Consider the following 144179-nt stretch of genomic DNA (forward strand, 5'->3'; position numbering starts at 1 on the left):
TGAATTAATTGGATATGGGCAGTAGGATCCTCATCTAGGGTCATTGTTTTAGCCAAGATAGTGTTTATATTGGTCACATTGGGGTACACCATTCTCAATGCCCTCCAAACGTGTGCCCTACAATTATTAAAGGCTGCTCCATCATGGGTGTTCGTGTTCAATTGAACCCCTGGATATCCCGCTTATTTCCAGAGGTCATCGGTCTGTTCCACCATCAAGGCTGTGAAAAGGGTTTTCATGTCCCCAATCGCTAACATGATACCAGTGGTTTGTTTTTCCAAAGCATAAATCCACTTCCCCGCACCTGCAGTCAGCGAAGGGAGCATCTTCATTAGATTATTCCGGTCCATGTGTGACCACAGGACATAATACGCCTTCCCCTGACCCTTCTGGAGTAGTGGTAATTGAGCTGCCCCAACCCTTGCTGGGGCTTTCCCTATCTGTCCTTGGCCTTGCCCCATGGTGTGTTTTCCATGATTACTGCTGAAGCAGGAGGCACAACTGCTGCCTCTTTTCCTCCTAAGTCGGTTCTAGGTGTTGTCTGTGCCGTCAAGGGATTCTGTCAGCCTTTTCTTTGTATTTCTTGTTTGATTCTTTCAGTTGTTTCCATCTGGTTCCGAGGTGTTGAAGAACCAGGTTTTTAATAGTTTTCTGAATTTTAGGTCATCTTTGTTATTTCTTATTCCTTTTGGGAGGTTGTTCCAGGTTTTTGCCGCCAGGTGGGAGAAAGAGGAGCTCCCTAGTTTTTTCTTGGCATATGGTTTTGGTTCAAGGCGGATTTCATTGCTCGATCCGAGTCTCGTTGGCTTGTAGATTGTTATTTTCTTTTGTAGGAATTCTGCTTCTTGTCGGTTGATTGCCCTATGTGTTGTGCACATTGTTTTGAATGTGATACATTGTTTGATTGGAAGCCAATGTAACATTTTTAGCGCTTGCGTGATGTGATCTCTTCTAGATAGTTTCAGGAGGAGTCTAGTTGCTGCATTTTGGATGCGTTGTAGTTTCTTCAGCTGGTGTTCTGGGATCCTGAGGTAGAGGCTGTTTGCATAATCGATTCTTGACATGATGAGGGTGACGACTGTCAGTGTTTTGTGGGTGAAGGACAGGAAAGGTAGGATTCCTTTTGATGAGTGACGGAGGAAGACGCATTTCTTAATTATCATGTTTACTTGTTGTTCTAAGGTTAGTGCGTTGTCCATTAGGACTCCCAGGTTTTTGACTACCTTTGATGGTGTGGCCGTGGTTCATGTCAGGAAAAAGGGCTGGTGCAAGAAGGGAGTGTGCAAAAGGCGGTAGAGGTCTGTGGAATTCACTAATGCAACTCTAACTACAGTTCCCAGCATTCTCTAAGGAAAATTGTAGTTGAGGCCGTGCAGCCGTTGACACAGCTGGTAAGGAGTAACAAACGTTTATAAGGAGTAACGGAGCCACGGCAGGTGTGGCTTATTTTGTGTATTGAAGAAGGAGCAGGCTAAGCTATGACGCTGGCGGCAGCATGTGAAAACTCTCTACGGGAACACGGACTTCAGGCGGCTGCAGAATCCACTTTAGAAGCTGAAAACTGCTACATCCGGGAAGGCACAGAATCACGCTCTTAAGGGTGTTATTTGCTGTGTGTGGAAACAGCGCGCTTATCGCTCGGATATATGTAGTTTGTCCTTGTTTCTAGTACCCTGCCGCCTTGAAATCCAGTGCTATAAGTTTGCTCGCTCGCAAGTTTCATTTATCAATGCGAGTGGAAGAGCCATTACTGCATTGCATGACAGCACATCACGTTCTAAAATCAAAAGGGGCATATGTTATTTGTTATTTATGTTTCTGCAAATACGTTCCATGTTTCATGTTACGTGTTCATATTCATTGTTTTCTGTAAGCCCACAGGCCATGTGTTTGTTGATTCATTGTGGGAATTTCTCCCAAGTATGACATGTGTAGGGTATAATCTATGTTTCTGTGTTTATGAGGTCGTAGGGGCAGGTCTAAGACTGGGTAGAGGCACGTGTTAAGGTGTTTCAAATCTCAGGTCTTAATTCTGTGTATGGTACGCTGGATATAGGTGTTAAGTGTTGAGAGGAAAATAGGTAGGGTTTTTTCCCGTTGCTCCCCTTGTCCTATCCAACATAGGTTTTCCTAACCCTCTTACTGGTGTTCCTAATTTCCCCCACCCTATCCACAACCTCTTCCTAACTCCTCTTCCCCCCATTGGCTGCCACGTGGTGTCCTGTTTATTCTATCAGGTGCCTGTGCCAACCACGGGTGGAGGGTCGACTTCATTCGGCTTCTGTGGTTCGGGAGAGAGTGTCGAATTCTCTTCCCTTGTACTTGACAGTTCCCAATTCTATTGACCAGGGTATGTAGGTGTTGTCCTCTTGGTTTTTGGATATAATCATGATTTCGGTCTTTCCTGTGTTGATTTTTAAGTTTATGGCGTTCATCCAGTCATAGATCTCTTTTAGACATTCTCCTAGTGTTGAGAGATCTGCTTGTGTGTCTTCGGTTGTGTAGATGATTTGAGTGTCGTCTGCATAGTTGTAGCATGTAAGGTTGTATTTTTTGAAGATCTTGATTAGCGGAGTCTGGTAGATGTTGAAGTAAAGTGGTGATAGTGAGGATCCTTGTGGTACCCCACAGTCGATAACTTGTGGAGTAGATATGAAGGGTTTTATCCATACAGTTTCTGTCTTGTTTGCTAGAGATGATTTCATCCAGAGTAATGCCATGTCTGTTATACCTATGTCTTCTAATCTTTTGATCAGAGTGTCATGGCTTACTGTGTCGAAAGCTGCAGAGAGGTCGAGCAGAATCAGGGCCGAGGTTGAGTTGGAGTCATCGTTTGTTTTTAGGAATCCGAGAGGGATAGGAGTGCCGATTCTGTTCCTCTTGCGCGTCTGAAGCCGACTTGTGCTTGGTATAGCAACTGGTGTTTTTCGACATGTTCTTGGGTTAGTTTATATACATCCGTTTCTAGGAGTTTTGCCAGGTAGGAAATGTTTGAAATCAGCCTGTAGTATGAGAGGTCTTTCACGTCGCCACGTGTGTTCTTAAGGAGTGGTTTAATATATGCTGATTTGAAGGATCGTGGTACGGACCCTGTCGCAAGTAATAGATTCAGGAGACTTCTGTAGTATTCAAATGACGTTCCTTGTGCGAGGTTTGATTTGTAGATGTCTGGGGGGCAGGGATCCATTGGCGATTCTGCTTTTTTGCTAGGTTTTACCAGCTTGATGAATGTCTCCACTGATATTTGCGGGAAGTTTTGAAGTTTGTGCGCTGGCTCCTCGTTGCATCCGGTTGGTTGTGTGTTAGGATTGGACGGTTTGTTTTTTATGATTTGTCGAATGTCGTTGATTTTGTTTTTGAAATGGTCTGCTAGGTTGTTGCATAGTTTCTGTGAAGGTATTGGAGTGTTGTCGCAACCTGGTGGATTTCTCATTTCGTTTATGATGTTGAACATTTCTTTTTGTGTGTTCGTGGCTTTGGTGATTCTGTCGTCATAATGCCTTTTTTTTACTTTTAAATTTCCTGCTTGTACGATCGGATTTGTCTCTGGAACTGGGTTTTCTTATCTTGGTCATATTGTTTCCTCCATTCTATTTCCAGCTTCTTTTTGTTCTTTTTCATGGTGTTTAGTAATGAGGTGATCAATTTTTCGTGAGGGGGTAAACGGTTTTTCCGGGGAGATGTTTTTGATTGTATCTGCAATCCATTTGTGTAGTAGGTCCATTTTCCCGGCTAGGTCTGCCTTCTCCAGTTCTGTCGTGGAGGGTTTGGTCACCTCCAGTTGTTCTATTAGGTTCCTTGCTTTGACAGTTTTCCAGTTTCTTTTTATGGTGGTTGGCAGTTGAGGAGCCGGTTGGTAACTTTGGTCAGTAGCGTAATCACAAATGGAATGATAAGATGGTCGCTCCAAAGTATTTGTATCGGCGGTGCAATGGTGATATGTTTTTTTTTAACGAAGATTGCTTCAAGTGTGTGCCCTGCCAAGTGTGTTGCTCCTTTGACCAGCTGTTGTAGTTTCATGTTAGTTAGTTGCCCGATGAGTGAGTTTTGTGAGTTGACGTGTTTTTCTTCAAACCATATGTTGAAGTCCCACTGGATTATCAGATACTCATGTTGAATGGCTATGTTGGTGATGGCTTCTACGAAGTTGTCAATGAAGGTTGCATCGTACGTCGGTGGTCTGTAAAACAGTAAGAATTTAATGTTTGTTTTTGGATTTGCTGATAGGTGTATGACCATGGATTTGCAGTTCCTGATGTTTAGAGGGTTCGTCTGTTTTTATTTGCAGGTGTTCTTTGAATGCAATTGCGAAGCCTCCTCCTCTTTTGTTTTTCCTGTTTAACTGAATTCCTTTGAAGTTGGTGGAGAGGCAGCTTTGGAGTGCGATTTTGTAGTTGTCGTCCAGCCATGTTTCTGTGATGAATAGGATGTCGATACCGTTGTCGCAGAGCAGGTCGTAGATCTCTGTTGAGTGTTTTGACATTTATCTTGCGTTGATTAGGTGGCTGTGGATTTTAATGGTAAAATTTGGTTTGTGTTTTATTATCAGCATTGTCTTCTGACTGGTGTTTTGGTTTCCTTCCAAGTCGATCTCTGGTTGAGGTGTTGATACAGTGGTGTTTGTGTCATCGTCAAATAGTTCTCCTAGGTTAAGTCTTGGGGTTTTGTTTTCATCAGGTTCCTCTTCTATATTTTGTGGCTGTTGAGGGGAGGGTCCTCTTGTTTTGGTGATGTATGGGGTTAGGGCGTCGATCGTGTTCTTGTTACCTCTAGCTTTGTCTGTTCTTCTACTGCGTGGTTGTGTTTGGTTGTCGGTCTTTCTTGATTCGTTTGTTGGGTTGTGTTAGGCAAGATTGTGTGTAGTACCCTTTGGCAGACTACAGCAACCTTGACCTCCTGGAACCCAACCTTTGGTATAAGTCTGTACTACACAGGTTGGTAGTATGGCTTATCTCAAGAGGGGTTAATGTGAGCTGTAAGGTTGTAACACAGAGTTTCACAGTGACAGTTATTCAAATAAACACTTATTCTCAAGATTTCTTGATTGAACTATTAATTTATTTAACAGTCAGTTATATAAGCTTCTTCAGAAGGGAGCAAAACATGTAACACTTAAAGTATACTTCAAAAGATACTCTGTTCTCTAAATCAGATGATACCCATTGGGGATGGCACACAGACACTAGCTAGGACACTGTGGACATTAATTTATCAATGGTACATTTAGAGCAATGCTGAGTTTGGTGTAAATGATTAGATTGGGGAATAAAACAAAAGGTTAACAATTCATAAACTGGTAACTAATTTTTAAACCCTCCAATGCAAAGTAAATTAACCCTTTCCTTGCGGAAAGGCAAAAGCACAAAGTCAGAGGTAGAAGAGTTTCTCGGGGAGCCAGGACAGTTAATGTTAGTTGCACAAAGTCTAGGGGAGCTGAAGGTCTTCTTGCAGGTAAGTAAAAGTCTTGCACAATGTTTTTAGAATAGGTTGTAGAAATAAGATTCACTTAAAGGGCAACAAGCTGAGATGCTTTTGAGGGGCAAAGCTGCAAGCAGCTCTACAAGGGCAACCAAGACACGTCTCAACTGAGAACAAGTAAAACTACATAACAAGAGGTAAGTCCTCTTAGGCTTACAGTACCTTTGGTTAGAAAAAATGGTTCCAGCTGGCTTCTGTTCCTATGTGGCACTGCAGATCCTGTTGTTCCTCAGCCTCAGTCGTAGGGACAAGAGAGAGGACATCTGAGGACTCCTATAACACAATGGGAAGGTCGGCGGCAGCAAAGGTCAAACTTCAATTTAGCGGCACTTTGCGGTTTCAGCTCCTTGCGTCTCAGCAAATAGCACCACTGCAGACTATCGGATGCCACTCTAGACTTTCCTCGCATCTGGGTCCAGCACTCTGTTGAGCTGGCTCAGGCTTGGTCAGTCCTTCTTCCTGGGAGTCCTAAGGATCTTCCTGGAGCTCGGGTCTGACTTAAAAGCGATGCACGCGATCTGGTGTTCCTCTCCCTGGCACTTCGGTTCCAGCAGCAGCAGTAGTGAAAGTACAGCCAGCTCTGAGAGGATGTCCAGACAAGTTCACTTTGGGGTTGATTGGTCCCACCAACCTAAGGGGAGAAGTCGTCCTTGCAGGGGTACTCTAGTCGAGATGAATTCTGAGGTTCAGCACAGCAGTAGGGCTTCACCGGGTAAACCAAAGGTCCAGGAGTTGCAGCAGGCATCTCTTCCAAGTTCTTCTTCGGATTCCTTTGTCGAGTGGTCAACTGCCTTCCAAGCCAAAAAGCTTTCCCTTTTATGCAGGTTTCTCCCATTCATTCCAGCCTAGCTGTCAATCACACAGCAGGGTGGCTGTCCTCCAAGGGCAGCCCTCCAGCCAATCACCCTTGGGTGCATTCCTGTAACCAAGGAGACTAAGCACAGGGAGTTTCGGGCACCTCCCTCACTTTCTGCCCCTGCCGGACACGCTGGACCCAGAGGCGGGCTTCACTCGTGAATCCCGCCAAAGACAAAATTAACAAAGGGACCAAACCTCAAGAAGGACCTTTCCGACAAGAAATGGCGAAAAAACAAGGACAGGGCCATTTTGTCAAAATGGGCACCCAAGGGTGCCTTACTGCAGCTGCGATTGCAGCCCGCATTAAAAACACACAATGGTAATTAAAAGTTAACCACTGCCACCAGCCAATAATTGTAGAAAGGGTAACATAAAAGTGCTACATGAGAAACTAGACAAATAGGGGATACTAAGTAATTCCTCCAGCACCCTATTGTAAGATAGTGTGTGCTGGGTCTAGAAAGTTACAAAACGTAAGTAAAGTCAATTTCACTTCACTGCTCTTGGAAACAATAGTTTCACCAAGAGAAGGTATTTAAATCTTTGTTATCTTTGTTCCCTAAACACTGGAATAAAGTCATTGAAATCAGCATATCTGAAACCTCACCTAAAAGATGAGCTGGGAAATGCAGTGGACCCTACTAACTACAGACCCATATCAAACCTACCGTTCCCAGTGAAAATCTTGGAGAACCACGTGTACAAAGAACTACTCAAACATGTAGAAAGCAGTGGAATACTTGACCAATACCAGGTCGGATTCAAACCCACGAGAGGAACAGAATCAGCACTCCTGTCCATATGGGACGACCTAAAAATTAACAAGGGCAACACCCAATCGGTCTTCGTACTACTGGACATTTGAACTGAATTTTTTTACGATCAGGCACATAATCCTAATCAAGATACTGGAGGAATCCAGTATTCAATTGCTGAAATCTTTCCTCATCGACCGAACAGAAAGAAACCACATTCCAACATTCACATCGAACACAAAAAATATTACCTGCAGTGTACCTTAAGGATCAAGCCTCCCCATTCCTCTTCAACATCTGTATGACCCCCTAATGAATTTCATTCAAACCCGTGGACTGACGGCCTACAAGTACACAGATGACACCTAACTCATCTTCAAGATATCAAACCACAACCCAGACAATGCCCTCAATAAATGCCTCACCGACAAACACCTGGATTGCAAACAACCTCCTCAAACTAAAGCCAACCAAAACAGAAATATAAATATTAATCGCCGGACAAGAAGACAGTCCAACACAGACATCCTTCACATGACCTCCGACCATCGGAATCCAACCGGATAAGTCCACAGTGATAACAATTCTGGGAATTCTCATGGATAACGGCCTCACCTTGGAACCACAAGTCAACGCAATAACTAAAAAAGTTTTTAAAAAAGTGTCTACCTCCTGTGATTAATAAGAGGTATCCTCCCTTACCCCAACTTCGCACACAGAACCCTCGCAATCATCTTTTTGGTATCATCAAGAATAGACAACTTGGATTAGAGTAAGGCTGCCCTTGCTCTTTTAATTGTGCACACAATTGTTGAATTTCTTTATTTGCCAGACTTAAAAAAAAAATTAATTTGAAAATACCATTTGATTTTAGCTGCTATTTTTGGTGTAATTGTTTGGGGGGTTATTAGAAGTCTGCGTTTGTCACTTTAGGACTTCCGATTCTTCTCGGCCGTAAAGTCTTTCTTTAAGCTTCATTGCTGCGTCCCACTCCCACTCTTCAGACTGCATTTAAGAGCAGCCTGGAGCGGATGCACCCAGCAGGCGTTCGCAATGCATGCGAAAGGAAAGTGTGTCTGGGCACGTCTGGGCACAGGATGGGCCTAGGGCCCATGAGCTATGCCAAAAAATTATCAATAGTATTTTAGATTAAAATTCGTGAGAGAGGGGCTTTAAACAATATTTACGTACCAAACTCCTTGATCTGGCCACACCTGGCTCTGGGCTGCCTGTTGGACTTCAGAGGAGGAGCCAGGCCTGTCTGTCAGAATTGATGAATCCCTCTCTTAAGGACAAAGCAGGGACCTTGACATCAGAGGAAAGTAGAATGGGGAGTGAAGGGAAAACTGCCCCCACAAGGGCTTTGAAGGGACTGCTAATTAATGCTAGATCAGCTGGGGTGCATCGTTATGACATCTACAATGTACTGGAGGAAATGTCCCCAGACTTTTTGTGTGTGACTGAGACTTGGTTTTCAACCAGCTCTGGCCCTGACGTTTGCCAAATGCTGCCAAAGTCATATGCTATGCTACGCTTGGATAGGCCCCACCCCCAACCCCAGTGAGGGTGGTGGCCTAGCAGTGATTCACCATGCCTCCCTTAAATGTCTGCACATTCCTGTAGAACATTCACTCTTGTGAACTCTTTATGGTAAGAATGCAGGTGACCCCTGTTAGGAAAGATTTCCATTACCTGCAATTTTCCCTCCATTTATGGACACCCCCAAGCTTTTTGCTTTTGTTTGGCTAACCTAACCTGACTTTTTTCAGGTGGCACCACCGTCAGCTGCGCTCCTCTGGCCTTTTGATAATCTCTTACAGGGAAACTGACACGTCTTTCAGGCTGTCAGTACTGGGAAACTATTTTTCCCTTAGTCTTGGACTATGTTGGCATTTCTTGGTAACTTTTTATCTATGTACCAAGTACCTTACCATACCGCGCATAGGGGTCTTTTGTTTTATGGCCCTAGAAACCCTCTAAGGATTTGTTGGTGATTGTACAAGTGTGCCTAGGACAAACTGGTGGCAGCAGTTTACTTCTATAGTATTTTTACTTCTGTTTTATGAACCATATCGCGTTTACCCCTTTTGGCTCAAGACTGTGGCCAGTGCCAAAAGTGGCTGTGCCACGAAGTCTTTTGTTCTGTCCTTTGGCCACTTTGTCCAAGCTGACCCGGGAATTCCTTATTTGGGCATGCAGCCTCCCACGAAAACTGCAACTTTCGTGGGCTCCTGCATGTCACTTGTGCAAGTGCCCTAAAGAGGATTGGGACTGTCTGGTCCCAATCCACACTACTAGTGCCAGTATGTCTGGTATGCCTGAATGACTGGGATCGTGGGCCGTGATTGGACTACGTCACGTCTGGTGTGCATGCAAGAGAGCAGATCTTTGATTGTGTATCCCAGATTTGAGCGCAAAACAAATCTTGGATAAGAGAAGGGGCTCTGCATCCATTCCAGGTGGATTACCTGAAGTTCACACCGAACTGCAGAAGGAGTCAAGTCTCCTGAAACGCTAAAGCAGACCTGTGGAACAGTCAGAGACATGTCAGAAGGTTTGGCACACTGAGCTTCCTGTTTTTGCATCGATCATTGAAGGCCTGCAAGGGCATTTCAAACCTTGGGAGCTTCATCAGAAGTGTTCCTGGCCTATCCAGCGAACTGACCAGCTCAAACCCGCGGTATCGCTTAGGAGCGCCGCCATCCATAGTTCACACTCGAGACTTAAGGAATGGCCAGCCTGTGGTCCTGGGCCCTCTGCTGCCAAATGTTGTAGTCCTAGCTCCTCTGGGTCGCTATTTAAGAGAGTGCCCCATGCTGCAAGCATTTGCGGTCCCTGTCTCACCCTGCTGTGGTGATGGTCACTGTAGGAGCCTTGCCTGCCTGCTCCCCTGTGCGCTGAGACGTGCTGCACTGGAAATGTCCTCTTTTCTTCATGAGTGCTGACAAAAGGCTACTGCCTCGCCATAGACGATTGTCCTTTTCTGCAGCCGCTGAGAGCCGGAGCGACGTACAACTGCAGGGGCTAAACCTACAGCCAACCGTTTCTAGACTGTGAAAGTTTGACCCAGATTGTGTTGAGCGTCGGTGAGTACTTGCATCACTTACGGGTGGCCCCCTAGCACAGCCATTGTTCTTTATGCACGAGAATCCCTAAAAAAGATCCTCACCTTAGCTGGGCTAGCCTGCGCTCCCTAGCTAGTCCCAAAACCCAAACGTCACTCTATCTGCAAGGGTAGACCCTTTTTGAATAGAAGGACACTGTTATTCATCACCTCTAGCACCTTCCTGAACTAGTACAGATCCCTGAAGAGGACCCACTTTCTCTCATTATGCACGACACTGCGTTTTCAATGCACTACTGTACTTTTGAGCATAAGGCTCCCCACTCCGTAGGGCTGGACTGCTTAAGTTAGGGATCGATTCTGAATAACTGCCCAATGCTATATTTGTGCTTACCTACTCTTCTGTTGCAGGTTGTGGCTGTGTTTTCTCATTTACTGCATTAGGCGAAACGTAACTGTATATATGTTAAATAGTGAAAGGTGTGTGTGATAATTGTTTTATATTACGGTGGTTTGTGTTTAATTATTAAGGCCTATAATAAATGTGTATGTATTTTTTATATACACTTGTCTAAGTGTATTCTGTGGTGTTTTACTGTGTGTGCGCATTGTGGGCTTCTGATCACTCTCACCGCTCCTGAGACTTAGTCATGACCGCCTGCGAAGCTGCCGTGATTGGTCTGGCTTGTCTAGAAGGTTCCCCTGTTCCAGTAAACTATGGTGGCCTCCTAAACTTCTGCCCACCAGGTCAGAGTTTAGAAGTCCATCTTAACAACCCCTAATATGTCGACTCACTTCCTACTGATGTATAGAGCACCTTCACTCAGACTTGCACATTTTGGTATTGACTTTTCACAACCACATTTCTGACTTATAAACAAGTTTGCCCCCGCCTGTAGAGGAAATGGTGGATAAACTAAAGCCAGGAAGCACGTGCTAAATATAAACAAGCAGTATCACTTCATCATAAAATGATTGCTACAGAAAAATTGAAATTCTATGCTAACAGGGTTACAGAGGCTGCCTGGTCTTCTCGGGAGCTGTTTACATTTGTGAGAGAGCTTTCTTCTTGTCCTTTAAAGTTGACTGTTAATACGCCTGACGCTCAAGCACAGTGTGATGCGATTAGTGTTTTCTTTTCTGATCAGTGGTATTCAGCAGGCCATCATGGACACAAATCTGGTCTCTGAGGACGCTGCCTTGATGGTTAGTCATTCTAGGGAGTCTGTAACACTTACTCCAGCTGGTGTTTTCCTGCTGGAACCTATGGATGATGCCACGGTTGTTAGGACTTTGAATATGCTTAAGTCAGCCTCCCCTCTTGATCCGATATGCCTTTATATTTTAAAAGCACTCCCGCCCTAGACCATTTCTATGTTTACAGCAGCTTTGCAACACTCCTTTTCTTCTCGGGAGATTCCTGCCCCTTTGAAGCATGCCTTGGGTACTCCTCTCCTAAAGAAATCTCACCTTGAAATTACCGGCCTACATCTTGGTTGCAGGTCCTGATGAAGCTAATGGAGGCTGTGATTACTCCGCTTTTTTCTCCGTTCTTGGAAGCTAATAACAGTCTGTATACGTTTCAATCAGGTTTTAGGCCCCTAATGTGCAGAGAATCAGTCATGATCTCACTTTTGGATCATCATGCGCTTCTTCATGACCGTGTAGGGATCAGAGTGTTGATTCTGCTTGACCTCTCTGCAGCCTTTGATACAGTGGATCATGGCATTCTGTTGGCCGTTTGGAGCAAATGGTATTGCAGGGGCTCGACTGGCATGGTTCAATTAATTACTTGCAGAGCATACACAAACTGTCTCTTTTCAGGCTTGCCGTTCCCATCCCTCAGCTCTTCCTTGTGATGTGCCCCAGGTGTCTGCCCTTTCCACTCTTTTGTTTAACCTGTACCTACGTTAATTGTCAGACCTTATCACAGAGTCTCGAGTCCTATTTTACACCTATGCCGATGACACACAATTGGTATTTTGGTTGGAGTCTCCACGACTGGGCCTCCTGCCAAATTGAGAAACTGCCTTGCTACTATAGGCAGGTGGATGTCTGCCAATTGGTTAAAACTTAACGGGGAAAAGATTGAAGTGATGGCATTTGGTCCCCAGGCAGCTACCAGTTCTGAGAGTTCTCAGTTTTGACCTGACTCTCTCGGCCCTTGCCCGACGCCCAGTACATCTGTGAAAAGTCTAGGGTCGAGGCTCCTGTCCAGCGGTTCTCGTGAAGCCCAGATTGTGGCTGTCTGTAATGAAAGGCTGGCTTCGACAAACTTAAAGTCTTGAGAAAGATTTTGCTGTTGTTTCCGCCCAACAGCTGGACCAAGATAGTCACCTCAGCGATAATGAGATTGCTGGGCTATTGCAATGGGATCTATCTAGGGCAGTCAAAAAATCAGATACAGTGGCTGCAAGTTCTTCAAAATTCAGCAGTCAAATTGGCCCTGAATGCCCCTAGATTGACCCCATCTGCCGGTTTGCTGCGCCAGCTTCACTGGCTACCGATGAAGGCCTGAGTTGAGTTTATAGCCATTTGTGTTACTCATGGGGCTCTGCATGACGTGGGTGCTAGCTACTTGAAGAGTAAGGTAGAGCGCTACCATCCAACTAGGTGTCTTCGATAACCTTCACTTGCGCTCCTTAGAATACTGAGGTATCAGCGACCCTGGTTAGGTGGTCACTCCTTCTCGGTGCTTGCTCCTTCTCTATGTAATGGGCTCCCTTTGTCGTTGAGTCATCGAGGAGTATTTTCTATTCCGTAGGGCACTTAAAACCTATCTCTTCTAATTGCTCTTCTCATACATTGCTAGAGGCACCCTCCTTAATGGCCGCCTTGTGTTTAGTGCCTAGACGCCTAGGGGCCTTGGTCACATTTTATACATTTCGTTACCATACAATACAAATAGTCGAGACCTGGGAATGCTCGAAGCCTCACCAAAAAACTACAACGCATATAAAATACTGCAGCAAGACTACTCCCGAGACTAAATAGAAGAAACCACACCACACCGGCCCACTGGCTACCAGTAAAGAAATGCATCATCTTCAAGCCCTCTGCAATGCCCATAAATCACTACTGTGATGAGTTACCAAATTCATTCAAACAAAAATCACCAGATAGCAGCCAAGAAGAGACTTAAGATCTAGCAGCAACCTCCAAATAGACACCAGATACTATGAAAAAAGAAAATTCAGAGGAACTGCCTTTTCCTATATGATAGCCAAACTATGGAGCTCGATCTCTAAAGTAAATATGAACGATGGAAGACAACCTACTTTGCGGAAACATCTAAAAATCTGGCTGTCCAACTCACTGAGATAAACCCATTTAACAACCACCCCATGAAAAGGACCGCCCAACCCATACAATCCCTGGTTCTACAAACCATAAACCTGTAATGCTCACCTTGTATCCACAGGGACGCCACCGACTGGTCTGGGATGCTTCTGGGACCGCTGCACCTTCCCCGGGGACTCATGCTGCCGAGGGCTTGTTCTGGAAGACAGGAGTTCGGTTTTAGCTACAACACCCTCTCTCGGAGCCCACCTTCCCTGTGCTCCCCTTGCAACCCCCGCTGGAGCCTTTCTCACCTTCTGTTTCGATAAGGTGCGCTCTCCGTCCTGCCGTGCTGAGCAGGGGCGCATCGTAGCTGGGCACCGTTCCGCCGAGTTACTTCACTGGCGTGGCCCGGGAGTCCAGACAGGCTGCGACTCCACTCTTGGGGTAAGCCTCTAGTCTGATTAAGAATGAATGTCCGTAATTGCAGTTGCCCCAGTTGACCTTCACCTTCTTTCTTGTTAATGCAGAAGGGGTGATGGAGACGTCGAGTTGATATATAGGGCTGAGCTCGAGAAGTAAGAGAAAGCGCTGAGCTCGGCGCTATGAGCGTCCTTTGAATAAGGCTAACCGGTGCTGTCTTTCCTTGCATTTCGCCGAAAGATTCCTGGAAGAATGTGGCTGGATGGAAAACAGGGCATCGGATTGAAGAGGCCGTATGGCGGTATACTTCCAGGAGAACTTGGTAAGTAAGCGGAGCCTTGAGGCGATGGAGCAGATGGATTATCGCTTACTAATTGTCCTCTTCTCGTCTCTCCTCTCTAGGATGTTGCTGGAGGAAGATAGCGAATTCCAGGGAAGATTCCGGATTGACAGAGGAGCAGGATGCAGGGCAGGTAAGGATGAATAACGTGGTTCTTCTTCTTCTCTCGCCCTTGCAGGCCCAAGATGCTGAGCAGGACCCAGTGAACGTCACGCTGGAAGAGCAGAATAACGCAAAGCGCGTGCCTCAACTCAGGAGTGGTTTAAATAGCCAACAGGTATCCCAGGTGCCTTCGGTGCAGGCCACGCCCTGATGCTAGTCTGCATGTTGTAGTTCCACGTTGATCCTTGTAGGGGCAGCCATGTTGGTCCATTGCCCAATGGAAACCTCACCTGCCACATGAGACTGGCGCCAATGGCGCCAGGACTGGCTCCAGGGTACCCGAGAGGGGCACGATTGGGCCCTTGGGGCCTTGTAGAAATACTGTGGCGAGGGCCAGAGGCCCCGAGTTCCCTGGCCAGGGTTTAAGGTTGTAACAAAACCGGAAACAAGGAAAACAAGGGATGGATTCAGAATGAAAAGCAATAAAAGAACTACAAATACCGAGAGATCACCCAACCCCCACTAACCACTTTTTCTCTCCAACAAAACCCACACTCCTCACCTACAAGCCAGAGGGCTAGTGAATGAGCCCACCAAAACACTCAAACCGCACATATCTCTAACCAAGCTACAAACCCAATCATCTCAGACAAACACTGAAACACTGTACGCTGCCCTTCCTGACACAACAAGCTCAGTGCACAAAACAAAGAACATCCAGCAAGCTCACATGCACAGATGCCAGTTTATCCTAGTTTGTCACGCATCAACAGATGAGCACATCATCTGTCCTATCCCTCACTAACCAACCCTACCCACCTTTCCTTACAGAGCCATGTGAGCACTTGAAAACCATGAAAATATCAGCAGTGCGTGGTATAAATCAATTTCACATAACATTAATTAAATAAAAAAGTAATATGGCTATTATTGTTAAGCTTGAAATAAATGTCCATGTTTAGATAGAACATTGTTATGGATGAACTGTTTAAAACATCCACTCAGGGATATTAAGGAAGACAGTTGAACGGCCATTTTTAAGTTGTTCCTTAAACGTGCTTAATAAAACAGAAGCTTTGGGGGGGAGGGATGATTTTGACTACTTTTTCTTTTATGCAATTTTTCATTGATTGTTGTAAATATACAGCAATAAATGATGTTAAAATGTGTTCTTGAAAAACGCAAAGTAACCCACATCTAAGACTAAAAGTTTTTGGAAGTATTTTTAAACTGTTCTTAACCAGCTTCTTTAAGAAAATATATTTGCTGAAACCAGTTTGCCCTGTTGACCCTTATTTGATCTGCTACCATCCGGCCTCCTTGTTCTATTTCGCCCTTGTTTTCCACCACTTATATTGATTTGTAGAGAGAGGCCAGTGCTGGAGCGGCAAAAGTACAGTGATGAGGAATAATGAGGGTTACAGGCAAACAATCTTAAGCATGAATGCTGTGAAGTTTCAGCTCCCTTCCCCCATTCCGCAGCAGAGTTTGTCACTGTTCTCAGGATTAGTAAACACTAGCTTCTGGGAGGCGGGAATTTTGCAAATGGCTACTTTGCAAAGTTGCAACATTCAAAGATACGGAGTGCCTGCCTCGCATCTTAATTTGGACAGCTGGGCCTTGCGAAGTCAGTAGGCCCTTACATAGCAAAGAGATTTGATTTCTTGACTGTAGAATAATGTTATCATGCTGCATAGGCACTGGGTGTAGAAATATGCGTTGCAGCGGATGGAACTTGCCGTGCCGGTGTGACGTTACACTACACCGGTCACGTCTCCAAGCACCTACCGGAATTGCAAGGATGAAGAGGCTGGAAAGTGCTGGGGCCTCACTGCGTTTGCCCCTGCTCCATAGCACAAGCAGCTTTGTCGTGATGCTAGAGAGAAGGGGTAGGAGCCGAATGTAACATGTGCCACAGCGTGCCACCAATCTCTGGAACGGCTGATGTAAAATGTACGGATTAAGGGGGTAATTCATAGAATTTAGCGCACAAGTGGCGCACGCGGCTGGCGCACAGTGTGCTTGCGTGAATCTGTGCGCCAGGCGCGTGCGCTAAAATCCATTTCCGCGCACAGCGTATTCATGGATTTTAGCTACCAAAACCAGCCGTGGCGCACAGTGGCGCATCGACCCTGCAGCAGCGCCAGTTACGCCCCCAAGAACGCCCCTCGCGCAGGGAAAAGCCATCAAAATCCCCAATCCAGCGCAAAGGCCTGCGCTAACTCTGTACCAGTATACATGGCCGCCACACAGCACATGGCAAGTGGGGAACGTGTATTACTGGGGTGCAGGAAGTTTCACACGCGATTGGCCCTGTGCGAGTGGGGTACGTGTATTACTGGGGTTTGCGGGAAGTTTCACATGCAATAGCCCTGTGCGAGTGGGGTACGTGTATTACTGGGGTTTGCGGGAAGTTTCACACGCGATTGGCCCTGTGCGAGTGGGGTACGTGTATTACTGGGGTTCGCGGGAATTTTCACACGCAATAGGCCCTGTGCGAGTGGGGTACGTGTATTACTGGGGTTCGCGGGAAGTTTCACACGCGATTGTCCCTGTGCGAGTGGGGTACATGTATTACTGGGGTTTGCGGGAAGTTTCACACGCGATTGGCCCTGTGCGAGTGGGGTACGTGTATTACTGAGGTTCGCGGGAAGTTTCACACGCGAAAGGGCCTGTGCGAGTGGAGTACGTGTATTACTGGGGTTCGCGGGAAGTTTCGCACGCGATTGGCCCTGTGCAAGTGGGGTACGTGTATTACTGGGGTTCGCAGGCAGTTTCACACGCGATTGGCCCTGTGCGAGCGGGGTACGTGTATTACTGGGGTTCGTGGCAAGTTTCACACGCGATAGGGCCTGTGCGAGTGGGGTATGTGTATTACTGGGGTTCGCGGGAAGTTTCACACGTGAAAGGGCCTGTGCGAGTGGGTACGTGTATTACTGGGGTTCGCGGGAAGTTTGACACGCGATTGGCCCTGTGCGAGCGGGGTATGTGCATTACTGGGGTTCGCGGGAAGTTTCACACGCGATAGGGCCTGTGCGAGTGGGGTACGTGTATTACTGGGGTTCGCGGGAAGTTTCACACGCGATTGGCCCTGTGCGAGTGGGGTACGTGTATTACTGGGGTTTGCGGGAAGTTTCACACGCGATTGGCCCTGTGCAAGTGGGGTACGTGTATTACTGGGGTTCGTGGGAAGTTTCACACGCGATTGGCCCTGTGGGAGCGGGGTACGTGTATTACTGGGGTTCGCGGGAAGTTTCACACGCGATAGGGCCTGTGCGAGGGGGGTACGTGTATTACTGGGGTTCGCAGGAAGTTTCACACATGAAAGGGCCTGTGCGAGTGGGGTACGTGCATTACTGGGGTTCGCGGGAAGTTTCACATGCGATTGGCCCTGTGCGAGTGGGGTACGTGTATTACTGGGGTTCAGGGGAAGTTTCACACGCGATAGGGCCTGTGCGAGTGGGGTACGTGTATTGCTGGGGTTTGCGGGAAGTTTCACACGCTATTGGCCCTGTGCAAGTGGGGTACGTGTATTACTGGGGTTCGCGGGAAGTTTCACACGCGATTGGCCCTGTGCGGATGGGGTATGTATATTACTGGGGTTCGCGGGAAGTTTCACACGCGATTTTGCTGTCAGAGCGGGGTACGTGTATCCAGTGTGGTGCGCGGGGAGTCCTACATGTGAATTGGCATTGTGGGTCCTCCCAGGTGTCCCCTCTACCCCCTCCACGGCCCCTGCAGGCAGCACACACCACAGGGGACTACCCTGCACCCCTGGTCATGTCCCGCAGGCAGCCCATCCACCATGGGCATGCCCCCCAGCCAAGCCACATGTCACCTTGTAATATGATCACCAACTCATGTCCCCCAGCACCCCCACCACCTAGCAGTGAGGGACACCTGCCAGCAGGCCCCCACTCATGTCCCACTGCATCCCCACCCCCCAGCAGTGAGGGGCACCTGCCAGCAGGCCCCCACTCATGTCCCCCTGTACCCCAACCCCCCCAGCAGTGAGGGGCACCTGCCAGCAGGCCCCCACTCATGTCCCCCTGCACCACCCCCAACAGTGAGGGGCACCTGCCAGCAGGCCCCCACTCATGTCCCCCTGCACCGCCACCCCCAGCAGTGAGGGGCACCTGCCAGCAGGCCCCCACTCATGTCCCCCTGCACCCCCACGCCCCAGCAGTGAGGGGCACCTGCCAGCAGGCCCCCACTCATGTCCCCCTGCACCCCCACCCCCCAGCAGTGAGGGGCACCTGCCAGCAGGCCCCACTCATGTTCCTCTGCACCCCCAGCAGTGAGGGGGCACCTGCCAGCAGGCCCCCACTCATGTCCCCCTGCATCCCCACGCCCCAGCAGTGAGGGGCACCTGCCAATAGGCCCCCGCTCATGTCCCCCTGCACCCCCACCCCCCAGCAGTGAGGGGCACCTGCCAGCAGGCCCCCACTCATCTCCCACACATGTCCCCCCACCCACTCACCCACCCAGCAGTGACATGCCCATCTCATGACACAAAGCAAAAGTCAACTATGTACATCAACACATGTCCGTCACACACAGACACACACACACACACACACACACAGGTTGCCATTGATTGAATGATTGAGTAAACCCACATGTCAACATGCATGAACCCAATGAGTGAATCCCACACATTGAAGTAAAAGATCAAAATGTATTAACATGAAAACCAATTGAAAGTACTTAAAGCATAAAATAATGGCAAATATGTAATGAAATGCATGTCCAAATAAAAAAAAAATCCTCAAAAAAACCCAAGTAATCCAAAAGAAAAATGGCCAAAACACTCTGTCCACCAAACCAAATCCAAATGAAACGCAAAAAGGTAAATCCATTGATCCATGGTGAAATGAAATTAAAATGTCCAAATAAATCCAACGTCCAACTATGTACAATACAATTTTCAAGGGTCCATGAGCCCAACGAAACAAATGAAACCTATCTAATAACCTACCTAACAAAAAAACTATTTACAAAAGTGTGGGGCATAGTCCAAAAGCCCCAAAATAAAAAAAAGGAAACCTATCACTATAAACTATTTACAATGACGACGGGCAAGTCCTGCGGCTCACTCATTGATGTTTTTGGCCAGGGCATCATCGAACTCCATGTCTATTTGCTGGAGGCGGGCCTCTGTCCTGGCCCCGAGGTCTCGCAGGGAGGCACTCATGGCCTGTTCCAACTCCCTGTGAGTCGCCTCGAGGCACTCTGCCCACCTCAACGCCCGACGCATGGAGAACTCCGCCCTGACCATGGTGAGCCGCGCCTCTTCCGCCCGCCGCAGCTCCGCACCTATATGCTGGCCCAAACGCAGGCACACGGAAGACACATCCATTCCAGGGTCCTCCTGCCCTCTGGCCGATGCCTGGTCCCCTGATGTCGATGGCCCCGAGCCATCATTGCTCCCACCTAGAGCCTGCTCCTGCTGCTGCTGCTGTCCATGTGCCCTGTCCAATGATGCCTGCACATCCTCCATCAGCTGGTCTCCAGTTGTGGTGTCCACCCCTGCTGGACCGCCGACTCCCGACTGTGGCAGGGATGGGATCTCCACCAAGCTGGCTGTGTTGGTCAGGCCAGGTCCACAGGAGGCCCCGGTGGAATCTGGGCCGGAAGACGGCAGGGAGAACGACTGGTGCATAGTCTCCACAGAGGAGGAGAGGTCCGCCAGAGTGCGCGTCACATGTAGGGACCCACCAACCAGCTCCCCTCCCAACAGTGCCACGTTGCGACGCTGCTGTTTGTGATGGTGTGCGTTCTCTGCCCAGGAAGAATGCACGTCATCACGAATGTCATGCGTGCGCAACGCAACACCAATCAGGACGGGGCCCATACGTTCATGGGACCCCTCGTCCGCAGGTAGTGGAGAGGCAGATGACATGGCACTCTCCCCTACCTGCGGACGGGCCTGGGACGGGGCATCCCTGCTGGTGCATGGAGGTGCAGTCACAGGGTCAAGGACACGGGCATGCACAGGCCCCTCCGCGGTGACCTGTGCTGCCTCCTGTCCTTGGCCCTGGACTGCACCACTTGCACCAGTGGTACTACTCCCACCAGGCCCCATGTGCGGCTCAGTAGCGGGCTCCTCCTCCTCTGTGGAGACCACCAACCTGGATGTCTCCGTACCGTCTTCCGCCATTGCAAGCCCCTGTGGGGGCTCACCCGGCCCTTCCACCACAGTGGTAGTGGCAGACACGGCACCAGCCCCCTCGCTCACGGATGATGGCAAGTCCTGGGAGGGTGGCTGGGCCTTGCGTCGCCACCCAGTGGAGGCATCCCCGCAGCATGGCTCCACAGCGGCGTCTCCGCCCTCTTCTTCACTTGACGATGCGTAGAGAGAGACATAGAACACAAGCATCAGGGTACAGTACAATATTCCCCTAGACAGGAAGCAATAACTCATGAGTGGCAGTGTCTAACGTCACTTCCATCCTTTCTCTCCACAACACATGGGTGAATGCACGCAACACACATGCATTAACAGGCATGGAGCCTGCAATCAACATCAGCATCAATGTACAAGGGCCTCTATTAATCAAAATGTTGCCTTCAAACACACATGCATCATGGCTCACCCTGATCCCATGTACACACATCACCGGTGGGTCATGCATCATGCTGTGTACACCACAGACACAGTGGATTGACACAGTGCATACAACGGTGACTGCACTGCATGAGTGAATCTACACATCACCACGGACATGTGTCATGACTCCATGGCGTATCGAAGTCACAGACACACTTCTCAGACACACACACATGTGCACCATACATGTACATGACAGCAGTACCCATCCCTCACACCCCCACCATGTGCAAGAACAGACACTGGCATGCTTTCATGTGTGCATTTGCCATACAGCTCCCCATGTAGCATTGGAACTCATGCACCAACCATGTGGTTCGCACATTACTGGTCTCACATGCATGACCATGATGTCCCTGCACACCCACATCCATACATGGCCCATGTCACACATACAGGCAAGTATCAGACTACCAGCACACTGCAACATGCCCTGTCTCACACACCAATGCTTGGCCACTTACCGCTCAACTCCAGATGGGTCTTCCTCCGAAGGATCTGGGAGTGGAGTGCTGGGCATACGTGTTCCAGGACCCTCATCTGGATGTCACTCATGCTGACCCGCCCCCTGGCGCTGAGCCTTGTGGAGGGTCCTGGACCTGAAGTCCTCCCAGCGCTTCTTGACGTGCTTGATGTCGCGGGTTGCCACCCCCTCCGCGTTGATGGCAACCACTACGTCGTCCCAAATCCTCTCCCGTCCTTCCTTGTTGGCGCGTGATGTTCCGAAGAGGGCATCATAATGCCCCAGGACATGCTCCACCAGGACACCAACTTCCTTCACACTGAAGCTGGTGGCCCTCTGCCTCTCTGGCTGGGGGTCGCCTGTGGTCTCAGATGGTGTTTGCTCCGACATGGCGACCCCCGAGGCAGGCGTGGGTGGGCAACTGGGTCCTGGGGCTGGGCTGTGGAGCGATGGTATCCCAGTCGGGAGTCTTCTGTTCCAGCAGGGGTGGACACAGCAACTGGAACCCTGGCTGACGTGCAGGCACCAAATAGCAGGGCACCTGGGCAGCAGGCAGTCAGGCAGCAGCAGATTGCAGGTGGGAGCGTGCTTGGGGCTCTGAGGGGCAGTAATTCGGCCTTCCGTGTGTTTTCGCGTGGCCAGCTTGATACAGAGTGATTTGGCACGTGAAAAAATTGCACGTCAACGTGTAATTGGAGGAAAGGCCCTTAGCGCGTATGCGCATCAGCATACGTACGTGTTTTCATTGGACCAAAGGCCTTTAGCACGTAAGCGCTTCTCTGACGTTACGCGCGCCGGCATTTCCCTCGTCCGCGTGTGAATGCGTGTAATCCAAGGAAAGGGCCTACGCGTGTAAGTGACGTGATGCGTGCGGGCGTTTCCCGCAGCACGGGTTAAAGGTGAGCGGGGCCAGCAGTTCGCTGTGTGTGCCTTTCGTGGAGACCGACGTGTGTAGCTGCTTCGTGTTGTTTCGCGCGCCATCACATCTTCACAGAGATCGAGGACGTATCTCTTCTTTTGGCGGGGGTATTGGCTACGCATGTTTTTCATTATCACGCTAGTCAGACGGTGAGTCGCGCACGCTATTGTTCCCACTGCGGGTGCCCCTGTTTATCGCACCCGTTTTCGAGGTCATAGTAGCCTGCGTGTCCCACACGTACGCGTTTTTCGTGTTACTGGGTGCCACGCGTACTGCGGGAGGTTGATTCCACGCACATAGGCTGCAGGGTTGCGTGCACGGTTTTACTGCAGTTTTGGGGTGCCTGAGCGTAGCGTGACCCATCACTACATCACCAGGGTCACATACAGCCTTGCAGGTGCAGGGGGGCTGTTAACATCTTGCATCCCACCCTCTTCACCCCAATTGCCCAGGTCAATTGTGGTGTACACCTCCCATTGGCACTACTCCATCTGTGCCGGCACTACTCCATCTGTATCATGGTTGGGAGGCCACCAAAGGTGAGGGGTGCCTCAGCTGGGCGTACTCCTCGTGGTGGGCGTGTTCAGGGACATGGCCGGGGTGACCAGGGAGTCGGGGGACTCCAGGGTGTCCAGGGTGGCCACAGAGGGGGAAGAGGCAGGGGTGCGCCACTTGGGCACGATGTTGTGCCATGTGTCGGTGCAGTCATGCCACCACACCTGTGGTTCCGGGAGATGCAGCTTCTGCATTTGGCACTGGCGCCCGTTTGACCCGGCAGTCTGTTTCATCGACTGCCACGGGCCCAAGGGTAGTGGTAGCTGCAGGTGCAGCTGTGGACACCACTACCCAGGCTCAGGGTCTGCCAGCGCAGGCTGCGTTGGTGATTGAAGAGCCCTTGGAAGATTTCCAACAGGACCGGAGGGAAACCCTAGGGGCACACAGGGCTGCCCTGACCAAGACACGTGTCCCTGGGGCAGTAATGTCATCTGCTGCACCGAACAGCCAGGTGTTGGCAAGTGCAGGGGCAGATGCAGCCAACAACACCCCGGTTGTGAGTCTGCCAACCAGGACAGTTGCGGTCAATGACCCTGCCACAGCAGATGTTGATGCACAGGGTCCATTAGAGGGCACCCAGCTGCCACTGACACAAGTCAGCCCTTTGGTCGTCCCTCCACCTGCCACTCCCTTGGCTCAATCCATCAGTCCCACTGGCCATACTGATCAGGGCGGCATCAGCCAGCCAGGGTCTGTGCCACAATCCAAGAGGAGGAAGGTTGCACCTGCAGCACAGGCTGGGACCCCACACACAGCCACGACCTCCTGCACGTCGAGGAAGAAGCCTTTCTGCAACCGGGAAGCCTTTCTGCAACCTTCCTCGTGGGCTACGTGCGGAAACACAGCCGTGACATGCTAGTGGTTGCTAATTGTCAGACTACGGCTGCCCACCATGATACCCACTGGAAGCAAGTTGCGGAACATGTGAGTGAATTCGGCCATGAGGTGCGCACGGCGCAAGAGTGCAAAAAGCGTTGGAATGACCTCAAACGCAGCGCTAAGGCTAAGCGTGCCTCAAATTACAACTTGACTCTGGTGACTAGCGGTGGGCCTGCACCGGAGGAGGAAGACCTCACGCCGCATGAGTCACTCGTTGCGGAGTTCATACCATCTGAATTGGTCGAAGGAGTGGGAGAGATGCCGGACTTTGATGCCCAGTCCGGTGAGTTTTGATGCGTGTTTGTCGAGGACGTGTGTGTTTTACTTGTGTGATGTGTTGTGCATGACTGCCACTACATGTCACGTGTACATGGTTATGATGTGTGAGTAATGCAATGCTTCCCTGATGCATGTCTACTCTGCTGAATGGTGGACATGTGGAGCAGACGGGGACTGTCCACATCACCACTTTTGCACCGTAGTCACATGCTGGTTACCAGTATGCCCCTCCGGTCCATGTTCCAGCTCACTGGCACTTCTGCATGTAGCGTGGGGTGAGCTTCCTCTCAGCCCAGGAACTATGCATAGCATGACTGACGTGCATGTGTCCTCTGCCTGCAAGGGGGTAGCCAATGTAGGCATGCTCCATTGCCCCTCAACCCCCTGCTCTGCACCCCAATTCCATTTTAGCACTGGTCTGCTACAATATTGCCGTTGGTTACTTCCCTGGTCATGCCTCCTGCGTACATTCTAACATCCAGCGGCCAATCTGCCAGACATATCCATGGTGGTATATCCTTAGTACTTGATGCGGGGTGTCTCACTTGGACTGTGCAGAGGTCATTTGCCCCGCAGGGACATGAGTGCCCATTCATGCTCCATGTGCATTCCACGCATGCCCATGTGTCCATGACTGGATGATCACTGTTACACAAGTCCATGATGACCCAAATTGCATGGCATTTCATCTGCCTTCCTGTGTCAACTGTGGCTCAGTACTGCGTTGCACACATGTTTAGGGTCTGACAATCTGTGAGGGTCACAGGCCTCAGCCTGTTTAATGGCCAATGACTCTTTCCAACTGGTGTAGTGTCTTCTTCACACGTGGGTGGACTCCAGAGGTTTCATCATATGTCCTGCTTACTGTCCCATCATCATTTGCAGTGTTGTCACTTGACTCATATGAAGCTGTTGATGCTAGTCAACACTGTCTGTCAATACACAGGTCTATGGCCAGCCTTTTGATACCATGCCAGGCATCCCTGCTCTTGCACTTGCGTGGAGGGGTGCTTTGCTTGTAGATATGCTACCCATTGAATGCACATTGCACGTGATGCCTGAAGTTGACCTTGCACTGCCTTCACATTTTCTGACACACACCATGGAGTCCTTGTACATGTAGGTAGGGAGTAACATACTTATTTGCTGCACTTCATAGACCCACTTCAATGCAGACTGCCACCTTTCAACAGGTCTGATCACAGAAGCAATTCCAAGTTGACCCAGCATGCATGCCAGGTTCTATTTTGTGTGTCACATGTCTGCCTGATGCGTTTGTTGTCGGTGTGTGTGTGTGTGTGTTGTGTGCTTCGAACATGTGTAGTGACCTTTTTTCTCTCTATTTTTCAGATGATGACGCAATGGAGCCGGAGGATGGTGTTGTCATGCCAGACACAGGGTTGTTATCACTACATCAACCCAGCACAAGTGGGGGTAGTGGGGTGGTAGGCAACGAAAACCCCCAAGTGCTACAGTCCATCTTGTCTCTGGCTGCCTATGAGTCCAGCCCTGAAGAACACTCTGACGACCATGTCGAGTTGGATGAGCGTCAGGTCCATATGTCAGGGGTGAGTGTTTCTGATGTGGACACTCCTCTGTCCGCGGCACCTGCACTGAGGGGTCAGACAGTCTTGAAACCTCCGCCCGTGGTGGATCGGGACGCAGGGTCACCCTCCACACCAGTCACTGATGTGCCTGGGACATCACATCAACGGGGGCATGTAGTCGTGCAGCCGCGGGCGGTGCCAACACAACGAGGACACACGGTCCTTGGGTCCCGCAGGGGTCAAGCCCAGCAACGTGGACGCCGCACGCAGCCACAGTATACTGAGTGGGAGCAAGACATGACTGCCAATTCTGAACGGCAGGGGGCAGCAATGGAGAACATTGCTGAGAGCATGGAGCGTGTGGCCAAATCTGTGCTCCCCCCTGCTAGGCAGGAGCTTCTCCAGCAGCAGGCGGCACGGTCCACGGCCCGCTCGCTCAGGCTGGGCATGGCAGACTCAGACACGGCACGCCAGGCTGAAATGTCGTCTCTGCGTCAAGCAATTGCTGCTCACGCAGAGGCACACCTGAAGGCCCTGAGGGAGGAGCATGCTTCCCTCAGATCCACTCTGGGTGTCCTGATGTCCCAGAGGGAGCGGGCAGAGGAGAGGTTTGCACAGCTTGAGCGTACCATCTCGGCTGAGCTACATGCTTGCCGGGAGGTGCAGCAGTTGTTCAGCCAGGCCTTACAGGAGGAACTCCGTTTTACACGTGCTACCTTGCAAGAGGAAGCACATGATTCACGGGAGTCTCTGCATGCAGACCTACATGTCATCGCCACACAGAACCAGGCTCACCCGTCCGGCAGACCTGCTGCCGACGAGGGGCCAGATGCAGCTAGGCGTGGTCATGCTCCTGTGCCACGTCCTCCTTTCCAGGAAGAGCCAGACTCGGATGACAATCTATCTCCCACATAGGTCGGGCTGTGCAGGCGTTGAGCCCATGGAGGTTTTTTTTTTCCTCAGCATCATCGCATGTGGGTGCTGAGCAGCACCCTGTACCTCCCACATCCTGGGTGCCCCCCCCCCCCGGGTCGTATGTGGCCATTTTTGATTTTTCTTTTAGTTTAGTTAGTTAAGTTTCTGTTTGATGGTTAGTTTAAATAGGTAAAGTAGGTTTTTCATAGCTAGTGTAATTAGTTAATATAGTTTAAAATTGCAAGTCTATTGTGCTTTCATGTGACGGTGTGGTGCTTTGTGGCTTTTGAAAGAATCCACTGTCTGTTCCAGCTGGGCCCTTCAAGCTTGTCTTGTGTATGTGTTTGCTGCTTGGGGTCCTTGACTCACATATGCCACTCCTGCTTCCCTTATCCATGGGCTCGCAAGGATGGTTTGGTGTAACAGCCTATTACACAAGGGCAATGGACTGTCATATCTGTGGCATGTCTGCTGCTGTGGAACTTGTGTTAACACCCCTAGTGGGGATGATTGGGGTGTAATTGACCACTGTTCTTCTTTTGCTAAATGGGGTGTTTAATGATTCATGTGTACATTCATTGCTATGCATTGTGTAGTATGTTTCTTATCTTTAATGAACATGTGCTTGTTGAAAATCATGCCGTAGATAGTGTGTTCCACACTGTTGCTGTGAAAGACGGACTGATGGTGCGATTTCTGATGTACGTCTCTGACATGGTCCACTCATGTAATGCCTGAAGAGACACACACAGATGAATATTAAGCATTAATCATGTGTTTCATGGACTTTCTGCAGGGGGATGAGCCTCAAGACCACCTTTGCCAGCAGACATGGGCCATTGGACGTCTGGAATCTAGACACGTTTGGTGGTGCCGACATGCGCATGTGTGCGCAAGCAGAGGCACAGGGATTACGATCATACATCCAATAAACGATTACGTGTTTCAAGGGACTCCAGGCAAGGTGAGCTGCACAGGGGGGTCACAACACAGCAAACCTTCCACCTGGCCAGTTGAACATGCATGCTTAGTAGCAGCACTGACGGTGAGCTTGGATAAATATTGGTGTTGAAGCGCACAATACAGCTCAGATGTGTTGGTGGACTGATGGCTAGTTGATGGGAAAGTTGTCTGGGGCACCTGCATGGGCAGTGGCACATACACTCCATTCCACCATGGTCCATTGAGGCACTTGTATTAGCCATGTAGCGTTGCAAGACATGGAATGAAGCAGCTCACAGGGACAGACAGCAAGGGACAGACTCGGGTGCAGTGCATTTCATTTCCAAGTACAATTTGATACATGCACTGGCTACTTTATTTTGGTCATGGTGGTACAGGACTTGTTCTGAAGTCAGACCTTGCTATATGCGCCTGTCTGCTTACCCAGGGAACATTGCATGTTGTGTGAATCGTGACACATTGGTGTTCCATTTGCCACGCACCCCCCCGTGCCTGACTTAATGCATTGACTGTGTATGAACCATCACAGGGGTAATGTTACGTATGGGTATGAAGCATCCACACAAGATTGTCTGTTTGTAGAGTATTTTGTTACTTTGGGGCATATTTGCTGGTGTGTTTGTGTGTTTTGGGCACACACAGATTATTAACTGTGGCTCTCTTTGCAGCATTGAACTGCTCCTGTTACCGGACCGGAGAGTTTGCAGGAAGGAGGCCAGCACTCACCCCAGAGATAAGTTTCTCTTTGACTTCCATTTGAGTAATTTGCTGCTATGTGCATGTCAACAAGTTTGGTCTATTTGTGTATGTGTTAATGTGTGTGCTACATTTCGGTGCATTCCCTACTTTCCCGTGTCAATCCTACTCCCCTCTCCTGCCCCTCATTTTGGTTATCCAGTATGCCAATGCCTGTGCCGACTGCATATCCCTGACCCTCCTTCCCCACCAGGGTCTCAGAGGCCTGTGTGAGTTAGACCTTGCAGGCACCCAGACCACGGTGGGGGTGGTTGTTTTGTGCCACTCCTGCGCCTGTACACGGGCGCTGTGATAGTAGACATCCGTTCGTGTTGCATCATTCTATGTTATGTACCATACATGGTTCAGATCCTGTTGTGACATTGTTTTACTGTGCTACCTTGGTTGTTAACATCATTGTGGTAGTACTTGGCCTTTGTGGCGTACTGCTACTTGAAGTCATCTACTGGAGGCTGTTCTGGTTTGTTTTCCTGCCTGTAGGGTATTTGCTTGGCTTCTGTGTTGTCCTGCTTTGAGTTCTCTTGGATTTTGTGCTTTTGTAAATCTAGGTGGACTCTGAGGGTGCTGGCAACTTTTTACACACAAGATGGGAGATGGTGACAAAGGGGAAGGGTGATCCTGTGGCCAGGTGGAATTCAAGGATGTCGGATGAATAACCCAGATGCAGCTGTTCAGTGGGTCGTGGTGATTTGTGAGGGAGGGGGGGGTGTTTTGTTGTTGATAGTTGCCTTGCCCTGCAGTGTGATGGGCACCCTGAAATTGTAATTGTGCTTTACTATGTACATGATGTATTCTGCTCATCAATGCCTGTTCATGTGTTGTGTTTACCTTTCAGGTGTGAGGGGATAGTTGTGGTTTGACATGCTGGGGTATACACATGGTGAATGTGTAGAGGACAGTGATGGTAACTTGATTTCACATGCATTTGTTGAGTGCATGTCCCTACTGACCCACACACTCGCACTATGATCCACTACATGTACAACCACCCTTACATGTCCACGTGTACACGCTGTTTGCCTTCTGGTGCCCACTGTGTCCCTGCAACGAATGTTCTATCACATTTGTGGATCCTGTACATGCCTAATTTTGTTATTTTATGTAGTTTGTCGCTTAAATGTGATGTTCAGGGTGTGCATCACACACAATGGCTGTTCACTGTGCTGTTCGCTGAGCAGTGTGTTGCAGGAGGTGGACACGGCACACAGTAGCTGCAGTGTTGATTATGCAATGCACATTGTGCATGTGGACAGGCATTCATTGTTATGTTTCAAATACGACTTTTGGAATGCATTTGGGTATGACTTATTTTGGGTGTGGGTTGTTGGTCAGTCATTTCATCTGATTCCATGTCAGGCATCATTGTCTGATGCCCATTTACATTTTTCACATGGCAATGTGTACCTTATTGGTACTGTGTTGGTGTATGGCTATTGCTTGCCATGTCATGTTGTGGTTTGGGAGGGTTTGAGTGACATACCAGTGATAGTCATGGCCTGTTTTGCAGGTCTGTGTGATTCACACCTTGCATGTGTGCCTTTTGGTCACACAGGATTGCTTGTGTTTATGTAACTAGGGATGCACACAATGTGGCAATTCCATGGCAACAATCTCAGGGTGGTAAGGTTGTGACAGTTGACTGTCTCTTTGTCATCATCGATTGTCACCTGGTATGTGCCAGGCCTGTGTGCACTCCGCAGGGTTGGGAGTTTAGGTGAAAAATCTGGCCACAAGCTGGGACCGGGCTTCCTTGCCACGTGCCTTATCCCCTCCCATGGGCAGCACCTGTGCCTGTGGTTGGGGATGTGGGGGCACCACCATGTCCACCGGTACGCCCTGCCGTGTTGCAACATTGTGTAGGACACATGCTGCCACAATGATCCTGCACACTACTGGGGGTGCATAGAGTAGCTGCCCGCCAGAGCAGTCAAGGGAGCGGAAGCGTGACTTGAGCACTCCGAATGTGCGCTCCACTATGGCCCTGGTTGCAATATGGGCAGTGTTGTATCTTACCTGGGGTGGTGTGGTGGGGTTCCGGATTGGCGTCATCATGTGGTTGCTCAGAAGGTAGCCACTGTCCCCTGGAGAGGTGATAATGGCTGTGATTATTGGGGTTTGTGTATTTGTGCGTGTGTGTGACATGCATGCATGTGCATGGGCATTTGTACTCACCTAGGAGCCATGTGTCGCAATGCTGCCCAGCTTCCAGGGCCCGGCTCAGGGCGGACATTCTGTATATGAAACTGTCATGGGTCGAGCCAGGGTAGTTTGCATAGACAGAGGTGATGATTCCCTTTGCATCGCATACCACCTGTATGTTGATGGAATGCCAGTGCTTGCGGTTTCGGTAGATGTGCCCAGTGGCCCCAGGTGGACGTAGTGCCACATGGGTGCAATCTATGGCACCGAGCACTTTGGGGAAGTGTGCCACCCTGTAAAAGTCCTGGACAACGGCCTGCCTTTCTGCGGGTGTTCTGGGCATGTATATGTGCCTGCGGACTGAGGGGCGCGCTGTCATGATTGCCAATACCTGGTGTAGGCAGCGTGACTGCATGGCCTGTGAGACCCCCACCCACTATGGCAGTGGTCCGCTGAAAAGACCCAGTGGCCAAAAAATGCAGGACATTGAGCACCTTCTCCAAGGGGCTCAATGCTTGGGAGCAGAGGGTGGGGGATGTTAGGTCATCTTCCTACTCCCTGACCAGGTCTAGGATGATATGGGGTGGATACCTATACCTGTCATAGACCTGGTCGTCAGGCATCCCAAAAAGGCTTGTCTGTGGTGAAAAAATGCACGCCCTGGCTATTCTCCTCCCACAATCAGTGCTGTGACAAATGTGACATTCATCGTAGCTGTATATACGTGTTTGTTGTTTGCGCGCACTTTTATGCTGTGCGCGGGGACGCTTCCACTTGCCTTAGTGTGGCGGACACGTTGACGCCTGTGTGCGTCTTTTGCCATGCATGGGTTTCCTGTATTCGAATCCATGAATACAGGTTGTTCGCATGCGTATGGGCGTTCCGTGTAGTTCCCTGCAGTACTTCCGCAGTTACGCCTTCTTTTTCACGCGTTGTTCCCCATTCTGCGTGTTACGCCCACTGTTCCGCCCACTTTTGTTGTGGGCACTGCGCTATGTGCGCTTTTGCTGTGCGCGAAGTGCATGCCGTTTGATGACGTGTGTGCCCGCGTGCGCCAATCACGGATTTGGCGCACAACCAGTGCGAAAGTAGCGCAGCGCCTTCCTTGAATCGCACGCGTGCACGTGCGCTTGCTTTCTCACGCTTGCGCCTGCTTGCACTGGGATTTTCGACGCACGTTTGTTCCATGAATCGGCCCCTGAATGATTTCAAACACATTCAACAAGTGAAAAATACCCTCTCAATCATTCTGGGATTGTTTTATATTAAAACACTTTCAGCAATTGTATGGTTTAAAGCACTTATCATGGCACAGCATGTCGCCAATCTCGGGACTAGCTGATGTAAAATGTACTATTTAAATGACTTCAAACACATTAAACAAGTGAAAAAATACCCTCACAACCATTGTGAGATGTTATAAATCAATTTTAAAATAAAAGAAAAAAAAAATATTACAGACGCTTGCCTGCAACTTCCAACTGCAGTCGGAAGCTCTACCATTATGCCAGTGTTCTGTATAGCAAGTACTATAGAGCCAATTCTTATGACCTTTTCGGACAGCAGCTTCTCCTGGTCCCTTTTCACTGTCAATGTGTGCAATACGGTGTCATGCCACCTAGATATTTCTTCATATCACCTTGAAATCAGTCTTTTCCTTGCTTCAAATAGTAATGCAGGCATCTCTCCTTTTAGCCTCTTGTCTTATATTAAATAACTTTCAGCAATTGAATGGTTTAAAGCACTTGGAAGACCAGCATGCCACAGCATGTCACCAATCTCGGGACTAGCTGATGTAAAATGTACTGTTTAAATGACTTCAAAGACATTAAACAAGTGAGAAAATACCCTTACAGCCACTGTGAGATGTTATAAATCAAATTTAAAACAAAATAATTCTGTCGGTGCACTCGAACTCTGAACCTATTGCATCACAGCCCTCGATTCTATGTCAAGACCAGAGGCTCATATTACGTGTAATCTTCTTCACTAAAACTCGAGCAGCAATATTAACAAAGAAAAAGACATTCAACACAACTCAAAGAAAACCATAATTTTCTGTGACAATGTAGTCTTTGCAGTTTGAAAGTATTGCCCTCAGGTATGACACGTCTCCTAGTCCGCCAATGATGATGTTACAGTCCTATCCCCTCACGTGTCCTCCTCCGCACTTCCCCTTTATTTTCTGCTCGAGTAGCAGATAAGTACTATTTTGATTGCCTTGTGTGTGACTGATTGACTGGCTTACAGCGTTACTTTAGAGCGCAAGGTACACATAGTTCGGATTGCAGAGTAACTTTTCTTGTTCTTGGTTAGTGGGTTGTTTACAGGAGGCAGCACATAACTGTGGAACAGCGACTGATAGGGAAGTGAAGCGGTTATGCCTTCGGAACTCTTGACAGTTCCAGACGTCGCAGTTTTGTCTTCCCGCGTTCAGTAAGGGAGCCGGTTGATTGCTACGTACAGTGGACCACCTGCGTTGAAGGTATTCGGCAACGGCCATGATGAAAGGGAACTCCACAGCCCTGTGACAATGCCACCAACTGGCTGCAAAAAACATACTGTGCTGGTAGTGCCTATTGTGCTGAGGTGACTGATAGGCAGTTCCGAGTTTAGTTACAGTCCTTCACACAGTAATCGGTGCATGGGCATTGCCCGTAGTGAACAATGAGAGAGTACGTCACTAAGTGGAACGTGGCAGACTCAAGAATTCCTGAGGTTGGTACAGCACACAAGCATTGCTCAACACAGGCTTGTAATATATTATACATAGCTCTCAATGTTTTATTGCCTAAGGGTGGGTGAAAACACCTGACTTTGTTTTTGGCGCGTGAACACCCATTGACCTTTATGAGCAGGTAAGAAGCTTTGCAGGTGAGATAGCTGCCTGCAGGCCGGGTGTATGATTATATTAATACAGGTGGAAGCCCAAGACTAACTTTGCCCGGGTACAGGTCCCAATTAAGCCTGTGAGTCACCTTGCGGCAGCTAGCTGTCTGTCTCCTGTGCATTAGACAATATGGCCTGGGTGAGAGGAGAATCCTCTGACATTGAGTAAAGCAGAGAAGGGCCTTCAAACATTCTGCAGGACCCCTCTCTGGGAAAGCTGATGGAGAAAGCAGCATGGGCAAGCCTCCGGCCGTTATCCCATAAACTGGACTTTCTCCTGGGCTGGGTCGCCTTTTCACAAGGGCCGACACCTGTGAGGCCCACAGCCCGCAAGAGGCAATGGCAGGAGGAACATATGGCTGGTGGCAAACCACTGTCCACATCACGCAAAGGACACACAAAAGAGAAGCATGCTAAGGGAAAGATGTGATGGAAGGGACAAAATGACGTACCCTGTTTGTTTGTTTGTTTGTTTTATTATTTATAATGCGCGAGTCTACCCGGGGGTATCAGGGCGCAGACTTTACAAGAATTTTCGAAGCTTGGTTACACTACACGAGGAAAATACATAATACAAATATAGGTGCACAAATGTTATATACAATATATACAAATCAACAGTAGGCCAGCAGGCCGTAATGTAATATACAGATAAGCAAGAGGCACACGTGGTTACGATGTGTGCGTGTAGCGCTGGACACTACCTGGTTTTAGTGGGTCTCCAGTTTCAGCCAGGAGATTAACTTGGAACGGAAGTTCTGATAAGGCAAGTCTGCTCTGAGGTTTGGAGGCAGGGAGGTCCAGAACTTGGCAGCTTTTACCGGGAAGCTGTTGCCTCCTATAGTGGCCCGTTTGTAGTGGGGGACAGATAAGCAATCTTTGTATGCGGTTCTGATGGGTCTTGAGGAGGATAGTTTGCGGAACCTGTTGATCAGGTAGGTTGGGGCTGCGTTGTTGAGAGACTTGTGGGTGAGGGATGCCGTTTTTAAGAGAATTTTATCTCTGGTGGGGAGCCAATTGTTCTGTTGGCTGAATCCTGTAATGTGTTCTCTTCTGGAGATGCCCAGAGCTGCTCTGAGAGCGTTGTTCTGAAGGGTTTGCAGTTTATTGGTGATGGCCTTGGTGGATCCTAGGTAGAGGGCGTTACAGTAGTCAAGGCGAGACAGTATGAGGGCTCTGGCGAGTGTCAGACAACTAGTGTCGGACAGGAAAGGTTTGGCTGCACGGATTAATTTGCACGTGTAAGCCGTGGAGGATGCAAGGGAGCTCACTTGTCTTTTGAGGGAAAAATTGGAGTCTAGATAGAATCCCAATGTTTTGACCTCCAGTCCGACTTTGATGTTGTTCCCGTCAATCATGAAGGATTTATAAGCCGGGCCAAGTTTCTTTATACTGATTGTGGTGCCTAAAATGATGAGTTCTGTTTTATCATCATTCAGGCATAGTCCATGAGTAGCCATCCATGCCTGGATGATGATGTACACCCTATTTAACAAGGCCAAATCCTTTCCATAATCTCCTGAAAGCGGAAGGAGGATCTGAGTATCATCTGCATAGTTAGTGTAGGTGATACCAAGATGATCCAAATCATCGAAAAGGGGCTTGGTAAATATGTTATATAATGTGGGGGAGACACAAGAGCCCTGAGGAACACCACAGGTGATGGGTATAGGGTCTGCTGCCGCCGTGGGAGAGAAGACCCTCATAGTCCTGCCGTTAAGGAAGGATGTGATCCAGGTGATGGCCTCGCTGGAGAAATGAGCCGAGGAGTGGAGGTGTGAGCAAAGGACGGAGTGATCGACCAGATCGAAGGCTGCAGATAGGTCGAGGAGGAGGAGTAGGGCGGCTTGTCCGTTGTCTCTGAGCGAATCGATCTGCGCTTTCAAGTCAATAAGGGCGGTTTCAGTCCCGTGTTGGGGACGGAATCCAGATTGTCTAGAGCCTAAGAGGTTGTGTTCTTCCAAGTGCTTCTGTATTTGTACATAGGCAACCTTGTCCAGAATTTTTAGTAGAAAGGGAACAGTAGTTATGGGCCGGTAGTTTGTGGGTGTGGCTGGGTCGAGTGTAGGTTTTTTCAGTAGAGGTAGTACCCAGGATTGTTTTAGGTTAGTAGGGATGGAGCCAGTGGCAAAGGAGGCATTGATCAATTTTGTAATGAAAGGGGAGAGGTCGCGGGCAGCATCTTTAATGAGCTGTGCAGGGCATAGATCTCCCTGGCAGTTAGACGGTTTCAAGGACAGGATAATTTTTTCGACTTCCAGTATGTTGACTTTGGTGAATTGGAAGCGGGCTAGGTCAGTGGGTGTGGGTTTGTCCGGAATTATTGAGTTGAGGGTGTCATTCAGGGATGCTCTTTTGCTAGTGATTTTACTTTGAAGAGTCGCAATCTTGTTGGCTAGGGCACTTTGAATTTCTGAGCACCAGTTTTTATCTTTGGTGCACGTGTCAAGGGGTGCTATGGGGGTTTCTATTTCTTTGAGGATGGAGAAAAGTTCTTTCATGTTAGATTTCGCTTGGGATATACGAGAGAGGCTCGTTTGGCCAGGTAGATTTCTTTTTTGTAGAGTGCGGCTAGTTTGGAGAGTTTTAGTTTATTAGAGACTGAAGGGGATTTTTTCCAGATGGCCTCGCAGTTTCTTTTTTGCTGTCTTAGTTTTTTGAGGAATGGTGAGTACCATTTGTTGAGGTGCGTTTTCGGTTTACTGGATCTCAGTTTAAGGGGGGCGATGCGGTCCAGTGAGGTGGCCATAATCTTGTTATATTCTTCAACTAAGGACTCAGGGTCCAAGTTATCAGGAAGTGAGTTGAGAGTGGGGAGAAGGTCAGGGATAAGTCTTTCTACTGTCATGTTCTTCTTGTTTCTAGTGAGAGTGGGTGGGGCCTTGATGGTGGGCGGGGGTGGGGGTCTGTCGGTGGAGAGCATGAATGATACCAAGTGGTGGTCGGTCCAGGCTTGGGGTGAGATGTTAGTGATGTTCACTAGGCAGTTATGGTCGGCCACCCAGTCAAGTGTTCTACCTTTCGTGTGCGTAGGTGTCATACATCTTTGCACAAAGCCTAATTCAGTAAGAGTATTAGCTATGGTACTAGCGGAATGGTCTTCTAAGTCATTGAAGCCCAAGTTAAAGTCTCCTAAGGTGAGGGCTTGAGTGGAGCTTTTGAGGTTGCTGGATAGGATGGAGTTAAGGTCTTCATCGAAGGTGCCGAGGGGGCCTGGCGGACGGTAGATCAGGTAGATGTTAAGAGTTTGGGAGTTAGTGAGTGGTATTTTGACTGCTAGTGATTCGCAAGAGAGGGCGTCGGTCGAGGTGGTTAGTCTCATGGTAAGACTGCACTTGTGGATAAAGGCGACACCACCTCCTCCAGAATTAGGGCGGTCTTGTCTCAGGATAGAATAGTTATCTGGGACTGCCAACATATGGGCCTGCTGCTGGGTGTAGCCAGGTCTCAGTGATGGCGAGGAAGTCAAGGTTTTCGGTGAGTATTAGGTCTGCAATTTCTGTAGCATGAGCTACTAGCGACCTGGCATTGATCAAGGCTCCCTTGATATTGGGGCTAGCTTTGTTTTTAGAGATGGTAGCTATATTTTTTGAGGTAGTAGTATGGCGCTTGTCTTGTGTAAGTTTAGGGGTACCCTGGTTGCGGGAGTTCTGAAGGGTTTGTAGTGGGTTACTGGGTTGTGTGGAGGTAATAGGTCGCGGTGGCAGCGATCTAGAGTTATGTGAAGTGGACAGTGAGCGGGCAAGTGGTTCATGGATTTTGGCTAGTCTAGCTCTAAGTCCTAAGTTCCTTTCTGTGGTGGTGCGAGGGTGACTGGAGGATAGTGTCTGAGAGGCGTTTAAATCTGAGTAAGGTACTTGGTTGTTACGCCTGGGTAGGGCTGGCATGTTGGGTAGGTGTGGAGCCATCTTGGTCGGAAATGTGGTATTGAGGCTGGTCATGACGTAGGCAAGCAAGATGGAGGTGAGTAGATACATGCTAAATGGTGGGGTCGAGAATGTTATGGAAACGCTGAGTAATACCTGGTTAAGGTGACCGTGGTTGGGATGGTCTATGTAGCCCCTAGATAAAGGTAGTTGATAGGGTTGTGATGCCGGGGGTCTGGCCGTCGGCAGGCACTGGCGTGTAACAGGTATGAAATAGGCACCCGCCTTGTTTCAATAGTGTGGTCTAAATACGACCATAGGCACAACACAGTAGTGTGGTCTAAATATGACCATAAGGCACAACACAGTAGTGTGGTCTAAATACGACCATAAGGCATAACACAGTGGTGTAGTCTAAATACGACCATAAGGCACAACACAGTAGTGTGGTCTAAATACGACCATGAGGCACAACACAGTAGTGTGGTCACTATGCGACCATAAGGCACAACACAGTAGTGTGGTCTAAATACGACCATAAGGCACAACACAGTAGTGTGGTCTAAATACGACCATAAGGCACAACACAGTAGTGTGGTCTAAATACGACCGTAAGGCACAACACAGTAGTGTGGTCTAAATACGACCATAAGGCACAACACAGTAGTGTGGTCTAAATACGACCATAAGGCACAACACAGTAGTGTGGTCTAAATACGACCATGAGGCACAACACAGTAGTGTGGTCTAAATACGACCATAGGCACAACACAGTAGTGTGGTCTAAATACGACCATAAGGCACAACACAGTAGTGTGGTCACTATGCGACCATGAGGCACAACACAGTAGTGTGGTCTAAATACGACCATAGGCACAACACAGTAGTGTGGTCTAAATACGACCATAGGCACAACACAGTAGTGTGGTCTAAATACGACCATAAGGCACAACACAGTAGTGTGGTCACTATGCGACCATAAGGCACAACACAGTAGTGTGGTCTAAATACGACCATAAGGCACAACACAGTAGTGTGGTTTAAATACGACCATAAGGCACAACACAGTAGTGTGGTTTAAATACGACCATAAGGCACAACACAGTAGTGTGGTCTAAATACGACCAAAGGGTGTGTGACTGGTAGTAGTGACCATAGACCATCTCAGTAGAGGTGGCTAAAAGTACATGCATGCAGTAATGTCCCGGTACTTGCAGGAACTTACAGTACGTTCTGCTTATGCGAGAGGGTTCTGGTGGAGGGTAGGGTGTAAGTTGAGCCGAGTTGATGGCCACTCCGCGCTGCCATGCGCGTAACAGGCGCAGAACAGGCCTTTGTATGGCCTTAGGATTGGCCGCCGGCGATTCCGCCTGCCGGCGGTTCTTTCGAATCAAATCGAGGTTCAGCCTCGATATCGTGCCGCGATGCGCCCGGCATGGGCGAGTCAGGCACTTCTTCAGGACAGGGTCAGGCAGGCCCTGCACAGTGGCACGCTCCGTACCTGGGTCCTGCTGTGGATCCTCTGCTGGGCTGTGGGGCTGGGGGGGCTCCTGCCCTCACCCCTCTGGGTGTATAGGAGAAGTGGGGGAACCTGGGCGCAGAACAGGCCTTTGTATGGCCTTAGGATTGGCCGCCGGCGATTCCGCCTGCCGGCGGTTCTTTCGAATCAAATCGAGGTTCAGCCTCGATATCGTGCCGCGATGCGCCCGGCATGGGCGAGTCAGGCACTTCTTCAGGACAGGGTCAGGCAGGCCCTGCACAGTGGCACGCTCCGTACCTGGGTCCTGCTGTGGATCCTCTGCTGGGCTGTGGGGCTGGGGGGGCTCCTGCCCTCACCCCTCTGGGTGTATAGGAGAAGTGGGGGAACCTGGGCGCAGAACAGGCCTTTGTATGGCCTTAGGATTGGCCGCCGGCGATTCCGCCTGCCGGCGGTTCTTTCGAATCAAATCGAGGTTCAGCCTCGATATCGTGCCGCGATGCGCCCGGCATGGGCGAGTCAGGCACTTCTTCAGGACAGGGTCAGGCAGGCCCTGCACAGTGGCACGCTCCGTACCTGGGTCCTGCTGTGGATCCTCTGCTGGGCTGTGGGGCTGGGGGGGCTCCTGCCCTCACCCCTCTGGGTGTATAGGAGAAGTGGGGGAACCTGGGCGCAGAACAGGCCTTTGTATGGCCTTAGGATTGGCCGCCGGCGATTCCGCCTGCCGGCGGTTCTTTCGAATCAAATCGAGGTTCAGCCTCGATATCGTGCCGCGATGCGCCCGGCATGGGCGAGTCAGGCACTTCTTCAGGACAGGGTCAGGCAGGCCCTGCACAGTGGCTCGCTCCGTACCTGGGTCCTGCTGTGGATCCTCGGCTGGGCTGTGGGGCTGGGGGGGCTCCTGCCCTCACCCCTCTGGGTGTATAGGAGAAGTGAAGCCCAGAGGAAGACCAAGAGGGCACTGAATGGAATTCCAGCAGCACTGATAGTTCTCACCTTTCCGTTCAAAAGACACAATAAGAGTGTTTAGAAATGCAGAGATAGTTCCCTGGTCGACCCCTTTCATCCAGACCTGCTACTCCCCCCGAGATCCTCAGAGGGGAAGCCCCCGGTTAAGGCCACAAGGTACTTGAGCAAGTGACTGCGCACGCCTCTAAATAAGGAGGTGAGGAGCAAATTGAAAGCACAACACAACCCTTTCGAGCACTTAGAGTAGTGCGGAAGAAGAGGTGCAGGGTGAAAGTTAGCCGGTATACTATAAGTATAGGTATACTGTAAGTAAGCACACGGAAGTACGAGAAAGTACGCTGTTTGCTGGAAAAGACTCTCTTGGATTGCTCGCTGACACAAACTTGCTGCTGTCAGCTCTCGGCCTGCTGGAACCCTATTGCCGCTCAGTGAGCCTCTAGTAGAGCGGATGTCCTTCACGGACACACGGATGTTGCCTGACCTATTCAAAAGAACCTTCTTTTGATTGGGCCTGTACTTCGAATCCCACCCCTGTGCCCGCCCATCACCTTCCCAAAAACAGCGTGTGCAGCGCACACGCGCGCGCACACGGAAGTACGAGAAAGTACGCTGTTTGCTGGAAAAGACTCTCTTGGATTGCTCGCTGACACGAACTTGCTGCTGTCAGCTCTCGGCCTGCTGGAACCCTATTGCCGCTCAGTGAGCCTCTAGTAGAGCGGACGTCCTTCACAGACACACGGATGTTGCCTGACCTATTCAAAAGAAGTAAATATTGAAACTGACTTTGAGTAACTACGTGCACTGTTACTTTATTTCCTCACAATACGTGCTAACCTCCCCTTCTTACTTAATTGCAGCCTTCTTTTGATTGGGCCTGTACTTCGAATCCCGCCCCTGAGCCCACCTACCTCCTTCCCAAAAACAGCATGTGCAGCGCACACGTCCGCGCACACGGAAGTACGAGAAAGTACGCTGTTTGCTGTTCGTTGTCTCGGTGTATGGTGTTTTGAAGCCCCAGGTTCTGTATCTTGCATGTTTATCTTGTCCTATGGGCTATTCTGTGGAGACTGATTAAGTTTACATGTGATACATCACAAGGTGAGGTGCTTTCATTTACCATATTATCACACTGAGTTTTTCTTTTCTGACTGTTGTCCCATTATATAGGAAGAGGTTGTAGACAATCAAAATGTGCCTTTGGCAGATCTAACAATCTACTTCTGCTCCTTGAACGTGCTAGTCGAGCAGTTTGGAATTTTTTTTATTGTTTTGGCCCAAAAGTTTTTTGAGTCTTTGCTGTGAGACGATTAAAACTTCCATCTGGTTTTCTGCTAATTTGCGTATTCAAAAAAAACATTCTCTTGTGTTTGCTAGATGTTGCTCACGTTAAAAACAGGAATGCCTGCCCAAGATAAAATAAAAGCTTGTGTGGCAGCGGCAATACAGACCCCAAAATCTTCGTCAAGCACCATTCATTTAGTACGCGCGTTTAAATCTGCCTCTAATATACGCTCTTGCGCACCTCTTGCTGATATACGAACATTTTGTGAGTTTGGATCTAAAAAGAGGGAGGGAGTGGAGAAGCTCCAATTAAACTTTGCTACCAACGGAGCTTGTACTGCACTTGCTGACAAACAGATGCAAAATGTGCGGGTGGTTGATTTAACAAATACACTGCCTGACTCTTTAATTGCTCCGGGTGCATTGGAACTTATTAAAGAACAACTGGGTATAAGAGGAGGGGTCAATGAAATAGTACACAAGGTAAACCCTCAGAAATCCATAGTGGACGCAGTGTCATTTGAGGTAACGGAGAATGTGGGTGAAAGAGAGTCTCCTGATATAGGACTGTTAAAGGCTACACCTCTTACGGGAAAGCACAACACTAATAACAACAGTCAAAGTACTGACAAGATGATCAACCAAGAGGGTGAGAATGGTTTGAGTACTCATGATCTATCTAAATCCCCCATGATGTTCTCTCCATCGCCAAATGAGTCATCAGTCTTGTCCTGTTCCTTCACGCATCCAACTCCTCGTCGTAACCAATATACGCCAAGTAAACAAAACTTGCCTTCCCAGGGTACGTTTGTTATAGGTGTTGAAACTTCTCTTCAAACAATGAATGCAGCATTATTTTCACTAACCACATTGTATGACTCTTTAGATACCAAAATTAATGCACAACATATGTTATTGGTAAAGTTGCTAAAGAATCAAAATAACATTAACCCTCCCTGCAGAGGTTGCTGTAATCAAGGATATGAGGAGTTAAAGATAATGAAAAGTGTAATTGATAAACAGGGACAAATGCAAAATGATGAGTCTGATGTACTGTTAATTGATTGTTCACAGAACCAACAAATAATACTACAACAGGTTGCAAATAGAGAGGAAATTACTGCAAACATTGATGAATTTGCTGAAAAGGTGATTGAGGGTGTGGTGGAGCCTATAAAGAGTATAAACATCCCCGCAGATGTGACAAAAAAAGATTTGATGGAAAAATGTGTATCTGGCCAACAAAGCTCTAAAAAAAAAAAGGTTAAAACGAAGAATATAGAAATGCCGTCCACGTCCAATAGTGGAAATGAACCACAAAGTCAGGATGTTGTAATTGTTGAGGAAACAGAGCGGTGTAATAAAGGTGCTACTTACCTTATATTTGATAAAAAAAACAAGATTGCTCAGACACCGATAATGAAGGGCACGAGAAAATCAAAAAATGTCAAATCCATCCCTAACTCTAACATTTCAGGAACTAGACAGTTCATTCAGGCGCTATCCAAACCCACATCAGTTACCTCTTTGGCTCGGAAAGCCATTGCTAATAAATATCGAGATGTACTGCTGTTTAAAGCGAATCAATCTAAATTGGCTAAAATAGCGTCTTTAGTTTATGAACCTCTAGATAGCCTTATATTAATGAGTAATCAGAACAAAGATCCTGATACCAATCAGGTAGCTCCTCCTGCAGCAGCTCTAAATAATGATACCAAACCTATGGAGTCCTTGTACTCAAATATAGGGAGCCCTCAAGATTCAAAAGTCTTTAATGAACCTTTGCCAGCAGAGCCTGCAAAATTGCCAGGGGGGACACCCTAATAATGAAGGAATGGAAAGAGGAAATTGAGAAATCAGTACAGAGAATTGTCTCGATGGCTAACAAATCCACCATAGTTGAGTCTTCTGAGGGAAATGTCTCTGGCCAACTTTCCTCAATGGCTTATACAAATAAAACGCGCCCTCAAAGAGATTTGAAATTAAATCCTGCCCCAAGAGGAGCTCAGCGAACTCCGCTGAACCCTGTGTTAACTCACCATTAATTTTGCAGTGCCGCTCGCATCCGTTCCATTCTTTTGACCTTAACAGACAATCAGTGATGAACATTCTTGCGGAGGTACCTGTTTTGGAAGGAATATGTTCGGCAGATATTGATCAGATAGAGTTTTTGCATCAAACCGTCTTATCAGTGGTAAAATTGTGGATGAAATCTGGTTTTGTTAAAAATGGTTTGTGGCAGGCGAGGATGGAACTGTATGAACTGGGGTTCCAGCTGTTAAACAATTCTGTAGAGGATCCACCTCAAATGTCCATGCTTAGGAATCAATATCAGTCTAAATCTAACAGTAATTTGAAGCACCAGTTCATGAATCATCAATCAAACTCAACAAATGAAACTGAAAGGCGATATGATGATAGAGATATTAGACCTTGTAATAATTAACTAGTACAGCAGTCAGTCTCCCTCTCCTTAGCCTCATGGAATACGCGAGGTTTTAAACAGTTGACAAAAACTAAAGATTGCACTCTGGGAAAATTTGACATACTAGCATTCCAGGAAATATGGTTGGCCGTGCCCCCAGTATGGGTGAATCATATTATAGCACTAGTTCCAGCAATTATGGCTGTCATGGGGAGACCCATTGCTGGTCTCACGGTAGCCATAAAAACATCTCTAAATATTTATTTGGAGCCCTGGTCCTCCCCCAACAGTTTTTTTTTCAATTGGTAAGAATAAAAATTGATTGCAAAACCATAGGTTTAATAAACATTTATTGGAACCATGCAGCAATATCAGATGAGGAATTTGTTGCAACCTTGGAGACCCTTTTGAATATGACTCTTCTAGATCCAACCTGTGATTATACAATCGTCACGGGTGATATGAACATAACTTGTCAAAATCCAAAAGGTAAAAGCCTACCCGTAGCAGCTTTGAGATGAAACTTTATAATGGAAGAGCATCAACTATTTAAGCTAATGGCGCTAAACCAGGAGATATTCCACAACATAATACCTGGCATCGTGGTGTTCAAACTGCCATAATTGGCTATACATTTGTTGATAGATTCCTGTTTAATGACATATCAGAGTTTTCTATTCTACCACAACAAATAAGTGATCATGACATTCAAACCATGCATTGGTCCTGGTCTTATTATGAGAAACAATATGAAAAATTGTTGGTGACAAATATGACTCTGAATACAGCGTTAAATAGATTCAAGTGGTCCCCTCAGTCATTATATATGTTAAAATGTAATCTGCAAAGAAGTGAGAGTGACAGAGTGAATGGAAATAATTTGAGTGATTGTTCATATGTGGAGGAAATAAAGATTTTTGCGGTGAAAAAAGAGAATTTTAAGATAAGTAACAACAAAACTCTGCAATCATATGACGCTGATGTTTCCTTGCGTAAAACGCAATATCGAAAAGACAGAAGACAGGTCATGCTCCTGAACCATCTTGACAGAGGTGCTATTCTTAAATCCTTGAAATGCAAGTATAAAAATTGGCTGAAATCTAAACATGCTCTGCTATACCAACAAGATGCAGAAAATATGTTAGATACATTAAAATAAAAGAACTCGGCCAGAATTTGGACATTATTGAACTCTAGACGGTCCAAAGTACAAACAATTCATCAGTTGAATCCCATTTCTCAAGAAGTATGGGCCTCCTTCTATAAATCCATGCATGCGGACACTAGTTTAGAGATAGTCCTTACGTCAAATAAGAATAGACAAGCAAAGGATCTGATTTTGATCTGGATGATATACTGTTCCAAATTTCAAAATTATCTACCTCTCGTGCCCCAGGTCCTGATGGATTATCTAATCTCATGATCAAACAACATCCTATGGCCTGGGCCAAAATCCTTTTATGCATTTTCATGAAAATAGTGAATACTCGTTGTATACCTGTTACGGTCACCTGGCTCCCACAGAGGCGTCGGTCGGACCCAGACAGCTGCGGTCTCCACCCACGCAATGCGTAGTGCAGAGATGACTGACTGCAAATGCCCTCCTAATCTTGTCTGCTTAACCCGTAGAAATATTCTCCTGCAAGTGGAGAGATGGATTTAGCCACTTGTGGATTCAAATGATGGCACCTCCACAGTCCTCCCCAACTAATCACCTCTGAAATGCCCTCACAGCAATCTCACCTTATATTCTTGAAAGATGAGCTCTCCATCCTGCGTGGATTTGCAGGGGTGTGCGATTCCAGTTACTTCACTCGTTTGAAGGCTCGGGAGAGTTCCGGAGAGTATTCACTCTGAGGTTCCTGGTGAGGACCAGTAAGCATTAAGCTCATAGAGTTCAATATGTCCGATGTTCACTCTTGTTCCCCCCTTCCTTTCTTGTCTTGCAGCTGGCTCGTGAAAAGATGCTCTGTGGCAGCTGGTGGCGCTCAGGTAAGAGCCTGTATTACCCGGCGCTGTCCGGTAAATGTTGCACAAGGAAAACATGTTGTTTTGTCTCTCTTTACAGATGCGGCATGTGAAAATATGGATAGTTGCAAAAGGATGCCTCCGGTGGTAAATCAGGTAAGTCTATGGTGGTAAGAATTATATTTGTTGGTTCCCTCGGCTCACCTTGTGGTTTTATTTTGTCTCCTAGGTGCTGAAGTTCGGCGAAGAAATGATGGAGGCAGCGCCGACCCGAAGGATGCTGTGAAGACTGGTGAGTATGGCGCGGCGCTGCAGCTGGATGTGCGGCGCGTGCAGAAATTATGTTCTTTACAAGTCCGGAGACAAGATGGATCCAGAATCAGGTGTGGAATAGAAATAAGTTTGTTTTCTAACCTTTTCCCTTTCTTTCCGCTTTGTTTTAGGAGCTCAGTATTCGAGGCGCGCGTGGCAGAAGACTGGATGCAGGCTGCAGGCACAGTGAGTGTTACGCTGCTGGATGCAGAATAACGCGAAGCGTGTGTTGCTGGTCGGGCGTGGTTTAAATAGCCTCAAAAGTAGTCCCAGGTAAGAAGTCCCTAGAACCACACCCGAGTAAAAAATAGTCCCTGTAGAAAAATAGTCCCTTTCAGGCTTCATGTTGGATTGGAGTCATTTGCAGCATGGTCTGCCTGAGGTAAGTAATGACTATGAGCCTGGCGCCTTAGGTGCCAGGACTGATTCCTACTATGAGCCTGGCGCCTAAGGCGACAGGACTGAACCCAGATAGCCCCTAGCCGTGCTGCTGAGGTTTTACTAAATGTCTAGATGCCTGCTCCCGGGGATGATGGGCTTGGTCCGGATGCCTAGGGGTAGGCATCATGACAGCACCCGCCCCCAAGGCCCCTCCTAAAGTTGTTTTTCCCCTGGGCCCTAGTTTGTCTGGGAAGTTCCGATGGAATCTTTTCACCAACTGAGGTGCATGGACGTGGTCACTAGGTTCCCATGACCTTTCTTGTGGTCCGTAGCCCTTCCAATCGATTAAATAAAAAAGTTTTGATTTAACCATCTTGGAGTCCAGGATACTTTTTACCTCGAATTCAGGTTCTCCATCTATCAAGATGGGGTCGGGTGGTTTGGTTAATCTTGTTCCTGGTTGAACTGGTTTTAAAAGTGAAACATGAAAGACAGGATGAATGTGCATATTAGAGGGTAATTCCAATTTGACGGCTACCGGGTTGATAATGGCCTTAATAGTGTAAGGTCCCAAATATCTAGGGTTAAAAGTCTGAGTTCCCTTCAGAGGTATGTGTTTTGTAGCCAGCCAAACTTGATCCCCAATCTGGTATTGTGGAGTTTCACTTCTATGTTGATCAGCATTTTTCTTATATTTCTCTTTTGCTTGTTTCAAAGTTCTGTTGCCTCTTTAAAGGCTTGTGTAATAGTAGAATGCAAATGACTAACTGCAGGAATTTCTAAATGCTGAGGCGAATCTAGTTCTGAGGTTCGAGGGTGATGTCCATATATGGTATAAAAGGGGCTTTGTCCGGTTCCTGAATGTACAGAGTTATTGTATGCATACTCGGAAATCCATAAAATATCTTTCCAATTACTTTCGGTCTGGTGTAGCATGCAACGTAGCTACTGTTCAAGGGTCTGGTTGGTCCTCTCCGTCTGACCATCGGTCTGGGGATGGTGACTGGTTGATAACCTCCCGTCGATTTGCGCCAGTTGACAACATTTCAAAAATGTAAAATGAATTGACTACCTCGGTCAGAGACCAATACGGAAGGAAATCCGTGTATTCGAACAATGTTTTCGAGGAACTCCTTGGCCAGAATTGGAGCAGAAGGTAATCCCTTTAGAGGAATAAAGTGGGCCATCTTGGAAAAAAGATCCACAAAAACTAGAATGGTGTTAAATCCATTACATGGAGGTAGATCTGTAATAAAGTCTAACGATAAGGGGTGCCATGGTGTAGGTGGAATATCCAAAGGTTGTAAGAGGCCAGCTGTTTTTTTCTTCTGACTTTTGTTTTGGGCGCAAATGCCACAAGACATTACAGATGACTTCACGTCTTTTCGCCAGGTGGGCCACCAGAATTGTCTCTTACTTTTAGCTTCAGTTTTTGCGATACCTGGGTGTCCTTCCATCAGGGTGTCATGATAATTGGAGATGACTAGTTCTTGTAGTTCCTTGTGTGGTAGAAATAGTCGCCCTTGATAATAAGGTAGGTCATTGATGACTGAGTAATCCGGGCCTTTCTTCACCCAGTCCTGCAGGGCTGTTGGATCGAAGAGTTGTTGGATCTTTACTTGAATATCCTCTAGTGTCTGTAGAGTGTTTATGCCAAGAATTCTTTGTTCTGAAATTATAGGCACGGGTTCCGGGTTCGCATATGCTTCTCCCATCCCTATTCGGGATAAGGCATCTGCCTTGCCATTTTTACAACCTGGTCGATAAGTGATCACGAAATCGAACTTGGCAAAGAACAATGCCCATTGAAGTTGACGCGACGATCGGGCCTTGGCTGTTTTTAAATACTGCAAGTTCCGGTGATCGGCGATTACCGTAATGGTATGCCTGGCACCGAGAAGATAATGCCGCCAAGGCTTGAAGGCGGATTTGATGGCTAATAATTCTTTATCGGTAACCGCATAGTTTAACTCGGGTGCAGAGAACTTTCTGGACCAAAATGCTACTCGGTGAAGTTGACCGGTTTCAGGATCCTTCTGGGACAGAACAGCTCCCATGGCTATACTGGATGCATCAGTTTCAACTATGAATGGAAGTTCGGGGCGTGGATGCTTTAAGACAGGTACAGACGTGAATTTCGCTTTCAGTTCTTGGAAGGCCTTTTCGGCTTCTTCGGTCCACAAGAAGCGTTTGTTTTTTCGCAAAAGTGCTGTGATAGGGTGTACAACATGTGAGAAATCTAGAATGAATCTGCGGTAGAAATTAGCAAATCCGAGCATGCTTTGTACCCCTTTAACTGAACTGGGTGATGGCCACTTGAGGATTGCGTCCACCTTTCGAGAGTCCATTCGGACTCCTTTTGGAGTCAGGATAAATCCAAGGAATTCAACTTCTGTAGCATGAAAAATGCATTTTTCCAATTTTGCATATAACTTGTGCTGGCGTAGTTTCTCAAGGACTGCACGAACGTGCTTCACATGGTCTGATTCTGAAGAGGAGTACATTAGAAGATCGTCTATGTATACAACAACACAGACATCAATGAGTTCACGAAGGACATTGTTCATAAAATACTGGAAGGCTGCTGGTGCATTGCACAACCCGAAGGGCATCACCTGGTATTCGAATAACCCGTACTTAGTGCGAAAAGCAGTCTTCCATTCGTCGCCTTTCTTTACACATACCAGATGATATGCCCCTCGGAGATCTAATTTAGTGTAGATGCAAGCGTCCTTTACTTGGTCTAGTAATTCGGGGATCAGAGGCAATGGGTATCGGTTCTTAACCGTAATCTGATTTAATGCGCGGTAGTCTATGCACGTTCTGAGGTCACCTTCCTTTTTAGGCACGAAGAACAAAGCTGAAGATGCAGGGAACTTGGATGGACGAATGAAGCCATTAGCAAGGTATTGGTCCAAGTATTGTCGTAGGTGAAGGTTTTCGGGTTCCGTAAGGGCGTAGATCCTACTAAATGGAGGTTGTGCACCGGGTATGAGATCGATTTGACAATCGTATGATCTGTGAGGTGGTAGGGTGTTTGCCTGTTCCTTTTGGAAAACATCCTGGAATTCTTGATATTCCTGAGGTAACTGCACGACTGGAGTAGCGACTGTGGCCAGGTCTTGGTTCAAGGTTTTTTTTGGGTAACAAGTATGTGCACAATCCAGGAAGGTTATTCTCTTCTCTCGCCAATCAATACAAGGATTATGTGTTTCCAACCAAGGTATCCCCAGTATTATTTGGAACTGCGGGGCTTTGATTAAATCAAACACAATAGTCTCTCGATGCCCATCCTGACCCAATAGTGTCATCTCTGCGGTGGAATGAGTTACAGGCCCAGAGGCAATTTCAGTTCCATCGACTGTGGGGATGACATCCAAAGTGGTCTTTTTGCAGAGAGATAGATTCATCCTAGAAGCCAACTCGTGGTCCACATAGTTTCCTATGGCCCCGCTATCAATGTATGCCCTCACTGCGTGCATACGTGATGGCTGCCTTGGATCTATAAGGACCATTGGTATGATGAAGTGCGAGGTCTGAGTATCCTTCTTCAAGCTCGGCAAGCGGACCTCTACGCTTGTCGGGCGTGGTCGTTTCCCGAATCAGGCTCTGTTTGATTTTTATCATCAACTCCGACTACTTTTTTAGATGTTTTTATAGGGCAATCCCGTAGAAAATGTCCTGAGGCCCCACAGTACAGACACAATTGCATCTGCCGTCTTCTTTCTCTTCCCTTTTGAGTTAAGGGTCCCTTGACCCCCCAATCTGCATCGGTTCTGATACATCTGTTCCTTTGAGGGTAACATTGGGTTTAACCAATACCGATTCTCGAACTTAGCTCGATCAGCCTTTCTATTCTGAAGTCTGTGGTCTAACTGGACCACCAAGTCTATATATTCTGCACAATCCTGAGGTGGGTTCACAACTTGGGCCAAAACGTCTTTGAGTTCACGCCGAAGTCCACGATGAAATAATGTAATTCGTTTTACCTCTGGCCATCCGGTTTCCACCACTAACCTATTGAAAGTGGCGATATAGGTTAGTAGATCCTGGTTACCTTGTCGTAATGATAAAAGTTCGTTATCCAAGGCCTGTCCCTGTGAATGTCTGGCAAATAGTCTTTCCATGCTCAATTGAAAACCTTGAAAATCCCGAAGAAGAGGGTCATCCTGGTTAACTAATGGAATTGACCAATCCGCTGCGCTGCCACTAAGATATGATAGTACAAAGGCTACTTTGGTTTGGTCGTTCGGAAAAGCTCCAGGTCTGCATAACAAGTGCAAGTGGCATTGGTTCATAAACACGGCGAACTTTTTTGGGTCCCCAGCAAAACGTTCGGGTGGAGCTAAAGGAATGCTCCCTGGTAGAACCACTTGCACAGGATTGATCGATGAAACAGGAGTTGGATTCCCCCCGAGTCCAGGTAATGGTGTTTGCCCAGCTTGGTTTTGCAGTAATTGTCTAGCAAGATCATCAGTGCGCTCCTTTGACACAATCAGTTCTCTCCTGAGAGCATTAGTCTCTTGGCGCGCGGAGTGCACTTCTGCCCTAAATTCCCCTAACAATAGGGCTAGTTGGTCGGTTTCTGAGGTTTCCATAACGCCCTGGTGGGGATTTATAGATAGGTTTCGCATTCTGTTACGCTCACCTGGCTCCCACAGGGGCGTCGGTCGGACCCGGACAGCTGCGGTCTCCACCCACATGATGCGTAGTTCAGCGATGACTGACTGGATCTGCCCTCCTAATCTTGTCTGCTTAACCCGTAGAAATATTCTCCTGCAAGTGGAGAGATGGATTTAGCCACTTGTGGATTCAAGTGATGGCACCCCACAGTCCTCCCCAACTAATCACCTCTGAAATGCCCTCACAGCAATCTCACCTTATATTCTTGAAAGATGAGCTCTCCATCCTGCGTGGATTTGCAGGGGTGTGCGATTCCAGTTACTTCACTCGTTTGAAGGCTCGGGAGAGTTCCGGAGAGTATTGACTCTGAGGTTCCTGGTGAGGACCAGTAAGTATTAAGTTCATAGAGTTCAATATGTCCGATGTTCACTCTTGTTCCCCCTTTCCTTTCTTGTCTTGCAGCTGGCTCGTGAAAAGATGCTCTTGTGGCAGCTGGTGGCGCTCAGGTAAGAGTCTGTATTACCCGGCGCTGTCCGGTAAATGTTGCATGAGGAAAACGTGCTGTTTTGTCTCTTTACAGATGCGGCACGTGAAAATATGGAGAGTCACAAATGGATGCCTCCGGTGGTAAATCAGGTAAGTCTATGGTGGTAAGAATTATATTTGTTGGTTCCCTCGGCTTACCTTGTGGTTTTCTTTTCAGGTGTGGAATAGAAATAAGTTTGTTTTCTAACCTTGTCCCTTTCTTTCCTCTTTGTTGTAGGAGCTCCGGATTCGAGGCGGGCGTGGCAGAAAACTGGATGCAGGCTGCAGGCACGGTGAGTTTTACGCTGCTGGATGCAGAATAACGCGAAGCGTGTGTTGCTGGTCGGGCGTGGTTTAAATAGCCTCAAAAGTAGTCCCAGGTAAGAAGTCCCTAGAACCACACCTGAGTAAAAAATAGTCCCTGTAGAAAAATAGTCCCTTTCAGGCTTCATGTTGGATTGGAGTCATTTGCAGCATGGTCTGCCTGAGGTAAGTAATGACTATGAGACTGGCACCTTAGGCGCCAGGACTGACTCCTACTATGAGCCTGGCGCCTAAGGCACCAGGACTGAACCCAGATAGCCCCTAGCCGGGGCTGCTGAGGTTTTACTAAATGTCTAGATGCCTGCTCCTGGGGCTGATGGGCTTGGTCCGGATACCTGGGGGTAAGCATCATGACAATACCATCGTCTTGGAGAAAAGCGATTACTATACCAATCTATAAAAAAGGGGACAATGGAAATCCGGCAAATTACAGACCAATATCTTTGCTAGATATACCGAGCAAATTATTTGCTAGATTATTGCTAAAAGACTTGAATGCATGGCTGAATGACGTGGAAATGAGGGACCCAAATCAAACAGGCTTTATGCCAGGAATGGGAACGGCTATCAATTTCCACATCCTGGAAACCATCAAAAGACAAGAACAATGAAAAGGTCAAATAATCTGCCTTGCCTTTATCGATTTCCAGGCCGCGTTTGATTCGGTGTGTAGGAAATTGTTGATTAAGAAACTGTGGGAGGCAAATTGCCCAGAATATTTAATATTCTGGATAAAGGAATTGCACTCAAAAACAACAGTCCAAATTCGGTTAGCTTCTGATGGAACATTGTCAGATCCAATTTCAACATTCAGAGGACTGAAGCAGGGGTGCATCCTGGCTAGTACACTTTTCAATTTCTTCATGGCCGCAGTGCGTCATGAGTTCATGAACTGTAGAGCAGACGCCCCTCGATTAGCGGGTCATTCCATCCCTTGGTTGTTCTATGCTGACGACCTAGTGTTGTTGGCCAAGACACCAGGGGGCTTGCAAAATCTATTGGCAGCCTTGAGTAAATATGCAAAGGTGAATCTCTTAGCAATAAACCAAACCAAATGTAAAGCTATGATAATAGGCCAAAGGAAAAATGGTTATCAACAAAAGAATCGTTGGGTCATTCAGGATGTAGAAATTGAAATTGTTTCTTAGTACAAATATCTAGGATTTCAATTCAGTAATGACCTAGGTGATAAACCGTTTTTCAGAGTCTTGAATCAGAAATTGTCAACTGGGATAAATCAAACAAAAATCATACAGGCAAAGTATGGTAAGTTTTCCTTGATGCCAGTGGTAATTTTTTATAAACAAAAGGTTGTCCCCATTTTGACTTATGCTACTGAAACAAGAGACATCATGACCAAATTGACATGGGTCAAAATGGAAGGCAAATTTTGGAAATCTATTTGTGGTTTACCTATGACAGTCTCAATATGCCTGTTAAAACACGAATTGGGTTTGGTGTCTCTGTATGCGATTTATCTATGGAAAGTGTTATGTTTATATCGCAAGTACCTTTTGGTCACTGAAACAAACGGTGTGATGTTTATGATGGGAAAATATATGTTAAACTCAGATAACAACAAAATCATCAAATGGCGAAAGTGGATTCAGTCAGTATTGGTTGAAGTTGGCATTGATGAGGAGCTCTTAATGATTAATCCTGAAAGAGCAAAGAAGAAACTATGGTTGCTTGATTGGATTAAGACCAGAAATGCATGTGCGAAACTAAGAATATTTAAATCCCAATCCTATGCCATTAAGGATTTACACAAAATGGAGCAATATTTAATCAAATTTCCAAATCCAAAAAATAGATCTGGTTACTTGAGAATAAGATTGAATATTTGTCTCTCAAATGAAGTCCGATTTATGCGGAGAATGACGCTGAATGGGGATTGTAGATTTTGCCAGGAGCCTTTACAGTCTGAAACCCTAAAGCATCTAATCGCCTTTTGTCCAGCACTAATTGAAAAGAGAAGTGAATTCTTCAAACATTTGTTTAAGGATCAGTATATTACAGATCATGAGGTACTGTGGGATAAATTGTATCATAGCCAACAAGCAAAAATGAACATAGCTATATTAATGTTTGTGGAGACATTAAATCTGGAAGACTGTAAGGCCAACTGTATTGTGGGAATTGTGCAATGAATGAAATATATGCATGAAATCTCAAGGTGGAAGTGGAGAAAGTTAATCAAAGCACTAAATAGTTCATTGCTGAAAGAGAAGAAGTAGATTCTGTGAAGCAGGTGCTAAGTGAAACAATTGAAAGAGTTATGTCAAAACACGGATTTAAAAAAACATTTTTTTGCTAGTATGACATTTTAAATAGATGATATGTTCTTTTTCTTTTTTTCTGTAAAAAACTATTGTAAATTGAATGCAAATTGTATATATATGATGATTGTGATCTTTTTTTATTGTTTATAAATTTGAAAGGCTGTTTTTATAGCTAAATCAAATAAAAATAAATAAATTTAAAAAAAGCACAATATCCCAGACCTTCTCTGCCGGACAAAGTAGCGGACACTCTGGAGGTGGACCCCTGTATGTTAACATTCATGGTGAAGCATACCAACACCTGAAAAGGGCATTGACTGCTCATGGATAGTGTGCCAGGACATGCTCCCCGATTCTATAGGTCCATTGGCCAAGATCTTTAAAATGGTGGAAGAGGCCGATGAGACCCCGCCTATTGATGTGCATATACTGGCTGGTTGGGCACAAAGAGCAGTTTGTTTTATAGGTAACACCAACTGTGCAATAGCAGCAGAATGCAGACGATCGATTTTAGTAAAGATCGACCTCAAACTCAGGGAGTTGGCATCGGCCGCTGCAGCAGCTAAAGGGCTTTTGTTTGGAGAAGCTTTTGTCAAAGACATGTACATATTTGTTAGTACCTTTGCTGCTCTGGACAAAGGTCAGACATCGTAAAAAGAGTGTTTGTGCCCTGCGTATTCACCAGGGCGACAGAAGCCAGGGTGGCTCCGCCAGCCGCTGAGGAGGCCAGAGGCCCTTTAGAGGAAACAACTGGTGACAGCAGGAAGACAGAAGGCTGAATCCTTTCTTCCCCTCCCGTGGAAGAGGCAGGGAGCAGGGCTGGCACTGTGGCAGCAGTTGAGTACAGTCGTATGCACAAGCAATGCAATTCCCACGAAAGGTGGCAGGCTAGCGGTGCACCTAAGTGCTTGGGAGGAGCTTATTGTGGACTCTTGGGTCTCAGAGACTGTGCAGGGGTTTTGTCTGTAATTTTTAAAGAGCACAGACAAGTGAAACTGCAACAACCTTTCGCAATTTCAGAGGAGGAACAAAGCCTCATGGACAAGGAAGTAGGAGAGCTTCTAAAGAAAATGACAATAAGGCCAGCACAGCAGGTGGCGCAAAGCTTCCTAAACAATGTCTTCCTGGTGAAACACAAGCAAAATGTCAGGCCGGTGATAATCTCAGACAACTGAACGACTTTCTTTTGTACCGACACTGCAAGATGGAGGAAATCCATCTCTTCAGGGACATTTTGCAGAAAGGACACTGGCTAGCCTGCATAGATTTGAGGGATGCCTATCTAGCAGTACCCATTCCTGAGACGCACCAGCGATTATTAGAATTCCTCTGTTGAGGGCAAAGGTGGGAGTCTGTGTCTCCTTTTCGGACTAACTTCAGCACTGCAGTGCTTCACAAAGCTACTCAGGAGTGAGACTGATTGTATACATTGACGATATGTGTCTCATGGCACAGGATCTAATGCGACTGCGAGAGCAAATGGTACTAAGGACGGGTCTCCTAGAGAAGCTGGGGTTTCGCATCAATTGGGAGAAATCTGAGACCAGTACACATCAGAGAATGGAGTTCCTGCGGTTTACCACAGAATCAAAGCTGGGGCACTGTGTCTGCCCCTGTAGAAAATGAAAGATATAAAGAAGATCAGATCAGTCTTGTCCAAAAATCAGATCTCCCTCAAAGAGTTAGCAAGGATAGTGGTGTGCTTGGCCTTGTTCATCCAAGCAATCTTTCCCAGGCCCCTCCATTACTGTGCCCTCCAGTGCCTCAAGATTCAAAATCTCTGACAGGGAATGTCTTGTGAGCATACTGTGCCGATGTTGCATGACATGAGCACGGAACTGGCCTGGTGGCGTCGACACATGGATGCATGGAAAAGAAGGTCAATTTTCGGCTCTGCTGCGGACCTGGTGATAGAGTCGGATGCCAGCAGCAGGGGTTGGGTAGCCCACTGCAGAGAGCTGACTACCGGAGGGTAATGGTCCTTAGAGGAATCCAGGCTTCACATTAACTGCCGGGAGCCGTTAGCGGTCTCCTTTGCGATCAAATGTTTAACCTGGGACAGAGTGCCTGCTGCATATTATTGAAAATTGACAATGTCTTGGCTGTACGATACATATATCGTATGTGAGGGATGAACTCCAAGTGGTTAGCTTAGTTAGGCAAGGCTGTATGGCTTTCTGCCTGGAGAAAGGCCTGAGTGTCACAACGGAGTACCTTCCAGGAATCAGCAACCAAGTGGCGTTCTGTAACTCCAGACACTCGAATGGTTCCAGCGACTGGAGGTTGAACAGCTCAGTTTTTCGTCAGCTGATGAAGAGGACATGCCCTTGCAAGCCGTACCTCTTTGCATCCAGGTTGAAGCACCAACTGGAACGATTCTTCAGCTGGAGGCGGCAGCAACAGACACCTTCTTACAGCAATTTGGTCAGTGCAGGAACTACGCCTTTATCCCCTTTGTAATGATTGCGAGGGCGCTGGTGTATGTAAGTCAACACCAAGCAAGATTACTGCTGGTGACACCAGCTTGAAGGAATCAGGCTTGGTTCTCGGATATGATGGAGTTCACCTGCAACACCCAGCTCCTTCTACTGGACGAGCCGGGCATTTTGGCAGACCCGCCAGGTTTCCAGCACCCTATCGTCATGCTGGGAAATCTACAGCTGGTAGCTTGAATGATTTCAGAAGTGCCTGGAGAAAGCCAAGACTATTGGGAGAGGCTGAGCCCTTCATTGAAGAATCTTGGGCACCCAAGATGGCCAAATCCTACAGGATGGATTGGAAAAGATGCCTCAGCTGGTGTATGGCTATGGACGTGCATCCCGCTACAGCGGATGTGAGCCATGTAGTAAACTTCCCGACAAGCCAGGCTGTCCAGGTTAAGGCCTATAGAGCAGTGAACACATTCAGTTCTGCCATCTCTGCGGGTCACGAGCAAGTTGACAGAGCTCCGTTCGGTGAATACACCCTAGCTGTCAGACTGCTTAAGGGTGTGAGAGTGATCTGGCCGCCCATGACCCAAATATTCACATAGAAAGTCGAGTTGTCATCACACTCCGTAAGGCTTTCAAGGCAGTGTCCAACACCACCGTAGCCAGGTGGGTGAAATGGGTCATGCAAGAAGAAGGCATAAACACTTGCCGATTCGGAGCACATTCCACGCGAGGGGCTATGGCTTCCAAAGCCTTTGCCAGCGGAGCTCGGCTGCAGGATATCCTTAAGGCTGCACACTGGTCGAGTGAGTTTACTTTAAAGATAATTTCTTTAAAGACAGTCGACCAGGTTGCCTCGTTGGTGGTAAGTTTTAAACAAGCATAATACGAGTCTCTGGTCTTGACATATAATCTAGATTGTCCATACTAACATGCTTGAAAGTCATGATTTTATTAAAGACACAGAGGTGAAGTGGTATCCCATCTGTCCAATAGCTCAAATCTGTTTAGATAGGGCACAGTGAGGCAAGATGCATGATTACTGCAAGCGCAAGAAGCGCAGCCAATCAGCAGCGCAGCACAGCGATAGTGGCGATCGCCCACCCACACTTAACATCAACATGGTTGTCTTATTTCCTTTTTACTTCTGCCTGGGCAGGTTTGAGATCCCAGTGCTGAAAACCTGCAGGCAGGCGAGTAGTCCGCCAGACCCCTTAGTCCGTTTCACTCGGCAGTCAGGTACATACAACTACTGCACAGACCAGGACGGGAGGAAGGGGAAATGGATAAAACAACAAAGAACATGTCTCCTCCGTGAACCAACTCCTACTCCAGGATCTTTGAGTGTTCAAGAAACCTGCAATAAATATTTCCATGGTTAGACACCATAACAAACCAGTACACTTTCCTATATTTTATCCCACCTTCCCTTGTTACCTTACTGCCTCCGCCCCAAGCCTGGAGGTCAATGTGAAAAAGAAAATGACTCTTAGGTTTCTCTTCACTCTATCTTTGTTTCCCTATGATGCTTGCACTGTGGTTCCTTCAGAAACGTTTGCTGTTGTCAATTGCAAGAAAAACATGTGTCTCTTTAACTTTGACTCTCTTTACAAACAGCAATTAAGTATCTTGCTCAGGGTATATGTATTTGACACGTTTAACTGGAAACCTTATTGCCAGGTTACCTCAACGTTCTCCTTAAAACTCTCTTACTGTATGAGGAAAAAAAACTAACTAACTGAAGAAAGATGATACACGCTTTTCCTGAAACCTCTACTTGTACCCACAGCGTGATGCGAAACTGACAGATATCCACTAATCCTCAGCAGCTCCCAGAATGCCTTTGATCCAATGCATGGCTTCCCTGCTGCGCAGTTTCCGAAAGGCTGAGAAAATCCCGACGCGTTGCTTCGCCATTACAACACGACATGGGACCGCGTCTTTTTTGTACTTTCCTCTAATGCGCATTTGAAACAACAAAACTTTGCGCACACGATACAGAGCTCCCAAACTATTTACAGATCACTCAAGAGCACGCTAGCCTTGGAAAGTAAACATTACAATTGATCCATGTAATACCTTTCCTTGCTTTTATACTGTGGATCTTGCAAATTTACAGAGTGTACATTTTCATAACCTTTGAAACATCACAGAATTGACTTTCCATTAAAGACTAAACTTTACTTGACAGTCTTGCTCAATCACCTCTTCTGTTTAAAAGTTCTTTTAACTAACTGATCAATTTTCCATCAATCATATGTCATAACAAGTTTCATTCATCAGTAATTTTACAGACACTTATCTGAGATAGAGTTTTCACTGGATTTCCAGCTGTTAGATTTCTTTAAATACTTCAGATCTCTGGTTACTTTAGTTCTCCTTTTATTGTTAATGGAGCTTCTTGTAGCTGCAACCTCTCTTGGAATAAACTCGAATGAAAGGCAGTTTAGAACCTCTCTAGAGGTTCCAAACAACCCCACAGTAGGCTTTGGAGCAATCATTGCTGTGCAGGCAATACTCCATCTTGGATTGTGATAATTGAAGCTGGATGATTACATGGTTAAGGGGGAAGTACAGTTCAAGCCCACTTAACCCCAACATTAGACTAAGCCACTAGCCTCTCCCTAACAGGATGCCTCAAAGGGAAACTGCTGAACCTCCAAGGGAACCTGACAGCAGGTGCAGACACTAAGCAGGCAGACAACCAGGGCAGAATTGTGCCGGATCTGGAGGTGGTATAGTTCATTACAGGTTTTGTTCTTCGTTATACCCTGTTCGAGATGGAGTCATTCATTAGGAAGCTGCAGCGAGACAGAGAAAGAAAGAGGAATTGGGGAGGAGGACTTGAGGTGATAAGACTATAACGTCATGATTCATGGACTAGGACAAGTGTCATACCTGAGGGCAATAGAGTTTCAGACTGCAAAGACTACATTGTCACAGAAAATTGTTGTTTTCTTTGATTTTTGTTGAATGTTTTTTTTTCTTTTTTAATAATGCTGCTTGAGTTTTAATAAAGAAGAGTAAGCATAATACAAGCCTCTGTGTATTTAATAGAATCATGACTTTTGTGAAAGTTAGTATAGAAAATCTGATCTCTACCACAGTAATAACTGCCTCAATGGAGTTTACCATCAGACAGCATTTCTGGCTAGTCACTTTTTTCTGTGAATGTATTCCATATACTGTCCTGGAGTGCCCCCTACATTTCTCTGTCAACAGAGCTGCCAAGTCTCCCTAAAACCGCGGGAGTCTCTAGCAAAAGGAAACAGACACATGCACTCTCGTGTTTGAATAGGATTTTCTTTCTTCAGGTGCAAAAATCTTCAGCTGTGCCTCAGACAGTCCCTTTGTTTGTGGCGACCCTGGGAAGAAGTAAGTAACACACTGCTGAACACAGAACTGGACAGCACATGCTGGTCTGACGGGGGCTAAGCTGTGTCCTGTACACCTCGACTGCTGAATTTCCAGCTGATCCCAGTGCCAACTTTGGATAAAGGGGGATAAATGGGATAGATAAGATGATCATGTTTGTAATTTCAGCACAGGTGGTGTGTGAGAGGCTACACAGCCCGTGTGATGGTCTGACATGAATATTCTGGCACACAAACATGACTGTAGTGTCTGACAGGACATATTTTTACTTTACTTCTAAATTTGATTAGAAACCACATCCTCGTCTTAAGCACGGTTAAGGGTTTCTAAGAGACTTTTAGTTTTTTAATGTTACACCAGGAAAGGAGAGGACCTTGCAATTCTCTTATTGATTTCATGTGCAAGTTCATCACTACGAAAGTCAGTGCTGCGGACCCCGGTCAACGTCAAGGGATAGGCTTCACTGAGGGACTACAATGTCCACTTTCCCTAAGCCTCAGCTTGAGGAAAATTCAGACACTTCCCAACAGACTGGTTCCTCTGAATGTCGATGTGGCTGGTATGTCTCACACTCTGCCCAAACTCTATTGTCCTTCAAAGGCATGCATGAAATGGACAACTGCCCTCAGGCCCACAGCTTTATGGAAGAAATTGCAGCAAATCTATGGCTTTTTCCAGAGTCCAGTCCATGTTGGCAAGAGAGTAACAATATTCTTATACTGCAGGCCCATGTGAAATATAGCTGTGTCTTAAAATCTATGTATCATATGTTTGTCCTTCTGTAGGCAGCTGATTTCTTGGAGTCATAGATGTGTGTGTTTTGTTGCATTTTGATAAGTCATTCATTTTGTTTTTAGCTGTGTGCACATCCTGATTGTACTGTTGCTGTTTAAATTCGTTTTTAGCTGTGTGCATAACCTGCTTTTCATGAGAATGTGCTAACAAGTCCACCTCCTTTGTACTCTGTCTAGTCTGCTACCTGTTCCCTCACCCTCCCTCAGTCCCATTGTCCCCGTTCTGTTATTCCCCTCAGCCCTACACCTGCTACCCCCTTTCCTCTGCGTGTTCACTGTTTTTCTGTGCATATTACCTCCCCCCGCTCCCATTGTTTTTCTCCCAGTCTTGTACCCTGTCTCTGCCCCCTACCTACTGCACTCCCTGCGCCTCTGTGGCCTCAGCCTGGTTAAGTGTACTTCACTTTCTGCAGTTTGCTATGGCGCTCTCTATCTCTCCTAACTTCTCAAACTGCTTCTCTATCTCTTATTCTTCACCCCTTACTAAGTCCAGCAGGAAGAAACTCAAGAAGGACATACTGGGCTCTAAACCAGGCCTTCCGATTGCAGGCACCTACATCAATGCCTCTGCCAGAGAGACTCTCACAGACCTACTCTTCATCGTTCCCTCACCTGACCTATGGACTCTCAATATGATAGCTCTTCTCTCTCTTCCTCGCCCCTCCATGGTGGCACCTGCTGGGAGGTCCTTCTTGCCTTCTCCACCTACAGGGTCATCATCAATGTCTACTGCAATGGTACCATCATGGTCCAGGGTGCTCAACCCAACCTTCTACTCCTTGAACCTTCAGCTTGGCCTTATCAACCTCCCTCCGCCTTCTGCACCAGCTTCTTCGGCAGCCCTGACTGTCTTGCCAGCTGTACCCACCTTGGTTCCCTTGCTGCCTCCCATCCACCCTTCTACCCTCGCCGTGGCCTTCTTGCCACCACCCCACACATTGACAACCCCATCAGCCTCCTCCTCTTGGGTGAACCAGCCACCCCTAACACCGTATCTGGGGCTCCCTTGCCACCTGCGGCCCCTCCCGCACTGGCTCCCTCCTCAACCATTACAGTCTCAGCTCCCTTACCAGCCTTGGCTCCTCTGCCTCCTTCTACCTCTGTCCCTCAGGCACTCTCATCACTTAGGGGGGGACCACTGTCCCATGCTCCCCTGCGTATGTCTTTCACTGATTGCAATCTGCTCCACATTGCCACTCTTAACACTCGCTCAGCTGTCAAACACTCCTCTGACATCTGCAGCCTCCTTGAACTCCTGAATATTGATGTTCATGCCCTCACTGAAACCTTGTTCAAGGATAGCTCTGTCACAGGTTTCGACACACTTCACCCAGAAGGCTACAAGATACTCTCTCTTCCTAGACCAAACAATCCATCTGAGGGAGTAGCATTGATTTTCCCTGAGTAGATCCCTGTGTCTGTCATTCCCATTCTGGCCTACTCATCCTCTGAGCTCAGGCCTACCCTTCCTCTGAGTGCCTGGTCTGCAGGCTCTCCCTTTCACCTAGCTCTTCACTCCTGCTGGCCACCTTCTATCGGCCACCTGGTCAGCCCTCCCTCTTCCTTTCAGAATGGGCTGACCTGGCCTCCTCTCCCCTTTCCTCCTCTTCTCAACTCCAGCTACTCCCCGGGTACAAGAAACTCCTTCACTTCCCTCCACACCACAGACATGGTAGAAAGCATCCGCTACAGCCTCCTCTGTTCTCCCTCTTCCGGGCGTGGCATACTTACTTGTTCTGTCTTGCAGCCCATCGTCCTGCCTTCACAGAAACGCTCACTGTCCTAAACAGCTCCTGTACCATGGTTTCTCAGAGCGCCACAACCCTCGGACGTTACTTACGCCACATACAGGTGGACATTCTGCCCTCACTCCTATTTGCCATATTCCTGTTAACTTACTCATAGGACTAACAAACTACTTCCCTTCTACAGAAACACTGACCATACCTCAGATCCTCGCGAAGCCATGCCACTCTCGTGCTTCTTGAAAGGTACCTCTCTTTCCTACTGTCTATTACTCCAGAATCCTTTTGACTCTTACACTTCTCCCTTCTTTTGTCTATTAGACACACTAATGCAGCCAGCCCCTGAAAGGTCTCCAGCTGGCACATTCACCCCCTAGAGTGACACCGAAGATTCATCGCTTCCAACTCCAGTCATCAGGGTTTTTTACCCCACAGGGTTTCCCTGGGGCTTCTGTATTTCTCTGTTGCTTGTCATACAGGCAGAAGGAGACAGAGGGCCTCATTACGAGTCTAGCGGTAACCGTGCCGGAAATTCCGGCAGGTTACCGCCGGACTCGCATTACCATTCCACCTCGTGATTCCCGGAATCACTGGGGCATTACAACCCCAGTGACCCGATAATTCCGGAGGCGGAATTCGGTAAATCCCCATTCCCATGGAGTCCCATAGGACTGCATGGGAATGGGGAAGTGGAAACACCGGCACCATCTTGTAATGGTGTCAGTGTTTCCACGTCCGCCTGCAGGCGGTGGGTGTTAAACCCGCCAGGTCAGACCTGGCGGGAATGACACCTTCTGCCTGCAGAACTCGCGATCAGCCGGTCCGGAAACAATAGTGGCGGCAGGTTTACCGCCACCATTATTTCCGGACCGACTGACTTGTAATGAGGCCCAGAGTCTCCAGGGGGGGTTTTCAAGTCCTCAGCTGCTGCCACCTGATCCAGGTTAGTGAAACTTACCCGAGGTACAGCAGACAGGTAGGTCAGCAGGTGAGGGAGAGGGAGAAAGCAGAGGAGAAGAGGAAAGTTTTGAGCTGCTTCCAGAACTTCAGGTGGTACGGCTCAGGTTTGAGAGGGGCAGGGAGGCCATTCCAGAGGGAGGCACCTGCAGAGGGGAGGAATCTACCCCCTACTCTCTGCCTGGAGAAGCATCTAATCCTTAGAGAGTTGGAGGTAGCTGAGCGAGCCGGTACGGCTGCACATAGACGAGTCGGTACAGCCGGTGGCCCTCAAACATCGGAGAGTACCTTTCCACCTCCGTGAGCAGGTAGATAAAGAACTGGATAGCCTCGTCGATCTAGATATCATCGAGAAGGTGGAGGGACCGACTCCCTGGGTGTTCCCCATAGTGGTGGCAAGGAAACTCAAGCAACCGGGCGCAGTCAGAATCTGCGTAGACATGAGAATCCCCAACAGGGCCATCAGGAGAGAGAGGCACCTCACACCGACACTGGGTGACATCATTGCGGAGGTGCAGGGTGCCAGATTCTTCTCGAAGCTAGACCTCAGGGCCGGATATCATCAGGTTGTCCTCCACCCCGACTCAAGGTACATTACCACCTTCACCACGCACCGGGGACTGTATGGCTACAAGAGATTGAGTTTTGGGGTGTCCTCGGCCGCGGAAGTATTCCAGAATATCATTCGGGGTGCCCTGGCTGACCTTGAGGGCGTCCTAAACATAAGCAACGACATTCTGGTCTTCGCGAGGACCGTGGTGGCTCGCCTGAGGCATCTGGCGAAAACATTCGAGAGGCTGCAGTCGCTGGGACTCACACTACATAAGGAGAAGTGCGAGTTTCTGCGCCCATCCCTGGAGTTCTTCGGGTTTATGTTCAAGGAAGGGGGGGTGTCGCCTGACCCCAGGAAGGTACTGGACATACAGAAGGCCCAACCACCGGAATCTGTGTCGGAGTTGCGAAGCTTTTTGGGCATGGTCACTTACTGTGGCCGGTTCATCAAGAACCAGGCGTCCAGATCTGAGCACCTCCGAGCCCTGACAAGGAAGGACACTGTCTGGAATTGGGGTCCGCTGGAACAGGCTGCCTTCGATGACATTAGGGGCGCCCTCACGGCCGAGGACACAATGTCATTCTTCGATCCTGCCCTACCATCGGAAATCATCGTCGACGCTAGCCCATTCGGCCTGGGGGCAGTGCTGACTCAGATTGACCGTGATGGCGGCGTCCCGCCAGTCGCCTATGCCAGCAAGGCGCTGTCGGACGCCGAACAACGCTACTCGCAGATTGAGCGCGAGGCTCTGGCTGTGCTGTGGGGATGCCGCCATTTCCGGCTCTATGTACTTGGACGCCCGGTGACGGTGGTCACCGACCACAAACCGCTGCTGCCGATCCTAGCGGGGTCGTCATCCAAACCGCCGGCACGCATTGAGAGGTGGATGCTGGCCCTTCTAGAGTATGGGGTGACCCTTGTCTACCGGCCAGGGGTAAACAACGCGGCTGACTATCTGTCCAGACACCCCGGGCCGCCTGGAGGAGGAGTTCGTGACGTCTGTGAGCAGGAAGCGGAGGAGCATGTTCAGGTCGTGGTGGAAGCGGCCACGCCGAATGCCATGCCTCTCCAGGAGCTGGAGGCTGCGGCGGCACAGGATGAGTGCTTCAGAGTATTGAGGCAGTCCATGCAGCAGGGCTCCTGGAAATCTGCGCTTGAGGCCCTGGCGGGTCGCACTCAGGAGGCCCGGTCTGCTCTTGAACAACTGTGGAAGGTTCGTGAGGACCTGTCCTTCTCGACGTTGGGCCTGCTGCTTCGGGGCGACTGGATTGTGGTTCCCCAATCCAAGGTGGGTGAGGTGATCGCACTGGTACACCGGGGCTGCCAAGACTAAGGCCCGCCTCCGGATGAAGGTGTGGTTCCCCGAGCTGGAGCGCAAGGTGGACGAGTTCGTGGCGGCCTGTGTCTGGTGTCAAGCAGCATCACCCCTACAGCGGGAACCGGTCATCGAGGCAATGCCGAGAGGGACCCATCCGTGGGAGGTGGTTCACGCCGATTTTGGGTCCACCACCATGGGCACCCATTTCCTGGTCCTGGTGGACGAGTACATCCGCTACCCCGAGGTGGAGTTCGTCGAGTCCGTGGCGTTTGAACACGTGGTGGTGGCGGTGGAGAAAGTGTTTGCAGCTCACGGATTCCCGCACACGCTGTGTTCGGACAATGGGGCGCCTTTTCAGGGTGAACGATTTGCTGAGCTGATGGTGAGCTATGGGGTGGTGCACCGGAAGATCATGCCCCTGTGGCCTCGAGCGAATGGGGAGGCAGAACGCCTGATGATAACCCTCAATAAGACGTTTAGAATTGCCCAAGGCCAGGGGCAGTCCCTACACAGGGCCCTGTACCAGTTCTTGAGAGTATACCGCACCACGCCACATGCGTACACGGGAGTGGCCCCGGCAGAAGCAATGTTCAGGAGATGCCCGCGAGGGCTATTGCTGGAGGTCGGAGAACGGGAACCTGCGGTCATTGATGATCAACGGGTCGAGATGGACCGGCAAGCAAGGACGGACCAGGAAAACATGCGGAGGGGGCTTCGCCCCCAACAGCTGGAGCCGGGCGATGAGGTACTCATTCGCAATCGGCACTCGCATGGAAAACTCTCCTTGCCATATGAGCCTGAGCCGCTGGATGTCGTGGCTGTCCGGGGCTCCATGGTGACGGCGTCGGATGGACGATCGGAAGTGACGAGGAACGTGAGTTTCTTTAAAAAGATCAGAGACCCCAGAACTGACCCACCTCCTGATCCGGACCTGGGAGGAGCCCTGGAGCCCGCGGGAGATCCACCCTGCATGTCGGAGTCTCCGATGCGAAGTCCGCAGGCGGACCGATCACCCGTGCCGGAGGCGTGCAGGAGGTACCCCCAGAGGGCTGGGCGAGGGAAACCGGCTCGCCTCACCGATTATGTGCTGGGACAATTGGCTGACGATCCAGAGGGTGAGAAAGCCTAGTTAAGGGGACCCGGGTGGATGCTAATAAAGGGGTGCTCCTGGGACAGAGTTTGTGTGAGTTTTGTTTGCGTTGTCCCGTTATCATCATGACTTGTTTCTGTTGCAATGTTTTACAGTGTGTAGCGAAGAGTTTGAGGGTTGTTGGTTCTCCCCGAAAAAGGAGGAGTGTGGCGCTGCCCGATGACGGGCGCACGCGGCGGCATGACGTTGCACGCCGTCGCGTGCAGTTTAAATAAACGGGGCGTTTCCCGGCCGCATCAGAGCGACCGGGAAGCCCGAACTAAGACAGACGTGTCCGTCCATGTTCTTGGTGCCGGGGCTGGCGGCGAAGCGCGCGGGGGGCGCCAGTCACCCTCAACAGGCCCCGGCCCCAGAAAGCCTTGTGGACAATGCAAAAGGTCTTGAACTTGATCTTTACAGCCACCGGGAGCCAGTGGAGAGATGTCAGTGCTGGAGAGATACCGTCCTGGGCTTGAGGCCAATTCTTGCAGTCCTGTTCTGGATCAGTTGCAGAGGGCGGAGTGCGGAGGAAGGCAGATTGAGAAAGAGGCTGTTGCAGTAGTCCAGCTTAAAGAGTACCAGGGCTCTGGAGACAGTGATGCCCGAGATTTGAGGGGAGAAAGAGAGAGTGGAGTCAAAGATGACACCAATGTTTTTTGCCTCGCAGGAGTGCGAAGGAAGAGGGCCCAAGGCAGGCAGCCAAAGTGAGAGAGGGAAAGCAGGGACTCGGGTACCAGTGAGAAGGATCTCTGTATTACTGGCATTAAGGAAGAGATCATTGGAGGTACACCAATCCTAAATCGCAGATAAACAGCCAGGAAGGAGCGACAGAGGAGAGGAGGCTGAGGGGAGTCTGAAGGAAAGCTGAGTGTCATCCGCATAACACTGAAAGTTTGAGGAGAAGATAGAGATTAGGTGGGCCAAAGGGGCCAAGTAGAGGTTGAAAAACCAGGGTGAGAGGATAGAGCCCCGGGGAACGCCACAGGTAGAAGGAGAGGTGGCAGAGAGAAAGGGACCAAGTTGGACCTTGGAGGGGCAGTCCAAGAGGAAGGAGGTCAGCCACTCCAGGGCCTGATCCGTGATGCCCATTTTCTCATGGAGTCGATTGATCAGGAAGGCGTGGTTGACCGCGTCAAAAGCAGAGGAAAGATCAAGGAGGATGAGGACAGAAGGAATACTGGAATGAAAATTAGAGAGCAGAACTTCACAGGTGTTCAGGAGATCAGTTTCTATCCCTCTGGCAGCTCTGAAGCCAGACCGATGGTAATGGAGGCAACCAACAGATTCAGTGTGGAGAGTAAGCTGGGAGATGGCCAGCTTTTCCAAGAGTTTGCCCAGGAAAGGGCTGATGGAGAATGGGCGATATTTTGCCGTGCAGGTAGGATCGGCAGACAGCTTCTTGGGGGGCTGCACAAAGGAGTGTTTAAGGGGAGAGGGGAAAGTTCCAGTTGCAGAAGAGTGATTACAGAAATCGGCCCAGGCTGGAGCAAGGGTGTCAATATGAGGGTTTCAGGTGTTGTCAGAGGGAAAGAGGAGAAAGGAGGAGGAGACGGAGAGATGGCCAAAGGGGGCTGAGAGAGGAAGAGGGAGAGGGAGAGGAAGAGGAGATAGAGAACAGGATGACCTGAGTTTTAGCATAGAAGTGAGAGGGCAGAGCCATACAGAGGGCCTGGAAGGGAACAGGAGAGGTGGTGACTGCAACTGGACTGGCCAATTCCTAGCCGATTTTAAAGAGTTTGGCCATGTCGTTAGAGGCTGCAGAGACACAGGCTTGAATGTGTGCTCTCTTCTTGGACAGGACAGAGAGTCTGTATTGCCTTTGGAGCAGGCGGCACTTCCTCTCAGTCATCCTGCACTTGCATTTCAGGACAGTAAGGTCGAAATAATAGCAAGAGTTGCACTTGGAGGTAGGATTCAGCTGGATTCTCATGACAGGGGCAAGGATGTCCAGGGTGTAGGAAACAGAAAGATGAAGATTAGAAAGGGCTGTGTCAGGGTGTGAGTCAGCCGTAGGAGTAGGAGGAGCAGAGAAAGTAAAGGCAAAGGCATCCACTGACACACGCTTCATGGGCCGAATGACCGAGAAGGTAGATGGCAGTGCTACGGGGGGCTTTGCCTGAGGGATAGTTTCAGATGAGAGGAGAGTAGAAAGAGGTCAGTCCAAGAGAGAGGAGTGGTGAAAGGGTTGAAGAGGGGGATGTCTGAGGTGATGAGAACATCCAAAGTATGTCTGGCAGAGTTTGTCAGGCCAGAGGGCAGAATGGAAAGAGAGAGAGTGTCGCAGAGGTTGCGGAAAAGCTCAGAGGAGGGATTAGAAGCATCCAAGTGGATGTTGAGATATCTGAGGAGAAGTAGAGAAGTAGAGGCAAGGAGAGAAGAAGAGAGGTTGGCCCATTCAGAGAGGAAGAGGGCGACCTGAAATGTAGTTGGTGGCCACAGTTTGAGAGAGGCCAGGAGAGAAAGATAGCCTGAAAACCAGAGGAGGAGTAGGCCTGCGTAGGGATGACCGAGGCCGGGACCCACTCCAGAAAGATCAGGGCTACTCCACCTCCAGGTCGGTTGGTTCAGGGTTCAGAGAGGATCTTGTAGCCCACAGGGAGGAGAGTGTCAAAAATGAAAGACACGTCTTGGTGAGATCAAGCATATCTAGGTCAAGTTCTTCTAGGAGGTGACAGATGTCAGGGGAGTGTTTGACAGCAGAAGAATAGTTGACAGTGGCAACGTGGAGCAGATTGCCACATTTGAAAGACTTCTGTGGAGGGGTACAGGCTTGAGGTACACCCCGCAGAAGTGGTAGACGGGCCGGAGGGTGGGCAGAGAAAGAAGATGAGGTTGCCAAAGAGGTGGTGGAAGGAGTAGCAGAAGGAAGGGAGTTGATAAGATGTGGGAAACGCCTATCAAAATGCAGGGGATTGGGCTGAGGTCCCTGAACCAAAACGGGCCAGTTCAGATGGACATTAATGATGGTCTTAGAGGAGTGGAAGGGGGCCAAGAGGACCCTCCCACCAATTGTTACCGTTAATGGGAGAGGAGGAGAAAGAAGCGATAACAGAGACCATATGATTGGCCCATAGGTCTGGAGAGGGGACGACAAAGAGGATGTCAGTGAGAGTCTGTCTGGAGGAAGCACTGGTGTAGGCATTAGCGATAGGGAGGCCTGGGTTGAAGACCAGGATGTACCTTTGAACTTCTTCCTTCCAGACTTAGTGAGAGGGATAGGGTAAGAGATAGAGGAAGCTGTTATAGAAGAAGGGAGAGACAGAGAGCACCATAGGGGCTGTGAAGGTGGTAGGTGGAGGGGAAGGGGGTGGGAGAAGAGAGAGACGCACATCCCTGTGGTACACAATTCAGAATACGCAGGGGAAGGAAGAAAGTGGCCTGAGTCACAACAAAGGAAGACACAGGAGGGGATCAAGTAACTCACAACAATAAACAGCAGGCCTTGTGGGGGGCAGGCGGGGGAGGATCTAGGTGGGAGCCTAGAGAGAACCAGCAACAATGCCACAGTTACCGGAATGCTTAACACCCAGATTTGACTTTCCTAGAAGGTGGAAAAAGGGCAGTTTTTTTAGCACAGCACAATACAACACACCCAGCTAAGACTTACCCGATTAGTCAAGCAGGTCGATGGCGGCAGGCTACCTCCTACCATGGCAGACACTGTATAAATGTCATATAGCCATTGTAATCATTTTAGCTGTATTTCTTTGTATTACAGCCACTGAATCTAGCTGAATCGCTGAGTATAGTGTGATGAATCCCTCAATGTCGTCACTTCTCCCCGGGAGAGGTACCTTTCCCATGGGGCCAGGGAGGTGAGACCGCTACCTGATAGTCCCACTGGAGGTGGTACTCAGTGGGAGGATCCCCTGGGTGCGGATCCCCTCTCTGGGAGGAGTGAAGACTGTCAAGGGAGAATGCGGCGGTATCCACACCATCATGCTGATAGACATGAGGTATCCAGCTCTATATGTAGCTCAGATACCGCCATCCTCTCTTTCTTCTCTTGCTTCCACTCATTTCCTAATGCATAGCAATTGTGTTTATCAGGCAAATAACACTATGACGAGGAGGAGTGAATATGGATAACTTCAAAAGTACTGTCACGAGGAAGAGCAGGGTGATGCAGAGTCTTACGCAGATCCAATACGAGCATGCTAGCTATTGGAAGTTAGAAAGCAGTCAGGAAATAAACACACCCAAGCGTCCCCCATGGGGTCTGTCCTGCCCCAGAGCAGATTCCCGCTGGGGAGCCGAATGCCGAGTAGAGGTCCCTTGGCAGACCCGGCTGCCTGCAACAGAGGCGGAGAACCGCAAGGTGGGGACGCAACATGAATTACATGGTTGTGGCATCTAGGGTCCGGTGGCAGAAGCAAAGTCTCCCGAGTTGTCTAGGCAATACTTGACGTGCGGAAAGAAACCAGCGTGATGCAGCTGCCGAACACTGAACGAAGACTGCGAGAGTCTTGGGAAACCTGTCTGGTGTTGCAGAGGAACAGAACCCTCGCAGACCAAGTACAGAAGGTATGCAGAGGGGGACCAAGCAGGCACACAGATACCCCGGAGGCTGCAGTTGAGACTAAGTGCAGAGCCATCTTCCTCATCTCAGTGGGACCGAAGAGAGACACAAGTTGAGAACGGAGGGGGTGAAAGAGCACCCCAAAGAGACTGAAAGAGAGGCCTGGCAGGATAGTGAACTGGGCCCGGTTACAAGAGATTGCAAAGCTGCAAGAGGGGTCAGAGACCCAAACATCAACAGAGCCAAGTTGAGAAAGGATGGGGTGAAAGAGCACCCCAGAGAGACTGAAAGAGAGGCTTTGCAGGTTAGTGAACCAGTCCTAGTTAAGATACATTACTGTTGGGTAGAATTATATGCAGTACCCTTTGGGAACACCACACACAATTAAGACTACAAGTGACAGTACAATTTCACCTTTGGTACAAGCCTGTTCTACACTGTTAAAGTGGTAGCAGTAGCGGAGCAGCCAGACTTATCTCAAGAGTAAGTGAGCAGTACAAGATAGTTACACAAAAGACAGCAATTACTATGATTCAGGCAAACACTGACTCAAGGTTTTCAAGTAAAAGACTATACATTTATTTCACTCTTCAGTTGTATAACATTACACTATCATAAGCAGTCTAACAATCACTCTCTTAATACACCACACAACTTCCCTTAAATTCCAGACAAGTTAAGCTCACAAAATGAAGGGGAGGGAAAGACAGAGGTTAACAGAAATGAATCCACACCAACAGGTAAGTACTCAGGGCAAGCTAACAAGAGAGGCTCCAATGATAAAAATCAGATAGAAAAGGCCTACGGCCAAAGTCAATGGTTCAAAAGTCTTTTGCTCAAGATAATACAGTTGAGTGTAGTTCGTGGTAAAGTTTGTGGCACGGTTTCCGGACGAGGTTGGTTAGTAGAAAAGTTAGTTCAAAGCGAAGAGAAGGACAAGCCCTCTGATTGGAGAAAGATTTCCAACACTCTCACTGCGGCTGAACGAAACGAACAACCGGATTTGCACAGTACCTTAAAACAGAGAGGGAGCTGTAGCTGAGGCAGACGTTCCTCGTAGTTCCTGCAGGCTCACGGTTCCTGAAACGACTGTCGGACTGATCAGAAGTAGGAAGACTGGAGGGTCCTGCGCTACCCAGGGAAGAAACCAGCAGCATAGCAAAGCAACTAATAAAAGGTGCGCTCCTTAAAACCCAAGCAGGGTCCGACCTTCCTGGCTATCCGGCCCACTGTAGCTCTGTACAGCGAATTCGACCAGAGGAGTGGTCCTGGCTTGCAGTTTGGGTGAACTAGTTGGTCCCACCAGCTCAAGGGATGAAGTTTCCTGGAGGATCTTCTATGTTGTCGGATTCTGGAGATTCGGGCCTGCAGCAGGGCTTCACCGGGCGGTTCAGTCGTTGTAGGGGTCCTCTTCTGCCAGTTCCTCGTTGGTTCTTTCGTTCCAGTGGCGACTCTGCTCTTCCAGTCCCAGAGACCTGCTTTTTATGCAGTTTTCCCCCATTCATACAGCCTGGCTGTCAATCACACAGCAGGGTGGCTGTCCTGGCCAGGACAGTCACCCAACCAATCAAACAGGAGTGCGACTTGGGTTACCAAGGGAACCCATGGCAGGGGTCCTAAAACCTCTCCCTCACATCCTGCCTACCCAGACTCTCAAGCGCCTAAAGGAGGGCTTCTGTGTGGAAGCCCGCAAAAAGGCGATGAACAAAGGGACCAAACCAGGTTTGGGGCGCAGAGTAAAACACAAGAAAGACTTTAACAAAAAGAAATGGCAAATAAACCCAGCCGGAGCAAAAATAAAATGTTTTTGATCAAGCGGGTTTATGTTCTCAACGTTTATCTCGGTTGCCTAGCAACCACATTTACATATCCTTTTGTCTGGAAAACCGGAGGCAGAAGCCGGCCCTATCCGCCTAAGGCCCGTGAGCCAAAGGCCCCTCCTGTCTGCCCCTGTCCGCACCTGCGCTATGGCGCAGGACACTGTTCCGCAGTCTTCTTCTCAACGCGCAGTCCCGTAAGAGCCGATCGCATTATAGCACGGTAAACCGCCCGTGTGTAATGTCATGTAACCTCGTAACTAACAGTCATATGCCCACTTTACTGCAACTCCACCACATCTGTCTATAGTCTGCTGAATAATCATTGAATAATCATTGGGAAGTCCGGTACAGCAACATCCGCTCGTCTCCACATGCTCAGTACGCCCCACTGCCCTACTGGTTGTACCGCCAAACCAGGTACTAATTTTCTAACTTTGCCACTCGTATATTCAGTTACACTGAGCCATGCCACTACTCTCCATGTTTGTGATTTTTTGCACATGCTCCACCGTAATGGACTTATTGAGCCTGCCATTGTCTGCCTTCATTTGTAATCTTGCACATGCTGCTCCACTCAGTTGGATTTGTTTAGCCTGCCACTGTTTGCCTTAATTGTAATTTTGCACATGCCACACTCTGTTGGACTCATTGAGCCTGCCACTGTTACCTTAATTGTAATCCCCCCCCTCGGCACCACACCATACCTATCACGTGAACTATCAGGCCACGACATGCGGTTGATGCCCTTTGCCAGCCTCTACTTCACCCACCTTGTCATTTTAGGGCTCTTATCCTTTACGGTAGGCACTCCCTCCGCCAGCATTGCTAAGACACACCACATCTACATCCACGATTTCCACTCCACCTATCCCCTTACCATGCACCATTGCACTGACCTCCCCACTAATCCCTACCTCAATGACCTGGCTCTGTGGCTTAAGCACTTTGCCACTAAACCTACACCAAATCTTCCATGCACACTACAATCCAGGAACACCAGACTTAGATCTAGTCTGCCCCAACCACCTTGCACTCAGCGCAGCCATACCACCCATTTACAGCCCATCCCACCAACGATACCTAACCCCTCCTCTTCCACCACACCTATCTCATCGCTCAAGGGAGCCCTTATCAATGCCAGATCCCTCACGGCTCACGCCCTTGACATCGCTGACCTAATCACTGTCCAAAACCTTGACTTCCTAGCCATTACTGAAACCTGGTTACATGATGCCTCTGGCCCACTTGTCGCCCTATCCATACCTAATGGCTACGCCATTATTAGAAAGGATCGACAGTCCAACTTGTCTAAAGGAGGAGGAGTCGCATTCATACACAGAGACAAGATCACCATGAGAACTATTGCCAATGTCCAATTCAGCTCTGCAGAATCCCTATCAGTGAAACTATCCCTCTCACCCACTAACACAGTAACACTTCACCTTATATACAGACCTCCAGGACCACTTGGCTCATTCACTGATGATGTTACATCTACATTGTCTGCCAACACGAAACCTAACTCTCAGGTACTGCTATTAGGTGGCCTCAACCTTGGCCTCTCCGATCCTAAGGACCACATGGCCACCGAAGTTGCCACCACCCTCGCCAACCTAGGTTTCCAGCAACGCATTCTCCAACAAGGGCAGAACGCTCGACTGGCTAGCAGACCTTAATTGCAATACCACGGTCAGCTCCAACACTGCTTGTGCCTGGTCTGACCATCACGTCATTACCTTCCTCGTGCCAGCCAGCAACCCTCAGCCCATACCCACCATAGCCCCTGCTATACCCACTAGAAATTAAAAGGACATTACCAGGCAGAAATTGCTTCTTCTTATCCTCCCTATCTTGAACACTTTTGCCGTGCAGCACAAGGACCCCACCATCTTAGTAGACACCTTCAATAGCACTTTGCTCAAAGCCATTGAGACCATAGCCCCGCTAAAAATATGCAAAGCCAAACAACAATCCCACCTGAACTCATGGTTCACCACGCAGCTCAGCGCTCAGCGCAAAGAAAAGCGCAAGGCTGAAGCTCTTTGGAAAAGTCATCCTAGTATGACTAACATAGCTTCCCTCCTGATCACCTCACTTAATTATAAGGAAGCCATCCTTCAAGCCAAAAAAGAGATGTATAACCTACGCATGACTCAAGCTGAATCCAACACAAAAGAATTATTTAAAATTCTCAAAGAATTAGAATCCCTGTCACCTGTCCCTGACTCATGCATTAAAGACAGCACCTGGTGCATTAAAGACAGCACCTGGTGCAACAACATCCAAAATGCTCTCCTCAACAAAATAACTACTCTGCAATCCAAAATTAACGCTAAACAAAACACTCTCCACACTCCCCTCTTAATCAAAACCGTGCCACCTAAAACAACCACCCCAGTCTCTCCCTTGCCATTCAGCTTTATGCTCTCACCACCTTTGAGGTTGAAAAAATCATCTGTAACTTAAAACCTTCCAATTGCCAAGGGAACTCTTGTCCAGCACCTATCATTAAAGAATCGGCCCATGACCTCGCTCCTTTCATATCAACCTCATCAACTCCTCATTTCAATCGGGAGTGGTCCCTAACAATTTGAAGGATGCTTGGGTCATCCCTCTTCTAAAAAAAACAACCCTAGATCCTGAGGTCCCAACTAACTATAGGCCCATCACTACGGTCCTGTTTCTCCTAAAAATCTTAGACAGGACAGCTTACATACAGATACAGAACTATTTGGAAACGCACAATCTTCTAGGCACCAGACAATCTGGCTTCAGACCTAAGCACGGTATTGAGACAGCCCTCTTAGACCTCAAAACCCAAATTGAGGATCTAAAAGAAAAAGGTAAACTAGCCTTACTACTACTACTGGACTTATCCGCTGCCTTTGATTTGGTCAATCACCAAATCTTCTGTCAACATCTGAAAACTGCAGCCCACTTCTCTGACAATGCCACTAATTGGATTAAATCATTCCTGGACAACAGACATATGAGAGTATTCTCCCCAACTTCCTCTGCAGACCCTGCGCCAGTCCCTTGTGGGGTCCCCCAAGGATCGTGCGTATCCGCTACCCTTTACAATGTGTTCACTAAACCTCTGTTTGATGTGCTTGACTATCTGGGTGTCACCTACACCAATTATGCCGATGACACCCAGATACTCATCCCCATCACGGGAGATTACACTGTAGACTCAAAATCATTAAATGACATTTACCATGTTATCCAAGCCTGGATGGCACAACATGAGCTCTGTCTCAATGTTGACAAGACAGAGCTCCTCATCCTAGGTACACAACAAAGACTTAACAAGCTGAACCCTATGTTCAGCTCCTTCAATATCGACGGAAACTCCATAAAAGTCTCCAAAGATACAAAAACCCTCTGAATCTACCTAGATTCCACTCTCTCCCTCCACAGACAAACGAATGCAGTCGCTGCCGCTTCTGCCTACACACGCAAGTTGATTGCAAGTTGATCACAGCATGTCGCCCTTTCCTCTCTACTCAGAACTGCATCACCCTTGCTAGGACTTTGGTCATGTCCACACTTGACTACTATAACGCACTGTACCAAGGTACTAACCAATGTAACCTTGATAAACTCCAGATCATACAAAATAATGCCATTAGAGCAGCCCTCAACATCCCTAGATCAGCTCACATTTCTGAAACTAGGAAGAACCTTCACTGGCTTTCAGTCACCCAAAGGATTTCCCTTAAACCTGTTGCCCTGACCTACAAATGCATGAATAACCAGGCTCCTATCTATCTATCCTCACGGTTCACTCAAAATATCCCACCTCGGTCACTAAGGTCTGCCCTTAGCCAGAGCCTACTGATCCCTAGATACAAGCTCCAAACAGCCAGAGGGGCTAGCTTCCCAGTCCTGGCAGCCAAACTTTGGAACTCTGTGCCTCTCACTATTAGAAACCTTTCATCCCTGAACCTATTCAAACACAAAGCCAAACTTTGGCTAGTCACCTCAGACGACCAATTGACATTCTGAAAACTTGATTACTTTTGTATTGCTTGTCTAACCTGTATTGTGATTGTACTCCTCTGCTCAACTTAAATGTTTATAGTATGTAATGTCACCCTGTGATGTAACCACTGTTTGAAGATATGCGCCCGGTAGCTTCCGGGCCTGGTTTGCGCTATACAAATAAAATAAATACAAATACAAATGTTCGAGGCGAATATAATAGCCTAAAACATTACCGCGTTTATATAAGATAATCGCGGTAGAAAAGTTAGGATAGATACCACTGCCACCAGCCAAGTCTTGTTGTAAAGGGAGCGAAACAAGGCTCCAAGAGAAACAGACAAAAGGGGATCAGATTTAACCCTTTCCAATACTCCATGGAAGATGGGGTGTCCTGGGTCTGTGGTAAAAGTGACTAAATAAAGTTAATGGCAACTTTATCTTTTCTGGGGGACAGTAGTCAGCCCCAGACAAATTCAGTCAGTGGGAGGTCTAAAAGACAACTCTGTGTCACTGCACTGAAGGTGCTGTGTGACACACATGAAGAATATGGTGCCCTAGAGTAGGTGAGGGTCCAGTGCCCAAGATCACACAAAACGTAGAAATACACATAGAAAAACACATGTAAGAGTGGGAAAAAAGGCTCACACTCTTACCAGGTTAAAAAATAAATCCTAGAAATCCAGCAAAGCTGCTGAGGGACTCAGTAGGGAAGGGAAATCAACCATTTATGAGAATTCTCCCTAACAATTACAGAGTTGAAAAAGGGATCTGGGACCCACAGAAGAGACGAGAAGTCCACGGGAAGAGAACCTTTGGCATAAAGCACGAGAAGTCCAGGGGAAGAGAACCTTTGTCATAAAGCACGAGAAGTCCAGGGGAAGAGAACCTTTGTCATAAAGCACAAGAAGTCCAGATGAAGAAATCCTTTTTTTAAAAAAAATATTTTTATTGGTTGTCAGTCTGCACAACCATAACATATAACATCCACAAACTCTTCCCCCCAACCACTCCCCTTCCCCCCACTGCGTCCTCCGCCCCATAAGGGATTTTGTCTCTGCTTCCCCAGATTTGAGGTTGAGTTGAAGAGCAAAACAGGTCAAGTATTCTAATTTTGTCTGGGCACCATTTTGCCATGTAGTCACTTTGTAGGTACGTGAGCAGTGCTCCCCATTCAGTCTTAAATTTGTCTTGGTCAACCTGTATCTTGTATGTGATCCATTCCATCACCGCAAACGACCATGTCCTCTGTAGCCATTCATAGTTCGTCGGGGGATTTCTGTTTCTAGTTTTTGTGCAATTACGAACCATGCCACTATTAGTAGTCCCATAAAGATCCTCTTTTGTGCTTTCATCAGGATTTCTGCTCGGAGGCCCCACAACCCACATAGTCGGACTTTATCATCGACCCTTCCTAGGTCTTGGAAGATACAGTGCATCTGGGTTTTAACATCAGTCCAGAATTTTGGATTTCTGGGCAATCCCTCCATATATGCTTCCATTCCAACACCTGCCCACAGCCTCGCCAGCATAAGTTTGAGGTTTTCAGGTACATTACATGTAGTCTTTTTTTAAAAAAATTTTATTTAAACAGATTGTATGGTTTCCATATTTGAAACCTTTAACCTGATCATGTCCATTCTTCCATGATGTGTCTTCAGTTTGATGTACAGTATCCTGATAGCAGAGCTTGGTAACACCTTATTGTGCCTGGGTCATGTTGTTGATCACCTCTAGTTTCTTGAGAATTAGAATCACTAGTCTTATGAGTGCCAATGTTATTTTCATTTTTTCTCCTTCTACAAGAGTCTTCCACCACTCATCAACATTCCTTGTCATCTGACTTCTAATGATGTCCCCCAATCACTGCTCTCGCTCTTTCCTCAAACCGGTACACTGTAGTGTGAGATGTTTCAGAGATTCTATCTCTCCTTTTATTTTACACATTCTGCAGCTTTTACGGATATCCAACCTTTTTCTTCTTTGTAATATTTCTCCCGTTGGTAAAATGTTCAATCTGAATCTCAGAAAAAGGTCTCGGAAGTACCAGTTAGGGAATAAAGTCAGATAACTCGGGATCTGATTCAGTTTTCGTGGTTGAGCCCAGAGGCTTTCGTAACCTTTATATTTGCGGTTGTCTTCTTGGGTTTCGATCCAATTTGCCATGTATAGTTTCTTTTTAGTTTTGTCTGGGTTGATCCATAAGTCATCCTCTGACTCACTGAGGTTCACTAGGATCCCTCGACATGTCTTTTGCCAGTCTATTAAGATTATGTCAGATTGGTCTTTTAGGGCTTTTATCAGCACCCCAAATCCTCCCGTGGTGTTTTCTTCAAGACATTTTCGGTAGAGACTTTCCATACCGTAATTGTTTTGAGTGATGTCAATGCCAGCTCTCTCCTTATTTGCTGTATTGGGACTGATTTGGGCAGCTGTAAAGTTTTCCTCCAAAACAGGCCCTCCAGGATTGAACATGTTTGAGCTTGTAGGGGGGTTGGTGATTCTACCCCATATGTTAATATTGGCGCCACTTTCATCCTGTAAAAGGATATTAGAGGTGATAAGGTGAATCTGCAGTATCTTTTATGCAGAATTCTCCCTTGGGCAGCTAGGTTGGCTGCTTTCCTTTTTAGCCCCACTATTCGTGGCATGTTGTTTTTCGTATTGTCTATACAGGCTCCCAAGTACGTGAAAGCTTCAACTTCCAAGATTTTTTTGTTTTTCAGAGTCCATCCTAGTTTTTTCCCTCTGTTTCTATTACCTCCTGGGCATAGCTTCAGAATTCTCGATGTTTCTGGATTTATTACCAGATCATTTGAGTCTACATACGATTGTAATGTAGTGAGCTGTCTTTGCAAGCCGATTTGGGTTTGGTCCATCAGGACGATATCATCTGCGTAAAGCAATCTCCCAATCGGCGTTCCTGCTATTTTTGGTGGAAAGCAGCGAGTGGACTCAAATGACTCCTCCAGGTCTGATGTGAACAGGTTATACAATTCCGGAGCCAGCGGGCATCCATGTTTTAAGCCCATTTTTATCTGAATTTCGTCTGTTAATGTACCCGCTGTGTCCAATCTGACTCTGATGCTTGTATCCGTGTACAAGTCTTTGATGTTCTCTACCAGTGACTATGAAAAATCCCAGCTTACCATTTTCTTCCATAGTTTAGCTCTTTTTATGGTGTCGAAAGCCTTCGACAAATCTACCAACTCAATATAGATTCCTTGGTTTTTATTCCTTTGTGTTCTGGCTTTCATTAAATTAATCAGGAAGATGTTAACTGCTGTGCCTCTCCCTTTCACAAAACCCGATTGCCAAGGATCACGTCGTCCACTTTGCTGTACCCAATGGTCTAATGCTTTCAGTAGTGTAGACGCAAAAATCCTTCCCCACCACGTCTAGTAATGCGATTGGTCTGTAATTGTCAGCTGATGTTCTGAGACCCTTTTTAAAAATGGGCACAACTACTGCCTTTCGCCAGGAATCCGGAATTTCTTCTGTTGTTAGTATGTAATTAAATAGAAGATGAAGAAATTTAGCCCATTCGCCTGTGTTACCTTTCAGTATTACGTTCGTCAGCCCGTCGGGCCCAGGGGCTCTCGAATCTTTCAGTTTTTTTAGGATGCTCTCAATTGCTTCAATACTGATATCTATAGTTGCCTCATATAGTGTAGTCTCTCTGGAGTATAGTGCCACTGGACTAAGATTATTATCCACATTTCTCTAAACTGTATTGTCTTTGTCAGTTATGGGATGCCCTTCAAAGGTGTTCCCAGTGTGTCTTGGAAATTGCGCCCTGTAATGTTTTCTCCCACTTTTTCATATAGCCCCATTGGATTTCCTCATTGTGTGCGTTTAGGAATGTGGACATGTCAGAAGACAAACTTCCTTGAACCAGTGTGAGTCTTTAGGTAGGCTTCAAATGGGGTGAGTGCCCTTATCGCTGCCCGCTGAATCTGCAGGGTCGACAAACAGTGTCAGAGTTCTTCATATTTGTATCTGCCTTTAGATGTCAGGCCTAGAAGGGTTTTGCATACATCGAATGACCTAACTTCCTGTTCATGGAACACATCTCCAGCTTTGGTGCACCCTGCTTCTTCCCATTTTCTGTATACCCCCTTTTCCATCCCTGGCGGGAAGTCTGAGTTACTGAACATGGGCCTAAAGAGGCTCGGGTCTTGTGTGAGTGTCCCTCCCTTTGTTGCTTCAACCCATACCACGAGCGTCGCTTTCATCACTTTGCTTATTTGGAAGTTTGGGTGTCTGGCATGCTTTCCCTTCCACAGCAGCACTGGTAGGGGGATGGTCGCTACCGCTCTTTCCTGGGGGGTCCCAGATCTTGTGCGAGTTCCCTGGGGCCCATTCTTTCAGTACCCACAGCTGTGCCACTTTGTAATATTTGCAGAAGTGTGGTAATGCTAGTCCCCCACCCCCGTTGGCACCGTGAGGACTGTTCTCGCTACTCTGGGGGGCCTTTTTTTTCAAATCGACTGACATGACTGCTTTTGTAAGGGCTTTAAAATAAGATTTGTGGATTTTAATTGGGATTGCAGACATTTATTTTGATCTTTTCTGGCCGGCCCCACCACGAGGCCCCACCACGAGATCGACAGTGTGTTCCATCTTTCTAAGTCCCTTTTTATGTTGTCCAGCATTTGCGGGAACTTCTCCCCATATAGCCTGTCCACACGATCCGTAAGGGTAACGCCTAAGTATGTCACCTCTTTTTCCGCAACTTTCAAATGGAGGGCAGAAGCTTGGTTTTTTAGCGCTCCTCAGTCCCCGGCTAACACTAGCATTTCCGACTTCCGCCTATTAATCTTAAGATCTAAGATTGCCCCGAATGTTTCTATTTCTTTCAGGAATGCCGGAAGTGTCGTTTCCGGTTCTGACAATGCCAACAGCATTTCGTCCTCGTATGTGACTACTTTATGTTGGATTCCTGCCATTCCTATGCCTCTCAGGGTTACAGCGTCCCGTATTTAGATTAGTCGGGGTTCCAGGAAGAGAGCATAAAGGAGCGGGGGCAGCAGGCACCCTTGCTTTGTCCCTCACCCTATATACACCTTGTCCGTTATCTCCCAATTTACTGCTATCCGGATGCTGGGGGAGTTATAGTTAGCCTAAATCATTCTGATGAAGGCGTCGCCAAAGCCCATGTGCCTCAGAGTTCAAAATAATAGTGACCATTCCACTCAGTCAAACGCTTTTTCGGCGTCCAGCAAGAGCAGTATGGCCGGGATCTGGAAGATCCCTGTCTTTTCCACTATGTGTATTATTATTCTTATGTTATCGTTGGTTTGCCCTTTGGGATTGAAGCCTGCCTGGTCTTGATGGATCAGCTTTGGGAGGACTTGCGTTAATCTGTTTGCTAAGACCATTGTGTATAATTTTGCATCTAGATTTATTGATGCAATCGGGCGATACGACCCGGGGAGTTCAGGGTCCTTGCCTGGTTTGTGGAATACAAGGACATTTGCCTTGTTCATTGTCAGAGTGATGTTTCCTCTCTCTTTGAATGTATTAAATAGGCGTGTTAGAGCGCGGGTCACGATATCCCCATACTTCTTATAAAAGATAGCTGTGTACCAATCTGGGCCTGTGACTTTATTTATAGGGAGCTCTCGTATTACTTTTTTTTACCTCATCTAAGTGTATTTCCTCGTCCAGCATCTGCCTATCGGATTCCACAATGTGCGGGAATTTAATGGTGTTCAGATATGTGTCTTGGTCGCTACCCGAGAGGTTCTCTGATGCACAGAGGGTTTGGTAGAAGTCTTTAAAAACTTTCTCTATATTGTCAGTTTGGGTTTAGATCTCCCCCCACTATTTAGTATTCGTTTTACCATCTGCACTTTTTTTTTTGGCCTTCAGCTCTCTCGCTAATAGTTTGTCGGTTTTGTTTGCTTTTGTATAATACCATTGTTTCAAATATAAGAGGTGTTTCTCTGCTAGTTTCGTGCGGAATGTGTCTAGTCTAGTTGCCCCGTATGTGTCTAAGTGCTTTTTTCAGTTTGCTTGATGGTTTCTGTGTGATTTCTGCCCGAATCTCTCATAATTTCATCTCTAGATCTTGTTCCCATTGTTGTCTCTGTTTGTCTCTAGTCGCCTTGAGTGCTATGATTTGCCCCCTCGTGACTGCTTTAAAGGCTTCCCAAAGAGTTTCCCTCGAAAATCTCCTCTATCGTTTTGGGTGAGGTATTCCAGTATACTAGTTTTAATCTTGTTTTTCAGTACAGGATCTGATAGTAAATCTGGTGGGAGTTTCCACCGCCAGCGTCCTGGCCTCCGTGGGGTTAGGGAGATTTCAAACTATGGTACAGCATGGTCTAATAATGATATAGTACCCAAATCTATCTTCTGCACTTTCCACAGAAGCCCTGCAGATGCCCATATGTAAACTATCCTGGACATCATGTGGTGTACATGTGAAAAGTGTGTGTATTCTTTTAGTTGACCCATTTTTCCCCGCCACATGTTTCCATTTTCTTGCATAGGTTTTTTGATGGACCTTCTGTCCCCACCCCCGGAACCAGTTCTGTCTGGACTTGGGTGCCAGGCAAGGTTGAAGTCTCCTCCCATAATCACCTCCCCCGTGGCAAATCTCTCCAACTTGTCTAATGCATCCCTCAGAAAACTGTCCTGCCTTGTGTTCGGGCGTATATTGAAGCCAGTGCAAGTGGATGCCCTTCAAGTAGTATGTTTGCAAAGATGAATTTGCCTGTTTTGTCTGATTGTGTGTTCTTTAGTTGTATCTTCTGGTTTTTATGAAGGTTATCAGGACCCTGGCCTTTTTCTCTTGTGCATTAGATTGGATTACTTGGTCGTACCCTCTCAAATGGGGTTTCCCCTTGTCTTTCCCCCTGATATGAGTCTCCTGAAGCATTAGGATGTTCAATCTCCTTTTTTGGGCTAAATGTTCTAGCTTCTTTTTCTTTAGCGGTGTGTTCAGTCCCTGCACATTGTATGTCAAGATTCGTATCCCTTCCATCTTATTTTCTTTCTGCCCGTCTCTTTCATGTCCCCTTTTTGGCTCTGTTGTGTCCCTTCTGGATTTCTCTCCCCCCTACCCAATTCCTCCCCCCACTCATACCCCTCCCCAACTTGTAAAGCCCCTTCCCAACTTGCGACCATCCTGAGGAAGGCCCACGGAACTTTGGTTGCTTGGGCGAGTTGCCCACTGCACCTGACACTCAGTAAACTCAGAGAACTTTGCGGGGGTTTCTAAACCCCACCTGGATTCCATTGGTTGGCCCCGGAGATGTCCCCCTCTGGCTGCTCCAAATCTACCAGATTATTGGTGTTCTTTGTTCATTGATGTATGGTTCTGTCGCGTGTGCCACTGGTTCTCCGGTAGAACTTGATTCCACTTGCGATCTTCTGCGGTTTTAATTTCTTACCGCCACTTGCTGATGGCTTTTTTTGTTGTATCGTTTTCCATTCCCATGGTTTTCTTCTTGGCCTGTCTCCACGTGCCGGTCTCTCCGCTTCTCCATCTTCTTCATGTAAGTGTAATATCGGTTGTCCCTCTTTGCAGCTAGTCACCCTGTGTTGTCTGCCCTCCATTGTAAATAGGAGGCCGAACGGGAAAGTTAATTTATAACGGATTAGTTTTGCCACCAGTTCCCTGACTACTGGGCCCATATCTCGCTGCTTCTGCAGAGTCGATTGGGCCAGGTCTTGGTACAATTGAATATCTTCTCCGTTCATTCTGATGTGCCCCATAGTCCTTGCTTTTCGGAGGATTTGCTCTTTCTGGGTGTAGGAAGTGTGTGCGACTAAGACATCCAGCGGGTGTGCGCCCGTTTCCCCGGTCGTACGCGGACCCACTCGGTGGATTCTATCAATCTGTATTTCTGTCTTGTCTTCAGTGTCCTTAAACACTTGTTGTAGTGCTAATTTTAGGTCCTTTCCTTCCACTGATTCCACCATATTCTTGATCCTTATATTGGATCTGCCGGATCAGTTCTCCAGGTCCTCCCACTGGAGTTCCAAATTGTGTGTGAGCCGGACCAGGCGTTTCTGTGTTTCACCACTGTGTTGCGCCTCTTCTTCCATATTTTGTATCCCTCTTTCCATTGTATCTGATCGTTCTTCAAGATTAGCTACGTCCATTTTTATCTCCTGTACTGCCTGTTTCATATCTTCCTTTAAGCACTCGAACTGATTGTGGACTGAGGCCATGAATTGCTCCTGAAATTCCTTAAACCATAATTGCATATCCTCCTTCATAGCCATCCCCGTACGTGTTTGGCTTGGGTCTGTGCTTGGTTGTGAGTCTCCCTGACCCTTCCCTTTCGATTTTGTGCTTGTGTCTGTGCTCCACAACTGCAGGTTTGTGTCCTGTTTAGAATTGGGGGTTTGCATTGTCAATTGTGCAGCTTTCCCTCTTGATTTGGACATGAGTGCTATCCAGAGGCGGCTGCAGTTCCCTTCAGATTGTTAGGGTCTCTAGGGCCCCTGGTCGCTGGCTGTATGAGGTTATTTATCTTTTGGAAGGGAGTTGTGTGATTCGAAGTGCTATGCCCTTTGTATGTGGAGATGTTCATGCGGTTGGGAGTGGGAACGTGGGCCTAGCGTCCTCACTTCCAAAAGAATGGGGGTTTTGTCTCACCTTGCGTGTCTCTGGGACCTGTATTGTCAGGGGTGAGGTGGTCCCCTGCCAGATCTGTGTTCTGCACTGCTGAGATGGACTGCTGGGTTCTATGGGAGAGCCGCTGGGATGGGTTAGGCCCCTTTTCTGTCCCATTGGGAGATTGTTAAGATTGTTTCTGCCTGGGGCGGTTGTTCTGTGGCCAGTTCATGTCTTTACGAGCTCTCTGGTGTTTGGGAGCGCCGGGCCTGCCAAACTGTTAGTTAGATTTCTTGGGGTGTCCTTATACGCCTGCTTTGCTGATGTTACCCCTGTGGCTTTTCCCTCACTAAGGTTTATGGCATTGGGGTGTGTTCCCCCTTCTGTTTTAGCACTTCAGAGGCATATACATTGTGGGGGAAGAGTTTCCCTGCTGACTTTCCTGACCCCCGAAAGTTTGTGCGTCTTTGCAGCCTTGCCAGCGTAACCCTCGGCTGTCCATCTTCGGGCATACGTGGTATCTGGCCCCTTTCGTGGAGGAGCAGTATGCTGGGTGTGGGCCTCTCGGGGCCTATATAGTGTTGAGGGGAGGGAGCTGCACTGACTGTTGGGGCCCATGGGGGAAGAGGGAGAGCGGTACCTTATTGGGGATGTGAGATCCCTGGTGTGGCACCTACGGACTCGCTCCACTCCTCCGGTTCTCCCCGCTTCTCTCTCTGTTGGGGGGCAGACTCTCTGCTGTTCCTCCTCCGACCGGGGCAGTTTCTGGTGCCTGGTGTCCACGCCTGGAGGGAGAGCGGTTCCTCGTTGGGGAGGCACATTCACCTGCTGCTGCGCCTCAGGACTCGCTCCGTTCCTCCACTTCTTCCCGCTTCACAATCTGTTGGGGCGGTAGACTCACTGCTGTTCCTCCTCCCGCCTTGTCTCTCCTGATCACCGGTTTCGGCGAGTTTCACCCCTCGCGCTCTGATGGGTGTACGGACTGTGTCTTCCAACTGCAGCTGTCCTTTTACGCTCACCTGGTCTCTGCGGAGGCGTTGGGGCACGGTTGCAGTCCTCCCTGAACTTGAATCACTCCCTTCAGGCCTCTCCCTCAGTAGAAAAGCTGTGAGCAGTGGTACATGTTGATACTGCTCCTGCGTGGAGATAAGAGTGTGTGAGTGCGCCAATCTGTGATTGTTCTACCTCTCGAACCCTTCACCCCAAAATACGGTTTCTGTGAGCATACGCCGGCCCATAAAGCTCACCTGTCAATTATGGAAGATAAGCTCTCCGTCCTGCTACTTCTGGCAGGGGCGCGTCGAATGGGACCTAGTTCCTTCACTGATTCCTGATAAGGATTAGTCCAGTCCAGCTGCAACTATGCTTCTCCTTGTTATTGATAAGTCTTTCTTGAGCTCGTGTGAAGCTGTTTGTTCTGTTTAATGTCTTTATATTTTGCTCCTTTTTATGCCCACAATAATGTCTCTCTTCTGTTTTCTTCCCTTAGATGGAAATGCGGCCTCAATGCAGCTGTGAGACGCGAGACACGGCCGGATGGAAGATGGATGCTACCGCAATGTTCGACAGCAGGTAAGTGATGGTTTAAGGAAAAGCGGGAAGTATGGCGAAGCGCAACCTTAAATCGACAGTTTTTTCAATGTCTAACCTTGTCTTCTGTTTTTCCTTGCAGGCGCTGCTGTCGACGATGGAGCGTGTTGTGCTGTGGTGCCAAGATGAAGATTTCCGCATTCCGGAAAGTGTAAAGATGAATACTTGGTTCGCCAAAGAGATGTACAGGTAAGAACAGCTTCCACCAGTTGGTAGGTATGCTGGAAGGAAGCAGGATCTTCAAAGGTAAGCCTGACCTCAGGCGACGGTGAGCGTTACGCTGCTTGCAAGTGCAGAATAACGCGAAGCATCTGTCTTGAGTATCGGGGCAGCTTAAATAGCTGAGATCGTGGGCACGCCTATTAGGGCCGGCTTACCAGCCACACCCTGCCACTCCTAGAGAGTGAGCATGTGCGAAGGGAATCCATTAGCAGCCACACCCAACAATACACTTGGGGCTGCTTAATGGATGGAATGTTCAAGGTTAAGGCATCCTGCTTAATGGATGGAATGTTCAGGGTTAATGCATCTGAAGTGCTATGTCCATAATAAAAGCTTTTTGGTGTTAAATGGATGTTCTTGTTTACTTTTGTTCATGAGCCTGGTGCCAAAGGCGCCATGACAGTGTCCACCCAGGTCTCCTGTGCATGCAACCTCTGCATGCCTGTGCCCCCGACTTCATGACCATGACAGCACTCCCCTCAAGGCCCCTCTCAAGGGTGTTTCTCCTCCCGGTCCTGGTTTGGTGGGATTTTTGCGATGGAACTGTCTGATTAAACGCGGAGCATGGATATGTTCACTGGGTTCCCAAGTTAGGTCTTGAGGTCCGTAATCTTACCAGTAAATTAGGTAATACAATTTTGATCGAACCACCTTGGAGTCCAGGATGGATTTGACTTCATATTCTGGTTCTCCATCTATTACTTCGGGCTCTGGTAGAGAACTAAGCCATGTATTGGATTTCATTGGTTTGAGGAGAGAGACATGAAATACAAGGTGAATTTTCAAGTGAGATGGTAACTCCAATATCATGGCGACAAGATTGATTATGGACTTTATAATATAGGGGCCCATGTATCTTGGGCAGAAAGCTCTTGACCCCTTCAGGGGAATATATTTGGATGCTAACCACACCTTTTCTCCAATCTGGTAGGCGGGAGCTTTCTTCTTTTGTCGATCAGCAGTTTTTGTCTTTCCTTAGCCTTGTTCAGATGCTCTGTGACCTCCTTAAGAACCTGAGTGGTGGTTTTATGCAAGTTTTTTATGGCTGGCATTTCCAGGGTATCGGGTGGATCAAATACTGATGTCCTTGGATGTCTTCCATGCACAGTGTAGAATGGAGTTTGCCCTGTGCTTGTGTGAACTGAGTTGTTGTATGCATACTCAGCTATCCAAAGTATATTTTTCCAAGAATCCTCGGACTGTTGCAACATACACCTGAGATATTGCTCTAAAGTATGGTTGGTTCGTTCAGTTTGCCCATCAATTTGAGGGTGATTGGCTTGTGGATAACCGGGAATCGATTTTGGCAATCGTACAACACTTTCTGCAAAAGGCACAAACAAATTGAGTTCCGCGATCAGATACGAATATTGATGGAAATCCATGCAATCGAACAATTTGCTCTAGGAAGACAGAAGCGAGGGTTGACGCAGTTGGGAGTGCCTTCAGAGGGATGTGTTAGGGAGAATTCTCATTCTATGGCTAATTTCTCTTACCTATAGAGTCCCCCAGCAGCTTTGCTGGATCTGAAGGGTTTGTTTCCTTTTACCTGCTAAGAGTGAGACTCTTTTTCCCACTCTTAGGCATTTCTGCTATGTGTGTTCTAGGCTATTTTTGTGTTTAATGCATATGGGATTTTTCTCAACCCCATAGGAACCATCTTTATTCACATGTGTTACACAGCACCCTCAGTGCAGTGACACAGGGGTGTCATAGTAACCCCCAAACATAGACTCCATACCCTGGGACTGACTACTGTCTCCCAGGGCATGTAAAGTCCCCATTGACTTTACTAGTCAAATCCTATGAACTAAACCAGTACAACCCATCTTAGTATGGAGGTACTGGAAGGGGTTAATAGTTTTTCCCCTATGTTCATTTTCGAGAGGGTACCTTACAGTCCCGCTCTCAAATGTTTCTGGCTGGTGGCAGTAGTTACTACCATAAATATTCGACCGCAAATATTTTCCTATGGGATTTTCCCATTGTTCGAGGCTACCACATTTTCTGACAGCTTCTAACATACCACCGGTGTATTTTAATATTAACTTTACTGAGTGACAGCTAGGCTGTATGAATGGGGATCTTTTTGCATAAAAGCAGGGTCCTGAGGACTGGAAGAGCAAGACGTCGCCATTGGAACTAAGAAGCTGAAGAGGAGAGAAGCCAAAGACATCTGCAACGACTCAACCACCGGTGAAGCCCTGCTGCAACATCTCACCACTTTTCTTCACACGACGAGAGAAGATCTTCACCTGCAGGAACCTTCTTCCCTTGAGCTGGTGGGGCCAATCAGTTTGCCAATCGCCTTCCCGGACCTGCCTTGGTCGAATCTCCAGTACCCTGTACTCGGAGGCCTGATAGCCAGGCACCAGTCCACCCGGACCGCAATTTAAAGGAGCGTACCTTTTATTCGTCGGGCAGCACTGCGGCTAGTTTCATACCTGGGTAGTGCAGTAACTCGAACCTTCCTCCACGACGAGAGCCCCTCTTCCTCTGCTGGATCACCCGAACTGCAGGAACTACCAGGAACAACCGCCACTGCAGGAGCCACTTCTTCATTTAAAGGTACATTGTTCCGCCAGGCCGCCCTTTCTTCGCGGTAGCATTAAAGGTTTTTTAAATCCTTTACCTACCTGTTGGGTTGGCAGCCCCTCTCTCTTAACGTTGTCTTTTCAACTTCTGCACCCACCTTTTCCACTTCGTTAACCAAAGACTTGACTGCAGCTACAAGAACATTTTGCTCCTGGGCCCTTGCCCTGTACCACTGACTCTGGCACAGGCCTACTGACTCTGGTCACATTTGTTAGATCTGCCTTCTTTAGATTGATTCTCAGTTAGAACTGTGTGGTGCACCTTTTTCTTTTAACTACCCTTTCCTTCCCAATTTTAAACCTTGTGAAATGCCATTTTGCTCAGTTTTCATTTAAGTATTGCTATACTGATCCACTGTCTTGCTAAAAATGGTCCACAAACTTATGGGAAGTGTTGATAGGGTGTGTAAGAACCTATTTCTATATAACTTGTGCTTCCCCCCCTTGTGAGGAATTGTTAGAGGATCCCTTGTGTGTAGTTGTCACTGTGCCGTTTTGCTCAGTTTTCACTCTGGTTCACTTGGTCTACAATTTAACTTGGGAGTGTGTATATTTTTCCTTTGACTTAATTTAACTTGCCTGATGACTGTGATACATGTGTTTTATCTAGAAGTGTGTAAAATAAATATATAACTACTTTTTACTAAAAAGCTTTGGTCAGTGTTTCCTTGTGCCATAGTACTGAAGGCCTATTGTGTAAACCCTGAATACTGCTCATCTCCCTCTTGAGATAAGTCTGACTGCTCAGCCACAGCTATCAACTAAATCTTTGTGGTACAGACTGATACCAAAGGGGATTTATTGTTCTCACCTGTACTCCTAATCTTGTGTAGTGCTCCCTAAGGGAACTGCACAGGATTCTGCCTAACAGGATGAAATGGGCCATTTTGGAGAATAAACCCACAACAATTAATATGGTGTTGTATCCGTTGCAGGGTGAGAGATCTGGGATGAAGTCCATCGACAGGGTATAACAAGGTGCTGGCAGTACTGTTAGGGGATGTAGTAAGCCAGCGGGGTTCTGTTTCTGAGACTTGTGTTGTGCACTGGCACTGCACGTTTCAATAAATTGGGCAATGTCTTTTCGCCAGGTTGGCCACCAGTAGTTTTATTTATCTTTAGCCTGAGTTTTGGCTATTCCTGAGTGTCCTTCCACTAATGATTCGTGGTCATTTGTGATGATTTGCTTTTGCAGTTCTTGGTCTGGACATATAATCGTCCTCGGAAATACGGTAGATTGTATTTGATGGTGTACTGGTCACCTTTTAACAGCCATTCCTGTTGTGTTGATTGATCCATCGGGGTTTGCAAACTGGTTCTTTGGTCATCCACACACCTGATGGCAGCTATTCTGGTTTGTATCCTTTCCTCAGGAATTATGGCCACAGGGTCGGATGCTGTAAAAGCCTCTTTTTCTTCACTCATGCGTAATAGAGCGTCTGCTTTCTCATTGCGTACTCCAGGTCTATAAGTGATAATAAAATCGTATTCTGCAAAAAAGAGAGCCCAACAAAGTTGAAGCTAGGATTGTGCTTTGGCGGTTTTCAAGTATTTCAAGTTACGGTGGTCCGTGATGACAGTGGCCGTATGTCTCGCCCCAAGAAGGTAATGTGTCCAGGCCTTGAATGCTGCTTTAATCGCCAGTAATTCCTTATCTGTGATTGCATAGTTCAACTCGGGGGCTGGAAATTTGCGGGACCATAATGCAACAGGGTGTTATTGTCCTGTTTCATGGTCTCGTTGTGACAATACTGCTCCCATGGCTATTTTTGAAGCATCGGTCCCAACTATGTAAGGTAGGTCTGGTCGTGGGTGTCGAACGACTGGTGCTGTAGTGAATGCTAGTTTCAACTTCTGGAAGGCTTCCTCAGCTTCTGTCGACCAATGGAACTTTTGATTTTTCTTTAACAAGGGGGTAATTGGATGTACAATTTGTGAAAACCCAGGTATAAACCAACTGTAAAAGTTGACAAATCCGAGCACGCTTTGTACTCCTTTCGTGGATGTTGGTGAGGGCCATTGTTGGATTGCATCCACCTTTCGTGTATCCATATGTACGCCTTGTGGTGTGAGCATGAACTGAGAAACTCGACCTCGGTTACATGGAAAAAACATTTTTCCAACTTGGCATACAATTGGTCTTGTCGAAGCTTCTCTAAAACTGCCCGGACATGGCCTACATGTTCTTCCATGGAATTTGAGTAGATAAGAATGATGTCAATGTAAACAAGAGCGCAAACGTCCAGTAGTTCACGGAGTACATCATTCATAAAAAATTGGAACGCCGCAGGGGCATTGCATAGCCCGAAGGGCATGACCTGCTATTCAAAGAGGCCGTACTTCGTGCGGAAGGCTACTTTCCACTCGTATCCCTCTTTTACTCTTACAAGATGCTATGCTCCTCTTAAATCCAGTTTTGTCTAGATTTGAGCATGTTTCACTTGGTCCAGGAGCTCTGGTATAAGTGATAAAGGATATTGATTTTTTACTGTGATCTGATTGATGGGTCTATAGTCGACGCAAGTTCTTAAGTCCCCGTCCTTTTTAGGCATGAAAAATAAGGGCGAGGAGACAGGTGACTTGGGTGGCGAATGCAACCGTTCACCAGGTACTGACCCAGGTAAGTTCTAAAATGCTGATTTTCCTGTTCTGTCAGAGCGTAAATTTGTCTGCAAGGGATCTGGGCTCCTGGTACAAGATCTATTTGACAATCATAGGGTCTGTGCGAGGGCAGAACGTTGGCTTGCACTTTTTTTGAAGACATCCTGGTAATCTTGGTATTCAAGGAGCTGATGAGGCCCAACACGATTCCTTTCTTTGGTTTCAGATTGGTGTCATCTTTTTTGTAACATGTGTCAGCACAATCATGAGGAACTGTCAGTACTCGTTTTTGCCAGTCGATCCTAGGATTGTGGGTCTCCAGCGAGGGCATTTCCAATCTCATCTGGAACTGACGAGCACCGATGAGATCGAAAGTAATGTCCTCTTGATGTCTGTCCTGACACACAAGCTTGACTTTCTCGGTGTATTGTGTCACCGGGCCGGTGATAGCTGAGAACCATCCACACCAATGACATTTTCCGATTCCTGCTTCTGTCGGAGAGGAAGGCCTATTCGGCGAGTCAAATCTTGGTTAATGTAGTTACCCACAGCTCCACAATCAATATATCCCTCCAAGGCATGTATTTTTGATGGTTGCTTGTGATTCACCAAAAGCACTGGAAGGACTAGATGTGAGGTCTCTACGGATTCATTTTTTATGCTCGACAAGCGGACCCCTACACTTGCCGGGCATTGGCGTTTCCCGAGTTCTGTTCTTCTTCTTCATCAGTTTTGTCTGTTGCCCCAACCGGTTTCTTAGGTGGTTTTACCGGGCAGTCACGCAGGAAATTACCTGCTTGTCCACAATATAAGCAAAGCTGTTGTTGTCTTCTTTTTTCTCTTTCTGCTTTGGTAAGGGGACTTCGTAATCTAACAATTTGCATTGGCTCAGACTGTTCATGTGGTTTAGTCTGATTCTCACAAAGTCATCCGTAAACTGACCGTCCCTCTGATTTAGCGCGACCCATTTTCCGATTCTGCAACCTATGATCGAGTTGCACCGTCAGGTCTATGTAGTCAGCACACCTCTAAGGGGGATTCACCACTTGCGCCAACACATCCTTAAATTCTCCACGTAACCCTTGGTAAAAGAGTGTAGTCCTCTTCTGTTCTGGCCAGTTGGTCTGGGCTATGAGATGATTGAAGGTTGCAATAAAGGTTAATAGATCTTGACTCCCTTATCTGAGTGACAACAACTCATTGTCCAGAGCTTGTCCTTGAGTATGACGGGCAAGCAATTTCTCCATCTCATGTTGGTAATTCCCAAAGTTCCGGAGTAAAGGGTCATCTTGATTTACCAAAGGTGTAGACCAGTCTGCCGCACTACCACCTAAACACGAGAGTACAAACGCCACTTTGGCTTGGTCATTAGGAAAGGCTCCTGGTCTGCACAAGAAATGTAGCGACATTGGTTCATAAATACAGCGAACTTGTTTGGGTCGCCGATGAAGCATTCAGGAGGGGCTAGAGGCATTGCTCCTGGAAGAACCACCTGAACCGGTGTTGATTGTTGTGATGTGGAAGAATGAGAAGAATGGGTGACTCCAGGCAGTGGAACCTGTCCTGCTTGTGCTTGTAGCATTTGTCTTGCCAATTCGTAAGTTCTTTTTCAAGTTACAATAAGATCCCTCCATAATGCATTGGTTTCCTGTCTTGAAGAATGTACTTCAGCCCATAATTCCCCTAGTAAGAGGGCTAACTGATCTGTTTCTGAAGTTTCCATAACGCCCAGGCAGAGAGTATTAGAGGCTTTGTGTTCTGTTACGCTCACCTGGTCTCTGTGTAGGCGTTGGGGCACGGTTGCAGTCCTTCCTGAACTTGAATCACCCCCTTCAGGCCTCTCCCTCAGTCGAAAAGCTTTGAGCGGTGGTACGTGGTGATACTGCTCCTGCGTGGAGATAAGAGTGGGTGAGTACGCCAATTTGTGATTGTTGTACCTCTCGAACCCTTCACACCAAAGTACGGTTTCTGTGAGCATACGCCGGCCCATAAAGCTCACCTGTCAATTATGGAAGATAAGGTCTCCGTCCTGCTACTTCTGGGAGGGGCACGTCGAATGGGATCTAGTTCCTTCACTGATCCCTGATAAGGATTAGTCCAGTCCAGCTGCGACTATGCTTCTGCTTATGATTGGTAAGTCTTTCTTGATCTCTTGTGATGCTGCTCGTTCTGTTTAATGTTTTTATATGTTGCTCCTATTTATGCCCGCAATAATGTCTCTCTTCTGTTTTTTTCCCTTGGATGGAAATGCAGCCTCAATGCAGCCGTGAGACGCGGAGACGCGGCCGATGGAAGATGGATGCTACCACAATGTTCGACAGCAGGTAAGTGATGGTTTAAGGAAAAGTGCGAAGTATGGTGAAGCGCAACCTTAAACTGACAGTTTTTTCGATGTCTAACCTTGTCTTCTGTTTTTCCTTGCAGGCGCTGCTGTCGACGATGGAGCGTGTCGTGCTTCGGTGCCAAGATGAAGATTTCGGCGTTCCAGAAAGTGTAAAGATGAATACTTGGTTCGCTGAAGAGATGTACAGGTAAGGACAGCTTCCCCAGTTGTTAAGTATGGAGGCAGGAAGCAGGCTCTTCAAAGGTAAGCCTGACCTCAGGCGACGGTGAACGTTACGCTGCTTCCAAGTGCAGAATAACGCAAAGCGTCTGTCTTGAGGATCGGGGCAGCTTATATAGCTGAGATTTTAGGCACGCCCATTAGGGCCGGCTTACCAGCCACACCCTGCCACTCCTAGAGAGTGAGAATGTGCGAAGGCAATCCATTAGCAGCCACACCCAAGAATACACTTGGGTACTTCTTAATGGATGGAATGTTCAAGGTTAAGGTATCCTGCTTAATGGATGGAATGTTCAAGGTTAATGCATCAGAAGTGCTATGTCCATAATAAAAGCTTTTTGGTGTTAAATGGATGTTCTTATTTACTTTTGTTCATGAGCCTGGTGCCAAAGGTGCCAGAACAGTGTCCACCCAGGTCTCCTGTGCATGCAACCCCTGCATGCCTGTGCCTCTGACTTCAAGACCATGACAGCCCTCAGATCTGTGCTCTAAATTACATACTGCGGCGTGTTATGACCCGCTGCCTCCTTTCCTCCGCCAATCCTCTTTAGTATGTCTTCTCATCACGGGGGGAGCCCGAGTCGACCCCGGTCCCCTCTTCCTTCTCTGTGGCCACCCCCCAAAGTGTTTGTTTAGTCTCACGAGGTCCACACACCGCACTCGTGGGTAGTACCATGGGGGGGAGTGCACCGCTGTGTCCACGGTCTCCCGCGGCTACTGTTCACGCCTCTTCTCTCACCGGCTCTGGCTGCAGGGGAGGTCTCCTTTGCTCTGGGGACCTCGATCGCTCTTGGGATTGGTCTCTTGTTCTGCGAGTTTAGCAGCTGGGGTTTGCGTTGCAGATGACACAACAATCCGCTTTATTGTCGAGCTTTACTGTTTGCGGCCCGGAGGGAGAGTGGGAGAGACGTTCACACATGTCGTCCCTGCTCGGGCGACATGTTGGAATCCTGAAGAAAACCTTTGGCATAAGTTACAATAAGACCAGAAGCAAAGAACCTTTGGCACAAGTTGCGACAAGTCCAAGGGGAGAGCCTCGTTAGCAAAAGTCACAGAAAGCCCAAGGGGGAAAGAAAGAACCCTTTGGCACAAATCACGAGTAGACCGGAGGAAGGGAGTCACATCCTTTGACAGAAGACAGAACCGTGATAAAGAGACTATCGATAAAGAGGAGCTGAGGAACGGTTGGAGAAGAAAGACACCCCGAAGAAGGGAGTCATCCTGTTCTAAGCAGGGTGTAGTTTAGTTATAGGTTTCTGTTAAAGTTTAAGGGACGGAAATAGGCTTAGGACACAGGACAGTGGACTTTATACTTGTGACAGGCATTCTGACATTATCCTTAGTTTTGGTTGAGGCAGGGAAAACCCTCTCAGTCATAGGGACAGGTAGGGTTCTTGCTCATTTTCAGTCCAATATAAGTCTATACCAACAAGTATGCCACCTTTGTGTCCTGAGTCTACTTCTGCACCCTTACAAAAGACACTGTATAAAAAAGTAAGTGATTTTATTAGTATAGCCACTGTTTTGAACATAGCTGCATTGAATTCAGCTGAACTTTGAATCTGACACTGTGTTATTTCTAGTTTTCTTTTCTTTGAGTATATCCCCTGCACTGAAGCTAGCTGTAATTTGAGGGTAGGATCTGCTTTCTTTCCAGCAGTGCTTGAACCGCGGCACTGTGTTGAACCTGATTGCCACTGAGCTGCATTGGACCTAGCTGCATTCTGAGTGCAGTCACTGTTTAACTCTAGCTGTACTTGAAATTCTCTAGCGCTCCCATGTAAGCAGCGCTTCAGAGTTCACTACTGTGTTAAATTCTGAAATAGCCATTGCATTGAAACTCCCTGTAGCCATAAACTTTTTTTTAAAATATGTTTTATTTTTTATAACCAACACACCAAACATTACAACTTAGAGGACATTTACAGTCAAGTCTGTTGCGATATAGTCATACATCAAACATTACGGTCCTCCCCCTCCCTCCCCTTTACCTCGAGCCCCTATTTCCATGCCGCCCACCAAAATATCTCATTATGCTCTCAAAACTCCTGCGCAGAGTCCCCGTCGGGACCCGCCTTGGGGGTGCCTGCTAGTGTAGACATCAGTTGCCTCCATTCAATCAAGGGTCCCACTTCCTCCTCCCCACCCCTGCTGATTGCTTCATACCAGACTGTCGTTTCTGCGTCTGCCCATTTTAGGAGGTCCGTTCACCACGCCTCTATTCTGGGGCGCTGGGCGGCCTTCCAGCACATTGCGATTCTTCGTTTGGCCAGAATGTAGGCTAGGTCCTTCATTTTACTAACATGCTTCAAGTTACGCGGTCTGGCGAACACCCCCAGCAAACATGCCCATACTGATTCCACCTCCAATGTGATTCCTTTCTCCCCCAGGCACAACTTGATCTCTGTCTAAAATCTGCCCACCTCCGGGCAAGCCTAGAACATATGTATTAGCCCTGCTTCCGCCTCTCCACACCGTGGACACTTTTGCACCGCTGGGTTCCCAAACTGGGTAATCCTACTGGGGGTCATATATGCCCTGTGGGTGACAGAGCTGTATCTGCTGAAGCCTTGCGTTGCGATACACATTCTTGTGGTACCTCTGAACTCTGTCCCATTGTCCATCTTGAAGGGGTTCTCCCACCTCATCCTCCCAATCCCGTCTCAATTGCAACACCTCCTTACCCACCCTGGACATCATTAATTTGTATATGCGGGACACTTCATGCCCACCCTCTGAGATATCATACATTGTCTCGATAGCCATATCTGGTTGCTCTGATAACTCTTCCACAGAACATTTGTCCAACACCAGTTTAATAATTCTAGTATGGGTAATGTGTGTTGGCCTGCATGCACCCCGGTGTCTTCCATCAGCCTACTGAAATATAGTGCCTCGCCCTCTTGCCATACATCCCGAGGGTCACAAGTCCCGTTGATTCCCAGTATTTATGGACCGCTATTATCAATTGCGGGTCCTCTCCGCATACCGCTACCGGCGGCACCTGCGGGGAGCACGGGGTCGGGATTCCCACCAGCTGCCACGTTTTGTTCCAGATTTCCCAGCCCAGTGTTAGGAGCTTTGCCCTTCCCTGCACCTTAGCTTTGGGCAACCACACCACCTCCCTCAAAAAATAAGGGGACGAGTCCTTATACAGCAGCCTGGTCTCAGCGGACTCTTCCTCGGACAACCACCTGGTCACGTACTGAAGTTGTCCTGCCAAGTAATACAGCTCAAAGTTCGGTAAATTTAGGCCCCTTTTGTTGCTCGGGTTTTGTAACCTCCATAAAGCCACCCTGTTTCTGGTATTGTGCCAGATGAAGCCCCTACATAAACTGTGGAGTTTCCCAAAAAAACGTCTGGGAAGCACACATGGAATATTCACAAAGAAGTGCAACAGTCTTGGCAGGACCACCATCTTAAGCAGCGCCGCCCTACCCACCATGGCTAAGTTGAGCCTAGACCAGAACCCCATACTGTTCTTAATACCTGCTAAGGCCCGCTCCGTGTTGTGTTTGTCCTCCACCGATAGATACCTAAAGGTTCTGGTCTGCTAGGGTATCGGCAAGTCTTCCACTGGGACCCTTCTTTATCTTCCCAAGGGGAACAAGCTCGATTTCCTGGGGTTCAGTGCTATGCCCGAGAGGGTGGCATAATGTTCCATCACCTCCAGGACAAATTGCAAGTTTTCCTCTGGGAAGCGCAGGTATAACAGGATGTCATCTGCATACAGTGAGGTGAGGTGCGTCGCTCCCTTTGTGGGGATGCCAATCTCCCAATACTGTTGTCTGAGGCAGATTGCCAGCGGTTCCAGAGCAAGGATATACTACATGGGCAACCATGGACAACCCTGTCTCGTGCCCCTGCTGAGCTGCCATTTGTCAGAGATCATGGTGCCAGTTTTAACCCACGTGATTGGGGAGCTATAAATCATTTTGACCCATCTCAGGTACCCCAACCCCATGCCATACTCCCTCAGCACCGCCAGCAGCCACGGCCACCTCACCGAATCGAAGGACTTAATTGCATCCCACGAGACTATCGCCATTTTGCCCGGGTCTTTCTCAGTTTGCTCGATTATGTGGTGGAGTCTCCTATGGTTGTCCGTTATATTCCTTCCTGGTACGTACCATGTTTGATCGGTATGGACCAGTTTCCCTATGACGCGTTTAAGCCTGTTTGTTAACACGGCAGTAAGGATCTTGCTATCCTGGTTAAGCATGGACAAGGGTCGTTAAGATCCGCAATCCGAGCCTGGTTTGCCTGGTTTCAATAGTGGTATTATTACCGCCTCCCTCAGGGACATCGGCAACTCCCCTTGTTCATACGCCTCGTTTAACATGGCGAGCAGCGGGGGGAGCACCTCCTCCTTGTATGTTTTATAAAATTCACTCGGGAGCCCATCTGACCCTGGGGCCTTACACGTGGGTAGGTGCCATACCACCATCTCTAGTTCTTCAAGAGTGATTGGGGCATCTAAGTCCTCCCGCTCCTGATCACTAAGCTTGGGCAGTCCTATATCCTCCAGGGTTTCCCGAGTCCCTTGCCACATCTCGTCCACTGTGTCCTCGTATAAGCGCCTGTAGAATCTGAGAAATCCCTCATTGACTCCTTCTTGGGTATCCCAGATCTGGCCATCTTCGTCCTTTATCTCCCTAATCACTGAACGCAGCGTTTCGTTCTTGTAAAACCACGCTAGCAAACTGCCCAGTTTATCTCCTCCCGCATGTTGCCTCTCAATGTACTTTTTGTAATTTAACTTGCAGAGCCTGTCCCAATGCCCACTGCTAGCCTGCTGGAGTAGGGCCACCCTCGCCGTATCTTCTTGTGAGGTACATCCCATCGGTATTATCTCTTCAAGCTCCCACTCTGTCTCCTGTTACTCACGCTCTATGTCCCCTTGGAGCCCTCTAGACTTAGATATGGCCACGCCCCGCACCAATACTTTAAACGCCTCCCATAGGGTGCCCTCTGACTGCACGCTGCCAGTGTTAATATCAAAATATTCAGTTATGGCCTCCCTTAGGTCCTCCCGAAATCCCGAATCCTGCAAAGCCTCAGCTCTGAGTTTCCACATCGGGATTCTCACCCTGGGGGGCCGATGCCTCCACTCCACCAGGGGAGAGTGGTCCGAGAGCACTCTGGCCTTGTATTCCGAACCTGTCATTTCCCCGGCTATTCCCGAGGACACAAACATATAATCCAATCTAGTGTAGAAGTTAAGGGGGGCCGAATAGTGCGAGTACTGGCTGTTCCCCGGGTGCAGCAACCTCCAAATGTCATCTAGATCAAAATCCCGCAGTCGGGCCGTGAGTGCCTTCACCGCAGGGGTGGGTCTCTCAAATTTCTTATCGGACCTGTCCATCTTGGGATCTACTGTACAGTTAAAGCCGCCTCCCCAGATGGTAGCGCAGCCCATTAGGGGACTAATTTTGTCATATAGGGCCCTGTAATATGCCGCTGTATCCTGATTGGGAGCCTATGTGTTCACGATGTTGACCTCCCTATTCTCCAACATCCCCCGCACCACTAACATTCTCCCATCCGGGTCTGGCGTGGATTGAAGCAGCTGGAAAGGTACATGAGGTGCTACCCACGTGACCACCCCCCTTGCATATGCCGAGTATGTAGCTCCTGAGATGGTTCCCTTCCCCTTTCTCTTGACCACCTCCAAGTTGTCCCTAGTAAGATGGGTCTCCTGTCGTAATGCTAGATTGACTTTCAGCCTTCTCAGATACATCATTACTTTGTTCCTTTTTAGGTAGCTGTTGAGACCTCTTACGTTCCAAGTTACAATCTGGAGGCTATCCATAGCCGTGTGAAAAATGTACCGCCTCCCCGGGTCACCGTTCCAGTCCCGGCCAGCATGAAATTGGGCTCGTTCCCCACCCTCCCCCAACTTGGGCACTCCAACTAGCCCGCTCCCCACCCTCCACTCAACTATTCCCCACTGCACACTTCCCTTTCCCTCCTGCCCCCCAACCCCACCCAAACTAATCCCCAGCTCCATCCCTGGATCTCAGGCTCCCCCGCGTTTGGTCCCACCTCGAAATGCCGAGGTCCCGAACCCGGACGGTGTCACCAATATTAGGTTACCAAACTAATATTCTAACTATTGGGGTCAAGATTGCTTCTCACTCGTCTCCTGATGATTACTGTGGTACATTGTGCATCCCCCATATCACAATAAAGTACTTCGCCCATGAGAGTCAACAAATCGCTACTCTATATTATAATCAAGTCCCAGAGTCAGAATTTGTACAGCACCTCGCTCCCATGATCGGGCCTCACTCGTCTGTATCGTCCTTCTTGCGGCCGTCCGTGTCCTCTGGGCAATTCTGCCCATCCAACCATTCCATCGCATCCTCCGGACTCTCGAAAAACAGAGCTTTGGTTTTATGGAATACTTTCAGTTTAGCTGGGTACATCAACATGTATCGCAGCTCGCAATCTCCTTTTCACCGTCGCATAGTTCAGCCTCCGCCTCTGCACTTGGGAGTGTATAGTCAGGATATGCCGAGATGGTCGCGGAGGCCCTTTGTATGGTGCCCCCCTTCCTGAAATATTCCAGTATCTTCTCCCTGCCCCGACAGATCAGAATCTTGGCAATGATCGGCCTCGGGGGGGGTGCCCGGAGGGGGCTTCCTCGTGAGCGCTCTGTGTGCGCGCTCCACCACGAAGCCTTGCATGAAGATCCCAGCCCCTATCCCCTGAAGCAACATGTTCTCAACATAGTCCGTTAGGTTGGGGCCTGGGATGGACCATGGACACTGATCTGACACTCTCGCACCACATTAACTCTGTGCCCAAATCTTGCTATCTACACCTCTGCATTCTCAGACGTATCTTGTCTTACCTCTCGTAACCTCACAGAGTCACCGCAATCATGGCCATCATCCTCTTCAGCCTTGACTATGCCAATTCCTGTTACGTGGGTGCCCCTCCATTTCAACTTAGAAAGCTCCAACAAGTCCAAAACATTGCAGCTAGACTTTCCCTGAACCTCGGCTCCAGAGAGCACATAACACCGGCCCTGACGGGTCGCTTTCAAAGTCATGTTCCCGCCACAAGACAGGCCCAGAATACCTCCAACAAAGTACTCCATTGCCAACACAACCGAAACCTTCGATCAGGCACCAAACCCATGCCTCGCACTGGGTTATTGAAGCGCCTCTCAGGTAGGCCGGGGCAGCAATGAACCTGAAAATAAAATGTACGGAGACCAGAGAAAATAAACTCCAGCAGACAACAGGACATAATGCACGCCAATTCTATGAAACCAAGAAACAAGCCAGAGCACACGGGTACGTATCAAACTTCATGCTCATGAAAAATAAATGATGGCAAGGCCACCCACCCAGCCACATCTGCACCACAGACCACTCTTAAGACACATCGCACAAAACCTCTGCCATAAAAATGCAGCTATCCCCAATGACAAAAATTCAGTCTAGCCTGCATGCGCATACTATCCAGATGATTCTACAGCAGCCATCCACATTCCAACTCGATATGGGTAGCTAGTAGAGACTTGGCCACCCCTACCCTTCTTCATATTCACCATAACTCATATGGTGTCCTGATGGGAACAGCGGGCCTGGATGCATGAATGCCCTCTATGCTCTGAACAGAGACACAAACACAGCATGTATGGTCTTCGATCCCGCTTGTGCACTGCCATGCGTGCTGACACAATGCTGTATTTATTGACTTGCGCAATGACGTACCCAGTCTTCGCACCTTAAAGGAGACCACACCACTATGCACGCACATATTCTACACTCATCTGACAAATTTCTCATACCATGGACTTTAGCTCCCCAAGGGCATTCACCTACAGCACTTTGAGACCATCCCAATGGAGGCGCTGCTGTCGACGATGGAGCGTGTCGTGCTTCGGTGCCAAGATGAAGATTTCGGCGTTCCAGAAAGTGTAAAGATGAATACTTGGTTCGCTGAAGAGATGTACAGGTAAGGACAGCTTCCCCCAGTTGTTAAGTATGGAGGCAGGAAGCAGGCTCTTCAAAGGTAAGCCTGACCTCAGGCGACGGTGAACGTTACGCTGCTTCCAAGTGCAGAATAACGCAAAGCGTCTGTCTTGAGGATCGGGGCAGCTTATATAGCTGAGATTTTAGGCACGCCCATTAGGGCCGGCTTACCAGCCACACCCTGCCACTCCTAGAGAGTGAGAATGTGCGAAGGCAATCCATTAGCAGCCACACCCAAGAATACACTTGGGTACTTCTTAATGGATGGAATGTTCAAGGTTAAGGTATCCTGCTTAATGGATGGAATGTTCAAGGTTAATGCATCAGAAGTGCTATGTCCATAATAAAAGCTTTTTGGTGTTAAATGGATGTTCTTATTTACTTTTGTTCATGAGCCTGGTGCCAAAGGTGCCAGAACAGTGTCCACCCAGGTCTCCTGTGCATGCAACCCCTGCATGCCTGTGCCTCTGACTTCAAGACCATGACAGCCCTCAGATCTGTGCTCTAAATTACATACTGCGGCGTGTTATGACCCGCTGCCTCCTTTCCTCCGCCAATCCTCTTTAGTATGTCTTCTCATCACGGGGGGAGCCCGAGTCGACCCCGGTCCCCTCTTCCTTCTCTGTGGCCACCCCCCAAAGTGTTTGTTTAGTCTCACGAGGTCCACACACCGCACTCGTGGGTAGTACCATGGGGGGGAGTGCACCGCTGTGTCCACGGTCTCCCGCGGCTACTGTTCACGCCTCTTCTCTCACCGGCTCTGGCTGCAGGGGAGGTCTCCTTTGCTCTGGGGACCTCGATCGCTCTTGGGATTGGTCTCTTGTTCTGCGAGTTTAGCAGCTGGGGTTTGCGTTGCAGATGACACAACAATCCGCTTTATTGTCGAGCTTTACTGTTTGCGGCCCGGAGGGAGAGTGGGAGAGACGTTCACACATGTCGTCCCTGCTCGGGCGACATGTTGGAATCCTGAAGAAAACCTTTGGCATAAGTTACAATAAGACCAGAAGCAAAGAACCTTTGGCACAAGTTGCGACAAGTCCAAGGGGAGAGCCTCGTTAGCAAAAGTCACAGAAAGCCCAAGGGGGAAAGAAAGAACCCTTTGGCACAAATCACGAGTAGACCGGAGGAAGGGAGTCACATCCTTTGACAGAAGACAGAACCGTGATAAAGAGACTATCGATAAAGAGGAGCTGAGGAACGGTTGGAGAAGAAAGACACCCCGAAGAAGGGAGTCATCCTGTTCTAAGCAGGGTGTAGTTTAGTTATAGGTTTCTGTTAAAGTTTAAGGGACGGAAATAGGCTTAGGACACAGGACAGTGGACTTTATACTTGTGACAGGCATTCTGACATTATCCTTAGTTTTGGTTGAGGCAGGGAAAACCCTCTCAGTCATAGGGACAGGTAGGGTTCTTGCTCATTTTCAGTCCAATATAAGTCTATACCAACAAGTATGCCACCTTTGTGTCCTGAGTCTACTTCTGCACCCTTACAAAAGACACTGTATAAAAAAGTAAGTGATTTTATTAGTATAGCCACTGTTTTGAACATAGCTGCATTGAATTCAGCTGAACTTTGAATCTGACACTGTGTTATTTCTAGTTTTCTTTTCTTTGAGTATATCCCCTGCACTGAAGCTAGCTGTAATTTGAGGGTAGGATCTGCTTTCTTTCCAGCAGTGCTTGAACCGCGGCACTGTGTTGAACCTGATTGCCACTGAGCTGCATTGGACCTAGCTGCATTCTGAGTACAGTCACTGTTTAACTCTAGCTGTACTTGAAATTCTCTAGCGCTCCCATGTAAGCAGCGCTTCAGAGTTCACTACTGTGTTAAATTCTGAAATAGCCATTGCATTGAAACTCCCTGTAGCCATAAACTTTTTTTTAAAATATGTTTTATTTTTTATAACCAACACACCAAACATTACAACTTAGAGGACATTTACATTCAAGTCTGTTGCGATATAGTCATACATCAAACATTACGGTCCTCCCCCTCCCTCCCCTTTACCTCGAGCCCCTATTTCCATGCCGCCCACCAAAATATCTCATTATGCTCTCAAAACTCCTGCGCAGAGTCCCCGTCGGGACCCGCCTTGGGGGTGCCTGCTAGTGTAGACATCAGTTGCCTCCATTCAATCAAGGGTCCCACTTCCTCCTCCCCACCCCTGCTGATTGCTTCATACCAGACTGTCGTTTCTGCGTCTGCCCATTTTAGGAGGTCCGTTCACCACGCCTCTATTCTGGGGCGCTGGGCGGCCTTCCAGCACATTGCGATTCTTCGTTTGGCCAGAATGTAGGCTAGGTCCTTCATTTTACTAACATGCTTCAAGTTACGCGGTCTGGCGAACACCCCCAGCAAACATGCCCATACTGATTCCACCTCCAATGTGATTCCTTTCTCCCCCAGGCACAACTTGATCTCTGTCTAAAATCTGCCCACCTCCGGGCAAGCCTAGAACATATGTATTAGCCCTGCTTCCGCCTCTCCACACCGTGGACACTTTTGCACCGCTGGGTTCCCAAACTGGGTAATCCTACTGGGGGTCATATATGCCCTGTGGGTGACAGAGCTGTATCTGCTGAAGCCTTGCGTTGCGATACACATTCTTGTGGTACCTCTGAACTCTGTCCCATTGTCCATCTTGAAGGGGTTCTCCCACCTCATCCTCCCAATCCCGTCTCAATTGCAACACCTCCTTACCCACCCTGGACATCATTAATTTGTATATGCGGGACACTTCATGCCCACCCTCTGAGATATCATACATTGTCTCGATAGCCATATCTGGTTGCTCTGATAACTCTTCCACAGAACATTTGTCCAACACCAGTTTAATAATTCTAGTATGGGTAATGTGTGTTGGCCTGCATGCACCCCGGTGTCTTCCATCAGCCTACTGAAATATAGTGCCTCGCCCTCTTGCCATACATCCCGAGGGTCACAAGTCCCGTTGATTCCCAGTATTTATGGACCGCTATTATCAATTGCGGGTCCTCTCCGCATACCGCTACCGGCGGCACCTGCGGGGAGCACGGGGTCGGGATTCCCACCAGCTGCCACGTTTTGTTCCAGATTTCCGAGCCCAGTGTTAGGAGCTTTGCCCTTCCCTGCACCTTAGCTTTGGGCAACCACACCACCTCCCTCAAAAAATAAGGGGACGAGTCCTTATACAGCAGCCTGGTCTCAGCGGACTCTTCCTCGGACAACCACCTGGTCACGTACTGAAGTTGTCCTGCCAAGTAATACAGCTCAAAGTTCGGTAAATTTAGGCCCCTTTTGTTGCTCGGGTTTTGTAACCTCCATAAAGCCACCCTGTTTCTGGTATTGTGCCAGATGAAGCCCCTACATAAACTGTGGAGTTTCCCAAAAAAACGTCTGGGAAGCACACATGGAATATTCACAAAGAAGTGCAACAGTCTTGGCAGGACCACCATCTTAAGCAGCGCCGCCCTACCCACCATGGCTAAGTTGAGCCTAGACCAGAACCCCATACTGTTCTTAATACCTGCTAAGGCCCGCTCCGTGTTGTGTTTGTCCTCCACCGATAGATACCTAAAGGTTCTGGTCTGCTAGGGTATCGGCAAGTCTTCCACTGGGACCCTTCTTTATCTTCCCAAGGGGAACAAGCTCGATTTCCTGGGGTTCAGTGCTATGCCCGAGAGGGTGGCATAATGTTCCATCACCTCCAGGACAAATTGCAAGTTTTCCTCTGGGAAGCGCAGGTAAAACAGGATGTCATCTGCATACAGTGAGGTGAGGTGCGTCGCTCCCTTTGTGGGGATGCCAATCTCCCAATACTGTTGTCTGAGGCAGATTGCCAGCGGTTCCAGAGCAAGGATATACTACATGGGCAACCATGGACAACCCTGTCTCGTGCCCCTGCTGAGCTGCCATTTGTCAGAGATCATGGTGCCAGTTTTAACCCACGTGATTGGGGAGCTATAAATCATTTTGACCCATCTCAGGTACCCCAACCCCATGCCATACTCCCTCAGCACCGCCAGCAGCCACGGCCACCTCACCGAATCGAAGGACTTAATTGCATCCCACGAGACTATCGCCATTTTGCCCGGGTCTTTCTCAGTTTGCTCGATTATGTGGTGGAGTCTCCTATGGTTGTCCGTTATATTCCTTCCTGGTACGTACCATGTTTGATCGGTATGGACCAGTTTCCCTATGACGCGTTTAAGCCTGTTTGTTAACACGGCAGTAAGGATCTTGCTATCCTGGTTAAGCATGGACAAGGGTCGTTAAGATCCGCAATCCGAGCCTGGTTTGCCTGGTTTCAATAGTGGGATTATTACCGCCTCCCTCAGGGACATCGGCAACTCCCCTTGTTCATACGCCTCGTTTAACATGGCGAGCAGCGGGGGAGCACCTCCTCCTTGTATGTTTTATAAAATTCACTCGGGAGCCCATCTGACCCTGGGGCCTTACACGTGGGTAGGTGCCATACCACCATCTCTAGTTCTTCAAGAGTGATTGGGGCATCTAAGTCCTCCCGCTCCTGATCACTAAGCTTGGGCAGTCCTATATCCTCCAGGGTTTCCCGAGTCCCTTGCCACATCTCGTCCACTGTGTCCTCGTATAAGCGCCTGTAGAATCTGAGAAATCCCTCATTGACTCCTTCTTGGGTATCCCAGATCTGGCCATCTTCGTCCTTTATCTCCCTAATCACTGAACGCAGCGTTTCGTTCTTGTAAAACCACGCTAGCAAACTGCCCAGTTTATCTCCTCCCGCATGTTGCCTCTCAATGTACTTTTTGTAATTTAACTTGCAGAGCCTGTCCCAATGCCCACTGCTAGCCTGCTGGAGTAGGGCCACCCTCGCCGTATCTTCTTGTGAGGTACATCCCATCGGTATTATCTCTTCAAGCTCCCACTCTGTCTCCTGTTACTCACGCTCTATGTCCCCTTGGAGCCCTCTAGACTTAGATATGGCCACGCCCCGCACCAATACTTTAAACGCCTCCCATAGGGTGCCCTCTGACTGCACGCTGCCAGTGTTAATATCAAAATATTCAGTTATGGCCTCCCTTAGGTCCTCCCGAAATCCCGAATCCTGCAAAGCCTCAGCTCTGAGTTTCCACATCGGGATTCTCACCCTGGGGGGCCGATGCCTCCACTCCACCAGGGGAGAGTGGTCCGAGAGCACTCTGGCCTTGTATTCCGAACCTGTCATTTCCCCGGCTATTCCCGAGGACACAAACATATAATCCAATCTAGTGTAGAAGTTAAGGGGGGCCGAATAGTGCGAGTACTGGCTGTTCCCCGGGTGCAGCAACCTCCAAATGTCATCTAGATCAAAATCCTGCAGTCGGGCCGTGAGTGCCTTCACCGCAGGGGTGGGTCTCTCAAATTTCTTATCGGACCTGTCCATCTTGGGATCTACTGTACAGTTAAAGCCGCCTCCCCAGATGGTAGCGCAGCCCATTAGGGGACTAATTTTGTCATATAGGGCCCTGTAATATGCCGCTGTATCCTGATTGGGAGCCTATGTGTTCACGATGTTGACCTCCCTATTCTCCAACATCCCCCGCACCACTAACATTCTCCCATCCGGGTCTGGCGTGGATTGAAGCAGCTGGAAAGGTACATGAGGTGCTACCCACGTGACCACCCCCCTTGCATATGCCGAGTATGTAGCTCCTGAGATGGTTCCCTTCCCCTTTCTCTTGACCACCTCCAAGTTGTCCCTAGTAAGATGGGTCTCCTGTCGTAATGCTAGATTGACTTTCAGCCTTCTCAGATACATCATTACTTTGTTCCTTTTTAGGTAGCTGTTGAGACCTCTTACGTTCCAAGTTACAATCTGGAGGCTATCCATAGCCGTGTGAAAAATGTACCGCCTCCCCCCTCCCCGGGTCACCGTTCCAGTCCCGGCCAGCATGAAATTGGGCTCGTTCCCCACCCTCCCCCAACTTGGGCACTCCAACTAGCCCGCTCCCCACCCTCCACTCAACTATTCCCCACTGCACACTTCCCTTTCCCTCCTGCCCCCCAACCCCACCCAAACTAATCCCCAGCTCCATCCCTGGATCTCAGGCTCCCCCGCGTTTGGTCCCACCTCGAAATGCCGAGGTCCCGAACCCGGACGGTGTCACCAATATTAGGTTACCAAACTAATATTCTAACTATTGGGGTCAAGATTGCTTCTCACTCGTCTCCTGATGATTACTGTGGTACATTGTGCATCCCCCATATCACAATAAAGTACTTCGCCCATGAGAGTCAACAAATCGCTACTCTATATTATAATCAAGTCCCAGAGTCACAATTTGTACAGCACCTCGCTCCCATGATCGGGCCTCACTCGTCTGTATCGTCCTTCTTGCGGCCGTCCGTGTCCTCTGGGCAATTCTGCCCATTCAACCATTCCATCGCATCCTCCGGACTCTCGAAAAACAGAGCTTTGGTTTTATGGAATACTTTCAGTTTAGCTGGGTACATCAACATGTATCGCAACCCCGCAGCTCGCAATCTCCTTTTCACCGTCGCATAGTTCAGCCTCCGCCTCTGCACTTGGGAGTGTATAGTCAGGATATGCCGAGATGGTCGCGGAGGCCCTTTGTATGGTGCCCCCCTTCCTGAAATATTCCAGTATCTTCTCCCTGTCCCGACAGATCAGAATCTTGGCAATGATCGGCCTCGGGGGGGGTACCCGGAGGGGGCTTCCTCGTGAGCGCTCTGTGTGCGCGCTCCACCACGAAGCCTTGCATGAAGATCCCAGCCCCTATCCCCTGAAGCAACATGTTCTCAACATAGTCCGTTAGGTTGGGGCCTGGGATGCACCATGGACACTGATCTGACACTCTCGCACCACATTAACTCTGTGCCCAAATCTTGCTATCTACACCTCTGCATTCTCAGACGTATCTTGTCTTACCTCTCGTAACCTCACAGAGTCACCGCAATCATGGCCATCATCCTCTTCAGCCTTGACTATGCCAATTCCTGTTACGTGGGTGCCCCTCCATTTCAACTTAGAAAGCTCCAACAAGTCCAAAACATTGCAGCTAGACTTTCCCTGAACCTCGGCTCCAGAGAGCACATAACACCGGCCCTGACGGGTCGCTTTCAAAGTCATGTTCCCGCCACAAGACAGGCCCAGAATACCTCCAACAAAGTACTCCATTGCCAACACAACCGAAACCTTCGATCAGGCACCAAACCCATGCCTCGCACTGGGTTATTGAAGCGCCTCTCAGGTAGGCCGGGGCAGCAATGAACCTGAAAATAAAATGTACGGAGACCAGAGAAAATAAACTCCAGCAGACAACAGGACATAATGCACGCCAATTCTATGAAACCAAGAAACAAGCCAGAGCACACCGGTACGTATCAAACTTCATGCTCATGAAAAATAAATGATGGCAAGGCCACCCACCCAGCCACATCTGCACCACAGACCACTCTTAAGACACATCGCACAAAACCTCTGCCATAAAAATGCAGCTATCCCCAATGACAAAAATTCAGTCTAGCCTGCATGCGCATACTATCCAGATGATTCTACAGCAGCCATCCACATTCCAACTCGATATGGGTAGCTAGTAGAGACTTGGCCACCCCTACCCTTCTTCATATTCACCATAACTCATATGGTGTCCTGATGGGAACAGCGGGCCTGGATGCATGAATGCCCTCTACGCTCTGAACAGAGACACAAACACAGCATGTATGGTCTTCGATCCCGCTTGTGCACTGCCATGCGTGCTGACACAATGCTGTATTTATTGACTTGCGCAATGACGTACCCAGTCTTCGCACCTTAAAGGAGACCACACCACTATGCACGCACATATTCTACACTCATCTGACAAATTTCTCATACAATGGACTTTAGCTCCCCAAGGGCATTCACCTACAGCACTTTGAGACCATCCCAATGGGAAAAGGCGCTACACAAATGAAAAATGATATTACATCACCATGCAGAGCTTCTTAAAACTTTTATTGGGCAAGACTAAATGTATCATATGGAAGTGTTGTTTAACCTAAATCTGAAGATTTAGCAACATTTGTAAATGAAAACGTTTTCATGAATCTGCATAAACTTTGCAATATAAGTTATACATGTTATAAGTAAAATGTAGTTGTACTGTATTTAACACACTTAATATAGTAAAGTGTAAAAAGTATGAATTATCTACACACACACACACTCTTCAGTATTATTATACTGTTTTGGAAAACATGTAAACAATACAACTGGACATTTTAAGCATTAGACAGTAACAGATTTTGTATGAAACTGTTCTTTACATTTAGTATTATAGAATAGGATTTGACTTAAACAGAAAAGGTTCTAACATTGAAGCACATGACCGTGCACGAAGGAAGTGGGTTTTAAGAAAACTGACAGCTTCTTTACTATAACAACGTGGTAGTGGCCCAGTGGTTAGGGATATCCACGTGCATCCGGAAGCTCGTTAGTTTGAGTCCCAGCAATGAATTTTCATATCCTTTTTTTTAAATGATAGATTGAAGATTGTTTTTTCTTTTATGACATTTTTTGGCATGTAGTGACCATAGCTCTCAACTCACACGCTTTTGGCGGGTGTCACCCGCCTTGTAAAGGGCTGACTCACCCGCCAAGCCTCCTGCACGGCCATTCATTCCAATGGGCGTCTCACCCGCCAAAAACACAATCGGGTGATTTCACCCGCCTTTGCAACACAAATGGTTGAGAGCTATGAGTGACATGCACCGTTGAGTTTTTTTCTCAATCATAATCAATTTTTTATCAATTATGAACTTTTTTTGCATGGCTTGTGACACCTGCCAGTGGCACATGTCACTTGTAGAATGGATATACAGTGGCACGTGTCACATGCCATACATGTTCAGGTTTAGATAGAACATTGTTATGGATCAACTGTAAAAAAACACTCAAGGGATATTAAGGAAGACAATTGAACGGCCATTTTGAAGTTGTTCCTTAAATGTTCTTAATAAAACGGAAGCTTGGGGGGGGGCGGGAGGTGGTGATTTTGACTATTTTTCCTTTTATGTCATTTTTAATTAATTGTAAATATACGGCAAAAAATAATGATAAAATGTGTTCATGAAAAACGCAAAGTAACACACTTCTAAAACTAAAAGTTTTTGGACGTTTTTTTAAACTGTTCTTAACCAGCTTCTTAAAAAATATATATTTGCTCAAACCAGTTTGCCCTGTTGCCCCTTATTTAATGTGCTACCATCTGGCCTCCTTGTTCTATTTCCCCCTTGTTTGCCACCACTTTGATTTGTAAAGAGAGGCCACTGCTGGAGAGGCAAAAGTACGCTGAAGAGGAATAATGAGTTACAGGCAAACCATTTTAAGCAGCTCCCTTCCCCCATTCCGCAGCGGAGTGTGTCACTGTCCTCCGGCTTTGTAAACACTATCTTCTGGGAGGAGGGAATTTTTCAAATGGCTACTTTGCAAAGTTGCAACATTCAATGGCCCTGCTATCTCGCATCTTAATTTGGACTGCTGGGCCTGACGAAGTCAGTAGGCCCTTACATCGCGAAGAGCTCTGGTTTCTTTCCCGTAGAATAATGTCCTCATGCTGCAGAGGCACTGGGTGTAGAAATATGTGTTGCAATGGATGGAGCTTGCCGTGCCGGTGCGACGTTACACTACACCGGCCACTTCTCCAAGCACCTACCGGAACTGCAAGGTTGAAGAGGCTGTAAACTCGTTGCCGTTCCTGGTCAGGTAGGCCCCTTCTTACCAGTTGCCGGTCTCTGGCTTCAGGCGTTTGTCCCTGCTCCATAGCACAGACAGGCGGTTTTGTCGAGTTGCTGGGCCTATAGGCCGCAAATGACTCTCCAAGATGGTCCTCATCTTGTCCCAGGGTTCTGACATCGTGCTGGGTTCTGACAAGATCGACCACGTTCGTAGAGAACAGTCAGTGCCCACCCCGCTCCCTCTACGCCTTTAACTCTCCACCGCCTCCTCGGACTGCATTCCCAAACATTCATTTTCTGATGCCAATCACCGGGTGTGCACACCTTTCCCCCATTCTGGCCTTAGTAGATTGCAGGGGGCGGAGGGGGAAACATCCGTGTGAACGCGTAGGCGTCAGTTATTTTGAGCGGGCTGACTGCATACGCGTTTTTACCCGTGCATTGTATGTGGTTAATTAAATAACAAATTATAATCACATAACGTTTCTTGATGGCGCCATTGACACGATGTGACACCGTGCTGCCATATACACCTAGTTTCAATGGTCCCGGCTCTCCTAATTGACCACATTACGTGACCTGGAGAAATTCTTGATTGGCTGAATGTCTATTATAGATGCCAAATTATCCATTCCATTCAGAAGCCTCTAAATCAGTTCTGGTTTAAACGTTGCATTCTGGTATTTCTAGTCCTGGATGTTCCCATTATAAACCCAGGACTAGGAGGCCCAGAATGCAAATTTACAAAACCAGGAATGAACCATTGTCCAAATGGAAAATCTTGGTTTGTATTTCATTCTGACGTATGCATGAGGGCCGTTTATTTAGCCTCCCCTTTCGAAAAAAATCTTCACACTCATTTATATGCCACATATTAACAATATGAGAAACTGTGGATTGTCTGCCCTCACTTTACTGAATTTATGCACAAAAAAAGAATGTGAAGACTGCAAGCCAGAAACGGCAACACATTTTCAATCACTTTTACAAAGTACATTAAGGAGAAATAAGTATACCAACAACAAAGTGTTTTTATGTGGATGCATGTTAAAGGATATGACAATGTGTGCTCTGTGCATTGATCAATATGTGAAAGTTACTTTTTACAAAACATTCTTTTGTGATGGTGCTTAAATATGGTGTTCATTTATTTTCTGCAATTTGATTAAGTTGCCTGATTGTCAAACAAAATGTATGTCAGCAACTGTCGGGTTCGCGCTCAAGGCCTCAGCGCGCGGCGCAGTTAATAATTGGCACGACATGGAGCTTTGCTGTAGCGTGTAACTTTATTCCATCTTCAACACAAACTGAACTTAACCCTGCCTCCCCACCGTCACTTCCCCTTCCTCCCCGCTCCCTGTCCCTCCCGCCCTGTTGTCCTGGAAACGTCAACGTGACATCTCCCCCCTTCTTAAACAGTTGCCAGACTCTCCGTGGATGGTGATGGTCTGCTGAGCCTTAGTCCATTTCCTCGATCCAACGACGGGGTCTGTTCAGGTCTTGTTGCGGCCGGGCCTGTCCTGGCCGCGTTGACGCGCCACTCTCGATGACTCCTTGTCCTCCACTCGGCTCGGCTTCATCCGAGTCCCTCTGGTCGCCTAGGTAAGATTCATCGGACTCATAGTCCACAGGAGCTTGCACTCTCCCACTCAGACGTCTCGTCTCAGATGGTGGAAGTTCCTTAAAATGGGACGAGTTGCGGGCGACAGATCTTGTTGACCCTTGGGCCGTTATCATCGACCCCTTCTTGTGCGTGACGAGAAGAGGCTCCTCTCTGAAGACCGTGGTGTGCTTGTGGGTTATTGGTTGGCGAACTACTACCACATCACCTACTTCCAGTGGGGATGGCTGCGCCTGACGGCGGCCGTCAGCGTACTCTTTCATCCGAGCCTTGGCTGCCTCGTCTCGCTCACGGACCTCTGGGTCCAATGTCGGGCGCGGGCTGATCCCTTCGGCTGGGGGATGCGTGTTTGGGTGTTTCGCCCAAACACGAGCTCGGCCGAGGGGCTTTCCTGTTGTGCTATAAGGCGTCCCTCGGTAGTCCCTCAACAGCTGATTCAATACCTGTTTGTATGGGGCTGTTCGGTTAGGTGAGCCACTTGCAAGGCTCGCTTAAGATTGGCCATGAACCTTTCGATCATTCCATTGGCTTGAGGCCACAGCGGAGTGATCTTTCTGTGATGGAATCCTAGATATTCGCGAATTGGGCGAATTGATGTCCACAGAACGGGGCCCCATTGTCAGTCTTGAGTACCTTGGGGACTCCATATGCTGAGAATATCGGTCTAGCGCCGGGACAACGTGGTGGGCGGCCGTGGATGATACAAGCCGCACATCAGGATATCGTGAGTACTCGTCCATCACAGCTAACACGTATCTCCCCCTTCAATAGGTCCAAAGAAATCGGCTGCAACGGCCTCCCATATGTTTTGTGGGAGCTCTGACATGCGCAGAGGTTTTGGGTGTCGGTTGGGTGTGATGAGGCAGCAGGTGGGACACGCCTTGAGGGCGACCTCTACTCAGGTTTCCATGTTCGGGAACCATACCTTTTGCCAGAGCATGCGCTTGGTGGAGACCATGCCTCTATGAGTCTCATGCGCTAGTTTGATGACTTTCGCTCTCGCTGTCATGACCCATAGAACTTGCCCTTTCTGGACCTCCTGGTCCTTATCGCGCCGGGGCTTGTATTCCTTGTTTCTCCCAACATGGCCGCAACAGGCGACTTGCCTCACACCAGCTTTCACGTCGCACATGGCACATCCTATAAATTGGCCACGCCCCCGCGGCCCTGCGCGTCTCAAAGCTATCATTAGGTAGTCACTTGACGTGTGTGTGCTGTTCGGCAAATCTTCTATCCAAGATCCTGGTTTCCTTCATCCTTCCTTCTCCCTTTCCCTCTATTCGACTCCTGGAATCCCCATTCTTAGCGACCGCTACCTACTTTCCTGGACATCCTGGAACAGCGGCCTTCCTGGAACTCTGAACGCACTCTGCAGCCAGACGAGACTCGAGCGAGTCTATACAAGACACGATCCGTCCACAAGAGGAATCCTCCCGCGGAACAGAGCAAGAAGCAATCCCAGGTGAGACGGGGGGGGAGATTTACGACACTCATGGCCTCTGGGATCACTAGTCTGCATGCAGTCTTTGAGTAGTAGGTGATCGTCTGACACGGCCAGCTCCTCTTTCACCAGCAGAAGCCGTTCCACGTCTTCCCATACTTGGCCTCCTGCTGGGCGATGCGTGGAGGCATTTTGGCCCGCGGGTTGCCATAGAGGAATAGCAGAGCTTGGTGATCTGTGACAACTTGAAATGGTTTCCCGTACAGAAACAGATGGAAATGTTTGCATGCCCATACAACAGCTAGCCCCTCCTTCTCTGCCTGGGAGTATGCCTGTTCGGTGGTTGAAAGGCTGCGGCTGGCGTAGGCCACTATGTGTTTCTGCGAGGGAATCGCGGGTCGAGTTGTGCCAGTATGGCCCCCACAGGGCTGGCATCGACGGTTAGCTTCGTTCTCCTGTTGGGGTCGAAGTAAGACATGTTCTCCGCCTTTGCGACTCTTTCTCTTACTGTCTCGAAGGCCTTTTGACACTCGCTGGACCACTCAAACATTTCGTCTTGATGGGTGAGTTTCCTTAGTGGTTCGCTGACTGATGCAAAATCGAAAATGTATCTGTTCCAGTAACTGGCGAGGCCCAGGAACGATCGGAGCTCGGACACATTGGTTGGGGCCGCGGTGTCGTTCAGGGCTGACACTTTGTCGGGGTCTGGGGTCATCCCTGATTCGGAGAAGACATGGCCGAAGAATTTAAGTGTGTTCTTGTGGAACTCGCATTTGTCCTTATTTAGCGTGAGATTGACGTCATGTAGGGCCTTGCATACCTTCATGAGGGTCTCGTCGTGTTTGTTCACGTCGGTTCCGAACACAAAGATGTTGTCCGAGTAGTTGAGGCAGTCAGGGATGTGTTTGATTATGTTATGGACTTCTGCTTGGAAAGTCTCTGCGGCCGAGGACACCCCGAAGCTTAGTCTTTTGTATCTGAAAAGGCCGACGTGGGTGACAAACATGGTTATATTGCGGCTCTCGGGATGCAATACCAACTGGTGGTATCCCTTTTGTAAGTCCAGTTTGGAGAAGACCTTGGCCCCATTCACTAGGTGGATCATATCAGTGATACGGGCACTGGGTACCTCTCTCTTCTGATCGCTTGGTTTGGGCGTCGCATGTCGACGCAAAGTCTAATGGCCTCAGACCCCTTCTTTGGGACAGGGACGATTGGAGAAACCCATGTGGTGAGCCTGGTGGCCTTTTCAATAATGTCTTGTTCCATCAATTTCCTTAGTTCGTCCTCCACCTTCTTCTGAATGTTAACGGGGATTCCGCGGTATGGCTGGGCCACGGGGCGTATGGAGTTGTCCACATGCAGTTTGATTTGCTGGTTCTTGAGTTTTCCGATGCCTTTAAATATCTTGGGGTATAGATTATTTATCATTTCCGCTGGGTCGATGTATTTGTGGACCATAATGTTGTAGAGTATGTGTATTAGGCCCATGTCAGCAGCCACCTTGAAGCTCAGAACACAGCCACTGTCTGTCTCCGTGGCCAACACGTGTATCGGGACTCTCCTTTCCTTCCCTTTGTAGCGGCAGAGCCCACTGAATTGTCCCACGCATTTCAGCGGGGTCTTGGCCCCATATGCGTATATATCCACTGTGGCCGGTTGTAATTTGGGTTTCTGGGTTAGCTCTGAGTATACCTTTTCACTCACCACATTTACAGTGGCACCAGTGTCTATGAGAAACTCTGTCGGTCGTTCCTGTAGTTTGATGGTGAGTGTTGGGCTGTGGGCAGTCGCCGTGGGGTTGCCCAGGGCGTAGACGTATGCCTTCTTTTTTTGATCGCTCCCCGATGAGCTGGGATCTGACTCTGTAGGGGATTGCTCTACCAGGTAACACACATGACATCTTGATCTCTGTTCGGGCCTTGCCCGCATCACAAATCTCCTTCTCTCTCTTCGTCTTTGCCAGTCATCTCCAGAGTCTCGATCCTTTTGGTCACCCTGGGGCTGATGCTGGGCGGTGGAGGGGGTTGAAGTTGGGTTGGTGTTGGATAGCCCCCATAACGACTTCTGGTGTGAGGCGTGTAGTCTTTGGGTCGCTCTCCCTCAGTCTCGGAACAATCGACACACTGCCTTGAAGTGTCCTTCTTCGCCGCAGGATGTGCAGCGTTGTCCGACGGCGGGGCACATCCCTTCATGAGGATATTCAAATCCACACTTGTAGCAGAAGAGTTCTTCTGACTTCTTCTCTAGCTGTAGTCGGTTAAGATTCTCTCCGGCGGCGGTACTTCCGAAACTTTCTACTTGGGAGTCAATTGCCCTCTCAACTCTGGCCAGCGCTAGGATCTCCTCTAGTGTGCGGGTTTTCTGCAGCAGCTTCCTGCGGAACCCTTGAGACTCGCACCCGGATATAATTTGTGACCTGAGGGTCTCCGTGTTTGAGTAGTTTGCAAAGTCACAGTGTTTGAGCTGTAGGCACCCATCGTCTCCCCCTTTGCCTGTTTCGTGCTGTGAAACAGGTGCCTCTCGTAGTCGACGTTCGTATGGGGTGCGAAGTATGCTGCCAATGCATCCTTGAGGTCTTGTATTGAGTCTTTGGAATCCTTGGGCATCTCATCAATGATGTCGCGGGTGGCAAAACCTATGGCTAATTTTAGGAGGCACACTTGCCTTGCATCTGCAACTGGTCCCGTGGCTCCCATATAGAGGTCAAAATCTCTGATCCATTTGGTCCATCTGGGACCCATACTGCTCGTGTTGGTGACGTCGAAGGCACATGGCATCTGGGCTGCCAGTGTGTCTGGTAGCTGATATGGCACGTGATCAGGCGTGGGCGCTGCTGGCGCTGGGGGCCCGTTCCCCTGGGCTTGTGCCCCTTGGCCATCATCTTGACCAGACATTCTGCTGTCATTTCTGCTGTCCCCAGAGTTCTGGTTGCTAATAATGTCCTCCCTCACCGGGGTGGGATGGCCGCCTGGTGAGGCACGAGCACCATCCACCTGTTCTCCCTTCAGTGGGACGTTGACCGCACCCTTTGCAGTGGCCTCATGTTCTGGGCACCTGCCTCTGCCTTCCCTGGGCGCACATGTGCAGCGTTTCGTGCCGCTCTGCTATCCGGACCTGGTGGGCCACGTGGGGTGAGTGCTTCTCCCCCCGTGGTACTGGTGCCCTGATCCCTTCTCTCCGCGTGTCCGGAGTTATACTGGCGCTTCCTGTGGGGACTGCATGTGCCCTGCCGTTCGCCGTACCTTGTGAGGGGGCCTCTTCTAGGCGGGTGGGGCTTCCCGCTCCCCTGCGCGACCTCCGTTGCGCAATGTCTGTCTATGCAGCACCCGTGTGAGGCGTGGTGCGCGGGTGGGGCTCCCAGCACCCTTGCCTGTTCTTCTCTGCTCGGGTGGGGCTCCGTGACGGGGTCCTGCCGTGTCTTTCGTGCCTTCGAGCGCTCTGCCCTTCTCCTTGCGTGGGCGGGCGGATTGCGTCGCTCTCAACGTGAGAGGCGCGCTGCCCGGCATCCCATCCTCGTTGCCATTGTCGGGTTCGCGCTCAAGGCCTCAGCGCGCGGCGCATTTAATAATTGGCACGACACAGAGCTTTGCCGTAGCGTGAAACTTTCTTCCAACTTCAACACAAACTGAACTTAACCCCGCCTCCCCAACGTCACTTCCCCTTCCTCCCCGCTCCCCGTCCCTCCCGCCCCGTTGTCCTGGAAACGTCAACGTGACAGCAACTGGATCCAATTGAGTTACTCCACCATTGATGCAGTGAGCCTTTGCAGGCTCATGCTTTGGGATGGCACAGTGCCCTTGTATACATTCCAGTTGATTCTTTCCTAATAGCTTCTGCTCGATTCAGTTGCTCATAGATGGAAGCCTGTACAACTCCCGAATGTCTATCAATTAAGGCCCATAAGTGATTTTATTTGATATGAGGAATTCCATTATTAAAATCTATATGTCATAATTGGATCCAGTAGAAACGATTTCTTAGTTGTCAATTAGGTGTTCTTCTAGCATTAGCTACTCGCAGCGAACATGGAACTACTTGCAACATTCTATACGTGATCAGCCTCTGTAATTCTATTTATTTATTTTTTACTTAAAGATACAGTGTCCTGTCAGAAATTCTACTTTCATGTTTCCAAATAGTTTCTAATGGATCCAGTTGCTGACACGTGTTTTTGTATACATCTCCCGAATAGCTATGAAGTTTTAGTGATGATGTTTATCCCACCCTCTAGATTACACCACACTCCCTCTTACTGTCCACTCATCTACAGCCACATGCATGCCAACATTATCTGTTACATTTGTAAGATGCTAGTCAATTCCTGGTTTTAACTTTGTGTTCTAGAACTTGTAGTCCTTGATTTATAATGGGGAAATCGCGGTTCAATCAGCAGCAGCTGAAATCAGCTCTTGGGTGTCAGGCATCACCCAGAAGGTTGGAGCTACAGCTGTGGACGAGTACAAGGTGCACCACAAATCTAATGTCTACCAGAGAGGCAAACCTCAACTTTTTGCCCATTTTGTAGGATCCATTATTTTTAAATGTGTATTACATGTGTCCCAATTCTTTTTTATTAATATTCTCAAATGCTGAAAGTTACTTGCACCTATGTATGTTTGTAAGGCACCAGATGGCCTGGGGAGTCAAAAGTAGCTATTGGTAGCTGTTAGTTTCAAGCTAACCAGGCTCTGCTAGGCAAAAAGTAGGGGCTAAATAGCTCCCAGCAATTTCGAACCCTGGGAAAGCCAGGACTTCAAGTCCCAGAATGTAAAGGTAAAACCAGAATTGACTAGCATCTCCCAAATGGAATGGATAATGTTGGTACGTTATTCAGGGAGTGTCATGCAAGCGTCACACTTTAACTCGCGAATTACCACCCCTTTTCCCTCTCACACTTTTCACTCACCACCCCTCTTTTTCTCACTGCCTTTCCCTCCTCACAGACTTTGCAGTGTTAATTCTTTAACTAAAATGAGAAATGGAAGGGGGCTTTTAACAAGGGTACGAGGACTACATATGGGGAGCGATTGGGTGGGAACTGGAAATGGCTCCCATCTAAAGCAGTGTCACAGATGGTTCAAGAGTTTGTATTACTTGTTTCAGCAGGTGTGTTAGGGCGTCCCTCTCTCTCTCATCTAGAAATAGCATTTTCTGCCCTAACCCAGGATTATTAGATAGATAATTTAGTAGAAAGAGAATATTGACCCCTACTATCTATTATCTAGCTGGCAATCAATGATAGCTTCAAGGTAAATCACCTTCTTTAACAAGACTCCCTCAGGAGCTTCCTAAACTCACCCTACACTACCAATTGGGAAGAGTGTGAGAAGCCCTCTACTGAGAACGAAAATTGGTCAAATACCCTGCTCTATGGAATTTCTTCCATTGAAGAGGGTTTACAACCACATTTTAGCTCACTTCACCCTTCACAAAGGAGAAATATCAATTTTCATATCAGTCTGGTCCCACCCACAAAGGCAGTCCAGCTACGAAATGCTAAGCAATTCTCCTCTGAACAAGAGTACCATCAGCTACCCCAGACATGTGTTCGGCCTTGTTGGGGCCTTGTTCACCTCAGTGAGGTGAAGTTGGTACTCTTGTTCAGAGGAGAATTGCCTAGCATCTTGGTGCTGGACTGCCGAAGTGGGTGGGACCAGACCGAAATGCAAATGGATATTTCTCCTCTGTGAAAGGTACAGTGAGCAAAAACGTGGTTGTAGACCCTCCCCAGTGGGCATCTTCCCATATAACAGGTTATTTGGCCGGGTTTGTTCTCAGTAGAGGGACTCTCAGACCTCTTTGACTACACTACCAATTGGTTAGTCTCTACACAAGGATTTGGGAATCGTGCCTTCAGACACTCTGCCCTAATCGTTTTTCTTGCTCTCGCACTGTTTTGTTTCTTTCCCTCTCTACACCATACCCTCCCCTCTCTACTCTACCACTCCACACCATTTTACTTCCTTAACTCCTATTGTCTTTCTACTCTGGCCCTCCGATGCCTCAAAATGGCTAACCCCCCTGCACTAACATGAGCAAGGGTTTTGATTCTATTAAGAGACAGAGAGGCGAGTATTATGCTTAGTCTTCTTTTCTCTCAACAAACAGCAGCAAAGAAACATCATGCTTTTAAACATTAAACTCTTGAAACATGCAGAATGAGAATGAGGGTTGACTTTATAGTTCTGGTTAAGAAAGCTGGTGTCACAGGTTTCCCCCCTTCTCACCTGTCTGTGTTGCCTGATGTCCTCTTTAGGCGGAGTCTTCTTTCGTATGGTTCGGGACTTAAATAAGCCCACTCGGCCGTCCTCGGCTTCCAGATTACGTTCAGCTTCGATGTCCAGGATCAAAGGAAAACTCCGGGAATATTCAAGAAGGAGTAGGGGGGCACGCGGAAGCTACGCAGGGATTCCGGGAAGATTGGATAAGAATGAAGAAGTCGGGAAAAGGGAATCCAGGGGCCAGGGGATAGCAAGTAGCACAAGAGAAGGTAGGGAGCACACGTCCGATCACAGCTAGTAGCAGCGTTGAGACGCGCAGGGCCGCGGGGGTGTGGTTTCTTTATAGAGGACGCTGCGTAGAACGTGAAGACTGGTGAGCAGCGTTCTGAGCTTGCCGCCATGTTAGTAGTATTATGGAGTGTAAGGCCCGACGTGTCAGGGACCAGGAGGACCAGAAGGGGCAAGTTCGATGGTTCATGACAGCATGCCTCCTCCGGAAACTCGTTCCACCAGGTTTGCCTGGGTGTATGAGATGGAACCTTCTGAGTAACCTAGGGGTATTTAGATTTGAGATAGGTTCCCAAGTGCGTTCACTGGGGGCAAATCCTTTCCATTCCACCAGGTACTGGAGTTTGCCACGTCTATATCTAGAATCATAAATCCTGGAGACCTCATACTCCAGTTGGTCATTGATGAGTACTGGTTTGGGCCGAAGGTTATTTCGAGAGGTCTGGACATATGGCTTCATTAAGGACGTGTGAAAGACTGGGTGGATTTTCTTCCAGGAGTCTGGTAACTTGAGTCAGTAGGCCACTGGGTTGATGATTTCCTTTATAAGGAATGGCCCATAATATAGAGGAGCCAATTTATTTGGTCGCAGATGCCGTGGCAGCAGTTTCGAGGATAGCCAAACCTTATCCCCTATTGTGTAGGAGGGGTTTGGTCTTCGTTTGGAGTCCGCATACAGTTTGGTCTGGGTCCTGGCCTTTTCTAATTGTTCTTTGGCTTCTCTTTGAACATTAATGAGTGTTTCAATCCAGGAGTCGACTGTTGGAACTGGTTTAGGATGAGGAAGGATGGAGGGTAGAACCGAAGGGTGGAATCCTTGGCTACAGAAAAAAGGACTGGTCTTAACAGCAGAGTGGTCCGAATTATTATAGGTGAATTCAGCCACTAGTATTAAAAGGAACCAATTGTCCTGGACCTTGGTAGTGAAGCAACGGAGGTATTGTTCCAAGGTTTGATTAATGCACTCTGTGGCTCTGTTGGTTTGGGGATGATATCCTGAGGAAAGAGCGCGTTGGATTCCTAGTATTTGGCAAAGATGTTTCCAGAACTGAGAAATATATTGGGGCCCTTTGTCCGATATGATCTTGGAAGGAAGTCCATGCAGTCGGAACATGTGTTCCAGGAAAATTCCAGCAAGTTCTGACGAGGATGGCAGTTTATACAGAGGTGTAAAATGGGCCACAAGAGTGAACAAATCAATGGTGACCATGATGGTTGTGTATCCCCTGGAAGGTGGTAATTCCACAATGAAGTCTGTCGCTATGAATTCCCAAGGCCTTGTTGGAAGTGGAGGTTGCTGCAAAAGACCCGCCGGTCTTTTGTTGTCATGTTTGTTTTGAATACAGACAGAGCATGTCTGAATATACAGTTGTACGTCAGCTTTCATTCCAGGCCACCAAAATTGCCTTTGTATTAATCGGAGGGTATTGGTAATACCACGATGCCCGGAGTAAAGAGTATCGTGACAGAGATTTATTATCCTTTGCTGTAGTTTTTGTGTTGGGATGACCAAGGCATTGTCTTTGAACAAGTATCCATGTTTGGTCTTCAGTTTCCACTGGTTCTTGTCCGAGATATCTTTCCAGAGCTCCGAGGATTGAGTCTGAATGCGGACTTCATCTCGGAGGCTGGTCGCCTGGGCTACAACTATTGTGTGGGGAAACATCTTGGGAAATGTTCGGTCTTCAGGAGGTTTATAGTCAGGGCGCCGAGACAAGGTGTCAGCGATTACGTTTTGTGTTCCCGGAACATGGTGAATCTGGAACAGGTATTGGGCAAAGAAGAATGCCCAACTGGCCTGACGGTGTTCCCGCATTCCAGGGCCTGTAACACTTGGAGATTTGGTTGGTCCGTTCGAACCTGGACAGGATGTTTAGCTCCTAGAAGTAAATGACGCCACTCGGTGAAGGCTTGACGGATGGCTATAAGTTCCTTTTCTAAGACTGAGTAATGAGTTTCACTGGAGGTCAATGTCCGTGAAAGATAGGCAATAGGATGTTCCAGCCCGTCATCGAGTTCCTGTTTCAGAACTGCTCCGATGGCATAGTTAGAGGCGTCTGTTTCCACTAGGAATGGTCGATTTATATCAGGTTGAGCCAGGATGGGGGCTTGTATAAATTCTGTTTTCAGGCGTTGGAAGGCCTTCTCCTGGGCTGGGGTCCAATGATAGGGAGTATCTTTCTTCAACAAGGAGATGATCGGTTGAACAATCTCGGAGAAGGATGGTATAAACTTCCGATAGAAATTGGCCAAACCCAGGAAAGATTGGATCTGTTTTACGGTGGTCGGAGTTGGCCAGGACAGTATGGCCTTAACCTTGGATTGATCCATGCCTATGCCATCTGGGCTAAGGACAAATCCTAGATAGTGAACAGTGGAAACATGAAAAAGGCATTTCCCGGGTTTTGCTAGAAGCTTTTGTTCACGTAGCCGTTGTAACACTGCTTTAACATGTTCTTCATGCTTGAGAGGATCCTTAGAGAATATCAAAATATCGTCCAAGTAGACGATGACGAAAAGAAACAGCATATCCGAAAACACACGGTCCATAAAGCGTTGGAAGATTGCCGGAGCATTAGAGAGTCCAAAGGGCATGACCAAGTATTTGTAATGACCAAAGGGTGTTCTGAAGGCTGTCTTCCATTCGTCTCCTTCTCTAATACAAATCAAATGATAAGCACCCCTGAGATCCAATTTGGTAAATATTACGGCTCCTCTTACGGCTTCCAGGATATCTGAGATTAAGGGTAATGGATAACGATCCTTAAGGGTGCACTGATTAAGACCTTGATAATCAAGACAAGGTCTGAGCTCCTTGGTGTCTTTTTTAGGAACAAAAAATAATGAGGCCCCAGCCGGAGACTTGGATGGGCGTATGGTGCCGTTTTCTAGGTTAGTAGCTAGGTATTCACAAAGGGCCTTTTTCTCGGGTTCAGACAGAATAAACATCCTTCCAAAGGGAATCACAGCTGAAGGTTCGGTTTCAATAGCACAGTCCTCAGGCCTATGGGGTGGTAAGGCTTGGACAATAGCAGAAGAGAACACATCGGCGTATTCCTGGTAGGTTTTAAGAACCTGGATGATGTTGGAGACCATAAGAGGACCTTGCTAAGTTGTTGAACGTTCTTCTGATGTTGTCGGTGAAGGATCCAGGAGCAGACAATGGGACATGCAAAATTCGGAACCTAGGCACAGGGAACCTGCTGTCCAATTGATGTATGGGTTGTGTTTTTGTAGCCAGGGCATTCCCAATACCATTGGGTAATGGGCAGATTTTATGATGTCAAACTTTATCTTTTCTCTGTGATGGTTTATAGCAAGCTCAATTTCCTTAGTCTGAAGGGTTATGGGTCCAGAAAAAAGAGGCCTTCCATCAATTGCTTCTACGGGTTGCAAGACGTTCCGGGATTCGTAAGGAATATGATGTTTAAGGACCCATTCCTGATCTATGAATATTCCCATGGCCCCAAAGTCCACTAGTGCCAGAATGGGGTAGGATTCCTTCTTGGATGACGATATGAAGGCCTGTAAGATTACCAGGGATTTTTGTCCAGGAGAGTTCAAGGATGGTATAGATGTGGAGCCTGCATCTCTCTCCCGAAACTGAGCACCATCTAGGATCGGGAGCTGGCGTTTCCCGAATGCCGTGGAGGGGCTAAGGGACATTCTCTGACTAAATGCTTGTCCGAGGCACAGTACATGCATAAGCCAGTATGGATCCTTCTCAACCTTTCTTGGGGGGATTTGGGTCCACGGAAGGCCCCTAGCTGCATGGGTTCGGGTTCATTTGTAGGAACAGGAGAATCTTCGGATTTTGAAGGGCCCACAAGAGGATTATTTTGGATGGGTGACTTGGTCTTCCTTTTCTCTGCCCTTCTTTCCTGGATGCGAAAATCAATCTGTAGAGCAAGATCCATAAGTGCCTGGTAAGAACTAGGACGTGCTACCCTGGCTAATTCATCCTTAATATCTTCATTTAGCCCTCTTCGAAAGAGGGTGAAGCAAGCTTCAGAAGGCCAACCCGCTTCTTTAGCCAATTGCTTGAATCGAGTTACGTAGGTGAGCATGTCCTGAGAGCCTTGCTGGAAATTGAGTAAATGTTTTTGAGCACTAAAGACCTGTTCTGGGCAGTCAAACATAGTTTTTAGTGCTTGAATGAATCCCTCATAATCATCCAAAAGGGGATCTCCAGTGTTAACTAATGGTGTGGCCCAGGCTAAGGCATTCCCAGAAAGGTGAGAAATAATAAAGCCCACTTTAGCCCTGGGGGTGGAAAAATAATAAGGTTTAAAGGTAAAGTGGACCAAACAAGAATCCAGGAATCCCCGGAGGGTTTTTGCACAGCCATCATATTTGTCAACAATGCCGCCCAATAGCACACTGTCCTTTGTGGCAGAGTCACGTGAAAGTACCAATTGTTTTATCGCGGCGTTCTCCGCTTTCAAGTTCTGTACTTTGGTCGTTAGTTCTTCCATGCCACGCATAAGATCCTGGATGGCCGCCTCCATGTCTATATCGACTTCGGTCAGGTGGCGTCTCAATCTGTCACAGGTTTCCCCCTTCTCACCTGTCTGTGTTGCCTGATGTCCTCTTTAGGCGGAGTCTTCTTTCGTATGGTTCAGGACTTAAATAAGCCCGCTCAGCCGTTCTCGGCTTCCAGATTACGTTCAGCTTTGATGTCCAGGATCAAAGGAAAACTCTGGGAATATTCAAGAAGGAGTAGGGGGGCACGCGGAAGCAACGCAGGGATTCCGGGAAGATTGGATAAGAAGGAAGAAGTCGGGAAAAGGGAATCCAGGGGCCAGGGGATAGCAAGTAGCACAAGAGAAGGTACACGTCCGATCACAGCTAGTAGCAGCGTTGAGACGAGTGGGGCCGCGGGGGTGTGGTTTCTTTATAGAGGACGCTGCGTAGAACGTGAAGACTGGTGAGCAGCGTTCTGAGCTTGCCGCCATGTTGGTAGTATTATGGAGTGTAAGGCCAGACGTGTCAGGGACCAGGAGGACCAGAAGGGGCGAGTTCGATGGTTCATGACAGCTGGCTGCATGGTGTTCACAGGGTGGTATACCCCGACCCACCCTAAATGACTGATTAAGACAGCTTGGTGTGACGCTGATCGCGCTCAGCCTATTGATCCAATGTTTGTACAATTCTGTTAGCTGCTAATGTAAATATATCATAAGCAGTAATCATGCAAAATTAATCTGATTCCGTTAATCTTGATAACAGCCGACACATGTTTCGACCCAGAGGTTGTTCTCAAGGCTGCATAATAGATTACATATACATTCCAGTATGGACCAATACAGACATAATACAACCACAGTAGTATTAAAGTTTAAAAGAAAAAATATTGATGCACAGTAAAGCCCATATTGACATTGAAACCAAGCAGAATGCACAATCAAATCTAATATGAGAAAATAATAAAAAACCCAGGAAAAAACAAAGTTCAAAAAAGAAAAAGAAAGAAAAAGGAGAAAAAACACATACTATTGTGGGCCATCGATGGGGCATAAAAGTGTGTTGCACCAAAATTGAAACAAACAGACATTGTCATGAGCATTTTGCCCAAAAAATGCTTCCACTTTACACATAAGTTATCCAAATGAAACTCCCATCCTGGGTAATACATGCTGACTTTGACTGGGTGAATTATCGCATGCTGCTGAATTCTAGCATGGTAGGCAAACGGTATGTGGCACCCTGTAACTCATGCATGGGGTGAATGTATGTATAGGCCAAAATGAAAAGTGCGTAAGTGCATTGAAATCAGTGATAATATAATTTTATTTAAAATCAACCCTACGGGTGTTGTGAGACAAAGGTGCCCGTCAGTGCAGAGGACGGGATCGGTAGTCTGTGAGGGACTGTATTGCGTCTATTTGGCTATAAGGGAAGAACACCAACACTTGCGTCTCCCCAGCTCCTTCTTGCAATAACAAATAATTGGACCCAGACTAGCAGAAGGGATACACACACACCATATAAGGTTATAAAAAATGGCTCAATATAGGCTGTTTATTCAAATGATATAGCTAATAATAAACAAATAGTACACCAATACATACAAACATGTATATGCGGATAGACAGATTAGAATATAAACGTCATCACTGTGATCCAGGAAGCAGAGGAAAACTTCATCTTGGCCACCAACCAACACTGCTTAGTCCCTCAGCAGGTAGGCAAAGAAATTGCTATGGTCAACGGGGTCTGAAGTGGAGCGTCCTCCCTATCAGCGAGAATGCAACACCCGGGGTTCAACATCAAACAACCACCTTTCCGTGTTGCCCTGTCCTTCATGGGGCACCCCCTTTCCAAATTGTGTTCTGCCCTCGGCCGAAAGGCAGATCACAAGTCGAAGGGACAAAGGATGGAAAAATCCAGTTGAAAGTGGAAAAAACCCAGCGCTTCTCTACTTGCATGCATTCCCAGACCCCTTTTTGTGCAGCTGCAGCGCGCTCCAAATCCCCTTCTCTATTCGTCCTTCACTGGACAATACAATAACTATACTCTGTAGTCAGTCCGCTTGCAAAATATCTATGTGACCTTGCTCTGTTTTCCCTGCTACTTGTTCATTCTGTGAACGCAGAAGCGCAGACCTTATTACTGCAATGGTAGATGAGTATTCAAAATAGCTGCGCATCGATGCCATGTTATTCTGGCTTGCATTTTACACACTAGCATTACACTCCACCCCTTGAATAGTCAACTACCATAACTGGTATGTTGTTCGGAAGAAGACCAAAATCTACAAATCATTCTCCATATATTGGGTTACATGAAATACAACAAAAAAGACCAATCAAAACTATAGCAATATCAAAAAGCCTAAATAAAGCAGAACGCAATGATTCAGGAACCCAGGATAGTAAATATTCCCACCAGTTTTCATATGGATCTTGTGTTACCTCTTCAACACGACCCTTAATATTTTTAATATGCTTTTCGATAGAGCAGGAATCATCACCTAAATCAATACAATACATGACTTCTACGGCCTCACAACCTAAGTTATGTTTCAAAAACAAATAATCAATAGCCGCTCTATTCTGAAGAATAGCTTTTCTAAAATGTCTGTTATCTAATAATAATTCAGTTGACGCTTGCGAGGTTTCATTAAGCCCTTTAACTACTAAAGCAAGTTTAATCATGGTTTTATAGGTACTTGCAGCCAGACCGAAAATACCAATAAGAGAAACAGTTAGAGCAAGCACTTCAGTCTGTGAAAGTAAATGTACATCAGAATTATAATCAGGAGTCAAGGTATGATAAGAAGTAGCACGTATAGAACGTGTAATTGCAGGTGTTAATGGGTACATCATTAAAGCAAGTCGTGCCAAAGCACAGGGGCCACCAGAAATATTAGCAGGAATATAAGAATAAGAAAAATTACCACAAGAAAATAACCAACTAGGCAGAAGTCTAACATGTTTCAAGTGGCTAGCAGTGATGATAGTAAAGTTGCACATCATATCATTGGAAACATCAGTGCGTGTTTCAATAGATCTGGTACACAATTGCTTCTCAAAATCAGTACATTTCAATTGTTTATCCAATTTCAATTGTTTACGTTTTTTGATATATGTAGCATCACACGTCATGCTATAACAAACGTCAGCAGGAGAAATATTGTATGTGATAACAAACGTCATATTATTATATTTATGAAACGTATCTTTACAAAAATTAACCTACTCATATACTGAAAACAAATTTTGAATATCCGAATGTTGCACCAAAGAGTCATTGTGCAATATTCCAAATATGTGTTTCAACACAAACGTGGGATTCGGAATGGCCACTAAACAAGTAGAAATTAGGTCAGCAGAACTATGCACATCCGACAAGCAAAAGTGCAAAATGTTAAGTACATTTTGGGCCAAATAGATGCAAACATTTCCAGGTTGTTTTACTAGAGCAGAATAACCAGGATGGGAAAAGGGCATAGCAACTCCTGGAAGAGACAAAGGCAAAACTTTGTTTTTATGCCCGCGTCGCTTTCTGAATGCAATCCGATAGGCAGCAATTGATGCATCCTCAGGAGCGTAGGTAATGGGCGATGCATCATCATTCCTCCAGATGCCATGCTCCACTTGCAGAATGGAGAAGTATGCCACATCCTCCGACATGAACCCGGACCTTCCCGAAAGGACTCCAACGTGCCACACACAGGCACTCAATACACTCAGGATCTAAAAGGCAGTTTAAAAAAAGGAAGATGTCAGTGAAGTACATCACTCACGTAAATAACATTTGTCAGCAGGGATGTGCATCCATTTCTTTTCTCCAGGTTCCATAACTAAAACAAGTTGATCATTTCCGGATGCTATTACATCAGCCGGCACGGGCGGACCATTAGGTTTCTCAACCCATACCTTTGCACCAGGAACCATTGTAGCAGATGAACCAAACCCTTTATTCCCACGAACAGTCAGTGTCGTGGGAGGTTCACCTTTGGTAATTATGGATATTTTAACAGGAATCAACAATCAATTGTGTAATTCGGTCTCCATTATGAATGGGTAGCATATTTTCACCACTATTCAAAAGAATCACTTAAATGACGCCTTGATAATCTGCATCAATTATACTGCCCAATATTTGAATACCTTTTAGGGCCAATTGTCAGAAATAAAGGTTGGGGCCAGGGAAGGCATGCTGTGCACTGGCAACAGTACTAAATAGGAGAAAAACTACATTTCCCAGCATGCCTTGGGACTGGGTGTAGTTGTCTGTCATTTGCGCGAAGCGCCAGCTGAACAATTAGTGGCTTTTTTAAGCCATTAACCGCCCGTGCTCCGGTGCAGATAATTGAAGTTATCAGCACGGGCGGCGACGGCAGGCGCGAGGTGAAGGAGGCAGGATGCAGGATTAAGAAACACCGAAGGGCTGGTCACATGGATCCCAGGCCGCGGCGGTGAAAGGAAGCAGCAGATGCACACGTTGTTGGAGAGCCAGGCCGTGGCAGTGACTTTACGAGAGACAGCAGTTCTTGTTACGGGCATCATTCTTCAGGGTCCGGGTGGCCTTGTGAGGTGCCTGGACCAGCAGATAAGTGCTAAAGACTTTCTGGATTACTGCACATCTTTTGCTATTGATTGCCTTGTTCTTTCTTTTTGTGGCATACAGACATTCATTACTTATGGTTGCCAAATGCGCATATGCTTTAAAGCTGCTGAACTTTGGTGGAGGCAAAAGCTTTCCTTGAGTACATCCACATTTATTTTTGGTGCACTAAGTATACGGACTAAGTTATCTGATACCTAGTGCTTATTAGTACAATTATTCATTTATTCATGAAGGAGAAGGTTGTGTCTAATATCAGATGAAGGGCCCCTTCTAAGTGCTATGTTTGTTTGTTGCTTTAAATGTGTCCAAAGGGCCATGAGTCTTGTCTTTTCATCCAAGGGTCATTCCCTTTGTTTGTGCCATACGGTGTGCATTTGCAAGTCATGGCTGTCAGAGGAAAACCTCTCATGTTTGTTTCAGTGCTATAACACACGTTTAAATGTGCCTTTATGTTGAGGCTGGGGGCAATTTCAGCACGTTATGTTTATGGGAACACCTGTTTGCAGCATGATTAAGGGGTAGTTTCGCTTTGGTTTAGGAAGGCAGGATAGGTTTACAGGCGAAGGTGCAGGTTTAGGCATAATAGGTAGTCATTGTAACTATGATTATATGTATGCATGTTATGTTTTCCACATCTTTCCTTTGTCATTCCACCCCCTTTCCCTAACTCCGACTTCCCCCCATTGGCTGCCACGTGGTTTCTTGTGATTAATATATTCAGGCGCCCGTGCCAACCACGGTGGGAGGGTCGATCTATTCGGCTTCTGTGATTCGGGAGAGGGGGTCGAAGCCCCTTGTTATCCCATTAATAGTTTTTGACACCAATCCTGATCTTGGAGCAATCAAACCCATGTGTGCAGAGGGAATATGTACACCAATACCAGTATCGATCACAGCAATACACTTAGGTTGCAGGCGAATCTCTTCTCTAGCATGTAAATCCATCCCTGCAGACTCCTGAGTGGCGCGATAAGGAGCCAAAGTGCCCCGAGATGTTTCCCAATAAAGCAAAGTTTCATGTGCACGGTTTGGATTCATTTGCAAAGCCGGTGTCAACATACTCATTAATGGTGTTTCACCATTAGCAATAGGACGGTTGTTTAAGATTAGGACAGCTTCGGATAAGTGTTTGTGCCAGCTTTGCAAAGTACCATCACCGATTTTGCAGTGTCCGGTTAAAGGTGCAAATACAAAAGGTTTGAATGCAATAGGATCGGGTCAGTAGGACCGAAAACAAAAGGTTCAACATTTTTTTTATTATATATATTTTTTGTGTTTCCGTTTAGGTAAAAAAAGTGGTTTTTACCACAAAAACGGGGGTTGGGGTGGGGGGTCCCCCCCAAAAAAACATGATTAAAAAAAAAGAATTTCGAACCTTTTGTTTTCGGTCCTTTTGATTCGACCCTATTGTATTTCGAACCTTTTGATTCGAACCTTTAACCTATAACCCAATTTTGCGCAATTGTTTCAATAACCCGTTCATGCATTCAATCAGACCAGATGCTTCCAGGTGATAAGGGACTGAAAATTCCATTCAATCCCTTTATCACTACAATAATCCATGACCATTTTACCTTTAAAATGGGAGCCATTATCACTTTGAATTTGTAAGGGGATACCATAATATATAGCTACTTGATCAAGCAATTTAAATGTATTCAATTGAGTAGCACTCTTGCATGGCAAGATCATCAAATAGCCTGAGTATGTGTCAACAATTGTACCAGCATATTGACAGCCTTTATTTATAGGCATAGGGCCAATATAATCAATCTGCCAAATTTGACCTGGTAATTTCCCACGTCTTAATGTACCATGAATTATGTGAGGAATAGACCAATGCTTCTGATGTTGGCATATAGGGCATTGTAAAATCACAGTTTTCACTATTTCTAAAGGGTACTAATTCCCCTGTCTTGTGCCCACCTGATAGTAGCCTTCTCTCCGAGATGTCCACTCCTCTGGTGGGCCCACTTAGCAATTCCCTGCAAGTCTTCCTCCTCAGCTTTTGAGTCCATAATTGCAACACTTGCATGTTCATCTGCAACAGAATTGAACCATTGTTCCAATGAATCTGTTGCACAATGTGCATCTACATGAAATACAGTAACGGTAGTATGCACTAGCATGTCAGCAATGTCTTGCCATATTTCTTTGCCCCACAATTCCTTTTTGTGAATTTTCCATCCATTCTTCTTCCAAGTGAGCAGCCAGACACCAGACCATTAGCAACAGACTACGAATCAGTATAAATATGACAGGTGCCAGGCGATTCCTGTTTTAATGCCTGATACACAGCATATAGTTCTGCAAACTGGCTACTCTTTCCTTTTCCGGATGTAGTAAGCACTTTTTTCGTCTTGGGATTGTATGCAACTGCTTTCCAATAACGCTTGATCCCTATATATTTAGCTGCGCCATTAGTAAACCAGGCAGTTCAGTTTGTTCCATAGATAACTCTCCATATGGGATTCCCCAAGTAACTGGAGATTTCTCTACAAAGTTTTCATCATCAGGTTCAATATCAATCAATGGCACTCCTGCCACTTGTTCATGTAGTTTTGCCACACCTGTCTTACCAGGTTTGGCACAGTCTTGTATATACCATTTCCATTTGATCACACTAGCTTCTCACTAGCTTCTTGAGCATGCCCAATTCTATGTGTTTTAGGAGAAGTAATCACCCACTGAATAATAGGAATTTCTGGTCGTATAATCACATCATGACCCACAGTCACATGTTCAGTATCTATTAAAGCCCAATAACAGGCCAATAACTGTTTTTCAAAAGGGGTATATCTATCACCTGCATCAGGTAATTTCCTGCTCCAAAACCCCAAAGGTACTCGCTTTCTGTCTTGCTTTTGCAATAGACTCCAATCCACATAGGAATCTTGAGTAGAAACATTCAGCTCAACTTCACCTTCCCTCAATGGCCATAAATCAAGCTATTTTGAATGGTACTCTTTGCCAATTGAAATGCCATCTCTTGTTCTTCAACCCATAAAAATTCATATTTTTTATGTGTAATTTTATAAAGGGGTGCCAAAATGTGTCCCAAATGTGGAATATGCTGCCTCCAGAATCTGAATAATTCAATAAATTGTTGTGCTTGTTTTTTAGTTTTCGGAGTGGGAAATTCAAGATTTTTTAGTTTTGCTTTAGGCACCATTTCAGGATGTCCATCGCGTGCCATTGTATTCCTAGAAAAATAACTGTCTCTGATGGACCTTGTGTCTTAGCATCATTTATTTCCCACCCTTCTTTGCGCAAACCTTCCATGATAAGGTTTAAATGCATGCGCACACTTTGCTCATCTTTGCCTTGAATTAGTATGCCATCAATGTAGTGCACAATTTGCACATCAGATTTACATGGGATTTTATCCAAATGTTCAGCCACCACCCGGTGACAAATAATCTATGCAAATAGCCCATAGGCAAATGATTAAAAGTGTATTTTCTTCCACTCCAAGAAAATGTAAACTGGTCTTGGCACTCAGCTGCAATTGGTATAGTGAAAAAGGCGTTAGCCAAATCCAACACCGCATACCAGGTGCCATCACAGTTTTGTATATTCTCAATTAACGTCACAGCATCAGCTACCGCGGGCACTAATGGAGGAGTATATTTGTTTAGTTTGCGGTAATCAATTGTCATCCTGTAGCTACCATTAGGTTTTTTAATTGGCCAGATCGGATTGTTCCAGGCAGCAGTTACGGAACGTAATACGCCTGCATCAACATAGTCTTTGATAGTGTTTGAAATCTCCTTATCTCCACCAGGAATCCGATATTGTTACATGGACACTCGTTTGTTGCTATTGGAACTGTTCAATTGACCCACTACAACTGGGGAACAAGTAAAAGCATCTACGCCAAACTGATATGTTTTGCCATATAGTGCTAGGGTTAAACCCTCCAGAATATCAAAACCAATAATGTATTCTGCTAAGGGATTGATTAGTTCTTGATAAGTGCCTCTTTTCAACTGCCCAATTTTCATGTCAATTTTAGTTTGCACAGCTGAAGTTTCTTTGCCACCCAATCCAGTAATCATAAAATGTTTACCCTTAAATTTGGAAGGGTTTCCGTGAATCAAAGAGGCCTCTGTTCCATTATCAATAAAAGCACAAACCTCCTGTATATTACCACCATGCCAAAATAATTTAACTTTAACATGAGGTCGTCTGTCTATTTTAACATGAGCCGTTGACACTGAAGCTTGACCAATATCCTATTCATCTTTAGAATGCATGCCTTTCGGTTCTCTCTCTCTACCTGTTAGGGAGAATTCTCTGTAAAGGCTAATTTCCTAAACCTAGTGAGTCCCCCAGCAGCTTTGCTGGATTTTTGGGGTTTATTTTTTTCTCCTGCTAAGAGTGAGACTCTTTTTTCTCCCACTCTTAGACATGATTTGAGATATCCTTTGACTTTGAAATGTGTTTTATGGGCTATGGGGTCTTTTACTCCATAGGGTTTCATGTGGTTTTTGGTAAGTGTGTTACACAGCACCCTCAGTGCAGTAACACAGGGGTGTCATAGTGACCCCCAAACATAGACTCCATACCCTGGGACTGACTACTGTCTTCCAGGGCATGTAAAGTCACCATTGACTTTACTAGTCTTAAATTGGGAACAGAACTAGTACAAACCATCATATTGTGGAAGGGGTAATTAGATTGCCCCTGGGTCTGTTTTTCGAGGGGGCACTGTGCAGTCCCCCCTTGTCGAGCTTCTCGCTGGTGGCAGTGGTTACCACACGTGGTTACCAGTCTTAGTTAAAACACCACTTATTTTCAGACAGAGGTGAGCGCTTAACTTAAGATGGCACTCCAATAAGTTGTATTGTTGTTCTCGGTATATTCTACTCTTGTATGTAAACATTCAGAACCTGGACCAATGTATGCTCTGTCTGTTGTATTATGATGTTCGTGTAACGATATGTAACTCTGCTGTGCACATGATTATGCGCCCAGCTACCTATGGGTTCGGACGCGCTTCATAAATAAACAAACTAAACTAAACTAAATAAAAAGGCAGAATTAGGAACATACACAATACCAACACTTAAAGAGAACCAGAGCAAGTCAGAGAAGGCAGAGTCTACTGAGGAGCAAGAAAGTCATAGGATTTTCCCATTCATTTTAAACGCACCACTTTTTGGTGCAATGTTAAAGATACCGCCGGGTTATTTATTTAATATTTATTCCCCAGTTGGGTCTTTTTGCCAGGACTCGGTTTTAAAATGGTGTTTGTGTTCGCCTCTGTAACTCCAACACAAGTCGAGCCCTTTGTTCCACTTTTTGGTGGGCTTCTCCACAGAAGCCTCCAAAAGTGGTGCCACTCTGTCTGGGTCTCCAGGATGTGTGGGAGGGGGGTTTAGGCACCCTGGACTGAGTTGCCTCGGCAACTCAAGTCACACACTTGTGTGATTGGCCCAGTGGTGAGCCGCCCGGCTCACCACTTAGCATGTTTGAGTGACAGCTAGGACTGATGAATGGGTGTTTTCTGCATAAAAGCAGGGCTTTGGGGACTGGAACTTCAGAAGTCGCCACAGGACCAAAGAATCCGAAGAGGGAGAAGCTGAGCCGACCTGCAACAACGACACCACCGGTGGAGCCCTGCTGAACCGTCTCACCACTTCCCAACGACAGAGAAGATCTTCATCCCGGAGAGTCTTCTTCCTCTGATCTGGTGGGGATAACCAGTTTGCCCTCTTTCTCGCCTTCCTGGATCGTCTCGTGGTCGAATCGCCCGTGCCAAGCACCCCAGTGGCCGGATAGCCACGCTTCACCACTACCGCGAATAAAAGGGTAGTACCTTTTAACCGAGGAACTCCGCGGCTGGTTTCTTCCCTGGCAGTGCAACGAACTCCAGCTTTCCTCCATGTCGAGACCCTCTCTTCCTCTGGACGAAACACCGACTTGCACCCGCTGCCAGGAACAACTGCCCCCGGCGGAGCTACTTCACCATTCCATCGACTGAGTCCCGCCTGGTCTCCCTTGCAACAGACTGTTCGAGGTGTCCTGTAAATCCTTGACTTTCTATCCTGGGGTGACTTGGGACCGGCTACATAACTTTCCTGCCTTAACCCAACCCTTTCTTGAACTATCTGCAAGACTCTTTTAAAGTACTATTCAACTGTGTGATCTTGGACACATTCCGCCTTGCCTCTCTCCAAGAGGGGGCCTGGCCTATGACTTTCTTGCTCCTCAGTAGACTCTGCCTTCTCTGACTTGCTCTGGTTCTCTTTAAGTGTTTGTATTGTGTATGTTCCTAATTCTGCCTTTTTCCCTCCCTTTTTATTTAACTTATTGGAGTGCCATCTTAAGTTAAGCGCTCACCTCTGTCTGAAAATAAGTGGTGTTTTAACTAAGACTTGTTCAATAAGTGATCAGGGTTGTATATATATTAATAGTAACTGTGTTAGAACTTGCTTGCCATATTAGTGTTAGTGTATTTTATAAAGTGTGTTTTTAAATAAATAATTATATACTTTTATACCCAAGCTCTGGTCAGTGTTTGCTTGTGCTACTGTATTTCGGTACCTATCTTGTATACTCTATATACTGTCTAACTCTTCTTGAGAGAAGTCTGGCTGCTCAGCCACAGCTACCAGGTAAATCTGGGTGGTACAGACTGCTACCAATTGGGTTTACTGACAACACCTGTAGTCTTAAGCCTTTTGCAGTGGTCCCTAAGGGAACTGCACAGGTTTCTGCCTAACATATAAAATACACTCCCCATTTTTCTCAACTCAGCATACGTTGGCTGGGAGAGGATTGAGATCTGAGAGAGTTCTTCTACACCCCCCTCCTGTGACAATCCAAATGGATCCAATTCATCATTTGGTTTATGCAAGTTATGTCGCTTTACTTGTTTATAGCCTTCCTTTCCATCCAAACCTCTTTTTTTATATAACAAATACATGTCACCTGTTGGAATTCCATTATTTCTTCTCTAGGAACACCATCTTTCAGTAAAGCTGAAAACAAATCTTTTCTGGATAAGCGTGAATCTGCTATCAAACCGATTGCCAGGAGTACGCTTTTCTGATTGAATCTTCCCTCTCACTACTTTGTTCTTGGGGCTTATCCCATTCACTTAAATCCGATAGTTGTCTAATTGCATCAACAACCTCATCAGTGTCTTTTCCAGTCATTCTTACTAGCAACGTCATTATGGCTGTTTCTACCTCCTACTGGGAAAAAAGTATTCTATCTGCATCCGTACTTCTTGCCGCCTAATTACAGGCACGGGGCCGTGCATACCTCTTGCACCCCTTCCTGGATGCATCGGCCGGAATCGGCGACCCTTTCAAGGCCAAATCCATATTTTGTCCGCATTCGCCATTGGGCACCACGAGGCTACAGCCATTTGAATATGGCCGCATAGCCTTCCGAACCCGCAGTCCTCATCTCCAGCCAGCTGCCTGCACTCCGATTGGCTGCCGCACTCTACAAGTGGACTAATTGGCGACCAGAGGTGCGAGCCAGCCCACTTTCGTGTAAGGCCCACGTCGGAAAGGCTTCATCCTGTCCAAGCCTGTCCTTGCCGGTCCCTTCCATCTGCCAGAAACGCTGCCCCTCACCACCAAGGTGCACCGTGCTCCTGAACGTCTCCCCTAAAGGTACTGTGACTCTTAGTTGTACCTCAATGCTTATCACCACGTAATATGCTCGTCACCTGCCTAGACACGACTAGCGCACCCGCAGTGTATGGTAAGTATAGCATTCCACTCAGACTTCCATTGGACGCTCCATAGAATCTGCCACCACGTGATACTAGCTCCTACCTCTCTGCAATACTGCATCTACAACTAGCCAGTATATATATGTGTACAGTATGTGTCACTGCAGTTACTCATTGCATATAGCAACGCATCCTAGTCATTGCCTGTACCGTCGCTGTGAGTCAAACTTAGGCATCGCCTGTATTACCATTGCACTGCCTCTAATTGCCTCTTGGTACTGCTGCGTTTAGCCCAATTGTGATAACTAGTTCTCAAATGTTACCACCATGTCTCTAATTGTCCCTTGGTACTGCTGATTTCTGCGCAATTGTGATAATTTGAATTTAGATGTTACCACCACTGCCACTAATTGCCTCCAGAATTGCTGTTCCAAGCCCAACTGTGGTATTTCGAATTCAAATGTTACCGCCATCGCACTGATTCTATTTGCCTTCAGAACAGTTGATTTCTGCTGATCTCTGCCCAATTGTGATAACTCGAATTTAGATGTTACCACCACTGAGTCTAATCTGCCTTTCAGCATTGCGATTTCTGGCGAACTATGACCTTTCCAGTTCGATTTGACCTCCACTGCACTGATTTGCCCCCAGAACCACTGATTATGTCCTAACTGTGCTATATTGAATCTAGTTGCTACCTCCAGTTCATTAAGGTAACTAAGTCTAAGTCTAACAGCCAAGTCGAATCTGCCTGCTTTTATGCATCTAGTCTAAGTCGAATTTGTCTGTTTTTATGCATCTAGTCTAAGTCGAATTTGCCCACCCTGTACCCCTGCCCCAGGCCACATCCACTACACTTGACATGGCCGCCAACCACTCCAACAGGCTCCCACACTCTGATTCCATTCCTCCTACCCCATTCCTACCAGCCTTACTCAGTCACAAGCTCCATAATCACCAACCCTCAGCCACCCCTCTCACTAACGCTGTACCCAAGTCCAAATCCACTGCCAGAAACACATCTCACACACTACCAGTGCACATAAGAAACTCTAGATTAGGAGCCCACACAGCCTACATCAAAACTCGCAAACCCACAGTACAGCCACCCCACCCACCCACCACTACTCCCAAAGCCCAACATCCCGCCACTAACCACCATACCAACACCAAACCAAGCACACACGATCCCCCCAAATCCAATTTGCTCTCATTAATGCCAGATCTTTACAAGCCCACGCCACAGAAATACATGACCTAATCTCTGACCTCGAGCTAGACGCTCTAGCCATCACAGAAACCTGGCTCCTTGAAGCTTCTGGACCAGCCATATGCCAGTCCCTCCCCCCTGGGTACATCATCCTCCGCCAAGATAGACCAACACACAAAGGCGGTGGTGTGGCTCTCATAGTCAAAGAGACACTAAAGGCTAGACAAATTAAACCCATCATATCCGAAAACTTTGATGCCTTATCAGTAAAAATGTCTTTCTCACCTAACAACACCATGACAATGCACCTCATCTACAGGCCCCCTGGCCCACTCCTGAACTTCCAAGCCGACATCCTACACCTCCTAGGCAATAACCTCAAACCAAACACCAAAGCCATTCTCCTAGGAGATATGAATCTCGGACTCAACGACATAAAAGACAAACACAGCAAAACCTTTGCCAAAGCTCTCCTAGACCTTCAATTCATCCAGAGAATTGATTCTGCCACTCACACTAAAGGCTGCATAGTAGATTGGTTAGTCAACCACAACTGCAAGGTAGATATCAGCTCAAACACGCCTCAACCTTGGACCGATCACCACCTCATCCACTTCTTCATCCCTACAAATGCAGCCACTAATCAAGACCCTCCCATGCCAGCCGCCCTAGCCAGATCTAAAAAACTACTCACCAAAGAGAGAATCTGCCCACTCCTAGAAGTCTCAGCACTAACATCACCCATCTCCAATAACCCTGAAGAACTAGTCGATCTCTATAACACCACCAGCAAAGAAGTCATAGACACAGTTGCCCCACTAGAGACTAAAAAAGCGAAAAAAACTCTTTCACGCCAACTCTTGGTTTAATCAAGACCTACAAGACCTAAAATCACTTAAAAGACAAGCTCTCAAAAAATGGCAATCAACCCCCTCCGCCCCTTCACGTGATTCCTACCTAACTATTGTCAAACAATACAAAAATGCCATAGCCAAAGCACAAGCAGCCACATACAATACTAGAATCGACAATGCCCAATCGCACTCAAAAGAACTATTCGCCATCTTCAACGAGCTAGTCGTACCTCCGACATCCAAACATCAAACAGTCAAAGACGAGAAATGGTGTAATGACATCCAGAAAGCCATGCTTGACAAACTAGATTTACTCCAAAAGAAAATCAAAACCAACCTTGACAATCTACGCAAGCCCCCTCACAAAACGCTAGCCACCCCGAACTCTAAGCCTCCTACACAACACAATAGCAACCTTCCACCGCCATTCACCTTCAGAAAGATAACCGCACCTGAGGTCTTAAACATTATGAAACAAATAAAACCATCACTCTGCAAAGGAGACATCTGTCCAGCAAACATAATCAAAGACTGCGCTGAGTCCCTAGCGCCTTTCATTGCAACCTTTATCAATTCATCAATTGCCACTGGCTCAGTACCCTCTTCACTTAAAGAAACCTGGGTTTGCCCACTGTTGAAAAAGCCCACACTAGATCCAGACTCCCCTAATAACGACAGGCCCATTACAACAGTGCCATTTCTGTCGAAAATCCTGGACAATGCTGCCTATCTACAGATACAAGCCTACCTCGAATCTCATAACATCCTAGGCAAGAGACAGTCCGGTTTTCGCCCACGCCACGGCACAGAGTCTGCACTACTTGACCTAAAAAACAAACTCCTAAAAAATATGGATAATGGCAAATGTGCCATCCTCTTACTCCTTGACTTGTCGGCTGCGTTCGACCTAGTCGACCACAAAACTCTAAAGCCACAACTTGGATCTCATCCTTTCTGGAGGGCAGAGCTATGCGAGTCTACTCAGACCAAGCATCAGCCACCCCCTCCCCCATCAACTGTGGAATACCACAAGGTTCCTGCACCTCCCCTACACTAGATAACGTGTTCACACTCCTTATATTCAACGGCTTAGAAGAATTTGGCATAACGTTCACCAATTATGCCGACGACACTCAAATTCTTCTCCCTCTAACTGGTGATTACAACCAAGACTTACACGCGCTACAACAAACATATGCCATCATCCAGGCTTGGGTGGCAGCCAATGGCCTCTGTCTCAATGGAGACAAGACAGAGATCCTACTGGTGGGCCCCAAAGAATCCCTTAGCAAACTTGACGGCAAATATAGCACCTTCCTAATTGAGAACTCGGTCATCTCATTCTCTTCTGCTGTAAAAACTTTTGGAGTCTATCTAGATTCCACCCTTTCCATGGATAGACATGTCAGCTACATCTCATCCTCAGCAGCCTTAACAATCAAAATAATTAATGCAGTAAAACCTCACCTATCCACTACAAACTGCCTCAACATCGCCAGGGCCACCGTAGGTGCCAAATTGGACTACTGCAACGTCCTCCTATTAGGCACCTCTGCTAAAAACATTAATAGACTCCAAATCACAAGTAACAACGCCTTGAGGGCTGCCCTCAATATTCCCAAGAGGGAACACATCTCCCTAGCAAGACAAAATGCCCACTGGCTCCCAGTCAAAGAGCACATCCAGTTCAAGACCCTAACCATTACCCACAGATGCATATCCCAATCTGCCCCTAGCTACCTTACTGATCGGATACAACCAGTCCAAACAATCAGGCCCAAAAGGGACCTGTACGCGAACCAACTCTTAGTCCCTAACTTCAACAGAGTTAAAGCTGGCGGCTCGAGCTTCGAAGTCCTAGCGCCAAAAGCATGGAACTCCCTACCACCCAAACTGAGAGAGGAAACATCCCTCAGTGCCTTTAGAAAAGCACTGAAAACCACCTTGTTTAAGTGAACTCTACTGCAATGCAAATAATTTCTGTATACTGCTGTACCAAAGTTCACTGTCCCATGTAACCTTGTACCTTCAACCATGTCTGTAACCATGTCCACTGCCTTTCATGATACTCGCCTGTGTTAAGTAAACCTTCTTGTAACAGCGCCACGATGCCCGTGGGCAGCTGTGCGCTCTAAAAATGCAAATAAATAAATAAATAACATTTTTGTATGCGAGAGGGGCTGTGCGTATAAGTGAATTTCTAGCTGAGACAGACAAATGTATCATTCCCATATGTTCGGGAGTATCAAGATGAATAGCCTCCTTCATAGCATTCCCTTATCCTTCGAATAGCTTCCTTCAAGGTATACCAGTTTCTGGATATTTGTGATGAAATCCCTGTTCAGCCAACTGCAAAAGAGACAATTGTCCGTCATCATCATTATGATCACGAGGAGGACCTACACGCAGGGTCTCCTGAATTTGAACATCATTAGACAAAGGCAAAAACCTAGCAGAATCTGTCGTATCGACTAGGAGGCCCGCAGCACCCCAATCAAACATTCTGACCATCCAAGTCAACAAAGATTCACCCGACCTCTGTTTTAATCTATTGATCATTTCACCAATTTCTTGTTGTGAGTAATCTTCAAGGGCGGTCATATCTATAACACCGCCCCCTGGATTCAATGGATGGCGACCCATTTTCCTACAAATTATGGGATTAACCATCACGTCTTTACATATAGGTTTCGCTTTTGGTGTAGGATCTGATGTATCAGACTCACTACTTGTAGTAGTACTATCAAAAACATCACCATCCCATTTATCACAATCCCAATTAACATCCGCGGCAACAATTACTGTCGCTACCTTACGCGAATTGACCCTGCCTTTTTTTCCAGTATTTATAACGTGCAACTCTAACCGCAGCGCGTTCAGTCACAGCTTGATATTTATCTGCTTTATCTTGATATAACTTCAATTGAAGCTGCTGCATCAAAGCAATCTGTTTTTCAGCAGCTAATTATTTTTCTAACTTTTGCACCAAACCTTGTAATTGTACATTTAGTCGATGCATTTTTCTAAAAGCATGCAATAAGATCCATCCTCTTCGTCCGGTAGCTGAACACTCCTTCCCCTTCTCCACGGAGACCAATCGTAAACATTTAATTAATTCATCCAGACTTGTTTCTCCTATGCTAGTATTCCATGTTTCACTTAATCCCGCACCACATGCCCAAGTCTGTGTGATTTTATCATAAGGGCTTTTTGACCATCCCGGGATTGTTACTTCTGGGCAATCTCCGCCAGCGGAGCCACTCTTCTTTTTAAACAAAGAAGCCATAACAATAAAATTGATGTTTCCCATCCCACACATTAAAAACAACACACACGTTTTTCACAAAGGAAAAAAATAATAAGAATTCTTCACTTTTTTCTTTTCTACCGTTCTGAGTCCAGTATCATAAACCTTAATTTATCAAGAAGATTGTTTGGCATCCATTTCAGCACAAAGACCCTGCTCACAGCACCAATTATGTACTGCGTCTATTTGTCTATAAGGGAAGAACACCAACATTTACGTCTCCCCAGCTCCTTCTCGCAATAACAAATAATTGGACTCAGACTAGCAGAAGAGATACACACACACACACACACAATATAAGGTTATAGAAATGGCTCAATACAGGCAGTTTATTCATATTATATAGATAATAATAAACAAATAGAACACCAATACATACAAACATGTATATA

The sequence above is a fragment of the Ambystoma mexicanum genome, unplaced genomic scaffold (genome assembly GCF_040938575.1).
Source record: "Ambystoma mexicanum isolate Mex_15411 unplaced genomic scaffold, UKY_AmexF1_1 Mex_scaf11, whole genome shotgun sequence".
In the NCBI taxonomy this organism is placed as follows: Eukaryota; Metazoa; Chordata; class Amphibia; order Caudata; family Ambystomatidae; genus Ambystoma; species Ambystoma mexicanum.